Here is a 141,488-nt window from a genome sequence, read left to right as displayed (position 1 = left end):
TTAAGCATGCACTATTGAATGCACTTGTCTGGCCCTGCTCCTCATTTAGAATCACAGAATCATTGAATTGTTTTTATTGGATGCAGTTTTAAAGACCATCTAGTTCCCACTCTGCTGCCATGAGCAGACACCTTCCACTAGATCAAGTTGCCCAGGGCCACATCTAAGCTGGCCTTGAGCACTTCCAGAGAGAGGACATCCACAGCTTCTCTGGGTAGCCTATGCCAGGACCTCATCACCCTCATTGTGAAGAATTTATTTCTTATACCTAACTTAAACCTATCCACTTTTAGCTGAAAATCATTAGCTCTTGTCCCATCGCTACAAGCCTTGATGAAGAATCCCTCCTCATCTCTCCTGTATACACTCTGTAAGCACTGCAATGCCACCATATGGTCTTCCCAGAGCCTTCTCTTCTCTAGGCTGTAAAACTCCAATTCTCATTTCCTATTTTCATAGGAGAGGTGCTCCAGACCTCTGATCATCCTGTGGCCTCCTCTGGATCTGCTCCAGCAGCTTCACGTTCTTCTTGTGCTGGGTACCCCCAGAGCTGAACACAGTACTCCAGGTGTGGTCTCACAAGAGTGGAGTGAAGGGGGAGAATCAACTCCCTTGACCTACTGACTACACTGATCATCATAGTCTTATGATGACAAACTACTGTTTTCTTGTAAAAGGCTCTTTGCTCTGTGGTGAGGTGTCAGGATATTAGCGGGAAGTTCAACCCCTACTGCCATATCACCATCACCTGCCTGACATAGTGGGGCAACGTAATAAAATAGGAGGCATTCATTAAGGAGCAGCTCACGTATTTTCTTCTAATAGGATGAGCATTAGTTTTAACAACTTACAATAGGGATGATTATTTTCCTGAATACAGTCCTGTACTTTGACAGGACAGATTTATTTCACCTGTTGGAAGCAATGCCTACTGCAGGAGTCCACTGATTAGCATGAGATCCTCAATCAGTTCTGGCTACCGTAATTTGCATATTTTAAATTTCCCATTAAAACCATTCAAATACAACAATGCATCTTAATCCTATCCTGTCAGTTAAGTGTTAGATTATGAAAGGTCAGGAAGAGTTGAGTTACAAATGGAAGAAGGTTCTTCAAGGTATAAACAATGCTTTGTAATGTCTAACATTCAAAATTGCACGTATAAGCAGGGATTGCTTTTCTAAATGGTTAAGTTGGACACTAATGAGAACTTGCTTTGTCTGAATGCATGACCATAGGATAACACTGGAAAGTGTTGCTCAACAGGAAATACTGTGCTATACAAACATTCATCTGCAAAATATTTTGACCAAGTAAAATATTTAAATGAAGAAAAAAATAATACTTCAGTAACAGATTTAAAAAAAATGAATTGGATTTCAAGGAAAACAGATGGATGTTACAAAACATAATAGCTAAAAAATGCTGACTTCCATGTAGCAGCACTGTAAGATAGAGAAAATTATTAATATTCACTGTGCAGATTACTGGAAAAAAATCCATAAACCTTTAAAAACCTTAATTGGCTATTCCAGTCTCAAGAGAGAGGAGAAATAAGCCTGCTATTGATAAGTACAGGAGAAGGAAAGAAAGCTTTTGATAATGTCAGCATGGATCCCAGTCCCTCTTTCATGGGCATAAGGTGAATATTGATTAGTGTAATTCCCTTGACTTCTGGGTTATGCCATTTTACATTTCTGTGAGGAAGTTCTGAAACAGGCTTCAACAGCTAGGGCTTTTTTTTTTTTTTCCCCTCCCCTTCTTGCTGCTTAGGATACAAATGAACAGTATCTGCTTTCTTCCCCAGCCATAGCAATGATATTTTACTGCTGCCTTATTTTTAACCAGTTTAATGTGCAGAAAAGCACGATGCCAGTGATTCTGCAGAGTAAAATGCTGATGGAAATATTGGGCTGCTGTTAGAGGCAGTGATGGGAAGACCTGGCCCTCTGTGAATGGAACCATTGATGGGCTCCGTGAAAATATGGAACTGCAACATCCATGTTTCACTAAGCAGCTCTCATGAGATAGAGTACTGGGTGCTCTTTATTACAGGTTTTTGATGAAGCTGAGATGGCACCATTGCACGTTTCCAGGATTAGAAATGTTAAATGTTTCCTTCACCACATTTGGGTGCTGCTATTGACAGAGTATGGCATAGCAGACACAGACCTGCTGTGTTGCAGATTTTGCCAGGCTCAGTAACAGTCATCATATGCTGCTTTAAATCTTCCTGCCTTTTTTATTTTATTTTACTTTATTTTCTCCTCTTCTGCAGCATAATCTCTGATGTATAAAACCCTGTGTTATTTGTAAAGTGAAACCTATACAGTAATGATAGTGTTTTCCTTCTGATAAAAGGCATTCTTCTTTGGACATGTTGCAAACAAGAGATTAGCTGTTCTTCTTTCATATTCTCTGCATACTAATTCCACTAAAACTGCTATGTTATGCAAGCACACAGGTCTTTTTCTCCTTTTCTTTCTTTTCCATTTTTAAGACAGTTTAAAGAAGTAAATTAAAATCCACCATTAAGTGAAACCTGTTCCTCTCAGGAAAACATAATAATGGTCATTGAGACAATAGCACATGCTGATACTGTAATGAACTGATGTAATTCACTGCGTTTCATAGACTTGAGGCAATTAGGCACTGAAAATTACCCATCCACAGAGCTTACACACCCACATTGACAGTTTAAGAACAGTCCCTCTAGGACATCTAAGTGTTTTGACCATTCTAGGTTTTAAATTCCACGGAAGTCAAGATTACCTTTAAAAAAGAAAATCAAAGAGGTATTTCAAATACATATGCATTTAACATCAAATAGTATAGTCTTGAGGTTAGAAAAATGCCAAAATGCAATTCATACTTATGCAGAATATTTAGAACTGCAGCTGGAAAATATGTTCTGATGCTGGTTGTTGACTTTCAGAAGATACCACACTGTACAATTAACAAATGTACAGTTAGAAGAATGGTGTGGTTAGGATGGTATTTTACAGGTTTATAGTTAGAAAGATTATCATGTTGGAAAGAGATAATAAAAAAAATGAAATGCTCACCCGTGTCCTAGGCTCACAGTAGAAAACTCCAAAAGGAAGGATCTCCAGAAAGAGATCCTTCCCCAGTAGCAGTCAGCCCATAAATGGGATCTAGGAGAGGTGCAACCAGGCTCCACCCCTTCCGGTCACACAGGTGAATTGCCTTCACCTATGCTCCCATGGCTGAATCAGTCCTTGCCTCGGGTGATCAATCAGTGGTGTTCTAGGTGTTCAGCAAATTGCTTCCTTCTCTTTGATCAGTTGTGCTTTCTGTTGAGAAACTTGATAGACATTTAAACCAAGAAATTCAGCAAACTCACAGTCCATTGTACACAGTCCTCCTTTGTTACTGTGGCATCCACGTTCTTCAGTAAAGTTCCACTGTGGGATGGAGGAACCCAAATCTCAGGCTCAAGAGCTGACCAGTTCTCAAAAATCATTGGGCTGTTCTCACAACCCTGGGTAACACTGTCCAGGTTATCTGATTATTTTTTTTATTATATTATTATTTAATTATTATTTTTTCCTTCTCCCTTTATTGGAGTTTTCCTATTCAAAGGCAAATAATTTTAGACTTTGGCAAAATCAGGCAGAAAAAGGTGTCCTTCAAATCCAGAACAGCAAACCCTACCTACTTATTCCTTAACTTGGTTAATAAGGATTTACCACCATGGGTTGTATATCTTCAACATTTCTATTAATTGCCCTCAAATCTTGTACCAAACTATAGCTCTTGCCTTCCAATTTTTCATTTGCAAGATTGGGGTGTTGTATTTGGATTTCTATCCAATTAATAATCCAAAATCCAAAAAGTTATTTATTATTTCTTTTATCCTCCTACAATCTCGTATCCTCAAAGGGCATTGCTTTACCCTGGCTGGGCTGGCTCCTATCTTTAGCTTAACTTTTACTGGGCTGCATTTTTGGCTCTGCCAGGCATTCCTAATGCCTGCAATCCTGTGTATACCTGATTTAGGATTTATGTAACTTATGGGGCTACAACATTGCTTTTCCCAGTTTGTGTTAAAGCCAAACTTAAAATTTTCAGTCAATTGGTCTTGCTTGACACTGAGCTCCAGTTTTCCTTACTGAAATTAATCTCTACATTCAACTGTTCTAATACGTCATGTCCAAGTAATGGTTTTGGAGAACCTGGCATGTACAAGAATGTATGTATTCCTACTTGTTCTCCTAGCCTATATTTAATTGGTCCCAAAAAAGTAAACTTCTCTTGCCAGTGGCTCCTATAACTATCACAAAATCATCTACGGGCTCTGGCCCCCAGCTCTCTCTCTTATAGGACTTATAGGATCCTCAATTAAAGAATTTATTTTCTCTTGAAACTCCTAATTTTTCTGCCAGTAAAAACAACAGGCATTGGCATACCCTATTGCCCTTTGACCTAAGGGGACTTCCCTAAGAGGATAAAGTGAAGTATTAGTAAGGTTAGCATTAGAGAAAGGAAAACTCTCCAGGTCCTATTCATATTGCTCCAACTCCCTCAGTAATCGAGAGTGCATCCTCTCTCCAGGACCCTGCTCGAGATCAGCAGCACGGCCACTCCCCTTCTTTGGAGAGGTCACTGCCACTTGCATTGATTTAGAAATGGAAGGGGGGAGGTAAGTTATCTAAGGGATCCCATTTACGATCTCTCTGCTTCTCTTTCCTTTTTCTTTTGAACTTCGACTCTTTCTTGTGAGGAACTGTTTTACTTCTTGCACCCATTAGCAACAGAAGCCAATTCTGTTTCAGAAAAAGGAGTCTTACTGTTTACATATAAATACCAAGTCTGACAGGCCCAATCTTCATCAGACCCCTATTTTGGTCAAAATAATGAATTTCCCTGTAGTGGCTCTCTAGGCTATGCCTGTATACAGTATGTAAACATCTTTTCCCTGTTTTTTTCCCTAGTGTTGGGATTATTTTCCAATTCTGAAGCTTCTTTCCCAAGGCGCTATCTCTAGGCACGAGTTTGGGGGCCCTTTTCCCCTGTTCTTGGGAGCTCCTATTCCCCATCCCTCCAGAATGCTGCTGTGAACTCTCCAGCTCACAGGATACCACACTCTGATTCTCGGATTTAGGGCCATTCCCTCCGGATAACCTCACTCCGATTCTTGGATTCAATAGTGGTGTACTGCTGACACTTCATCAAGTGCACATGGTACTGCACACCAACAGCTCCCTCCTGAGACTCACCCAAGCCTTCACTGACTGCCAAGGCAAGAATTAAATTCCCTTACCTTGGTCCATGCATGAAGGTCCAATTCTAATCAGAAACAACATTTGATTCCCACATTTTCTAGATAAAAGCTGTTCTAGCACAAAGACCGTGCCAACGGGGTTCCTGCAGCGTGGTCCTCCCAGAAGAGCTGAAAGGGCAGAGCTGCACCACCCTTAGCATTGCCACTGCTTATCTGACTCACATCTGCCCTGTCCCCTTCTCTCCTTCCCTCTATTTGTACCTATCAGACACAGGTGCATTTGCACCTAAATTGTTGCAACAATTTTGGCTGTGAATGCTTGTAGGGATCCTGCATCTCCTCATTTTTATATCAGTATAAGTCAAGAGCAATCCTACAGGAGATTCACAGGGGCAGAGCTGGTGAAAAACGAGTGGAATCAAAAGGAGGTCCAATCGCTAGGGGTTGAGAGCCGATTTTCTTTAGAATGGAGGCCAATCCAATATGAACTAGGAAGCTTCCAGATTTCAGGACTTGTAAGAAATAAAGTTTTTAGCTGTAGAGAATAGATCATTCCTAGCTGTCACAGGCAGTGCAGCTGATGAAAGCAATGGATGTATTGACTGGCTCCAGCTGAGGAAGTGGCCAGGTGTAATTAATGCTGTTCTTAAGAACAACATGAGTCTGCAGACAGAGAAAAATTCACTTGAAAGGATTTTCCCCCCACGTGACCTTCCAGGGGAAGTGCACAGCCCAAGATGTGCTCTGTGTTCGCAAATAGGAATGGGTCTTGCTGAATATCACGCTTTGTGGCAAAGGTTTCAAGGAAAGCAAGCAGGACCCAGACTTTGAGCACTATGCCCAAATGTAGGCACTTGAGTTCAATTTTTCAGCAGTGCTTAGCATGGGGTAACTCCCACTCACTTCTTTCCATTCTGTGCCCCTTTTTTCACACCAAGTTCCAACATAAACTGCATGGTTGAGTATGATGGCAGGTGTATTTTCTCCTGATAAGCTTGCATCTGTATGCATTTCTTGTTCTGTGGTGGTATTTGGCTGGCAAGACTGATGGGCATGCAAGTGAATACTGCTGGATTTCATAGCTGTTTAATATAAACAGAAAGACCAGAATCTCTCCACAGCATGGAGTAACTTGCTTTGTTCCTTCCAAACCCATTTTTGTTCACTCTTGCTTTAGGCCTACGCATTAACTGCATTCCGTTGAAATTCTCAAGGTGAATGGTAAGGGGAACCTTTACAAAGCAGAGGCTCTTGACAGTATAGCCGAGTATTCCGCCATGGGACAGCTCTAGGTTAGCTCTAGCATAGGTAGCTGAGCTTCTTCTCCTGCTTGCTGGACCACTGCCCAGGATGGTGGTGGAATCACCATCCCTCGAGGTGTTCAAGAACTGTGTGGATGTGGCTCTGAGGGACATGGTCTGTGAGTATGGTGGAGATGGACTGAGGGTTGGACTAGATGATTTTTGAGTTCTTTTTCAACCTTAATGATTCTGTGTTTCTATTTTCTGTTTCCCTTCTGGTTTGTTCAAGGCCTGCCCTCATGTTTGGGTGCCCTACGTCATGGAGGTAGAAGACTCAGAAAAAAGGCTGGGAAGGTGGAAAATATGGAGATACAGTATCTCAAGGAAACAGAAACTAAAGAACACTGCTGGTGGAAGACACAGTAGGCTGCAAAACTTAACCACTGATATCATAGAATCATAGAACATAGAATGGCCTGGGTTGAAAAGAACCTCAAAGATCATCTAGTTTCAAGCCCCCTGTTATGTGCAAGGTCGCCAACAACCAGACCAGAGAGAGGAGAGGTTCTTTTTGTACATGTATACCCAACGGTGAGATTAAGACACAACAGGTCAAATGTTAGCCGGACCAGTTTATTACAAGTCCTAATTGATTATGGATATGGGAAAGAAAAGACAGGCAATAGAAAAGAGATAAAAGCAAGGAGTCTTTGTAGAAAGCAAGAGAGATAGTCACCACCGTCCAGTGTAGTTCATAGTATGTTCATTGATCTCAGGATCTCATCTAATTACTGTGGGGGATGGGAGAAAGCCAGGAAGCTTTGCAGCAAGCAGGTCCCGGGGGCTTCTACCAAAGAGGCTTCTTTCCCTCAGGGAATTCCTCCCTCAAAGGTTTCTTTTCTTCAGGAGTTCTTCTCCCATGTCCTTAGTTTAGTGAGGCCCTTTTACCCTGTTTCTCAGGTTTTTTTTTCTTCTTCTTTTTTCTCTGTTAGTGTGGCACATCTGGCCCTATTTGATGTTCTGCCATTTCCTTGTGGCAGCCTCTCATGACTCTATTTGAATGACAACATGTGGGTGGTGATCTTTTTGTTTCATCAGATGCAGTGGAGTCTCCTTCACATCTCTGACATGTGGCCCTGGAAGACAGCAAAGCACTCTGGAGAGGATGGTGGGGCAGCAAATGGGGGTCTCAGTGCCTGCCAGCATGGAATCTCCAGTCACTAAGGCAATGCTGGGCAATGGCGCCTAGCAGCTGCTCCCAGGCAGGGGCTCTCCCTCACCCACTGAGGTGATTCCCTGCTTTGGCGCAGCACACATCCACCCTGGAGCCGAGGGCATCACAAAAACATGCTATGTTTTGGAACGAGCAAGGTTGCCCTGCATGCTGTCTGGCCCCCAGCCCAGGGCAAGTCACTCTCTGTGAGGTGACACTCCTTGCTGTAATGCTACAGTTGTCGCTTTCACCCCTGTGGCAGCGGTGGGAGCGGTGGCTCAGTCCGCTTGTGGGACGCGCAGGAAGTGAACCCAGAGAGAGCGTTGTGTCTATCTGGAGACATCCTGCCGTGATGGAGCAGCTGAGAGCCCTTCGAGGTGAGGTCCCTCCACCTCTCTGGACACCGTGACGCTGCCCGAGCACATGTGTGCCACCAGTGTCTTTATAGGATCTGCTATCAGCACTGTTCTTGCTCTGCTGAGTGCAGCCGCCCATCGTGGTCTCCCCAGTACCCCAGCATGGTGAAGGCTCTCTCCCCTCTCCCTGCCAACCACACATGTGCCAGCACAGCCCATCCCACACCGTGGGGCTGGAGGAGCATTCCTCCCAGAGCCAGGGTCCACTTGGTGGGTAGTGCAGAAAAATGAGGATGTTCAATGTATACCACAAGAAAACTTGATGCTGGGGGAGTGCAGTCAGTAATTCTACATATATATATGTATATAGACGTGTGTGTGTAATGCATTTTAATCATTGTTTGTTTGTTTGTATATATGTATATATATTAAACATGATGTAGTGATGTAGAATAATGGGTGGAATGTCATGATTTTATGTTTTTCGGTTTTCAGTATTCCGCATCATAACATCATGTAGTGCAATGGGAGTTAAAGTGTTAATGCTCCAATTCCACATACCTATCCCTGTACATTACGGAAGTCATGGGATCTGGCCCTTCCGGGTGGGACGGTCTCTTACTACCTTGCAGTGGGTGCTGGAGGGTGCTTTCCTAGCTGTTCCAAGCTTTTCAGGTTCGACTCAGTCTCAGGAACTCTCTCTCTCCTATCTTATCTGTTTTATTAGTCTCAGTTTCAATTAGATTGTATTATATTATGTTATCTTGCATTCTGATACCATAGTTAGTAAAATAATTTTTCCTCCATAGATCGTTGCCAACTGTTTTTTTGTTTTTTTTTTTTCTTCCTTCCTTGAGCCCATCTCCCATCTCCCTATCCCTTTTCCTTTTCCCTTCCCATTTTGTGGGGCTGGGGGGCCCAGGGGCCTACTGCCCCCCTGTCACAGGTATCGATTGATCTAGTTAACTTCGTGGCAGGAACACCTTTGACAGTGTTGGCTGATGGTAGAGCAAAGTTTCCTTGCTGCTTGCTGCACAGATGCTCTCACTTCCCTCTCAGCTGGACCATAGACAGATATTTGGGGCTGGTTCAGTGCAGAGCTGCAGCAGCAGAAGGCTCAAGCAGCTCCTCTGAAGCTACAGCAGTGTCTCTCAGTGCACGGCTGTCAGTGCTAGAACTTGGCTCCCTGTCGAGTGCTGTGATAAAGCTGCTCATTGTCATTCTGGAGCAAGTGGAACTGTTATAAGCAGAATGATCACAGTACTGGTAAAAAATATTTACCAGAAAAGTTGTTCGCATCCTCCCTTGAGGTGGAAGAACCCTAGGACAGGCAGTGGAATGTTCTTATTTATTCCCCTCAATGACAGGGGCAGCACATCACGTCTCCATTAGATCTTTGCAGGAGATGCAGGACTCTATCTTCATGTCGCTTCCCAATTACAGGCCCTACCTTGCCACAGCTGCCATTACTTTCAGCTGCATCCTGCAGCTCCCCTTGCTGTACATTCTATGCAGCTAGCTCACATGCAGCAACAGAGCACAGTTAGAACAGGACCAGGGCTTTAACCAGGAAAGAGATAGGGCTTGTCTACTCGTCCCTCCTCCACATCTCCCCATCTCTGAGCATCAGTCTCTCTGCATGCCTCACAGCAAAACTATTGCTTGCAGGGGAGGTCATACCCGCAGCCTGTTTTACCCACTGGAGACTGCTTGCCTGAATGCAGCACCAGGAGCAGGAAAACTCCTGCATTTGTGATCCTAAATGTCTCACCAGCCTTGAGCAATTTGCTTCATCTTTCTGCCTTAGTTTCCCCACGTGCAAAAATGAGAAAATGTTTGCTTTTCTCTCAGGAATGTTGCAAGGATTAATTTGTTAAATGGGTTTGATCAAAAGGTGAAAAGCATCTCACACATGTTAAGTACTGTTGTTTTGTTGGGAGGAAAAAGCCCCTCCACTCTACAGAAATGCTTTGAGAAGCTAAGAACAAAATGAAACAAAGCTAAGAATACTGGCTGTTGGAAATATCCAAATACTTTTTGTCAGGATGGTATTTCTGATAAAAGCAGGTTTTATTCGCGATTGCAATGGCAGGCGTCCTGCATGCAGGAGCACCCCTAAGGACAAATGACAGCCTTTTGTACCTTGTTTCCCCCTTTGTCTATCCCCCTCCCCTGTTTCCCCATTGGCTGGGTACTCCAGGTTCACAATCTTATCAAAATTTACATTTGTTAATTGGTGTTATCTGGTGTCAATCAGTAGCCATCCTGTTGTTTCCAAGATGTCTCAGTGCTCTTCTTGTCGTATCGATATGGTGATTTTCTTCAAAGCCCTCGTTAAACAAAGAGCACTGGGGGGCGAAGGTGATGCCAGGCCTTCCCAATGTCTCTTCACACTCTTCTTTGGGCAGGCCACGACTTGTTCTCTGGCTTGATCAATCTCGTGCAGGATATTCTCGCAATGGGTATGACAAAATATACATACATACATCTATATACTGAGCGTGCATTCCTAGGGAAGGTTCGTCTAGAGGATAAGTGATGCAAACAATCAGAGACCCCCCCCCAAGTAAAGTAGAAAGACTTCCAGAAAGAACTACGGCAGCGGAGACCATGAAATGAAAAAATATTATCCAATTCTAATGCAGAAACAACATTTGATTCCCACAATTCCCCCCTTTTTCTTTTCTTCGTACACTGTTGATTTCTGCAATTCTTTTCTAAGGTTCATTCTTATAGACATCTCCCTCTTTCACTTTCTTTATTTCCCATCTCCACTAATACCATCATTTCATCTAAACATGGTGGTGGCTCCATTGGTGTTTGCTTCAATAGTGCTGTCTCTATCAATCACTCTACCAGTCCCCTCACACAGGGGATAACACAGCAACCAATGCCCATCAGGATTCCTGCTACTACGATAAAAGAAGTAAAAGTGGATATAATCACCCCCTTTCCATTCACCAAACTGGGACTCCAACCATCCAGTGATAGAAGTATCTATTCCTGATTTTTCTGACAGTTCATTGGCGAGGGTGGTAAGCCCTTGCAATGCTGTACTTATTAAACCATCCGGAGCTGTGTTACTGGGATGAAGGTGCAACAACGGGTACCCAGCATGACACATACACTCCTTTTTTTCAGCTTGTATCATATCTTTGGCGATCCTAATTTCCCAGGCCATCCTACTTGTAGCATCTCACTGTTCCACAATCCCATTTATTGCACTCTTTGTATAATTTGTAAATCTCCATTGATTATAACAGATGTAGTTAATCCAATCTACATTCTTGTTGATCATCCCCCACCAAATCAGTGACTCAAACCCTGCAACAATTTGATTTCTTGCCTTAAAATTACCAGGGACAACAAGAAATGAAAAGTTTAAATCCTTAGCCTGCCCACATACCAATTACTGATATTAGTATACTTTGCAATGATGTTTTTCACAAGGGATACATAAGCATTTACGTCAAACTCTGCACTTAATCAAATTAACATTTCTAACAATTATGAGAGCCCATATTACTGTCTTTGGATTCACAGTTTAAAGGGTCCAGCTAACTTCAGTTCCCACTGTGTTCGGGGCACCTTCTTAACTCTAGTATGATGTGTCCACAATGCTTGTTCTTTATTTTTTACTGTTGTGTGGGACGTTAGCAGCACCTGGAACAGACCTACCACTTAGGTTCCAGATCTGAAAGAGATCTGCTATATACATATAATCTCCTGGTAAAATATTATGTATAGAGCCATCAAGGCCTTGGGCTCTAATTCCTAGAATCAATTTCTCTATTTCCCAAAGCTATTCCCGTAGACTTATCACATGCTCAGTTAGTATTTCACTCCCTACTTGGGTAGAGATCCCCATTTGTATAACATAAGGCCTTTTGTACGGTATTTTGAAAGGACTTAACCCTCTTTGGCTTTAGGTTTCATTCTGGTCCTAAGAAGAGCCAAAGGCAACAACGGTGGCCAGGATAGTCCACTTTCCTGGCCCAGTTTTACAACCTGTGACTTAATTAGATGGTTCATCTTTTCCACCTGACCACTCACCTGTGGTCTGTGTGGTAAGTGCAATTGCCAATTTATTCCCAATGCTTGCTGACCTGTTGGACAACCTCTGCAATAAAGTGAGTTCCCTAGTTGAAGGGTATTGTTGCAGGATACCCAAACCTTGAATAATCTCCTGCAACAATATCTTGGTTATTTCTTTGGCTTTATTAGTCCCGCAAGGGAATGCTTTTGGCCACCCTGAAAGGGTATTGGTTAGAAGTAGCACATACCGAAACCCTCCTTTTTTCTGGCAGTTCTGAAAAAAAATAAATTTGCGATTGTTGTCCTGGAAGGTTCCCTTTCCCAACAAGCCCCACTTGTACCCTGTTCCTGGTACTAGGATTGTACAGTTACTTTGTGGTGTCTGTACCCCCCCATATGTTTTATTATGTTCCCTTAGAACCAAATTCCATAAAATGTTTCCATCTGAGTATGCACCCATCTGTCAGCTTGCTCTTTTCCCTTCTAAATCATTAATTAGATTCCTATCCTCTCTAGAGTACCTTATAGGTTCTGACTAAGCTTCAGATATTTTAAGTTTACCATCTGGAATTAAAGCCAGTTCACCAATTTCTTTTCCTTCAGCTGCCTGTTTTGCCACCTGATACAGCATCATATTTCCAGTTTCCTGTACAGTGTCACTCTTCTGATGTTCTTTACAATGTATAACAGCCAGGCTGCTCTTTGGTAGATTTACATCATGCTGAATTTGTTTTCCTTGTGTGTAAGCAATCCTCGCTCTTTCCAGATGATACCATGAGTGGTATCATGCAAAAGCATACTTAGCATCTGTCCATATATTTAAGGTTCTTGCCAAGGCAGTTATTTCAGCCTTCTCAGCTGAAGTCCCCACAGGTAATGGTTTTGCTTCAATTACCTCGTCAGTAGCAGTTACTGCATATCCTGCCTTACAATTTCCTTGTCTCACAAAACTGCTGCTGTCGATGAATCCAGGAATCCTCAGCACTGTCCAATGGTTCCTCCTGTAGGTCTGACCAACTGTCATAGACAGTCTCCATGTAGTCGCTCACTGTTGGCTTGGAAGTAGCTTTGCGTTCAGGCCCTGACTCAACAGTTCCCATACACACACTGATTCAAAAGTATAAAATGTTATCTACAGAGGAAGACTATGCTTTTTAAAAAGCTATGGTAAAATAGTGTAAATGGGTTATACAGGAATATAATACATTTTTTTTGTTTGAATAGAAAATCTGGGAATTGCAGCTCAGAAAAGGTGTTGGCTAAATAGGTGTCCAGAGAAGGTAAGAGGTAGAAGAAATACAAGTGGCTGAAATAATTCAGACAGGGAACTTTCCACAAAATGAGGTTTAAAATTAATAGCCTTAATTATACAATGGTCTTCTGCTGTAATTTTTTCTGTGTGATTGGTGAATTAGCTGAGAAAACAGGAGATTGTTACAGTATGTAAGAGTCATCTCAAATGCCTGGACAACTTTTGAATTTTAAGTGTAGTGACACAGAAATAGACTGAATGTGGGTGTTTTACCCCTTCACTGAAACTTTTTAAGACAGGTTAGACAAGCTTTTCTCAGGTCTGATGTGTACATAATTCATCCTGTCAGATTGGAAGGAGGGGGGATTAAATGATCACCTGAAATCCCTTCCAGACATATGACTATTTAGAAGAACTAAATATACACCTACTGTAATTTATAACCTATTTCAGCTTTACTGCTTCTCTTCATTACTTTTTCTTTTCACCTTTACTGTTCTGTAATAAAGTAACAGATAGAAAAAGAGCTTCTTCACTGAATTACTCTTCTGCGTCTTACATTAAAGAAATACTGAGAGCATACCAAGTCCAGGCCTACTGGGTTCTTTGGAAGCCAAGTTAAACTTCACGTGCCTACTTCACGCTATTAGAAACTGCTTTATGCCTATAAAGGCTCCAGGTCTGTTCCATAAATAACGTATCAAATACAGTTGAATGTTTTTCCTAACATTCAATAAAATTAAGATATATGTGCACAGATAAACAGAATTATAAGCACAATACTCAGAGAGCTGTCAATCCCTTTCATGATGCATACTGAGCAAGCAGTGCACACTGCAGTGTGCCCTGACAGTTGGTAGTACAGCTCAACAACCCAACTAGAAGTCACGACTCACTTTCATCTTCCTTCCTAAAAAGAGAGGAGAGTAGATCAGAGCAGAGGATGTATATCTAGGCACCAGAGTTAACAATATTTCCAGCTCTACTGACTGAGCTCTTCATGTCCAAGCTCTTTCCAAGAAGAAATTCTACACACAGTAATTAGTTGTGCCTGATTCCCTTGAGTCTTAGAGGTATGATCCAGTTACCTCAATTTTAAGAGTTACTGCATGTTAACTGAGCTGTGATCACTTTCCCATAGCAAATGTCAGTGAAAGGTTTCTGTTCACAACTCAAATACTATGAAGGTGATATCTGCAGTTGCAAATCAATCAGCTTGAAAGTGGTAACTTCTTAAGCTTATCAAAGCCTGCTCAGCCTTCATTCTTACATTCCTCAATTTCAGTACAATTTAGCTGATCTGTAAATTAACAAAGTGTAGATCATTAATGATTCCTCACTCATTTGCCCTTATTTAGGAACAGGTGGTGATCATAGAGTCACAGAATTATAAAATCATTAGGTTGGAAAAGACCTCCAAGACCATCTAGTTCAACAGCAGCCCATCCCCACCATGCTTACTAACCATATCCCTCAGTGCCACATCTCCACATATCTGGAACACCTCCAGAGATGGTGCAGCCGGTGCCACTGCCTCACCACTCTGAGAATAAATTTTTCCTAATATCCAACTCGGACCTCCCTTGACACAACATAAAGCCATTTCCTTTATCCTCAGATCTTCAGATCCTGGCTGACTGAGGAGGATCCTAATCCCTCCAGACACTAGAAACGCAGCACTGCTCCCCAGCATCCCAGAAGTCACCCCTAAAAAGGATCTCTACTTCTTGTTCATCATGACACCAGAGTCCTTGGCAAACAAGTCATACACTGGATGACTGTGTCCTGCTACACTGTGACCATTTGAATCCTGAGCCATATTTTCTCATGGCTTCCTAGTAAAGATAAGGTGTGTGGGGGGGGAGAGAGGAAGAGGGGATAATCCTAGTTCCCGTACCAACCATTTTGATCCCTTGTTCATTCAGTCCTATGTGCTAATTTCACTGTCAAAAACAAGAAGCGAGGGTGACACCACAGGCTCCAAACTTCACCTCACTCAGCCGCAGTGACTTACAGCTCAGTGCCTAGCCCAAGTCTCGCCTTACCCCATGAAGGATTCGCTCCTCCCTCCTAAGCCAGGTGAGCCGGGATAAGACGCCATCTGGAGGCGCTTGTGCGGCTCCGCTCCATGCAGGCGGAGCCTAGGTGCTGCAAGGCAGATTTTCAGCCAGCTCCGTTGCAGCAAGACTGAATTCCCCCTATGCGACAAAAAAAAAAAAAAAAAAAAAAAAAAAAAAAAGACGGGTAATATAAAACGAAAGGGCAGGCTCTTTACTTCTGAACTAGAAACTACTGACATTTTCCTTATGTAAAATCGGTAAATAACATAAGTATACACAGAAGAAAAGGTGTCTGTATACCATGTGTGCTTGTGTAAACACTTGTGTGGTTATTTACCTTCATTTAGACACAGTGTGAATATCTAAAAAAATCCAGGCCAATTTCACTGCTGACATAAGCACTGAAAGGACTGTTGATTTATACTAGCAGTGTGAACGCCTGTAGCCTGCAGTGCCAGCTAACAAGCCTCAGCCTTCGTCCCTACAGTGCTGGTTTATTTAAGGATGTTTTAGTTCAAGTTCCTCTGCAAACCTCTTGTGGCATCAGCTATTGAGTCTTCACTGTGTACCTTCCAGACTTAAAACACTAGACTTTGACCATTTAAAATAAACGTTATGAGCGCTAAGACAATGTGTGTGTGAAGATTTCAGGCTGCAGATCAAAATTCCAAAATGTTCGGATTGCTTACTACTTACACTGAATGACAGAAAAATAGATTCCTGATTGGCTTTCTGACTTTATTTATTTATTGCTGCTTCTTGCAATGTTCAGAAAGTCCACTAGAGGAAGAAGTTCTATCTTTAAAGACTGACAGCATAACAGATTCAACCAATCCAACCAATACACAGGGCCATTTCACAACAAGAAAACTGAAGTTGCAAAACCATGCCTTTGAGAACAGAGTTATTGCTCATTAAGCTTTACCGGTATTCATATCCATATCAGCAAACTGCTGCAAAGTTCAAAACAAGCTATTAAAGTCTACCTAAACAAAGTTATATATTAAACTTAAAAGACAGTGAATAAAAGCTATGCTTTTTTCTTATCTGAAAGAAACACTCATAACCACATTAACTACAAGTGCAAGCTGGCTTCCAGATTATCCTTTCTCAAATCTCTTCAGAGGAAAGGATATTGTAGGAATGGTGCTTTATGATTAGTGGCTGGCTGCTGCTGGTTCTCTGGTGCTAAGCACACATACTGGGGAACTCTGGGCCAGGTGGGAATGAATATCTGGTACAGCCCTGCTTCTGTGCAGTGAAGGCAATCACTGGGAGGACTGTGTAATTAAATGGCCTGGGAGTTTACATTTACTTCAGATGCGTGTAACTTGTTGGCTGGAAAAAACGTGCTAAGAAGATTCATACTCAGAATGCCAGAGGTACGGGAGGAAGGGAGAAAATGCATTAAGAATTAGAAATTGTATTTATGATTTAATTGGAAAGGTACTGATACATTTTAAAAAGGTGGGGAAAAAATTACATGTAAATATACAACTGGGTAATACAACCAAAGAGCGTGCAGGAACATGGCACAGAACTACAGAGAAACCATACACAACATGGCCTGTAGAGGCTACTGTCCCACACAAAGCAATTTTTCCAGGGTTGCAGGATGCATTGTGAGGCAATTTTATATATGGATGCTACATGCCTATAAAGGCACCCCAAATTCAACAGATTAAGTATGAGGTACACTACCACAGTGCCACATTCAGTAATTCTGCAGTACTGTCCAGTCACAACCACCGGAACAGCACAGGTCTCAGGGCTGAATTTACTCTAAACACAAGCTGCTAAATCAGCAGCTGAGATAGTATCTTTCCCCTCCTGCTTCTTCTCTCCCACAGATGAGAAAAGCCACATGGTCACATGGCTTTTGTTACGATGCTGAGCAGCAGCAGCAACAGCAGCTCCACAACCATACTCCAGAGACCAACACTGTCTGCACGCAGTGTAGAGCAGCACTTTGAAGAACGCTAGGTGAGCTGCAAAAGAAGTCCATGACAGCACCTTCTACTGGGATGCTTGTAAGCACTGTGGAGGAATAGAAAACGATAAAGGAAAATCAGCTCACCCCTTTCAACAACCAGTAACCGCTCCAAAGGAGTACAATCCCTATCCAAAAAGATACTGCTCCCTTAGCTGCTAATCTTTAAATGAGGGTGAGGAGGGTCGGTCCCAGGCTCCACCCCTTCAGGTCACACAGGTAGATTGCTTGCACCTGAGTTCCCTGGGTTAGGAATGCTTTCTTACGTGGTGCTCAACTATTGGTTCCGGCTGTGACCTGTCAATTTCACAGCACTAGCTGTGGGTCACAGTGCCCAAGAGCTGAAATAGTCAAAAAAGGCACTGTGTTAGCCAGTACTGTGCTATTCCTATAGGAGCTCAGCATAGCACAACGTAGCACTGCTCTGCATAAAGTGGAGCTGGAAGTAAGCTTTGTCTGTCCCTGCTGCCAGAAACATCCAAAGGAATCTTCTCTCATGTCACAGAGATGGCCACATAGACATCCAATTCAGAGTTCATCCACCCTGCAGAGGAGAGAGTTTAGACAGAAAAGGATCTGTCCCAGTACTTCTTCCCAGCAGAAAATTGGGCTTTATAGCTCTATGGACCAGCAGAGCAGCTTTGCTTACTTCATTGAGTACTGTGTTCCCATAGAAGACTAGGCGGCTTGCTCTTCACTACCACACAGCAGCTGTTCTGGCACTTTCTTCAGCTCAGCTGACAGTGGGGAAAAAGAGCAATATGTTTTGTCCCAGAAGGAGATATTGGTGTTGTCTGTGCCAGCTTCCTGGGTAGGTTCTTCCCTACGCTGCGATATTTTCTGGATGTGACACAGAGTATCCTCCAAGCATCCCTTTGCTCCAGCTCTGGTTTGTCTGGTGACTTACAGTCTCCATTCACTTCCAGTCAGCTCCTGGCACATTGTCTCTACACTAAAATCAATCCCTTTCCTACCCTGTTCCCTAATTGTAACAGTTTCTTCTCCCATTCCCATGTGGATCCTAAACCTTTATCTTGGTTTATCCCGTAAGCCATTTTTTATTTTTTACCTAGTCATTCCTGCTCCTTTAACCTATGAAGAGACACGCTTTTGCCAGTTCTTTGCAGAAAGCCTTGATAAATTGCTTTTCCCATTCAGATTTCCTATTTACTGTTCCCAGGTGCTTCCATCAATAACGAAATGACTAACAGTATAGCTGGTCCAAGAGAAATATGATAGAACACAGTGGGTTCAAGGTGAATTCATTGTGCACAGAAGCAGTATTTTTCATGACAACTTCAGAAAATTGAATGGAATGCAGAATTTGTTCAGAGAGGGATACTCCTGCTTATCAAACCCAGAGATGTAAGCAGCTCCACCTGAGTCATGAAAACTTTTGTGTTTAGTGGCACAATAGATCCAAAACATCTCAAGGTGACTGCTCAGCTGAAAATCCTTGCCTGCTAACAAGGCTCAGCTATTACATATTGCCAAGTCTCTTCTGCCACTCAGCAGGGAAGAAAATAGAAATATTTCCATCCCTAAGCATGAGCAGTATATTACAAAAATCAGTGCAATATGAAGATGGCTTAATCAGAGGCTGTTTTTTTTTTTTTTTTTTTCTTTATCCAAGATTCATCTGCTGCCTAACTACTATGTAAATATTTCATCATCATGCTTTGCACTTTTTGGAAAAGAGAGCAGTCAGGTGTTGTTAAAAGCGAACCATGCTTTTAACAAAGCATGTGAGCTCATATGCCATTTACACAGAAAGAAGGAAACATACACATGTATTTATGTTTCAGAGGTGTTTGATAACCTTAGAATCTATTGTGAGCTCATACAACACTTATGCATAAAGTATACTCTATATGTGTATGTTTATTGTATGTGTGTGTAAATGTAAAAATGGATTTTTTTTTAGTAGAGACTAAGCTTGCTCTTTTGTGGTGTGAATCACCTTAAGTCTGAACTGGTAGTGAACTTCATTTACATTCTTTTTGTTCTTTGGAATTTTTTGAGAAACTTCTCAGAACATACAACCCTACCCAGAGTTATGTGATCATCATGAAAACACGCATTTAAGCTACACCATTAGTTTTCAGGATGGGAGTTGCTTTTTGCTGTTTAGTTTCCTCTGCAGTGGCATCCCAGCCCATGATGAGACCCTTATTGATGCAGCAATACAAACCTTGTTGGTAACGCCTATGAATGAATTTGTCCCCCATGTTTGGCTATCTCTCCAACTATTTCTACCTTCCCCAAGTTTTATCCAAGTAGGTACTAAACAACAGTCCACTCTGCTCCTAACCTGAGTGCAGGAGCTGTAATTATCCTCTGCGCAAGGTGGCAGCAAAAGAAAGCTTTTTCCTCTCTCCCTTGCACACCTTCTATTAAGAATAACGACTGCCTCAACTATACTAACTGCATTTTAAAAAACATATTTTAGTGCTAGTGGTTTACACATAGATAGTTGCTGCTGTCTTCTATTTTAAGAAAACTTTTTATTTACACTTTTATTCCCCCCATTTAATATTATAATTTTTTTTTTTTTTAAACCAATTTTCCCTAGGGGAATAAGCCAGAAAACAGTACACACAGAAAGGAAAACCATGAAACATATTCACTGGTTTTACCTTTCTGATTTTATTTTTAAATAGAGAAGATTTTTTTTTTCTTGCAAACAAAAACATAACTGCTTTGGGAAAAAGAATCAAATTCCAAGATTAAATGAAAAAAAAAGTAAACTCAGTGTTTAATGATGACATCTTCATGTTAATTGACAAATTGATAGATAGAAAATTATTATGTTGAAACATGATGTGCTACTTATATATTTTTACGGGAATAAGTAGTCTGAAAAAACTAGCTATCAAAATCCTAGCTAGGAAATGAAATGATGAAAAACAAAGTGTGGAGTACACATCTATAGTTCTCCTGACCCTGCCTCATTGGTTGGATTTTTCAACCATTCTTAGAGTTTTTTGGTTTTTTTTGTTTGTTTGTTTGCTTTTTGTTTGGGGGCAGTGGAGTTATCTCATTTTTTTGGCACCCAACATGTGTTGAATGGAATATTTTACCACAAGTATTAGTTACCCAACTAAGCCACATGAAGTTTCATTAAATCTCAAAATATTCATAATACACACATCACACATTTTCTTAAATACTCCTTATATATTTCAATTCTGTTAAAGTCAACTGGAGCAGCTCACCAACTCTTCGGAGCCAGTACTGGAAATATCAGCAGAACTGTGATCACAGTACTCAGTATCCCAGTACCACTGAAACAAGCCAAGTAAATGGTCTGTTCATTCCTATTTCTGTATGATAGCTATGTTTAAAATATAAACCTTGATGAGCTTTTATTTGGAAAAAAACAGGTATTACTCACCTCAGAAGTACAATGTAGTATGTATGATCTTTATTCATAGACATGGTAAAAGAATAGCCAGTTGACTTGAGACATGAATATTCTTTGCAACATTAAATCTCATTCTGATGACTTTAATAGTCTTAATGCAAAAACACCGTGTTTAATAAAAATTCCAGAACTTAAAGACTATTTTATTATTGAATACAAAAATACTATCTATGTAAAAACAATAAGTTAGTTTATTTACAGTACTTTACACTATTCTGCTCTTAAGAGTTCCTCTGCATTGGATTTATTTTCATTACTTTACACACCTTTATAATTTTGCACAAAGCATTTCCAAAAGCATGTCATCCATGTTCACTGATCCAATGATGGGCCTGAAGAACAGTTCAGCAATCGCATTAGCGTTAATAGAACGTAACAAGGATAGAACAACATTCAGCTTGGCAAATCTGGCTTGGTCACCTCTGTGAATGAGTCTGACATGTTCATTTAGAGCTTCTTGTGCTTCCCTCTGCAGTCCTTCAATGTACTGTGCGCACTGCAGGCCAGGTAGATCTGAAAAGAGAAATAAATTATTTTATTTACATATTCTTTGTCTATAAAATAACTCAGTAAGAAGAAAGTTTCTAACTGCAATATAGTAAGTAAGAGATCAGAGATTAGGACACAAATTAAGTTGTTAGAGGACTTCTTGTACCAAGAAGCAATGTGCCAAACATCACAGTGCAGCTCAAAATTTTATGCTGGTTTTCTGGACAGTCAATACCCTTTTATTCAAACTTGAAATGCAGTATTTGCCAACATTAATTTAAACAAAAAAAAATATTCACTGATAACAGAAACTTTCACTGAAAAAAATGAAGCGTAGAATCATAGAATAGTTTGAGTTGGAAGGACCTCAAAGATCACCTAGTCCCAACCCCTCCTTTTCATATCCAAAATACTTTCTCAGAGACAAATGCAATCTGTAAACAGCAGAGATAATAATTAAAACAAACAAACAAAAAAAACCGTTGCTTTTGTTTACTCCTACAGAAGTATTCACGCGTAAGGTATCCTTTGACAATGGTTTCTGAGGAGCTCCAGATGACAAGCGGCAAGAAGGGTAACTCCAGTATGTGAAAAGTTTCCTGGCGAACGATACGAGGGATACTGAAGAGCTGAGAAAACAGTTTCGGCTTTTCAGTCTGACAGCAGGAACGCAGAAGTGCTAAACACAGCTTTCAGGTGGCAGTACCATCATTTTAAATGCCATATCCAGTGTCAGCTGCCTTCCAGGTTAAGGGACCGACAGGACAGCCACTCCCTATCTATGTGGGAGGCTTCTGCTGCTTCCCCCCGCTGAGTGCGGCTCTCTGTGGGAGAGCTGCCAGGCGGACACGGGGTCCCTCGCGGCTGCGGGCAGTGCGGGCTCCCCGTGCTCCGCCGTCACCACACACCGCCGCATAACCCGCCCTCGGGACACCCTCGCAGCCCCTCCGCCACTCACCCGGGTTGAAGAGCACCGTCCCCTTGAGATAGGCGTACTCCTTGGTGCTGATGTCCAGGCTCCAGCACTTAGCCAGGAAGCCCTTGATGGCCTGGATCTCGCCGGCCGAGTGCGGTTGCTGCCGGCCGGGGGCCGGGGTGTGTTCGCCGTGCCGCCGGGTGGTTAGGATCCGTTGCAGCATGCTGGGCTCCGCGCTCTCCACCGTCTCCAAGTGCACCCGCTCCTGCGCCAGACCCAGCACGAGCAGAGGCGCCCAGCAGCTGCGGACCAGCACCAGCTGCTCGTCCAGGGGCAGCTCCTGGAAGCAGGGCACGTTCTGCACGAAGCGCAGCGTCTTCACCAGCACGGCCGAGGCCGCCTTGCAGGCGACCTGCGGGCTCTTCAGGGCCACCCGCCGCTGCGAGCCGCACGAGCAGCCGCGCCCCGCCTGCCCCCGCCGCGGCCCCGACCCCTCGGCCGCCTGCTCGTGGCTCTTGAGGATGCTGTAGAGGATGCTGCCGTGCCGCCGGCCGTCTGCGCAGCAGTGGCAGCGCTCCAGGCACGCCATGGGGTCACCCAGCCGCCCGGCCAGCCGGGAGACGAGCACTGCTCGCCCTCTGCCCGCCTCTTAACTTATTTATAGCCGGCGGCCGAGCGCGTCTGCCTGCGTGTCAGTGTGCGGTTAAGAGGGGGCAGACACTCTTCACTGGCTGGAAAAGAGAAAGAGGAGGGGAATAACAAAAAGAGAAAACCCTCCTCCTCTTTTCCTGACACGGAGGACTCCGACTGACAGCAGGCAGCGCGTCCCGCTCGACACGAAATGGCGCCCGGCTGCCCCGGGGGCTGGGGCGGGGAGATTGGGGCACTGGGGCGGCGGGGCAGCGCTCTTGGTTCAGAGGGTTCCTGCGAGTGGCTGTGCTGCCTCGTGAGATTAATTATCACCTCACTATTGCTGTGAGGAAGGGAGAGGTGTGCCTGCCCGGCCAAGGAATGGGGCAGGGGGTACTGGTGGGGCTTTTCAGGGTGCCCTGAGGCTGGCACCTCTGTTCAGTCCTGTGAGGGAAACGATCATCCATAAAGCTGTCCCCCTTGTGGCATTCCCTTCCTCCACTCTCCAGCACATGGCCCATCCTTCTGATCTCATGATAGATATGTTCCTCCCACATTTGCCTAAAACATTTTCTTCATCTTACATCTCCACTTTTCTGAAACCCATCTTGTCATGGTTGCATATGGACTCCAAAAAGAGGAAACTACCATAGCAGGCCTTCATATTTACCCGCTGGGACAGAAGAATAGTGATTGCCCGAATTTGATACTGCTCTTGAGTGAAAAGCACATTCACTTTCTCAACTGACTATCTATGAAGAAGTGGGTGTAGCAGAGTGCAATACTCCCTACAGTAAGTGGAGGGTTACATCTTTGTGCTTCATGGGCCAAAACAGAAACATTTTAAGTTTTATGTGAACTAGAAGAACCTTGGCACAGTTTTAGAGAAAGTAGCGAGTTCCAAGCAGCTTTCTGTACCTGCTCCATCAATATCAGTAGGAAGGGATGTTTAAATCACCTTGGAAATATTTATTTCAGTAAAATTATGCCGGTTTGTTAAGCAGTACTGCTGAGTGCTTTGACTTCTTAGAAATTTTAGGCCGGATCTTAGCAATTTCTTTTCCCTGTGTGAAGCTAGTGCTACCATATCAGCTTACGTAAAGCATAATAGAGTCATATAATGATTTCACTCTGCATATTTCTTCACAATTGGATTCAAAAGGGCATTCTTCACAAAAGGCATAAAATATATATGCGTATATATGTGACTAGTGGGTCATTTCCCTCAAGTAAACTTTGTTGTCCAAAATTCTTATAATTATACTTGGTTTTACCTATGAAATGCATCATATAGTTTAAATTAGTTTCATTAAAATATCATTAAATTTTTTGGTGTCTCCTTAAGCAGCCTTGTGATTTTCTAATGCAGGAATTTCAGATTGTAGTCTAAGATCCTCTAATATCTTTGTTTATCATGTTTTTCCACAGATCCAAATAAGATAAAGCTCTTTACTGGTTTTGCATTTGTGGACAATTGGTACATTACACTGAGGAATTGATGTTTGCAAACAGGTGAGATTTGTCCCTACAGCAGAAAGCAGTGTTTGACTGAGCATTCTTTAAAAAATAAAAAATAAAAGCTTAGAATTCCAAAACAAATTTAATAATATTAAATGTTATCTTTTGAATAATATCACTGGTAACTGGAAAATACTTGCCAAAGTTTTTAGTACATTGTCTTGCTGTTCCAGACTGTTTCATGCTATATTCATCAGTTTTTTTCTCAACATTGCTGTGTTACAATTTTAGAGGGTTTTTTTTTTTCTGTCTAGTCTTTTTCCGTCTTGTTTTTTTATTTCACCAACTTCAAAGATAAATGTTTAGAAAACGAGCATCCCTAAGCTTTCAGTTCCAATCAGTAGCTCATATTTCATGAGATACCTGTTATTGGTCTGACAATAAAATTTAATTGTATTTTTTATTAGTTTGTAACCTGGAATGTGTCTGTGGGAGACTATGAGACAGCTGAGACTTAGATCATTGCCTTTGCAGTTTTGAACTTGTACTCCATTTGTGAGAACATTTTGCTTCTTATGGGAGGCTGCTGCTTGTGCAAGGCCATATGTAAGGGCATTATGAAACTTTTATACCAGGTCCACAATGGAATTTTTTCCTGATGTAGCAATGTGGGTTGCAAGTTTTTAGTTTTTCAAGGCATTTCTCTTTCAGCCAAGTGTGGATGCAACTCTGCTGTCATGTAAGGACTTTACTGACTGTTCACTCTCAACCAAGCTATACAGAAAGGATTTTTCTTTGATAACCGTGTCAGCATAGGTATTCTGTACTGAAACTGAAACCCGATTTACTATGCTGTGTGAGAAATTACACTGATGTAGTCAAAAGTAAACCTCCTTCTTCATAAGGGCACTAATACACTCATTTCTCCCTTTCTAGCTCTTAATGTATCAAAATACATGACATTTTATTCAGGGCAGATAATTTCTTTCCCATTTAAAGCATCAGAAATGCCCTAAAAACCTTGCTACTTAATGATTTGATCAACTTAGTTTTTCGTGTTGGAGGAAAGTATTCAAGTTAAACAAAAGGCATCAAAGCTTTCTACTTAAAAACAGAAACTTAAACCAAATTTCCTCACAGACAAGTAAATGTATTTTGATGGAAAATACATGAAAACATAGCAAAAAAAAAAAAAAAAAAAAAAAAGATATATCCAGCTTCTGCTAAAAGATCTTAGGTGGGTGTTACCTAGCTCTGTACTGTTCATTCATGAGTAGGTTTACATATTTCCAGAATAAAAAAGAATTGCTTGTTTGTTTGTGTTTTGCTTTGTTTTTAACTTGGACAAAAGCCTTGGATATGAAGGTGATTCAGTGCAGTCTTGGCAGTAGTCTTATGCTTTCATGTTTCTCTTCAGTGTCTCTGTATCACTCATCTGGTAGTACACTTGGTTCTTATCCAGAGGGCATGGCTTCAGTTTCAGAACAAGACCAAACAAGCATTTGTTTTTGTGCCATCAGTGCTTTAGTGCACCATTAGCTTGAGGGAGTGCTTTTTTTCAAGTGAGGAATTGATATTGATATCCTTAAAATCTACTGTCTCCCAATATAAGGGCTGAAAAACAAAATTTGATCTTAAGATCAGATGTAAAACAGGCTCGATTCAGTGACTAGCACAAGAAAAGTTAACGTTTTCACTGGGAAAAAAAAAAAAGTTCAATGTGAAATGTTATGAGTGCATGATTAGCAGGATGTGTTTGGTATAAGAGAAATATTCCATTAAAACAGGGTTTGGAATTTGAGTATATTCTTATGTTTTACACATATATCTCATGGCAACTGCCCATTTGTCAGAATGACAACCATTCACATTCTTTGTATTTTACAGGGATATTTACTTGAAAATAATTGGGGATTAAGGGAAAAGTATCATCATTAACAGTATTTTACCTATATATTTTATCAAGTATTCCTGATGTGCTATTGCCTCCTTCCTTCACTTGTAGTAGATTCATTAGGTGGAACACATTGACAGCGTGATCGATTCAATGTGAGCCAAAGGCAGTTGATCTGTACATGGTCAGAGGATGCAGAACCTGAATTTGCAAAGCTTTTACAGGAGTTCTAAGGCTGTGATTATTATTTCGTTTTTTTTTTTTTTTTAACTGAATTTTTAATGTATTTACTGCCAGCTCATCTAGCAGGGTGTATTTGTTTTGGATCAGGATGAGCATATGGTGACATTTTTTTATGGGATTAGCTGGATGATATGATAGTTTGTATCAGTTTTAGAACTTTATCCAAAGTGCAGGAAAGTAGGTGATACCTTATCCAGCATAAACTGTAATGATGCAAGATCAACCTTTTTACATTTCTTAAATAAATTTGAACTTGTGATTTTTTTTAATGATTTTTTAATGTTTTTTTGTTTTTTGTTTTTTGTTTTTGGATCAGCATAAAGCCATGGCATTTTGTATCCAGAAGCAGGAATCCTGAATTTAGGCTTACCGTTACTTGACCATGCACTTTATTATCATATTTCCATTGGCAGATAACCAATTTAAGACCTTCACACCAGGCAGACATCTTTTCACATTCGTATGCTAATTTTTGTTAGGTTATGCAATTAGGCTTCAGGAGGACTTTTTTGTCCCAAGTGAGTTCACACACTTGGGAGCGTCTGCCATTGTGGCATGTTTAAAGTCGCAGTCCTGTGAGAAAGGCTGAGCTGGTCCAAAAAGGTGACTCCCAGATATGTATTTGCTGCTGCTTCTTTCCTTGTGCCAGTTTTGGCATTCATCTGACTCCGGTGAGCCAAATGCTTTCATAAAGCTGGCAGCATTTTTAGAATAGTCATTACAAGAAAGGTAACAAAGAACGAGATAACTTCCAATGTGTTCTCCATGCTTTATATTCCCCAGTAATACTTTCCGAGGTCCCACCTAACCTAAAAAGCTGTAAGAATGGTGTGTAGTGGCAGATTTTTGTTTGTTTCGATCAGCAAGAAACTATGCCATCAAGAAGAAAAGGGTAATTTTTTGCCAGTTGACTGATCTGAGCTCATTCAGATGGAGATGACTGCTGTACGCCCTTCTACTCAACCACCATAGGGAGCCCCTCAATGGGAATAAAACTCTAAGGCCTGAGCTTAGGGGAGAGAGGGCTTTGAGCAATCATTGTTTTTAAATCAGTCTTTTAAATACCATTTGAAATTGATCTGTACTCTTGCTAATGACATTCGGATAAAGGATGTGTACTATAAAATATTAGTGTAGAAATAACTTTGAATTACTGAACTTAGCTACAGTTATTTGCCTCAGGGAATATATATCAGGCAGAGAAAAACAGTTGAATAGCATAAAAAAGCTGGGAAATTAAGCTCTTTAATACGCTGTTCAAGGTTGTGAGAATAAAATGCAGTCTAGCACTGCTGTGGCAATAGTGCACTATGTAACTCTTACACAAATTCTGATGTTGAAATTACTGCATAAATACACATCTTTGTAACTGATCATCCGAGACTGATAAATACACAAATACATTTACATTTGTGAGTCAGATGCAAGAATATGCTGCTAATAAAAAGATTGCATTCAGATAGACTTATAAGTTAGCACATATTTTATGTGAAAAACAACATGAGGGTTTTTTAAATGCACACATATTTCCATAGGTTTTAATTGAGACGTACTTCACTCAAGTTGGATATTTAAAAATACCATCCTTCTGCTGAGGTAGTATATCATTTCTCATTGTCAGGTTCATATCTTGGTATTAGAAAGCATACTCATTTCATTTCTTATCATTCTTTTTACATGAATTTGACAGATGAATAAAGGAATTACAGGTTCACCATACAATTTAAAGTCGTATCTCAAATATTTATGATCTTCAAGTAACATTTGCAGTTTTTTGGCTACAGCCTTTGCTTAAATCACAGACTACCATTCTAAAATCTCTATGTATTCTGTATAGAACAGGAAAGTCATTTCGCTTTCTCTTCTGCTGGCATATGAGATAAATTACGTCTTCAGTTTTGTCAAAATAACTGAGCTCACTTACACCATTTAAAGAAAGGATTTTTCCAACCTAGATCATTTCAATAGAACTTGATAAGGGAGTGATCCAGCAGTTATGCTGATACATCTGGTGTGTTACAGTCATTGGCAGCCTGGTGTACAGTGAGAAGTGCTGACATCTTAATCTAGCTCACCTGCAGCCAGATAACATCCTTGGTTGGTCTGATAATCAGAGAATCGCAGCAGTAGCATTGTCAGTGCCTAACGGCACTATTTCTGCTGCTGTACAGTGAACTCTTGTTGACTGAAGTGCAGCTTGTTCATCTCTATGCATCTGCCCAAAATCATTCAATCTTGATTTGGATTTGGTGGATATGAATGCTATACGTGTTTTTTTTCAGTGACCACGATAAGGAAAAGGAAGAGTCATTTAATGCTGAATTAGAAGAGGGAGAGGTTTTTTTGTCTTACAAAATCATCTGTTGAGGGTGGGATTTTTGTTATGGCTTTGTTGTTGTTTTTTGTTTCTGTTGTTTGTTATTTGTTTTGCCATGGACATTCAGAAAAATGCAAGGCACTGAATGGAAAAGTTACTTGAGTAGAAAACTGCTATACTCCAGAATCCATGCAATTGGCTTCACTCAGAGGGGCAGGGGACAGTAAAACGCATGCATGTTGCTGTTAGGCAAGAACATGGGTTGAAGGAGAAAGGTATGAATATGCAGAGGATGGAAGGCACTGCCACTGGATAGGGATAGAGTAGTCACAAGAAGTATGTGTGAAATAGAAAATGAAGTACAGTGAACAGGCATATTGAGGAAAACTTTAGCTTAGAAAACCAGAAGTGAGAAATAGACAAGGGAAAAGGAAAAGAAACTGATAATACAGTAAAGCATGCAGCGGGAGAGAAAGTTTGTAGGGACAAATTGAAGATAGTTGGTTCAAATATAGAGGAAGATTGATAAATATATGTATTGTTTATGCTTCTTTCTGGTAACCTGCTGCTACGGGCTTGGTTTATTTGGTCTTGGTAACACAAAAGGGAGCTGGATTTAGAGAAGAAAGACTCCTTTTTTTTCCTTCCTGCCCATGGAAGCTATACTCCATGTAGCTTTTTGTTTCTGGTTCAATTTTACTAGAATTCAAATATTTCATTAATTTCACTGATTTCACTATTATCTCAAGGTGCATCCAGGTTTTGGCTTTGAAAGTATAGTTGTCTTAGAATAGGAAGATTAGCAATTCCTTCTTTCATACCTCTATCGGTTCTTTTGCTTTCCAGTTATTTTTGCATTGTGCAGAGCATCCAGATCAGAAGGAGAAAAAATATATACCTAAAATGTCATTGTTGACACTTCATTGTCTCTTTCTTGCATCCAGAAATGTGTTCAGTTTAAATCTTTCACTCTTCTCAAGGACATGTTTTCTCTGTATACCTGTAAGATAGTAAATCACATCATTACCTTGGACTTTTAATCTCAGAACTGCAGGGCCATGGTCTGAGGATGACAAATGAGGATGTTGCTGTTTGTAGATTTTAATATCTAAAACCTTAATCAATTACGTGGGAGTATGTTTACAACTATGTTTACTTCTGACTTGTTAATCTCTCATTATCTGTGTTCTGTCCTTACAATTCCCACATAATGCACAGAAAATTTAATCCGATATTTCATAGTTGCTTACTTCTCCTAGAGAAGACTTGAGTGTTTTTTTTATCAAATTTGGGAAGAGATTACTTACACACACAAAGGCCAAGAGTTCCCTGGAGATCTTTTTTTCTCAGCAACGTTCTCCCCATCCACCTCCAAATCCCAAAGCAGTTCAGTTCTTATAAAAGTTTCTGTCATAGCCTTCCCAGATCTTTGACAGTCTTTCCTGGTAAGCAAAAAGCAGCTCATTTTGAAGCAGGTCAGCCTATAATTTTAAAATGCAACTCTTCTATGACTGAAAGCCACTGTGTAAGTGGCTTTCTTCTCAAGGTCTCATCTACCAAGAGATATGAAAAGTCTTGTTCCTTGTCATGCTGGATGCTAAACTCCATCCTGGTTCGTGGAATTTTTCTATAGTCAGTGAAATAACACCATTGACAGGGCTAATGTAAAAGTATTTTGCCTTGGCATGTCATCTGTTCAAAGAAAGTTCTCTAAGGCTCTGTGCACCCCATAAAATTAATTATGAGTGGTTCTAATAAGACTAGCAGGAGTATCAATGACATGATGGAAATTACAGTCACAGTCTAAGTCCTCCAAACTATCGGTGATATCACCTTCATTCCTATGACTAAATTAAAGCTAAATTAAAGTTTCACATTTTCATTTTGCTGAATTGACATACTCCTAATGTCTGAATGTCTGTTGTTAAATGATTTGATTCAAGTAATAACTACAGCTCCCTGATGTTATGAGGCAACATAAAAAGGAAGTCCTGTGTGTTTCTGGCATATGGTACTGTAAGAGACTGTAATTTGGGAAGGATTAAAGCCTGCTAAAAGAAAATGATCAGTCTTTTTCCTAAATATTTAAATGTTGAGGTGTTGTGGCTGTAACACCATCATTTCTTATCTCTCTTGCTGACACAGCCGAGGTTGAAACAGTTTTATTAAAGTCATTACAGGGTCAATGTAAAATCTCCATGCATATCTTAAGTTTTGAGTGATTTATGTGAGTCCATGGATATTCATTATGATGATATTCTTTCATGTTTCCATTGACAGGCAGAACAATGTCACCCGTAATGTCCAAAATAAATTATATCATCGTAAAACTAGACCTTAAATGCAACAAAATTAAATTTAAGCTAACTCTTAAAGTTTGACAATTAAGGAAAGTTAAAGGACATTTTTCAAGTAGCACTTGACATCCTAAATTGCCCTGTTCTGAGTAAGTGTTGACACGCAGTAGGCTTTGTGAAACAAAAACAGGCATGTCATCTGTAGGCTATGCTACAAGTGCAAGTGAAAGAATGCAGTGTGAAAGCTTATTCTTGATTCTCTCACCTTGTCTGGTTTATAGATACCCTCTATCAATACAATCATTTCAGTGCCTTGTGCCTCAGAGTACTGCAGTTTTCTGTATTAGGCAGGTGATGTTTTCTGTAGCTATCGAAATATTCTTTTCAGTGAGAGTTCATGGGTAAGTACTCATTGTTACTGCTGGCAATTCTGTCGTTGGCCCCAGTGAAAATAAAAACTGCTTATGTATTTCATGATAGTCTGCTTTTATATTGTCACTTATGTAGGAATATGATAACTATAGACTGATAGAAGAATGTCATTGTGTTTAGGACTCTGCACGTAGTAGTAAGAGAGTCAGCAATTCAGCAGAGGGAATATCACAATTGACTGAAGATAATCTAAGCCCGAGAGAGCAAGCAGCAGAGGTGAAATTATTTGCCTGTTGTTATTTATCAGAGCCAAAACAGAATTAGGAAGGGAAACCACCAGTGGAATTAAGGCTTTGTTTATGCTAATGCCAATAGCAGTTCTCCTGCTAGATTCAATAAGACTAGGATTCATCCCACATATTACAGCATTCATGTTCTCTTCCCCATACCACATACAGCCTAGCACAATTCACCTTATTCTTAACAAAAATGTCATATTCAGTACAGAGATTAATGATAAATTTCATTGAATCTACAGAAACAAATTGGAAACTTGTTTCTCTCATGAGCTGAAATAGAGGTTATCCAGTGTCTTAATCAAAATCCAAGTACAATTCAGAAAGACTTGAAGCATGCTGGCTCTAGATCAAAGCACCACTTGCAGAGGAATTGTGGAAGTTAACATCAATAGAGAAGCCAGCATTTCTGCTACCAACATCAGGATCAGTATTTGGGATCTTTGTCCTCCCCTGATGATGTGTCTGATGTCTTTGTCCCTAGTAAATACTCCAGAGTAGATTAAATTCTGCAGTAATTCCCTCTCCACTTTCCTTATTCTCGTTTGTTTCCTTTTATTTGTGGCTTTATGCAGGTGTTTGTTCTCTAAATTCAGAGTTTTTCTCTGAAAATGTGTAGCAATTTCAGTAACCCAAGTTTCAGAATCCAGTCATATTTTAATGAGTTTCTCTGAAACACAGAAGATATCCCATCTGTGTTGATTTCTTGTAAGCATGCACTTTTGTAGGTAGAGAGCTGAGGAGAAGAAAATACGGTTGTAACAATGGATAGAAGGGCCTGGGCCTGTTCTTTCACCTTCATCTTATACCATTTCAGTGATATTTTAGTTTTCATGTTAAAAATGCCCACATTAAATGAAAGCGTAAACAAACAGGATGAAGACCGAGGGAAAGAGGTAGCTATAAATCCAATTTTCCAATTCAGAAACATAGCGAGATATAGTCATTTGATTGCCTATCAGTCTTACAAATTTTCATGCAACAGTCTCTGCCAACTTTGTCTTTTGTTTTTGTTTATTTTGTACAAATGTGTAATAAGAATATGAATCCACTTTCACAATCTTATTTATAGGAGTAGTATTTTTTAAAAATAAGTTGTTGTAGTAGCTCAATGCAAGTTGTTGTAGAAGCTCAATGTATCATCCTAGGGATGCTCTTAATCTTCTGACTGAAAGATAGGAGCACATAGTCAAGTCAACTGATTTGGAAATTGTTGGGGTAGGGGAGGAGCATGGCAGTTATTTTTAGAAATAATGGAAAAAAGCACTTTGCTGTATAGCTCTTATTATTTTGACTCAGAGGCATCTATCCCTTCTTTTCCTTCAGCAAATAGTACTTTCCTCTATGGCTAATATTTGTGATATCTCTGAATTAGTTGCTACTTAGTTCTCTTGTTATAGTGAGTTTTTTATTCATTTATTCAGTCTGTACTGTTCAAAGAAATCACAGGTTAGCCACATTCTTAAAGGTACTCAGTCAGTAGTCAAGGAGAGCTGGATCTTGACCACTATTCTTTGCATCCTACCTTTCTAGGGTCAAGCTGTTCCCTGCTTTGCCATTTCACATTCCATAGTTTATCACTTAGGCCCAAACTTGTGGAAAATTCTGTCGGTGTCTAACTTCAGGCATATAATTATTTTCCTTGGATTCAAGAAATCTGATCTGATCACAGTATTTGCAAGTTTGGAATATTGGAAAACTTGCCTTTGTGAATCTTAATTAAACTAAACCTCTCTCTTAGTTCAGATCTTTATCACAACATTACAATTTAATCCTGTAATAATTAAATTCAAAATGAATCAAACAGATATGGTTATTTGATTTGGTTTATTACTAATTTCTTGGCTGCATTTTTGCTATCAGCCATTTTTACCAGTCAAATAGAGAAAATCTACCTCTCTTATTTGGCCTTTTTGGCCTGGTGTCATGCACTGGGAACATATGGAAATGCCACAAATAGGACCTTAGAACAAAACAGTGGAGATGAAACATTTTGCTTAAGTTGCATCTTAATGCATGTGAGATTAGACAATTAATTATCTATTAATTACAATTCAAAACTGTCAAAAAACTACAAAATATTGTGTATGAAAAAATCCAAGATCACTGATAGATAAGATGGAGACTTAATAAATGTTTCTTTGGAGTGATTTGATTGTTTGGTTTGGTTTGGTTTGGTTTTTCTTCTGTATGTTTCCCAGCCACTAGGCTGTTTCTAGTATACTAAATAATCTGTATTCATCTTTACTCTGACCAGAGTGTTCAGTTCATTTTAAGAAAGGGGTAATTTACTACCATGAAGTAACATAATTTCTTATACATTCTCATTTGTTTTAATTGGATGCTTTTCTCCCTGACACTTGGTACTATTGATTTTTAACTTGTCATAAATATATTTCTGGAGCTGACAGGCTACAGCAGCTGTAGCACTACTGGAAGAGACCAGTTTCATGAATGTGATCCAGGCCTGCATTTCGTACACGAACTGCCTTGGCTCTGCTGCACATCGGATTGGATAGAAGGAAAGAAGGTAACAAGACCTTCAGAAGCTACACTGAGCAACAAGTACAAGATCTTTTATGTCCTGGAGCTCAGGTGCCATGAAGGCATCAAGCCTATGCATTGTAGTTTTCTCTCCACAGAAATCGAGCCCATGGAGATGCAGGGATGATTTAGGATTGGTACGTCTTGATACATCTTCACTATGTCTGGGATTCAGAGTGCAGCTGGAGTACGTATCCACGCTAAGGACCTTGAAAACATTTGGCATCTCAAAGCTCAGATGACAAAGCCTACAGCTTCCTCTGTATTCTTTGATGTTACAGCTGAATTTTCATTAAAGGTGATTTAACTGTCTTGTTTGCATGTTTTGTGTACTTTAGTATTCAGTCTTTCTTCTCCTGCTCCCTTTCTCTGTCTTCTCAGCACTTTGTTCTTCTTCAAAGGTTTTTTGACTGGATTTTATTTTCAGTTTTCTAAAAAAGTTAATATAGTTTGTACAAAACTATATATGCAAATATATTTGCACTTGTAAATGTGTATAGGTGTAATTCATTCGATTTGATTGCATTTTTTGTCCTCTAAAATTCTCTCAACTGAAAATCTTCATTTTCCTGTCTCTTTTTAAAGGCTGGATTTTGCCATGTTTAGTAATCTGTGTTCCTTATCTTTCCTCTGAAATGTGTGATGTTGCTTGTACTTCAAAGGATGTAAGGGAGTCAGAAGGTAGCCTGGAATAGAATCATCATAGAATCATAGAATGGCCTGGGTTGAAAAGGACTACAGTGATCATCTAGTTTCAACCCACCTGCTATGTTCAGGGTCGCCAGCCACTAGACCAGGCTGCCCAGAGCCACATCCAGCCTGGCCATGAATGCTTCCAGGATGAATCTTTTCATGCACTTTCATACAGTACTCTTCATCTTCAATTTTATTGTCTGCTCAAAATGTTTAAATCATACCAGAAGGATTCGTGAGAGAAATCAACTATTTCTTTGTATTCTTGATTTGTATTTATGAATATATATTTTTCTTATTTTAGTCTTTCCTCTGACAAAAAATATGTAATAAAATAAACAGAACTTTGCTGTGGAATGCATATATAGGAAAAAGAGATTGTTCCTACAGGAACAATCCTTCCACAGGAAGGATTTGTCTCAGTCCTGCACATGGGATGCTGTGTCAGTGATACAGATAAGTAGAAGTTTAGAAGATTTCTCCTTCTGAGTTCCTTTATACTTAATTTGTTAACTCTTTTTCTTGATTGTAAGAAAGGTTCTCTCCACGTGCTTGTCCAAAGATAAAAAAATAAAATAAGTCAGTCTGCTTTTCCCTATAGTTAATGTAGTTGTTGGAAAACTTGTTAGTGTAATTAAGATTCTTCATTTTTACCAGATCATCTGAGCAAGAATGGTATATATAACAAATACTGTTTGTGGTCTTTGCAGACAGTATTGTGAAAACCTTCCTTTTTCTTCATTAAGTTACATGCACTTCCTGGAGTTTGACTTAAGTGATATAGTGATTCTCAGAAAACAAAGCAGAAGAGCAACCCTATTGTCAGCCTCCTCTTTCCTTATGAATCCTAGTTCAGAATACTCTGTACCTTTCACTGCTGAAGGTTGCATTTCCCCATTTTGTTCCAGCCAAGGCACACTCAACCCGTCTCAAAACTATTTTCTTACCACGATATGGAGATTTTTGATTGTTAGAATATGCAGAGAAATGCAGAATATCCTGAATCAATGTAAAAGCATGATTGCATTGTGTCTTTAACTTAGTATCTCAAATAATCTAGTGCTGAAGATAGACTGAGTATTCATGTGTTTTTTTTCAGCAAGGCTGCTAGTACCAGTTTTCCACTGTTTTTATTTATGTATTTATTCTATTCCCTTATTAAATAATGAATGGAGAAGATCCTTTTCCAGAAAACGTGTAATTCAGTGCAGATGTAGTTAGACTCTGTCATTTTAAAACAAACAGAAGGCAGTTTTTGCTGATATACAACAGCTGAGTGATATCAGTTCTATTTGCTGTCATTACTATTAAAAGAATGGCCTATTAGGACTTTTCTTTCCCCCAGAGAATCCCAAGTAAAAACTCCAAGGACATTTCCAAATAGACTGTAATAGTTCAGACAGTCTTATCAGCTGCACATTATGAAACTGATAGTTTTCTCTTACTTTTCCTACAAGTCAGGCTTTTCTCATAACACCAGTAAAGGAAGGGCAAATTCTCAGCATGTAAGTACAGAAACAACGATGCCATTAAACCACATGGCACTGGCACACAAACAGCTTTTCTTAGTGCCCAGTCTTCTATACCTATTGAAAGTAACCCATTGAAATTCCTTTTGTAGAGAAGAATTTGTCCACAGTACAATTAAAGCTGTAGCTGATTCATAAGAGGGTGGCATGCCTCCTAAAATACAGTGAGGTTCAGGGTCTTAGTGATTAGACTAATTGCAGTTAGAAGAACATAGCAAGTAGAGGTTAGATACTTTAGTAACTGTCTAAAGAAGAGATAAAATCACTCTCCTTATTCATACTAACATCCACTAACTACCACCTTTGTTGCTTTTGTGTGTATGTGTTTTTAAAACTGTAAATCAGAGGCTCATTGTGCTAATTGCTTTTAATTCCTTCTATAATTGTTGTAAATTAGTGACAGACAAAGCCTCTCTTGTCTCAGTTCTGTTCATAACAAATTATGGAAATAGATGCATGTGTTGTATCTACTTTTAAAAGCGAATCAACAGCAGGATGAAGGATTTCATGTTTTTCAGTGCATAGCTCTCCAGATACCCACAAATAGTATCTCACAGTAGATCATTAAATTCTTTAGTGTACCAACTTCTGCACTGTTAGGAATAGAGGCTCTTTGTCTTTGAAAAATAAGAGTAAATAGTTTAAACTGTTTCTGCTGTAGAACGACATTAAAACCAATTTTTTTCCACTAGTTCAGGAATCAGATTTTAAGCAGTAGATTAGACAATAAATTCTTTTTACATGTTGAAGACATTTTTATGTCGGTCTGTACGGCATGAACTGTGTATAAAATCTGTATTCTTTCAGTTGAACTTACACATGCCAAATCACATAAATGTCTGTTGCAGTCCATCCATTGTTGACACAGTTCATCCATTGTATGACACAGTTCTTTGAGTGAATTTTTCATTTCTTTTTTACTTTGAAATTCATCTTTTTGTATGCACGCTTTTATGATGACCATTGAACAACAGAGATGTGGTGCTTACAGACTGTACTACAGTGCACCAAGGTGGGTAAGGTTGGGGGGATCTCACAATTACCTCAGCAAGACAATGATCCAGCAAATTAACAATGATATTTTTAGACAGCAGTTTAGTTGGCAATCTAGCAGTACAACACACAGACACATGCTGTCATATGCAATTATACTTTGATGTGCTGTAATGGGAAAAGGGTAAAAGTCCAGAGATTTAAAGTTCAAAATAGACTGAATTGTTTTCTCTATGAAAAAGCACAGATGTTTTATATTTAAAGTATGATACTGCTAATTTGTGTTAAATTATAAATTTATATGTGATAATTCTGGGATGTATAAAAGCATAGGCCAATCTCTAGAATTTGTAGCATCTTCTATAAGTGTCTCAGGCTACTCTGGCTCTTTTAATATTAATGGAGCTTTGCTTAGATGTTGTGCATAACAATTTCTGTGGCTTTCATTATCCACGTCATCTTGACATACAGTGAAAGAATTATTAGGACTCCATTGGTAATTTGTCATTTGTCTTTTTCCTTGTAACTCAGCAATGAAAAAAGTACATGCACACTTTTGTTATTGTTTGGTTTTATTGATTAATTTTACTTAGCTTTGTGAGTTTACCTTTCAAGGATTTAAAATGGTTGTTCAGAAACATAAGCGGAGAGCTCATTTTGTAACTCTGTCCATACTTTGGCTGCCAGGTAAACAAACCTGAAAAACAAAAATATTCATAACTTTGTGCACCTAATTAAGGGGATTTTATCTAAAGTTATTTATTAAAAGTTCATCTGTGACCTTTAAAACCATGATGTACATTATTCAGAAAGCACAGAACTATAGAATCACAGAATGGTTTAGGTTGGAGGGGACCTCAAACCCCTCTCAGCCCCAACCCCTGTCATGGGCAGGGCTGCCCCCCACCAGCTCAGCTGCCCAGGGCCCCATCCAACCTGGCCTTGAGCGCCTCCAGGGATGGAGCACCACAGCTTCTCTGGGCAGCTGTGCCAGCGCCTCACTGCCTTTTAGGTAAAGAATTTCCTCCTAACATCTCACCCAAATCTTCCGTCTTTTAGTTTAAAGTAATTCCTCCTTGTCCTGTCACTATCAGACCATGTAGAAAATCAGTCCCCCTCCTGCTTACACTCCCCTCAAGTCCTGGAAGGCCACAATGAGGTTGCCCTGGAGCCTTCTCTTCTCCAAGCTGAACAAGCCCGACTCCCTCAATGTGCCTTCATGGGAGAAGTGCTCCAGCCCTGTGATAATCCTCGTGGCTCTCCTCTGCACACCCTCCAACAGCTCTACATGCTTTCTGTGTTGGGGACCCCAGGCTTTAACACAGTACTCCAGATGGGACCTCACAAGGTCAGAGCAGAGGGGAACAATCCCTCCGTCTCACTGCCACTCCTCTTTTGATGCAGCGGAGGATACTGTTTCTAGATAAGCACCATCTGAAGGTATAAAGTAAAAAGTTTTCTGTATTTATGAAGATTTTTCTTCATGCAAAGAAAATGGGAATTACAGCCATGCAAACTGAAAGTGTTAGAACTGTTAGCCTATAAGTGTCCATATAGTTGATTTTATTTGGCAATATATTTGGTGCTTTTAAGTTTCATTTTCTAACCTATTCTGCTGTACCGTATAAATCAGAGATCCCTGTGGCATGATGTGGTTTATCAGCAATGGAAGATATGACGTTATGTAGTTCATGTTAGAAACACTAAGAATTGACATGAAGTGAAAGTATTCTATTTCCATTTTAGTACTTCATTTAAAAAGTACAGTCTGCAACACAACAAAATGGGACTGTGAATTAAATACTAACTTTGGTTTGATTTGACTTCATGCTTCTGTACCACTTAATCCTTGACATTGACCTACTTTTCTCTTTAATTATTTTAAAAGTCCTTGTTTTTGGGGGAGAAAAAATATCATACTGTTGTGGGCTGTAATAAAATAGCTGACATTTACTGAAAGTTTTAGCCTCAGCTGTGTTAACTCCTTACAAACTTTCAAGGAGACTTGCAAGCAGCAGCTTATTTTAAGCTGGTATCACATCTAAGTTAAGGTCACAGTCGATATAAAAATAATGATAGAATTAAATGCCATGTTGGCAGAGTACGGGTGTAGGACAGTGGTGATGTCTGCTCATTTCCCAGCATGAACAACAGATACTGCGACTGACCTTGGATAAAGGAGCCTTTCTCAGACTTCAATTTCCTGTCTATGAAAGGGGGATCTTTTTACCACAGAGGCATGTTGATGAAAATAATGTGTATTCATGTCAGTGAGGCAGTTACCCTGTGAGGTTTAGATAGACACTAGACAGTTTCAGCAGCTGTAATGCCAGGTGGTGACATAGGTTATGAACAGCATGCCTACCTAGGGAGGAGGCATTGCAGCTACTAAGATAGGTTGCTCTTGTTCATTACTTCATAGCATCACTGAATTCCAGCTTTATCATCTGCATTTATATTCATACTAAATCTTTTAGGAGTTGTTTTGATTTTTTTATATATAACCATTGACTCTAGGTATTTCTGCTCCTTGTTTCTCAGGTGTAGTTGCATTTCCTCTTACTGATGATTCTTTAAGTTTACAGATTTACACATAACTTACTCACAGCTGCTGAAGTGTGTAAAAACTTGTGGTAGCTAGTGCAAGTGACAAGGATTCATCTTTGCAGTAAGAAATCCTCTGCCTTTTAAAAGCATCAGTTGAGAATTTTGATCTTCAAATACAATGACTTTTTTACATTCAGGTTTTCTTTTCTTGTTGTTTTCAGTTAGTTTCTTAAACATCCCCAATTATTTTGCTACTATGGATAGACCATATTCTGGCAGCTCTGTTTTTTTACCTCATGATTTGGGTGGTCAGTGTCTCAGAGAACAAGATCTACAGGAGGGTGAAAGGTACTACTGTTGGCATAAGAAAGTTGTGATAGCAAATAAAACATTAATGGTCACAGTAATATGAGAGAGCTGTTAGCAAACCACCTGAAGCGGGTGCTCCATATAAAGATCAATTACAGAGCTGAAGTTAAACCATAGATGATAAATTTAAAAGAGTGTTTGTTTTCAGACTGATCAGCTCCTAATTGCCAATAAATTACGTTTAAAAGACCATAAAAGGGTGGCTATGAGCAACATCTAACAGTTGCAGGAGTCATGTATAGGCTTTAAAATCTAAAAGTGTGTATTTTCAGACTGCTCTCCAGACAGGAAATGTTAAGTTTTATACTTTCTGTTTTGTTAATGATTGATTTCAAACAGTGCTGAAGAGTTCTCTAGTTAGCACTGTTACTACTAGGGCTAAGTACATGCTAGTCTGTCAGTGCTGGTCAGAAATAACTCACATTGAAAACAGCTGAAGAGAGGGGAAAGGAGGTTCATTCTTCCAAGATTTTTTTCTGCTTTGTTAACATTAGATATGAACAGTCACAGTCTTATCTCTAAAAAAGTTTGCGACCCAGGACTGGGACTTTGAAAGATGGAATGAAATACACAGGGAGGGGTTCTAACTGGAACTAAGATTCTGAATTATGCCTTAAGAGTGTCTAAAGAAAAAGATACATTAATTATAGCAAATTCAGTTACTGATCTCTATAAACCTTTGGTTTTCATTAACCTTTCTTTTTAAGCATCGCAAGTAAATCTAGGAACAGTGTGCATCTCATCATGGACAAAGGTGAAAGATAATGTACTCAGATGCTCTAAATTTAGCTGACAATGGATAACCTCATGATGTCCCTTTCTTAGTTGCTCTCTAATTGTAAATTTTTCTCTCATTTGTAGGCCACAGTTTTATTTCACTGGGAGTTAAGCAAAAGATGTCATGGGTCACTGTGATATCCATGGTTTGTATTGCTCGTAAGCTGCCAGTAGGACACACAAATGGGCTAGACTAAAACTTTTTAAGTCATTTCTACTGTTTAGAATTTGCATACTATGACTGCCTGATACTTATGGGTATTTGTCTCTTAGACTGAACACGTACGGTGAGAAAAACATTCAGTAGACTTTCTGAAGGAAGTATGGTTGAAGATGCAATTCTGCTATAAAGAAAGACAACATTAAAAATAACATTACACTCATCAACTCAATTCTATGTGCATTCTGATTACAGCTGCTGAGTTGAGTACTAGCCTTGACAGCAGTGCTTCCAGAATTGCATACTGGACAGAGAACATGAGATCTATTGCAGTTTTAATAGCCCTAGGCATTCCTTAAATTCTTGCTATTGGTCTTATAATTCACACTTTTTGAATCCCATCATAATATGTTAACAAACTGTAGTGTGACATTGTCAAAAATATCGTAGAATATAGTAGGAACCCCCCCCACTAAATACACAATAATGAAGGGAATAAGATTTCACCAAAAACCAGGAGTCTACCTGAATCCACCTTGTTTTCAGAATTTATTTGGACATTCTCCAGAACTGGACAATGTTTGGATTTGGGGCTCCAACTGCTTCCCATAATAGAGTTAAGGTTCTCAGTGTGAATTGTACATTTAGCACAGGCAGAGACACTGCAGACCTGGTCACTAATTTGGTTATTTCTGGTAGCACTACCCTGAGCCATACAGTTTCATCGATATGTATGGCTCAGCCAAGCAGCACTTCAGAAATACTGAAAAGAGTATGAGGGCATGATAAATGTCAAATTGAAGGGTTTTGAAATTAATTTTGCTGTGCTCCAGAAATATACACAGTATAGATGTTAAATCTTCAGCACCACCTGTTTGTTCTGCATTGATTGTTCCCTCTACACTGCGTTGCAGCACTTGCCAACAGATTGATTCTTTTCCTCCTTCATGTAGTGCTGTTGATCTCTCACACAGGTGTTGCAGGAGAGCAGTGTAGAGGATCCCAGTATGAGGTAGATAAGAAACAAAGTTATTTCAGGGGAAGGAATGTTGAGCTGTGTCAACAATTGTAACTACTTAGTGTAAAGGATGCTCTTGAGACTATTTGTGAATACAGAACCCTTTGTGAAGAGAGTAAACTGGACTCTAAAAGAGTGAGGAAGACAGCTCTGCAGGAAACGAGGCAATCCAAGTGAACAGATGAGGATTCAGGAACAGGTTGAGCAGAAAAAGCATGGATGCAGGCAGAAACAGGTAATGTCTTAACATTCTCTTGTTTTCTATTTTGATTTTGGAAAGAATAATGTTGTTAGAGGAAAGAGTAGAAGAGCTCTTCTTCCACTGCAGACAATTTTTCTCTGTGGCATCAATCAACATGTATAGTTTACTATATATTTCTTCACTATACATTAATAATAATAGTAATAATAATAATAATAACAATAATAATGTTTTCCTGTGTTTATCAAAGCTGGGAAAAAAGTATCACCATTTGCAGGCAGAGTAAGACTGTGTGGTGACCAGCCAAACCACTGAGAACACATATGCTAAAATGTATCAGTGTTTCACACAGAGGGTGGTGATGCACTGGAACAGGTTGCCCAAGGAGGCTGTGGATGCCCCATCCCTGGAGGCATTCAAGGCCAGGCTGGATGTGGCTCTGGGCAGCCTGGTCTGGTGGTTGGCGACCCTGCATAAGCAGGTGGTTTGAAACTAGATGATCATTGTAGTCCTTTTCAACCCAGGCCATTCTATAATTCTATGAAATGGTTTTTGCCCAGTCACACAGCATTTGTACTCCAGTCAAGAGCCTCTGGAGAAAAACAAACATGGAACAGTTCCCTGGGAGAGCAAAGCTGGCATCACTGAGACCTTCACAATATCCTCAGCTGACAACTGTGTGAAACCTAGCACTTTTCTCTGGATGTTTCTGAGGTAAGTGCAGAAAGTTTGAAAATATGGAATGAACAGTATGAGCAGTATCCTTTTGGGCACTTAGGTAGAATGTGTATGATGTTTTGGAACTACAAGAATATAACATTTGTGATTTAATAAAGCAGTTGTATTTTTCCAAAGAAACATATGCCTAGCATCATAGAATGGGAAGCAAAGTGATTGACAAAAGTAAATGGGCAAGGCAGTCTTTGCTATTTAAGAGCATTTTGCAAAGTAAGCTGACTGGCTTCACTGTAAACAATTATGCTTCATTTAATACTGTGGTGAAATCCAGAGATAAGTAGCGTAGAGCTAGAGTTTTCTGCTAGGTAATCTCAACTAAACATAGTAGCTACCCAGTGGTAAATGCAGTCTGACTTAGTGCTAATGAAAAAAAGTAATAATATTCAAATTATGATTACCGTGAACAAAACGTATCTTCTGCAAGTAAAATTCTTTTGACTCCTGACCTGAGAATTTTAGTATATATTTTTAATATGTTTATGTAGTATCCCATAACCTACCTACTTAAAAGCATTCTACATAAGTATAGTTGAGAAAATGAATACTTACTGCTTGTCCATAAGGAATCTGTACAAAATGACAAATAGTTGTAGGGTGGAGATATATATATATATTTTAAGTACAGTACTGAACTTGGTAAGTATGTGACAACTGTAATAGATGGAATAAACAAAAGACACTGATGCTGTGAAGGCCCTTAATGAAGCTCTAATTTTAGCAAATTCATGTAAAACTAGAACATACATAATTCTTTCCTGTAAGATTCATATAAAATCTGCATTTGGAGTCGTAACCTTAGCAGTGACATTGGCCAAATATCCATCCTAATATTCATAGCAGATGGATACAGGACTTTCTAATAAAGGTCTCTAAATAGGCATGGGTAGAATTCACTTACCTGAGTGATCCCTTCCAGTTGTTATCACCAGAATTCCTTATAGTGATGAGAACAGTATTAGCCTAGTTCTATATTGTTTAAAGAATTCCAGTCAAAATGTACAACTTAAAGTTTGTATTTATTTTCTCTAAATTTCCTCTATGTTCTCCTCTTCACTTTTTTCTTTCTGAAATTTAGTTTCAGATCCTGAGAAAAGCAACTCAAGCTGAGTTCAAAAATAGCTTCAAAAGTCCAAAGCACATATTTTCAGGTAATTTAGGATTTTCCCTAAATGGACTCTTCCCCTTAGTTGTATTATTCTCCCAATGATTCATCAACAGACAGTATGAATCTTTGTTACAAAGGCTATGTATGTGGAATAAATCATAGTAACATAGTAAATTAATAATAAAGCATGCTGAAGTGATTTCGTTAAATTTGTGATCCATTAAAAACTTCTCCATGGATCACTTTCGCATTTAAAAACACAGTGAGTTAACTCTCAAAAGTCACCCTTACATTCACCACACTGTCACTTCCTTGAAAGTTCTGATATCCAACACTGCACATGTGCTCATGCATCCTTAGCTACTCTATTCATCTTTTCATATTTCCTACTGATGCTGTAAATAACTGTTAATGTATGCAACGTCAGCTTCCCATTTCTAGTTAAGAGCAACTCTTTCTTTCAGCTGTTACATGAATATATTCCAAAAGCCCTTCGTGGTGTTAAAGATGTAGAGGTACTTAGCTTTCTTGAATTATCTAGGACATGTAGTCACTGAACATGTAGTGCAAAGAAGTGAAAGAATAAGACAATTAGTGTTGTAGAAAAATCTATAATTTTACCTTATGAATGCTTCAAATCTAATTTGTTTGTAGGAAAATTATGGTATCACTTCACAAAAAAAAAAAAAAAAAAAAAAAAGCACAAGACTTTTGAAGAATCCCTCACAGCTGACTGAGCTGCTGATTTCTTCATAGCATTTGCCCAAGTGTGGATGTGTGGATAGACTTCTGTGGATTTTTAATGAGTTTTTACATGACCAAAACTATTTCTACTCCCTTTCAAAAGCCTTTAAATCTTATTAAGAAATGTGACCTCTGCACTGAAGGCGAGAAACGTTTTAATTATAGTCAAGGACTGAAACAAGACTTCTGAAGTAAAAACAGTTTTCAAATACATGCATTCTTTCTTTTTGTACAGGTGTTGTACTGTACAAATGTGTTCCAGGGATCTGCGATGATGGTGTTCCTGAAGCACTGCCCTTGTCACCTTCTGAAGATTAAGTTGCAGTCTTGCTTCTTAGCTTCTCTAATACTGCACTTTTAGTTCTGAAATTGGTATTCTTAGGGATTGCTGAATAAAGCAATTAAAAACTATGTTCTGTAGCATAATGAACTCATATTTTATAGTAAACATGTTAATTTGTAAACTCATGGAGCTACTTTGCAATGTCAAGGCCCTGTGTTGCTTAAAATATTTGAGTGTTGCCAATATTTGAGTGCTGGGTCATCCATTCTAGAAGCTGACCATGACAGTTCTCATGTGGAAAGTGCTAGCTATTTCAGCATGCACCCAGCAAAAATAGCCTCGCCTGTTTTCCATGTCACAAACTAGTAATACCAACAATAGTAATCCTTGTAAGAGGAACAGGGGTTAAGAATCCTTTGGTCATAGCTTGGAGTATTTCTGAAGGACAGCAGAGATGAATCAGACTTCTTTTCTTTCTCATGAATTAATTGAAATAAATACTTGTTAACCTTCTGATCATTTGGTGTAGGAATGTAAGTGTTTTAATGCTGAAAGTAAAATGGCTAGTATGTCTTTTTCAAGGTCTGAATGCTTATTTATTTTAGTGTTGAAATTGTTTATGCTTTTGATAGGCCATGTGTCCATACAGGTTTTGGCAATAGGATTATGTTGTAGCAATTGATTTTCTTTGACTGAGTAAATAATGAAGAAATTTTACTTAGTCCAAGCCTTAATCAAAACTTGCTGCTATATCTGTGCTGTGAGAGGCTTCATATTCTTATCTTTCAGTAGGTTGCATGTGTACTGATAAACGACTCCTGCAAGCAGTAGTGTCCTACAAGAGTCTCTTGTGCCTTCTTCCATTGCACAATTATATAATGTCGATAAACACTATAGGATGCATTTTGCCAGGGTCTTAAAATTCTCAGGTGCTACTCTGATTACTTTATGTTATATCAGGTACTACATGTTGTTAATGACCTTAAAATTGGTCTCTGTCTGATGTGACAGGGTATAAAAGCAAATTACCTTCTATTTTGAGAAGAGGTAATTCTATTTATGAGAAAGATATAACACCATATAATTTTTTCCTAGTTGTATGTAATCTCCTTTTTTTTCTAATCACTTTCAGTTGAAAGCTCTTGATGATCATCAGCAAGCTTAGCATGGTTTCATTGATTTCAGTAGAAGTACATCAAATTAGGTGATAGTGGTGGGGAAATAAAATATAGTTAAAGATCTAGTGATTTCTGAAGTGATTTCTTTTTAAAAAGACATTAGAAACTAGATGGAAAATCATAAATAGTAAATATCCTGTTTGCTCTTTAGAAATGAAGGGTAAAGACTGAAATGCAGTAGTACAGGTGAAACAAAACTAGTGACTCAGTTGTTGCTGAAAAAACTTGTTTTCGATTCTATTGTGTAACTTCTTCAGAGAAGTCCTTCTCTGAACCAAACTGCTTCCTGCAGAGGGAAAAGAGAAGTAAGAGCTTTGATAGTCCTATTTAAAATAAGGGATTAAGTGAATTTGTGTCATAGACTTAGAGGTTATCTGACATAGATGCATATATATTAAAATGTTCTGGGATCAGTTCAGCAGCTGAGGTTGCATTTCAGCATAAACTTCCCATAAAACATAAATTCGTTTACTTTCTTAAAAATAATTTCTTGAGAATTTCCACAGAGAATTATAGAATTGGACAGAAAGAGCAAAACAACCTTTTAAGCATTTCACAAAGATTTTTATTCAGCTATTGTTTTGTATTTCTCCAGACAGCTATTGCCCTTTAGTCTAAGCCACTCACAACATCTGCTTTATCCATTTCCATCTTTGGTCCAAATTCTTTACCATGCATTAAAAATGTCTGAGCATCAATATATGAAAAATGATGTCTAAACTTTCAGTATTACTGGCACGGATCCTACTTGCAAAAGAGGTAATGACAAAGTCTCATAAAATAATGTTTTCTTCCCACACCAATACTGATTTTTATATATGAGTTTTATATACATTTATATATTTTTATATATCTTTTACATGACCGTTAAATTTTTGTCATTTCCTCTCCCATTCTGTCTTCTCCCAGATCGATATATTTCCGTACTAGAATCTTCAGAAACAGATGAAAATACCTTGCTAAGACTGGTATGATGAGAAGGCTGAGCTAGGAAATATACTACTGCATGTGAGTTGTTACATTTTCTAAGATAAACTATGTGTTGTGGTCAAAAGAAAGAGTGTGTATCAATCTGGTGCTTTGTTTTTGCAGGACTGAATAAATTCTAACCACTTCAAAATTATTTGTATAGGTACTCATAGCCATTGGAGAGAAAGAAGAGTGCAGCTGCCATTAAAATTCCTATTAATCTGCAGGTCAGTAAAATTGCTTCCTATTGAAAGTGACAGAAGTTTTTATATGAGCCTTGCTATTGGGGAAAATCAATGACTTTGTGCCTTTATCAAAGAGAAAGCAAGAGCTGGGCTTTGGCAATTTTGCACTTGGCAAGAATTCCACCAAACAGAGCAAATAAAAATCTGCATTTTTTGTTTGCTACTCCTATATCTGAGATCCAGTGAGAAACATGAGAGATTATATCAGGAATTGTAAAGGTGCATGAAACTGTGGTTTAAGCAAGCAGCAGGGAGAAGGGCAGCTGCAGATAGGACTTGTGTTCTGTGGAAAACAAACATGAGGAGCTCTCTGCTTTAAAGGTAGCAAAAGAAAACAAGTCAGACTAAAGAATATGAGTGTTTTCTGAGGGGATGAGAGAAATTCCAATGCCTGAGACAGACAAGCTATCAGTTGGAAAAGTAAGGTGATATCTATTACTTACACCTTTCCTCCATTGTTTATTTTCCTATGAATTAAATGGTATATATAATGGCATAAGCCATTCTGTGATATCAAGAAAATAAACTGAGAAAATGTAACATGTAAAGATTTGTTTTTCCTTAAAAATCATATTGTAAAGGAATGGAAAGCCCATTAAATGAATCCATTTCCTGTAAACCTACTGTGGAAAATTCCTGAGCAAGGTAAACCAAATAGATATGTTTGCATAAGCAGTATCGTGGTTTTCTATGACTTCCATGTGATGTTTATTTAGCAAACAGGCTCAGTATCTCCTCTGCATTATCAGTGGCTTATATGCATCCAGTCTGTGAACTCATTTGGTAATCTTACATCAGCATGTGGTGTTCCAGGTTTCCTGTGACTTTGGACAGATTTTTATGCCTTTTAGCTTTGTCCCTCCAACCCTTGCCCCGTTGTAAGCCTAGTTAAATAGATACAAAAGGTTCCAGAAAAAAAAAAAAAAAGGAAAAAATTGCATAACAAAATTTATTGCCAAAGTAAAGTAAAGGCTGATAGCAAAGCTGCAGTCATCAATGAAGGGTCTTAGCTGGATCCCTACACTAAAGGAATGGAGAGGCTAAGGAAGTCTAAACTTCCTTATAGTTGTGTGGATAGTGAGAACTACTGAAAAAGAAGATAAACTTGTGAAACAGAGATAGGTGTGCAAATCCCTTGTTGTCTGAATATTTGTAATGATATTGACAGCTCAATGCCTGCCTGATAATACCAGTCAAATGAACTTTTTTTCCTTTTTTTTAATCCTCTAAAGAATAACGGGCATAAAGTGACTAGACAACCCACACAAACTCTGGGAGAGGGATATATTTAAGCTGAAAAATAGGGAGCTGAGTGGAATAGGACAGGCCTGTCTATGTCTCCTTATAAGAAAGCAAGGTATAGACTTGGAGACTTTATTTGCTAAGGTGCTCAAGCCTTGTATTCTTGTTGATTTCAGCAGAAGTAATGGATCTTCCATGCCACGTACAGTTGAGATTGTGTCACTTAGCAGGCTGAAATTCTGCAGGTGTTTTTATTGTTTAGTGTGACATTGAATGCATTCAATGCATTACCCTATCCTTATAGTAAGTTAAATGACGCCACTGACAAGTTTTTTCTCCAAAATAATATTCTTTTAATGCTAACTTCAGGTATTTGAAGTAAACATTTCATAGTCATTTCTTCTCATTGCTGGCAGTTTCGTGAGGTGTTAGAAATAGATGAATCCAAGAGCACTGAAAATCTGAAGATCACTACTGCAAGATCCTTTATAAATTTTGTATCATTTATCACTTTAGAAATATCTTTGACATTCCTGACAGGGAAAACAAAAAACAAAAAAACCCAGCAGGTATATACAAGTTATCTGTATATAATCTGTATGTAATCTGTTTATATAGATTATTGTTATACAGTATCCTTCCTTTCTATGCATAATGAAAGTCAAACAGCTAACCCAAAAACATCATTTGTCTCTGATTCTTGTTAACTGTTCCTTTTCTCAGTATAATTTTAATTATATTAGCAATCAAAGAAGTCTGAAAATCAAATCTAGATGTTATGTATTACGTTATGAAAGCAGTTATGTCTTTTTTAATAAAATGTGAAATGGATTTGTGGGAAGTGCAAAAGGATTATAAAGTGTCCTATTTACATTATTGCATATCCCATTTTCAGGAAACTACATAAAAGCCATTGGGTGCAATCATTTCCTAGATGCCAGCAGCATGGACTTGTATATTATAATTAGTCAGAAATGAAGGATAACAAAGTTCTTCTAGTTAAGTGAAGAGATCTTTAATTAAGAACACATGTTCTGTGACAACATCTACTGACAAAGAAATATATATATTGGAAATTAATATTTTTTAAAAAGTAAATAGAGAGTTATCCCCTTCTGTTGGTGATAATACAGGTAAATAGGATTCTGGACCATGTTCCAGTGTTCTGGTCAGAATGCATTTTTTGTGCTAACTTCTAAACAGTCTGTTCTTCAAGTAAGCTGTTGTATAACTTACAAATAAATGGTGTCACTCACAAGTAATTTGAATAAATTTTATTCTGGCGTGTCCTTCCACACTTCCATGTAAGGTTTCTCACAACTTCAGTGGAACCAAAATGGAAGTAGTCTGCCAAAGAAACACTAGAAATGGGAAGTTCATAATAATGGTACTGTCTTTATATATATCAGATACGAAGAGAAGAAAATATAAAAGACAAAGGTCCAAATTCTTCTCAATAGTTTTTAAGGATTCCACTTTCTAAGGATCTGACAGTCAGATTGTAGCTGCCTATTACATTACTGATCATCATTTGAGTAAATGTAACTGCATGATACTCTTTCTTTACTCAGGGCAAATCTCTGCTTTTTAACTTGAGTAATATAATTAAGTGAGCATGAGATGAAATTAATCCTAGCCTTCCATTCTAGTTGGCTAACCTAAGTCATTCATATGCCTGAGCCCTGAAACAGTTTTCAGACTGGTTGGAAGCCTGAAGGATAAATAAAATCCATCAGAAAAACCCATGTGTCATGCACTCTGTTCTCTAATAGTCCCTTCCACATCGTCTTGGAGCATGCAGAGGCTTAATGAATTATTTCTGGCATCTGAAGGTACTTCCTTAGGACCTCTATCCTGTTATTTCCTTCATGTCTGTCATACAGTAGATGCAGACAGTGTACTATTTCATCAAGTATCAAACTTCTGTTTCTTGATTAATCTCTTCTGTCTTTAAATGGACCAACTACAATAAGGAAAGTAATATTCAGCCTGCCTGCTTTACTCCTAAAGTATGCATTCTCTGACTGTGGCCATACTTTTTTCCTAATGTATTAGCAGGACCAATCTGGAAAAGTCATGGGGCGTATTTGGATATTAACAATTTTAAAAGGAAGTTAATTAATGACTATTTATTCACATAGTGAAAAGAGTTTGATAAATAAGGAAGAATAACTAGAGGGAAAAGTTTTCACACTGTAAAACATGACAATACTGAGAGATTTTTAAGAATATTGAAGAATCTGATGCAGTAATGACTAGATGATATTCTACATTGTGCAGCAGATTGAACTATATTATTGTAGCCATCCTTTCAGGTCTCAAAATCTATACGTCTTTATTCTGCTTATTTTTTTCTATTGGAAGTGTATTTCTCTAGAAATGTTTAAACTGGCAGACTTATTGAGTTTTAGGTTAATCAAGGAGTTTGAGCTGGGAAAGAAAGTAGCCCACATTTGATCAAAATGATTGTGGTAGTTTGCAGAAATGTATGTTTATAAAGAGAGAAGAAATGTGTGAAAAGGTGAATCACCAGGAATTGTGCAGAAGTAGGAAAAGAAACCAGACAAGGGAACTGGAAAAGGGAGACAGCACATATTTATTTAGCTGTAGTACAGAGAATTCTGTGTCTGTCCAATACAATTAGGTCTACACAAGCCTGAAGGACTGTAATGCTGCAATTAGTGAACTACTACTGATTAATGGACTACTACTATTAGGCTAAGAGAGTTAGGGTTGTTCAGACTGGAAAAAAAAAATGGCTCTGGGGAAATGTTATAATGTCTTTCTAGTACCTAAAAAGAGCCTATAAGAAAGATAGAGAGGGGACACAGGACACTTCATCAGGGATTGTACTGATAGGACAAGGGATAATGGCTGTAAACTAATACAGATTAGATTTAGATTTAGACATTAGGAAGAAATTATTCACTATGAGGGTGGTGAGGCACTGGAATATATTCAGATATCTACACTTTAAAAAGAAGATTGATAAATGAATAGGTTGCCCAGACAAGCTGTGGATGCTCAGTCCCTACAGGTGTTTATGTCCAGATTGGATGGAGCTTTGGGCAACCTGATCTAGTGAAAGATTCTATTCTCATAGCACTGGTATTGAAACTAGATAGTCTTTAACATCCCTTTCAGCCTAAACCACTCTATCATTCTGTGTTTCTATTATTATTTGGTTTGTTTGTAATAGGCATTTATTATTTCTGTAGCTGTTATAGTTTTGATCTTTGTGGAAGAAAGATTATTTTTATTCAAAACTGGAGAAGTTAATTAGAGACTTCAGGTCTCTTAAGCTTTGTCTTAGATTCTGAAGTTCCAGAAGGCAAGTTTTTAAAAAAGGAACTAAGCTATTCTCTGAATCCTTGGCTTCCCTGTGAAGGTTAAAAATAGCTGACAATCTTTGCTAACAATCTAGTGTATGTTTGGTTGCTTTCAGCAACTCAAGTGACAAGAGGTAACTTTGCCTTTGAGAAGCAAATTTAGACACCTCTGAGTCAGTAATTGATTATGGATAATCTGCTTATTGATACATATGAAGTACAGGGATATCAAGAACAGGTCTTGTCTTGTTCTTTTGAACATGTAGCCACAGCTTCCCAGGGAGATGGCTCTGAAAAGAAATTGACAGCCACATGGCAATTATCTGATCACAAGCCTGTACTTACCCTAGGAGGTTGTTGGCCAAATTCTAGCTTGAACTTCAACATGAGTGCATATAGAAATCATCCTTCCTCATCTTCTACACTCAAGTCTCTTTATGTTCTTGCACACTTGTGTCTTCAGTATATTCTTCATATTTGCCTCTCCTCCTGGTATCCCAGTCTAATAAACCTGTAGAATATATTCACTGTGTATGGAACTGAAGACTTATGAAGCCTGTTATCTGGTTTTCATAGCTGGGATCCCAAAACAGCACAAGTTTTAAAAAGCCTTTATGATGGAACTCAGCTACTTCTTTTTCAATCAAAGAACTGAATTATTGATGAACAGAGTCTGAAGCGTTTAAGCTTAAAATTTATGTTATAAATCATATGCCAAGAGATGACCCCAAACTGAATATATAGCTGAATTCACTGCAATTTCGTGTGACGTCAACGTGGCCCATTGGATGAGTTAAAGCCTTGCATTCGCTCTGAGGCTATCTATTATCTAATATGTCTTACTTGATTTTGAGTTTCAGTCAGGCAAATTGACCATGTATACTTGCTTGAGTCAGTAGCTAATTTTAGGTAGCTAGTCTAATTGAAGATGTTATGCTCCTTTAGCTTGTCAAATACAAATTCACATTTTCTGATTAATGTGATTCATTTATATTAGATTTGACTTGACAGGATGACAATGTGTAATACAGAATACAAGGATGACAGGGTTCTCCATCTCCTCTGTCACATTTCATTATTAATGGTGTAGTCAAGGCTGTGGCCTACAGCATCTTACCCACAATATGGTAAAATTTGAGCAGTATTGCAGCTATATATGGTCTATACAATATGTTCTCACAGGTGGTGATATACTTTCAGTAGTGTGACAAGTTAAACAGCTTTCCTAAATTTGTAACTCTTATATGTAACTGACTCTGACATTCTGATGTGATTGAAAAATTACACAGAAAAAAGTAGAAGAAAAAGAGAAAATCCTTGAAAGAAAGCTAAACAAACACTATATGTATTTATAGGAAGGGGGAAATGGGCAATGGAGGACAAACATCAGCTGACGGAGGAGGGAATGGATAAAATGGGGAAAATGGAACAATAGGCAAGAAATAAAAGAAAAACGTGACCTCAAGTAAAAGAGTACCAATAACCTCAACACAAAATAGGGAAAACCAGCAGATAGGAGAAAAGCAGCCCACAGCAGATCCTACAGGGTAATTTATGAGGCCATCTACAACAAGCAGCTGCATGCCAGGGCAGTAGAGGATGGGCTGTTGGTCCAGCACCTCTCAGAACTCAGGCAGCAAAAGTGGACAGAAAGTGAAGAGCAGAATCTCTCTAAGATTATAACTGTGTTTCTAAGTGGGAGATTATCTGTTCTGTGGCTTCTATAGGTCAAATGGCTTGTATACATAAAGCGCATGTTGAATAGACGATTTTCCTTGCCCACAATAGTCTCTTTTCTAACTTATGTAGGCAGCCTAATACTGTGTTGATAATTCTGGTAAGGAAAGAACAGCACGTGCTTAGCAGATTAATCTGTACAGGCCCATTGGTTGCTCTGAAGTACTCCCACTATGGATCTGTACGTGTATAGCAGTCACTGACTCACAGCAACATTTGTGTTGAAAGGAGCCATAAGATATCTCTAGTCCAGTCTCCTGCTCAAATTAGACTCAATACTGAGTTCAGGCCTTTCAAGGCTTTGTCCAGTCAGGTCTTTAAAGGTCAAAATGTGTCTCCAAGAATGCCGATTCTACAGCTTTCGAGATACCCACTTTAAAGCCCCAATCTCTTCTCCTACAAGGACTTCTGTTCTGTTTTGTTCCATTCCCTCATTTCACAAGTCTTTCTGTTCCCTACTTTTTTGTACTGCCTCTGGGAAGGACATAATGGCCAAAGATGTAATGCTTGTTCTACAGAGGCAACTAGGCAGGTATAGCTGCTACCGTGGTTTTCAGCCTTAGATATAGAGATCTGATCTGACTGGCAGTAACAGGACATGATCAATACCTTCATGTGTGCCATGAAGAAGAGATTTAAGTTAAGATTTAAGTGGCAATTTAAGAAATGTTCCTATTTTCCAACACAAACTTAAAAAATACTATGTGTGATAGAAAAGACTCGTAGAACCTGTTCTGGAAATGGTTTTTATCTAAATTGTCTTATAGTGCACATGGAGCACACCCTTTTCAGTGTGGTATCTCCATCAGGCTTTGCACAAACTCCATTTACTGATGATGATTTAGTGAAGGCATTGCAGAGTTACAGTTCCAGGAGCGTGGTGATCATCTTATTAAAGCTGCAGAGACATATTAAATTTCTGGCCAGCACAGAAGTTTTGCACTGGCTGAGATTCCACTTCTCATGTTATCTGCAGAGAATGGAAGTTGCTGCTTTTCATGGCTTTTTGTTTGTTTGTTAGTTTTTTTTTACTTTGACATGACATGATGATAAATCTGAGCATCCATCTGTCTGCTCTTCCTTGATTGTTTCTAAAGCCCTCAAGAAGATACCCTAACATTTTAAAACGGAAGTGGTCTAGTGCGCGACCCTGCCCATGGCAGGGGGGTTGAAACTAGATGATCTTTGAGGTCTGTTTCAACCCAGGCCAGCCTAAGATTCTATGATGATTCGATGATTTTATGGAATAAGAGCCTTGATAATTTATTTTTAAATCAAAATTTTAAAACTTTTTAGCATATAAAATTGATCTAGCATAAGAAAGCCCCATTCCCACTTCCTCCTCTCCAAGCTACAAGGTGAGTGAGATTTCTGAATGGAGCTTTTAAACATTTCAAAATTATTCTTAGACATGAAGCCTCTTGGAGTGAACAGGAGATTCTGCTATATTCTGCTATATTTGTGGATAAATGGGAATTATTACAGGAATAATAACTGGTTTAATAAAATGATTAGGCACTGGCACAGGTTGCCCAGAGATGTAGTGGATGCCCCATCCATGGAGACATTCAAGGTCAGGCTGCACAGGACTCTGAACATCCTAATGTAGCTGTAGGCTTCCCTGTTCATTGCAGGGGAGTTGGACCAGATGACCTTTAAGGATCCCTTCCAACTCAAACAATTAAGAAATAATATAGTTGTATATATCTGCAGTTAAGTTATGTTCATCTAATAAAATGACACCATCCCAAACACTACCGAAGTTCATACTTCAGCCTTTATACACTCAAGTGCTGGGTGATCTAAAAAAGGGGGTAAAAAAATAGAGGCTTTATTAAGATAAAATAACAATAACACATTGGAAAGTTATTGATGTTGTAAGAGATACATACACAGAAAAACAGGACAAACTAAGAAAAACTTCCTGTCAACCAGTATAGCATAAATATTGAATATATCCTTCAGAAATAAATAGCTTGATTTATATTCTTTGTTCTTTATTCTGCATATTCATCCACTTCGATGTTTGCCATTTTGCAGATGTTTTTGCAGTTGTAATGATCGAAGTTGTACTTTCAAAAATTCATTTTTTCTCACTATTGTGGTAAGATATGTCCCCTCTCTCTATAAAGTTTGTCCCTTCTTTATTGTGAGGATATAGTAAAAGACTTAAGACACGGCTATCAACTGAAGCAAAACAATATACACAAAGAAAGTTATATAGTGTAGTATGATGCAATAGAGAGAATTCTTTGGAATTTTGTGGCCAAGGAAAGCGCATATGAGAACTAAAAGAAAAAGAATAAAGGAAGCTTAAAATAGATAAATATATGAAACTGAGTGATGACTGCATCACATGCTACATGTAATGTGGAAACTGTAGAAGGAAGAAGAGGTTAATAAGGAAGGATCTCTGTAAAAAAGACATAAAAACATTTTTTGTATTACTTTTTCCAAATGGTAAGATTTACTCTCCTTTCTCCCCTTACTTCATTTTTTAAAGATGATTTAGTATGAAAGAGGAAAAAGATTTATGCATGTCTAAAAATAAATATTTCGTATTTTGTGTTTCTCAGAGAAAAAAACACACATTTTTAGACAGATATTTCAATTAGCCTTTTTGACTTGTGAATGGTAATAAAGATCTACAGCCGGTTTAAATATACTTGGCATCAATGTTAAACTGTGCTGCAGTTTATTTAGAAATATCACAAAATGGGGTCTCTGTCTCAGTGAGTAATATACATGACACTAAACACAGAATCATAAATGTGAATACAAGAATAATACAAAGTGTGTTAAAACCTCAAAGCTGTGTTTTGATGGTCAAGTACGAGTGGGATCTACTGTTCAGGAATCTATGGGTATGAATCAAGGTAGGTTTGACATTCAGAGTTTCACTGTTGCCAAATTGCAGCTACTCCTCTGTTATAAATCTGATTGTACAAGTTATTCATTGTTAAAAGTGCTTTTCCTGAAAAGCTATGATTCAGCCTGATGTTAGGAGCTCTTCTCCTGTTACCTGTTCTCAGTTTGTCTAATCAGAGTCCTTGCAGCTTGAGCGGAAAGGCCAGTCCAATTTTATCCCTCCGTAAAGCTGTATAGCACAGGTGGAATTACCTCAATTTCATCCTTGATGTAAACCTTTCATTAGTTTCTGGTGCTTGCATCTTTTTTGACCCTTAACTGCACGTATCTCACTATATATTGTACCTTTGGCACAGAATGTAATTATTTGAGAATTCTTGAGGCAATCACATGTGTGACTATAGTATTCCTTACTTACGTATCACTGTAGTAGCTGATACAGAATTGGAGGTGAAGAGAATGAAACCAGAAAGAGTTTATAGTAATAATAGATCTCTTCCTATTCATTACATGAGGCATTTTAATTCATTTAATGTTACTTCTCCAGTGGGGGATGGCAGTATATTGCCCATTCTTGAGTTGAGTATTAATTATGCTTACTAGTGCTTCTGTAGTTGAAGGTCCCGTGATAAACCCCTGTTTTATTTTTAGGGATTTAATAATTCATCTTTAAAAGCCCACTTTGGACTGAAATATGTCCCCACCATCTTACGCTCACTTATCTGGCCCAGCAATAATATATGATAGATATGGAAGGAAGAAGCTGCACTTTGAATAATTCAAGGTGATTACTGCATGTGAAAAATCATTCTTTTCATGTGCATGTCATCAGGATGGCCATATAAGTATGCACCTAACATTGGCAGGCTATATCTCATCTTAGCATGGTGTCAATAAACAGGCCAGACACATTCCCTACTTTTTCTTCCTGATAGAATTTGCATTACAGGGACTGAAATATGTATTTTTTAAAGTCATGAGAAACTGTGGAAGAAGCTAAATGTATCAGTCTTTTGACGTTCCTAATGTTAGTCTGCACAGTGGAGTGATTTTTAATGTGATGCCTTAATTTGCAAGTCACCAAAGGGGAAATCATCTCCCTTCATACTTATTTTATAGTGGCTTTTTGTAGATTCTGTGGTCATCCAATTTGAGGGATGAGTTACAATGTTAGAGGACAGGTGTGTACACCACAAGACTGATGACACTAATGAATGTTTATATGAACAAAATCATTAGACTTAGTACTCTTTCCAAACTATAGACTCAGCTCAAAGTTTAATATCAAACTCACTCTGCCAAAGAACATAAGTAAAATATGAATCAATGGAGCATGCCGCTGTCAAAGTAGAGTCATCAGAACAATGATTAAGCTACCCTTTTTATACAGGAAATTAAGCTTCTACTTAATCAATCTTCATTCCAAAAGATTACGAACTAATTCCCTCCTCTCTTTTTTCCCAAATACTAGTGGTGATGGGGAGCAGACCAGGTACTCACTGGGTGTCAAGAGCCATCAACCTAAAATAAGATCTACCACACAAAAGCCTTACCTCATTTCCTAGATGTATTTGTTTATGCTTATTTGTTAACCCTCCCCCCAAAAATCTTATTCTACAGAAGTGTAATATTGGTGCCCCATGAATGTAGTTACAGGATTGTAAATAACTGTTCTCTAGAGAAGGAGAGAACTTCTCTTTTCTAGCAGTGGTTTCAAGACATATTTGGTGCTCCATTTACTGGTTTATACTTAACAGGAAATACATTTACATTCAGAACTAAAGCTGTTGCAAACACTGCTGAAATGTCCATCCTTTCCCCACATTTTCCAATTATAATCTCCTCCAATGGTTTTCTGATAGTAGTGGGCAATAATACTTCAGTTATGAAATTTTACATATTTGCTGACCATTTAATTCTCCTACTAAAATGTACAAGGTATTTTGTTCATTCCAGAGTACAGCTGTTAGCACTTTGCCTTAATCTGTACGTATTGCATAGACAAACAGTAAATCCAAATTTTGGTATTGAATTAGTGGGTATCTCCATGATTTATATCTGACACAGTATGTTTTACTTGTGAAGTTTTCTGTAGCAAAACTGTTGGAAATATAGCATTAACATTTTAAATGTAGTCACATAGTGTCAGCCATCAAATAACCGTATTGTGAGGAATGAAACAATGGTGGTAAGAAACACATACTCCTTATCCAAAAGAAAAGAAATCATCTAGCCTCCATTTTTAGTCCTTGCTTAAGCTGCTGTTGTTCAGAAGCACATCTCCAGGTCTTCAAACCTAACTATGAAGAAACACGTGGGAAGGGAGCACATATCTGAGGTAGGCACTATTATTTGAAGTGCTATGTTAAGAATAGGGACAACAATACCTCAAAGCAGTATCCTTCAAGATTCTGCAGCTTGTTGGAGTCATATGCAAGGTGTGCTATTCCACAGATTATACCTGAGCTGGTGATAACCTCACATGGGCTGTCCTTCAGAATGTAATTTTAAATGCTTCACAAGTATTGAAAAATGTTTGAAGAAAAGGAGTTGTAAGCTATATGAAACTGAGGTGAAACTTCCTTCTTTATAATGGGATGACTATGTACTGTCTTAAAAGCATTTGATTTTCCATAAAATTTTTCTTTTAATAAATAATTCTCACTGGATTTCATAAGAACACACCCTCCCATGTGCTATAATGATGTCCTTCTGAAAGGACATCATCATCTGTCTTTACAAAGCTCATTTTTGAATCTTTCCCTTTTTTCTTAGCTTTTTAATGACCTTTTTTCACTTAGTGTTTTCAGGTGTGCATATAGGAAATGAGCTGGTTTTGCAATCTTTACACCTAAAGTGCTCAACTGAAATGAGCCATATCCAAGTATTTATTGCTTGTTGTCATGATATATGTTCAAGATAACAGACTCCCAACATGAAGGTACACATCAGGCATATAAATTCCCTTCTCTCTCATATTTAGAGATTCTCAGATTCTCCGTATTTCTCAGTATTTCTTCATGGGTTGTATTTATAAATCCAATTTACTATTTATTTATTTTTAATAAGGTTTTTTTTTTTTTCGGGGGGGGGGAGAGGGAAGGGGAGAAGGGGGAGTTGGAGGGGGGAGAACAGTCTAAAAATGTACTTCAGTCCTTCAGTCTTGTCCTTCAGTCTGATATGCAACAAGACTCTATAAAAAGTCCCGACTTCATTTTCCCTATCACTTGCAAAGCACAGTTTACAAAACAAATGGTTAGAAATACCTTGGTTATCCCAATGCAGAAAATATAGTTTCAAAAGCTGACAGTGAGATATGTTCAGCAGTCTGAACTGGTGCAGTCTCCTCAGTAATAAAATAGTAGAAATCATTACCATCAAACTTGAAAATATCAGTATAAATTATAGTTTAAACATATTGTAATTACCTATTGTAACTTCAGGATATTGAGTAACCTTACAAATCATAAATCCCACCTAAAATCTAAAAACTATGCATCATTTAGTTTATTTTTGATAAAATTAATTTGGATTTCTCAATACAGAATACCTGAGTACAGAAAGGACATTGAGGTGCTGGAGCAGGTCCAAAGAAGGGCATCAAGGATTGTGAAGGGCTTGGAGAATATGCCCTATGAGGAGAGTCTGAAGGAACTGGAGCTGTTTAGTCTAGGGAAGAGAAGGCTGAGGGGAGACCTTATTGCTCTCTTCCAATATCTGAAAGGAGCTAACAGCGAGAGTGGGGTTGGTCTCTTCTCACTGGTGACAGATGACAGGAAGAGGGGAAATGGCCTTAAGTTGTGTAAGGGTAAGTTTAGGTTGGTTATCAGGAAACACTTCTTTATGGAAATGGTTGTTAAGCAGTGGAATAGGCTCCCCAGGGAGGTTGAGTCACCATCCCTGGATGTGTTTAAAAACTGTTTGGATGTGGTGCTCAGGGACATGATTTAGCAGAGGATTGTTAGTTAGGTTAGTATGGTTAGATTGGACTTGATCTTTAAGGGCTATTCCAACCTGATCTATTCTGTGATTCTATGATTCTCAAAAAAATTATCACTTGGCAGTGTTGATATTGCTACTATACATTCCTTTGCTCCTTTAACAAGGAAACCCACCACTCAGCTCTTCTATACATCAGATGAAGAATTACTATTTTGGTGTAGTGGATATTCTGATCTAAGGAAGCTGATGTGGGTTCAAAGGGAAAGATGTTCAGTTAATTAAGAAGCTCACATGAGCATGGTATATGTTCCAGTTGTCTGTGTCTCTTACATGTTTTGCTTTTGAAGAAATCGTGTACCTCTGATGCTGGTCAATGTCAATTCACTGAAACGTGTATTTGAGAAACTTGTTGAGAAAATTAGAAGTGATGAAGTAGCCCATGGAGGTAATGTCACAGTGAACGGGAGATCCTGATGTGAAGACCTAGCTCCCTAATTGTTATTATGCTCACAAGGACACTGTTAAAAGAAAAATGAGTGCCTTACTTCACACCTGCTGTAAAAGGAGCTGCAACTCTAGAGCTTGCTTAAATCATTCTTCCTGAAACAAACTATCGAAGGAAACTCAGGCCATTTAATTTCCAAATACCAGTAATTAAAATGAGTCACATCGTCAGAGTTTGGCAGAGCTACAGAAGCCTTTTATTTTTTCATTTCCACATAAATTTCAGTGAAGGTCAGATTTGTTGGGGGAGTAGAAGAACCTGCCTGCTTTTGTGCTCATGGGAGGTTAAAATATGACTTGTTCATAGTGTCCCTCATAGTTCAGGACTTAATGGCCCTTGACGAGGATAGCCTAGAAGTTAATTTTACTTTGTGTCCCAAAAGCAGTCATTGTCACTGCAATTCTTCTTGCAGGCTGAAGGACCTGATCAGACTTTCAATAGCAATTGATGAGCAATCTCACCAATGAAGAAGTACTCTGCTAGTGCTTCCTACTAAAAGACAAATGAAAAAGAAAGAATGCTGCTGGCTCACCTTTTCAAAACTTTCAGCCTTTCCAGCATTCTTTACTTTAAATGTCATCTTTTGCTCTTTGCACAAGTCAAACACTGAAGAATTAAACATTATTTCCTTTTCTTTTTCCTTTTCTTTTTCCTTTTCTTTTTCCTTTTCTTTTTCCTTTTCCTTTTCCTTTTCCTTTTCCTTTTCCTTTTCCTTTTCCTTTTCCTTTTCCTTTTCCTTTTCCTTTTCCTTCCCCTTCTCCTTCTCCTTCTCCTATCTTGCCTTTCCCTGCCCTTCCTTGCTCTCCCCTCTTTTCCTTTCTTCTTTATTGTTTGAGTCATGTCAGGGAGAAGGATGAGTGCACAGTGGAAATAGATATCTTCTTTTTACTTTTGTTATCCATAGCAGAGTGATGCTTGAAGCCAGAGACAAGCACTATCAGGAAGGCCTGTGCTCAAATCTCTGAGCAACAGTGTGTCCCATGATCAAGAGAACAAAAACAACAAAAATAATAATAATAATAATAAAATAAAATAAATTCCAGACTCTAATGGAGTCAATTTGGCTAACATGCCTTTTAAACATGTATACATATGGTTTTGTTGTTCAATTTAGCAAATCCGGGATCTGCTGTGCATGGTTGGCAAAGTTATGACAGCAAAGCTGCCCTCCAGGCCTCTTTAAAGTCACCATTCCAAGACCAAAATGTTTAAATCTTCTCAAGTAAACAGATGCAAAACTATTTTTATATCGGCAAAAACGTAAGTTTTTTCTGTTCCCTACTCATTAGAAGTGCAAGTGACTTTTATACTGAACTTGAGATGTACTGTAGTGAATGGTTAATTCTTCAAGGGGGAAACATCCATCTTGAAACCATTGACATTTATTGAAAAACAGATAATGAGAGAAAGTATAGGGCTGTCTTACCAACTATTACAACTATAAGTAATAGCGTCATGTGTTCACAGAAGCTAAAACAAACCACTGTAGGCTCCTAATATAATCTCCTATACAGCACGTGCCATAAATTTCTGTCTGAGCTTCCTAAACTGAGCATTCTAATCTCTTTTTGGAAATGTGTGAGACAGAATATAAGCAGACAGAAAAGAAACCAGTAACCTTTTTGGTTTAACCGCAGCTGAATTTCAGTAAATTCTATATTACAATAATAATGCATGCATTAAAAGTTAAAATTTCTGTGTAATTATGATCAAAAAAGCAACAAGAGTGGAAGTCTGTGTAATGGGTGAGGTAATACCAAATTTCAGTTTACCATTCCACTGCAGTAACTCTTCACAACATATCTAGGACTGGGCCATGGAAGGCTGACAGCTGCTCACACGTGCAGGTAACTGGAGACTGGCCACCGTCGGCTATTTTCACAATCCTTTTAACTTACTACTGAGACCTTAAACAATACGCTGACATATACAAAGTAAGAATTGCACTGAAGACCTTACAAACCAACAAGAAAGACGATGGGAAGTTGAAGGCAAATTGAGCAGCTACCTGTATCCATCTGAATTTGAGAGTTATCTGGATTAAATGACCTGATCTGATTAAGATTCACTGGATAATTCTGCTGGAACATTCCTTTGCATTTGAGAAGGATCACCACTGTATGCACTGATTGTCCCATCAAAAATGTTGCACAACAAGAAGTGACTGCACACCAAAATTATGTGTTCTCCAAACACATTTAATATAAGAGAAAAATATTGATATATTTATATATATTGAGAAATATATAAAAATAGATGAAAGAGTTTTAAATGCACCCCCTGCTACAAGTGCTTATAACAGCAAATGCCATTGGAATAAAAACTGTGTTGTTATGTGTAATTAGTAGCACACATTCCAAACGTAATTCAGATTGTTTTCTGTTGTGCCCAGCAGAAGTTCAGGGTAATGTAACATTGTCTGCTAACTTGGCAAAACCTTTTGGCCTTGAAAGATATGTAAATATGCATCCCCATCCACCTTAGTAACTAATAATGTCACCTAGTGAGTACTGGTAAAAGTGAAAGTAGGTTGTGTGTTTCAAGTGGAAATTTTTTTTTCAATTACGTGAAACTAACATCTTCTTATCTATTAATGAGCTTGTATTATGGGGTGTCAGCATCTCTCATCCAATTATTTGTCAAAAACCAAGTGCAGTTAGAATGGGATTTGCATGGAAACAAGCGTAGGCAAACATAATATTTATGGAAAGTAGAAAGTTCTTGGGTACTCAGCTGTTAGAAAAATTCATTGAGATTTCACACATAAGTAGGGATTATTTTGTTTCACAGGATCTGATCCCACCACATTTTTTTACTGGTGTCAAATTAAAAAAAAGAAGCATGTAGCAGTACCAGGATTAATCAGGGATATTTCCTAAACTGAAATTCAGAGCAGGTAAAATAACAGACAACAAGTGAACAGAATAATAAAGTGCAAAATAAAACTTAAGGCTATATCTAGGAAATGCACAGATCACTACTGTCCTCTGTGACCTCTGCTAGTATTTCTGTTTCTGTTGTTGCTGGATAATACTGATTTCTGTGTTTGGACACTTTTTGTTCTCCTGCACGCACAGAATATAATTAGTATTCTTACTACATAATTAACAGAGTATAATGTCAAAACTGAATATAAAAATAATATTAAAAAAAACATTATCTGACCTGATCTAAAATATCTGTGCTTATGAGGTGGCACTAATTTCTTCATAGGTCTCTTTAATTGTCATTCCATTTTTCTCTTCATATGAAGCAGAGGTTTTATATGGCTACCAGCAGGTTCCTGATTCTGACACACAGAGCAAATTCTGTGGTGGGCACAGCAGCCATCAATGGCAGATCCTCACTCTTTCTCTATTAGCCTCCTCATTCAGGAGTCGCTTCCACGTGCTGCTGTTGCTTCCAAACTCCTCTGAATGAAGCTTTCCCCACAGACACCCTTGAGTCTTGCCAGGTGGTAATTCTCTGACATCTGCTGAAGTGAGGTCACGTTGCTACCTTTTTTCAGCCACTCATTTATATGACATTTAAAAGAAACTAATTGTCTCTGAGATCTCTCCCCCCTGACAAATTTAGATAAAGTTTGTCAGTGAAATAAAGGACTTTGTAAATTGCCACATAATGGTAGGTAGTCGTCTGTAGAAAAAGAGAATGTAAATGTAAGTCTTAGGAAACCGAGCTAAAAAAAAAAAAACAACAAACAATTGTTTGATGCTGTACTGAGAAGTAGAAAGCATGCTTTCCCATTTCAGACAAGAATAAAAACATTAATTACCCAGTTTGGTAAAAGAAAGCACAAGAAAGATATGAACAAAATACACAACATAATGAAGAGAACACAGAGGGCCAACCAAGCCTTCCTGTTTTGAAGGACAAGAGGGCATTTTATGAAAACATAACATAGTGAATAGAAAATAGAAAAGGCCTGAGGCAAAAGCCTTCAAAAGATCTTTAAAAGGCTCCAGGATACAAATAAAAGCAGCTGAGATGGTAATTTTGGTAGCAATCACTTTGCTAAGATTTTAATAGTTTGGAAAATAAACTGCCATGATCCAAAAATCAGTCCTCTCACAATGACATACTATATTACTAATATTACTGATGTTGTAGAATAAGACACTGGACCTTAATGTGGAGCATTTTATGGTGTTAGGGAGTTGTCAACGCCAATAGGCTGCCAATGCACTGACTTCTTTGCAGTCCCCCTCATTCAGCTCCTACAGTAATGAGTAGCAGTACTCACTCAATAGCAAATGTTAAGAAACAGCAGTCTACTTTATTGTGTTTGTTAACAGCCACCCTGCAAGAGTAACAGCAGCACTGTTTAGTAAAAAATGTGAAGGGTTTGAAATAAACCCTGTCGAGGAAGTTCTTTACTATGAGAGTGGTGAGGTGCTGGAACAGGCTGTCCAGAGAATTGTGGAACCTTGAACACTCTGTCCCTGGAGGTGTTCAAGGCCAGGTTGGATGGAACCCTGGGCAGCCTGGTCTAGTACTAAATGTGGATGTTGGTGACCCTGCCTGTGGCAGGGAGGTTGGAGATTCACGATTCTTGAGGTCCCTTCCAACCCGGGCCATTCTGTGATTCTCTGATAAACAACACTTCTTCTTTCCAAGGAAGAAAAAATAGACTTGATTGCTCAAATAATAGCTGTTGGCTATTCTTAGAACAAGTTCTTGTTTTTATTATTGACAGTTTCTTGGTTTTATTGTGGATAACATGTACCCTTACGTGTAGCAGAGAAATATCCTTGAAACCTCTCATAGGAGTGTGAGTTTTGGAAGTCATTATCATTCTTTAGCTACACTCTGAAGTGTTCCCATATTTGCACTGGGATTCATATTATCTCATTTCATGCTTTGGTTTGACCTTGTTCACCTAGATACCGTGAAAACAAGCTTACTGTTTTTTCCTGCTGACAAATATGCTAAGGACATACTTAATCAATTACAAGTACTAACAGTACTAACAGAACTCCTTCAAATGAAATCATCTTTTAAACAAATCATGTTTCTTCAGCATACTGTGTCACTTGCTTTAAGATTTTGCACTGAACACTCATTTTTACGTAGCATATTGTTCATTGGTCTCCTGCAGCACTCCTGACTTTGCTACTTAGTGTTTGCAGGAATGAATAAAATGTCTTTTATATTCCAATCTGCATATTCATCCAGCCAGGGTTTACCTTCTCATTTGCATCAGTTCATTGATCTGGAACACAAATCCAAATTCATTTTAACTACCTGTGGTGTCATAGAAAACCTTCTCTCAGAAAAACTGAAATTGCATTAAGCTCCTTCTAAAAATTAATAATTATTTTTACACTGCAATAAAGACATCTTTCACATTTTGCTGGGAGAAAAACAAGAAAACAAAGATACATTTTTCCTTACACAGTTGGAAAGTTTAAACCTTGTTGCTTTGTGGTAGAATTTGTGCTCCCAGTTTCTTTACATGAACTTGAAACTGTGAACCAGAGCTTCACTGACATATTAGGTAATCAGTGCTTTTAAGGAGTTATTTTCCTCGTTTGGAAAACATGAAACAAAATCACCTGCCTGTTTACCTTCATTACCCATCCAATCCACATTCATTTGAAGCATCTCAAAATATTTAATGCATTCGTTCTCAGAATGTTCCGTGAGGTGCAGAGTGCTATTCTCTTCATGCTGCAAGAGTCTAAGGTCATGCAAGAGGTGTTTTTCAGAGCAAGACATTGAATGAGTCTCCATATCACAGGCTCGCATAGTGCCTAAACATTTGTACCTGTATGATTTTCCACTGTCTCTTAAGATGAATAAAAATTGTGAAGCAGAACAAACAAGAAAGTTAGCTGTTTAACACAGTTACATATTGAGCTTTGGTATTTCCAAAGGTAGGAAAGTAGGAAAAATTAAAGCTGAAATGCTTAGCATAAGCAGGAGAATGAGCTGATAATCCATCAACCTTCTACTTTTTACTCACAGTTTAAACCAAAGTAAATGCTATTCTGAAAGGACTTTAAGGTCACAAAACACAAAAGACATAAAAAGCAGGAAAAAAAAAAAAAGGCAATCTAACGTGAATGCTATTTTACTTCCAGTACTGAGGCACTATGAAGCTGCTGTTAACCTGCCAAAAGGTGAGGGTAGACAGGCAAACATATACTGCTATTGATACGAACACCAATAGTCTATGTGTACTTCGGTTCAGCTTTCAGGATTGGATCGGAAGATACAGGATTCTGTATCTTCCAAGACACACGTAACAAAATCATGTTTAGGATTCATATTATAATAATCAAGACACTAAAGAAACTCATGATCTAATTAGCCAAGTCTCTCCGTTAAAACTTCACTCACCGAAACATAAGACAAATACAAGCCACCAAATATGAATCTGACTTTCAAGATGCAATCTGACTGATTTCAGTATGAGATACAGGTCTTCAGATAGTGTGAGGCAGCTTTTCTCACCCCCAAGCTCCATCCTTCCCAATACTAGTGCTGCATACATTTCTAGCTGAATGCTTGTTTACATTTGAGTTTTTGGAAAAAATAGGGATTATTTATTATAATGAGAAACAGTTTCGATTTTAAATGTACCCAGCATTCATGAGTGCTGAATTGTGGAAGAAGAAAAAAAGTTTTAGGTCCATCTCTGTTATATTGCTTTAGAAAAAGCGTGTAAAGTGCCAAGCAGAAAAGAAAAAGATAAAACTTAATTCATCACCATTTTTCCATCACCAGAGAAAGGCTGGACACAGTAAAAAATTAGAAAGAACATTTTGTTATTATCTAACTATACACTTAGCCTCCCACCTGCCTCTACTGGCCTACATGGTAATCAAAGTGACAAAGAAAAAGATAGCACATTACAGTGCGTATCGCAAAGAAAAGAACATACGTCTATGAGGGTATAACAGTGCACCATGACCCGCAGCATGCTATCTCAGAAAAATGCATCCCACTCATCCAGTGACATCACAGGCATTTTCATCACCTTTTAAAGTGTACACAGATCCTCTGAACTTTGACTTTTTGTGCTGCAAGGGAGAAGATTTAACTTGACAAACAGGCAAGCATGAAGATGTGTCTCCTTGGGTTTTCAGGTATTCTCTTGTTGTTGTTACTGCTGCTGCTGCTGTTGCTGTTGTCACCATCACTGGTTACACACTGAAGCACTTCAGACACCGCTACCCCAAAATGCTGCAGGAGACCTTCAGATTCAAAACTAAAATGGTCTTTGCATTGAATTACATTACATGTTTCAGACTATATCTGAGTCATGGCCCAGCATGTCAAATTCCATTGAAAAAAAAAAGGCCAAAATCAGAAGATATGCATGGGTACTGTATTTTAATTCATCCCAATTTCCTAATACTCTACACAAAGTTAGATAAGCTATTTCATTTCTCAGGCACCCAAGAGTGTAAAAGAGCACATTACAATTTCCTAACTTGCCTGAATATCACACTTCCAAGTCCTGGTCCCACAACACTGAGGTGATGTGAAATCTCATACTGTTCCATTCCTTTATCTCCCTGATAGGAAAAGAAGTCATTCCCACCTCCCAGAACCCAATCCTGCTGCCAAAAACTCTCAAGAAATCTTCCCAGGCAAATGACTCCCAACAAAACCAGAAAAAAAGTAATAGCAAAATGCCAAAAATGCTTCAAATCAGCAGTGGTAAGAAACTTTTTCTGGGACAGGATGACCCAACCATTACCTTTCTTTATAACCACACAGATTAGGCTAAATTATGATTATTTGTATTGCTTATTGCTAGGCTGTGTTAACACTGAAGACTCCAAAATAATTATCATCCAAAAGAGTTTGCAGCCTAAGACCAAGTAATTTGTTAAAAAAAAATACTAACAAAAAACACAAGATGGTTATTGGGTGATTGGGTCGAATTTACATACCATGATTCTAATTAATAATCCTCACTGAAGGTGTACCTCTCTTAGTTGTAAGGACTTGAAAGGTTTAAACATCATATGTTTAAACAACATATTCATCAAAACTCTTTGATGTCCTAGAGATCATTTCAATTAAATTCTTCCTTATTTTCTTGCCTCTATATTTTATTTTTTGGTAATATCACTAAGCAAAACTATTGGGACTGCCTAGAAATAGTTTGGCTTTCCGAAAGACACAGATCATAACAAGATAGAAGGACGTAATAACCTTTTTTTACTGAGGTTCAATTTAAGATTTCTGCTTTGTTTATTTCACAGAAGTCTATTTATTTTCAGTAGAAAAAACACTTTATTCAAGATAAAGAGTCAAGCACATACAACAGAGCTATGAATTTACAATCCTTACAGAACATTAATCCTATCTCTATGAATGATTTGTCTTTTTTCCCCCACATTATAGAATCAGAAAAAAATCTATTATTGGATATTTTATTATTATTTATATGCCCAGGGGACCAACATCAAGATGCTAAACTCTTTCCAAATATGTATTCTGAGAAACTCCCTTTCTTGAGAAGCTTACAGATTAAGTAGGCAAGACAGATATGAGAAGGTATTCTGCCAATAAGGACTTATATGCCCAGAATTTTGCAGAACTACCCATGTATTTAGTTATGATATTCCTTGGTATGTAATCTAAACAGCAGCACTGACCTAAAGACAGGAATAATTCTGTTTAAACTTTATATTTATGATTTCGCTGGACACCTAATTAAATCTGTGTATGCATGTGTGAAAGTCTGAAATCTAAAAAGAAGTATGCTGAAAATCTTATAAAATAGCATACATGTGAGACATTTAATTTTTTTTCTCTCCCTCGGGAAAGAGATGTCCAGAAATGTCTTTTCTTACAGAATTACTGTTTCTTCAATTCTTGGCCCAGGCATCACATCCTGCCCCCCTTGGCTGCTTTGATACCAATCAGAAATTATTTCTTAGAACAATAAAATATGTGGGCCAGGGAAAGAAACACAACATCACTGAGGTTGTTAAATCTCTATCACTGCTGTTACAATTGTCCAATACTTAGAAAAACAAGGGGTGCAAAGTGTCAGAGAGCAAACTCATAATAGCTTTGTTTTTCTAGGAATCTATACCGGAGAATTTTTTAAATGCACTGCCCTCCAGTGTCATAGACAGTGGTGATTTTTCCTTTGGTTTGGGTTTTGAATTAAGATGTGATAGGAGGTCAGATCTCATCTCAGCCTCCTCATTCATCATTAATCAGTTTATAAACCCAGAGATTTGCTTATCTCAATTGACATTTTATTGGGGTCCACACTGTTATTTGGAGCAGTGATCTTCACTGATAAAGACAAAGCATGTTCTCTATGTCCAGCTGCAAATAAATCAGTATGTTAGTCATCCTTCAAAAACTTTTCAGGGAGAAAACACTATTTTAAAAAACATTTTGCATTCAGAGCCATGTGCTAGGTGCAGAGTAATAGCTGATAAGCATGAACTTCAAATTAAACATCATCTCATTTTAATAATATTGCATGCTGTGGAATTGTCCATTGGAATTTTAGCAGTACGCTCAAAATGCCTACTGGGTAGATAAGCATAATTTCAATAAGCTGGTGATATTGTAGAGGTTGAATTCTAAAGTTATTCGTTCCTGGATATCCGTACTCTACAACACTGCTGATAAATCAGACATGAAATAGTCTGTGATTCAAATTAAAACTTGTTTCACAGAAATGTTTTATAGTTGCTGAAACCTGAAAATTGGTTAAGTGTAGCTATAACAAACCAGACAAATTGTGTTGTGAAATGTATGCAATAAGCTTAAAGAAATCATAAAACCAAGTTGTTTGTTGTTCTGTAACAGAAGTGAAGGAGGAAAGTAGGGCAACAGGTAGACATTTAGTAAGTATGTACTGCCTCCTGCAAAACTGGATGCACACCAACATGCTGCCAGGACAAAAAAGGTTAAAAAAACTCAAGAATGTTTAATCAAACATCAAAGGAAAACACCTAATATTGAAGAGCTCTTTTTTGTTCCCTCATAACTCTCTGGCAAACAGCTGGGGTGGAGACATGAGAGTGAAATGTCATTAAGACCATCAGGGAGTTTCTAAGATTTGCTGGTAGGTTCCCTGCTTGCTTACACCACATGATAGCAGCCAAAATAGCAGAAAGGCACCCTAATCTCCAGCTGAGTGACTAGTTTTCACTTAAGTATTATTTTCAAATGAAAAAGTTACATTGATATTACTGCCCTTTTGTCATGCTAATCTACGGACCAAACGCCTGTGTTCAGTAGAATTTTAAGGATGCTAGTCCAGTGTTTTTCATAGAATTGCAGGATCCTGTGGGGTGGAAGGGACCGTTGGAGGTCATCTGGCCCAGCCCCCCACTCAGAGCAGATTAGAGCAGGTAGCTCAGGGCCATGTCATTTCAGACTGAGTCTCTCTGATGACAGAGATTTCAGAACCTGCTTGGGTTCCTGATCCACTCTTAGAATGAAGAAGCTTTTTCTTGTATGCAGTTAGAATTCCCCTAGTTCCTGTTGCTTCCCATGCTTTTATTGTCCACTTCCATCTTTTCTGATCAGATGACTGATCACCAACTTCAGGACGTTGTTTTTGCTTTTATTGACTTCAAGAAGTTCTACAGCCTGTCAAAGTTCATCTGAATTAACCTGCCATTTTCTTTCCCATTGATTTTCCCCCCAGTCAGATGTCACAGAATCATAGAATCATAGAATATCTCATGTTGGAAGAGACCCATGAGGATTGTTGAGTCCAACTCCTTGCTCCACACAGGACCAGAAATTAAGACCATATGTCTCAGAACATTGTCCAGATGCTTCTTGAACTCTGGCAGCTTCAGTGAATATGTATTCATTTCATGAATACACGTTCCAGATAGTTAATAAAGCTATTGGACGGTATTGTCTCCTTTTTGAACCCCAACTACTAATTTGCTATCAACTGGACTTTGTACTGCTGGTAAAATTTTTTTCAGCCGAGCAGTCCAGCCAATTTTCCACTCATCTCAACATTTAGTTTATAACTCACTCGTTTAAGTATAAGGATGACCATTTCAAAGGCCTTTGCTAAGACCCAGTGGAAAAACATTCACTTTTTATCCACAACATCAGTCATTTCATCAAAGAAGGCAATCAAGTTGGTCATGCCCAATCTGTCCTACTAAATCCCTACTGACTGTTCCCCATAACCTTCTCCTTCATGTAGCTGGAAATTCCTTCTAGGAAGGTTGGCTCCCCAGCCTTTCCAAACACCAAGATTAGGCTGATGATCTTCCTTCCTGCTCACCATCATTCAAAGACAAGCTTTGTACTAAGGGATGCAGAGAGACCAAAAGCTGCTAAGTATCAATGTCCAAAGTTCAGATCTCCAAAAATCTCTGCTTTCATCTTAACTCTGTAAATATCTACCACTACTAGCTTTCATATTAAAAACACAGATGCCACTTCATGGTGAGCTGATAAAACCCTAGATTGCATGGTGCAAAGTAGGAAACGGAAAACTCACTTCAACAAAAAAAATGTCCCCCTTCAGACTCAGCTGAGCCTTTGAAGATTACCGAACAAAACAGTTCACTCCCTTTTACCTGGAAATTTGGACAGACTAGTTTTCCTTTTCTTCCTGAGCAAACCAAAGCTGAGTGTTCACTCCTACCAGAGGTTTTTCTAATTTATTCTCAAAACCCACCAATGACAGAATTCTTTCTAATACCCAGGACAATTTTCCTTAATGCTTCACAGTTACCCATGCTGTCTTTGTACCTTTTTTGCTACAATTTAAGTTTGCGATTTCTTGTCTTTTTCAGAATGGAAAATAATGCACCCACTCACCAAATTTTCCCTCATCAGCAATCTAAGAGCCACTTTGATCATTCTCTTACTCCAGAGTGCACTCTATGTTCTATGCACTGTCCTGAGCCAGTACAGCCGCATTCATACTATGCAAAACAAAGAGGAAGGATTAGTTGTTGTGCCTTAATATGGTGGGAAGGACCACTGGGTACCGACATCAGTTTTGGGCACCACAATGTAAAGCCATAAGACTATTATAGAGCATCCAAAGAAGGGCCACAAAGATGTTGAAGGGTCTAGAGGGGAAGATGTATGAGGAGCAGATGAAGTCCTTTGGTTTGCTGAGCACAGAGCAGAGGAGCTGAGGGGAGACCTGATGGCGGCTGCAGCTCCTCACAGGGAGCGGAGGGGCAGCGCTGAGCTCTGCTCTGTGTGACAGCGAAAGGCCTGAGGGAACGGCATGGAGCTGTGTCAGGGGAGGGGCAGCTGGGGGTCAGGGACAGGTGCTGCACCACAGGGCGGTGGGCATGGAAAGGGATGCACAGGGCTGTGGGCACGGCCCTCAGAGCCAGAGTTCAAGGAGGAGGCTCTCAGAGATAGGGTGTGGTTTTTCAGTGGACCCTTGTGGGGCTAGAGGTTGGACTAAAGGCCAGGCTGGAGATGGCTCTGGGCAGCATGACCTAGTGGTTGGCAACCCTGCACAAGCAGGGGGTTTGAAACTAGATGATCATTGTTGTTCTTTTCTATGATTCTTTTGGGTCCCTTACAACTTGGGATATTCTATGGTTCTGTGATCATCTTTTATCCGTCTGTCTTTGGACTCATTATGTTTTCACACAGTAGAGGAGCGTAAAAGGTGATATTCAGAGGTGTGGACTACACTAGTCTGCTTATGGTTTGAAGGTGTTCAAGTGATTTTTTTTTCATCACCTTTGAGTCCTGGCCCTATCTTTGAGCAATCCTACTCAGAAGCAGGATGGTGGCCACAGCTTAATAGTCAATGTACAGCTGAACAAAGTGAGCTTTGTCATAAGAAAGTTCCATAGTAATGAGAAGTTCCAAGATTCATCCCATTTTATAGCAGTTTATCAGTGTTGTATTAGACTGCTAACATTTTTCAGGAAATCCTATCTATTTGATACCTGCAAAGGAATCTCGTGAGTATTCATCTGATCACACACGCATTGGAAAGAATATGAACAGTAACATTTGCTGCTTGAAAATTGTTTGGGGCAGAAATGAGATGAAGGGTTTCCATGGTATCTTGTGTTTTTCCATGTATACCATGCAAGAAAAATATAATGTGAGATTTTGCTGTAAATTATGCTATAGTCCCATTAGGTAGGGCTGCTACTTCTGTATTATATACCAATACTGTATAGTTAACATATTTTCTGTTTCTCAGGCTACTATGACAGTCTAAAAAGTGACCAGAATTACCAGCCAATTGGCATAATGCTAATGTAAGCCCTCCAAATGTGCAGCTGCTGCCCTGGCATCCATGGTGATTTTAATAGCAATAGTGGCATGCATTAATTAAATCAGCAGGGAAACAGCAAGTTTATGATATGGCTTAAAGGAAATCTGAATGCACATCATTAACACAGAGGAGAAAAGGTAGTGTACAATGATGTTTCCTTTTAAACTGTGATTTAAACTGTTACTCTTGTAATTTGAGCACTCTGGCTGGTGTGAGTGGAAATGCATTCTCAAGCTAATGCATCAATTCATTTCTTTTAAATGGTTTTATTTACCTTCTTTTAAAGACATTTTTTCACATGTCAGCCTGGACAGACAATGTCTGCAAAGTCCTGCTTGCTTGCATCTCTGTTACTCTGTAAGGATGCTTTGCAGACACTCAGCCCCGGCTCCTCCACTGCCACAGGCTCGCAGTGACTAACAGGAGTGCATGAAGCAGGAGGCTGATTATTATTGACCGCAGGTAGCGTTCCCTGCCACGCCACCACTGCGGAGGCCTTGACAGTTCCATGACCCTCATCCTCGTGCCGCTCCCCTCCCTCCGGCTGCCTCCCACTCTGCTACTTGAACAAAACATCACATCAGCATTGTTTACTGCAGGAACTCAGCCAAGGAAGTCATAACAAGACAATAGACATATAATCTGATAACCTTGTTAGCTCAGTGAAATCAGAGCTCCTAACAAGTAGAAGAGTTCGGTAAAGCAGAATAAAAGTATTACAATATTTGTTGTCAATGGCTTTTCAGCTCTGTCTTTGAAAACGTAGCATTTCTTGTGCTTTTATTTAAGATTAAAGCTAAACTCAAGGCCACTAAACAAAATAGCATGAACAAGGTCAGACATGACTTAAAAAAAAAAAAAAAAAAAAAAACACAGCAAAATGATAACCAGAGCAGGGAGACAGACTCCTTCATTGTGTTCAAACGGCAGCAAGTAAAACTGTATAAAAGGGATGAGTTTACCATTCAAAAATCACTGTGCAGGAACAATCTGCAATGCACTGTTTCATATTTTCTTAGGACCAAGCTGTGACAGTGCCAGAAGTTTGAAATAAAGGGCAACATGCATAAGCACCATTACATTAGCAGCTAAAGAGCAAATTGGTGACCCCAGTCATGTCAGAGCAGCATCACTGCTTCCCAGGCAAGGATCCAGAATCTCCCAGATGATGTCCCCCTTCCTGCAGAAATGTCCTTGCTCTGATCAGTGCCCCAGAGCAAGGGAAGAAGCCAGAAGTCAGCACTCCTCACATGCTTGCTGCTCTGGAACCACTTGTCCTGCTTGAGCATCTCTGTGCATGTGTGTATACTAATTTGTAAGCAACCAACCAGCCATAAGCCTGGCAAATGCTGGTTTTATTCAATATAATGTGATTTTTTTGTTTGTTTCTGTTTTTTTTTTTTTTTTTTTTTTTTTGTGATGATCAGTAGCCAGCATTAATAGAACTCTATTTTTCATTTTTCCATAACTATTAATTTCCTCTCCATTACCTAGCCAAATGGTGGCACCTTTCATTTTAAAGTATCCTGGGTTAAAGTTCAATGAAGACCCGATAAATACTTCAACAGAAAGTTGTGTGCAGTACTAAATAATGTCTGGAATTCTAGAAAGGGGGAACGTATTATCTGTGGTATTGAATTTCTTTGCCTGGAGGAATAATTTATCATATGGGATAGGAGCGTCATTTTGATTGTACCATTTCCTAAGTGCTGCAGAAGAATCATAATGTGAGATGCAGCTCATTAAACCAGGGATTTGGGAGTTTTTTGTTTGTTTTAATGAAAAGAAAATCAATGGAATTGGTAGCATTTGTTCTGTCTTTTGCAAGATAAGTAGAAAACAATTACCATATGTAAACAGTTAGAGAAAAGCTTGCAACCAAGATTCGTCTGTCTTGCAGCATTTCTGAAAGTGTCAGTAGTGACTGAAAAGTAAGCTGTTTTGAGGGGAATATTTTAAGTGCAGAGCTCTTCTGAATATCAGGTCACTTGTCTATGTGCCAGAAAATAGATTTGAGGATCTAACTTCGGGCAACCACACTTGAAAGTACAGTGGAAAATCAATCTTGAAGTAAATTGCTTCTCCATTTGTACAGTTGCATCTAATTTTCAGTGTGGGCACACTTTTCCTTGAATAAGCTGTCTTGTTTATCTGACAGCTCTTGTTTAATGATTTCCATGCCAGAAAACAGTTGCAACTGTGCTGGTGGGTCTGTGCATTATTTCTATCAGGACAACAGCAGAGCAAAGCTATGAATTTTGAGTAAAGGAAGCTGTGTTTGTAAAACACAGTTTTGACAGTGAAAGTGTGACTCTCTAGGAAGTCCTGCTGGCAGGAGTGCATTGGAGACTGCATTTCTTGCCACTTCAAACTCAACATAAGCTAGCATAGAACATTTCTGTGCATAAGCAGGACTGACTCCTCTGTAGCTCAGGAAGGGCAGGGCATGAGGAAGTCCCAAGGCAATGTCTTCAAACAACTTCATGTTTTACATGGCCTACATAGGCGGGGAAACATCCTGAAGGATGCTGATGGAATGTTGGGCTTAACCTTCTCCGATCCTTTGGGGAAAGGATATATACCTTTCTGGGAGGCTCATTCAGAGGCATCTGTGATCTGCAGCGTGTGGAGGCCAAGGTTGGCCCTGTTCCCTGATGGCTGCTGGTAGGGGCTGCCCAGGGCTTTGTTCTCAGCTCAGCCAGTCAAGGCTTGAGCAACCTGTGTCAACACCCCAAGCATTCTGCTCTAAGCAGGAGTTCCAGTCAGACAGCCTCCAGGAGTAAGGTATTTCAGGACTGTGCAGTGAGTCAGTTTCAAAGAAAGAAAAGCGAGAGTCAGCTGCTTGCCTTCTTCCCCTTTCCTCCACTGTAAGTGGACTAAAGTGATGTGCAAGCAATTGCTTAAGGCTCAGAAGATAATCCTGACCTATAAAAAGTGCTTACACAGTAAGTACTTTTCTTCCCATATTTCTTTCTCAGCCTCATAAGCAGGGCCTGAATGCACTTCATATCCTTAAAATTCTCAAAAGTTATCAGTAACATTTTAATCTTCTTATTTATGTCCAGTGGAGTACTGAGAATTGTGTATTCTCAATACTTGACTGGAGTAAACATTACTGAAGCCATATTTCAAACCACAGCACTGCCAAGAAAAAAGATCTTAGGGGAGTTTCTTAATTTTTTTTATTTTTTATTTTTAAGATCACAAAAGACTTTAAAAGCATCTTGTAATAAATACCACTGCTACAAATGTGATACTACTACACCAACTTCCACCTCATCTCATAACTGCAAATAGTTATTGCTACTCCAGACACCAACAGGTTTTGCATTCTGATTTACCTTGCTTTCCTTCTGTGTAACAGCATGGCTGTGGCCCTGAGAGGCACCTAATTGTGCTGCATGGGTTAGATGTTAAGGGCAGCACAGCGTAAACAGGAATTAGAGCTGATTCCCATTTGCTGTGGCTTTCCACTGAGATGTGAACTTCTGACTTACTACAGAAGTGATGTTCTGTAGGTTTGCGGCATTGTAGGAGTCACAGTGGTCTAACAGTGTTTCACTGCTAAAGGGATACTGGAAAAACACCTTTCCTGGAGGCAGAACTCCTCAGAGGTCCTTGTGCTGTAGTAAATAATGGGCGTACTGAAGATGTCAGGCTTTATAACTGAAATATATGACATCAAGCTTCTCTTTCAAGCAATTCTTATAGCTACAGATGTGTTCTTGACAGTGCCATACCCACTACGTAAAACTTTAGGTGCGCGGTTCCCCTTAATGATGGCAGAAAAGCACAACTCCTACAGAAAGGGTATTTCAAATTACCAATTAAAATCAATTCATATTCTCAAGTTTTTGCTGATTTCAGAAAGTTTATCAGAAGACTATAGTTTGTTAATTCTTGTTTTCCTTTTCTTTTTTTTTTAATTTAAGACATCTGTCATCTTTCCAGCTGAGGAAATTTTAGTAATAACTATTTACTAAGGAAAGATCACAATGATCATCTAGTTTCGATGCCCCTGCCACAGGCAGGGGTGCCAACCACTAGACCAGGCTGTCCAGAGCCACATCCAGCCTGGTCTTGAATGCATCCAGGGATGGGGCATCCACAACCTCCTTGGACAATCTGTTCCAGCGTGTCACCTCCCTCTCAGTGAAAAACTTACTCTTAATATCTAACCTAAATCTCCATTGTCTTAGTTTAAAACCATCCCAACTTGTCCTATCACTATCAATCCATGTAACCAGTCATTCCCCCTCCTGTTTATATGCTCCCTTCAAGTATTGGAAGGCCACAATGAGGTCTCCCCAGAACCTTATCTTCTCCAAGCTAAACAAGCCCAGTTCCCTCAACCTTTCTTCATAGGAGAGGTCCTCCAGTCCTCTGATCATCTTAGTGGCCCTCCTCTGGACCCAGTCCAAGACCTCTGCGTCTTTCTTCTGCTGGGGCTCCAGGCCTGGATGCAGTACTCTGGATAGGGTTTCACAAGTGCTGAATAGAAGGGGAAAATCACCTCTCTCTCTCTGCTGGCCACCCCTTTTTTTTTTAATGCAGCCCAGGATATACTTGGCCTTCTGGGCTGCAAGCACACACTGCTGGCTCATGTCCAGCTTCTCATCAGCCTGGACTCCCAAAATATTCATAAACATTTATGTGATCCCTCCCTTAGTCCTCTTTTCCCCAGACAGACCCAGGTTACTCAGCTTTTCACAGAACCATAGAATAACAGAATGGATTTGGTTGGAAGGGACCCCAAGTATCAAGTTCCAACCATCCTGCCTCAGGCAGGGAAACCAACCTCCAGATCTGGTACTAGACCTGGTTGCCCAGGGTCTGATCCAACCCTGTCTGGAACTCCAGGGACGAAACACTCACAGTCTTTCTGGGCAGCCTGTTCCAACACCTCACAACTCTTTCTGTTAAGGATTTCCCCTGGCATCCAATCTAAACCTTCACTTCTTGAGCTTAAAACCATGCTCTCTTGTCCTATCACTGACTACCCTTAAAAAAAGTTGGTTCCGTAAAAAGTTGGTTCACCTTTTTATAATACCCCTTGGAGTCTAAATGTGACCTCACCACGGCAGAGGGGGAGGATCACCTCCTTCAATCTGCTGGCCACGCTCTTTTTCATGCACCCCAGGAGACCATTGGCCTTCTTGGCCATAAGGGCACACTGCTGACTCATGGTCAACCAGTTGTACACCAGAACACCCAGGTCCTTCTCTGGAGAGCTTATCTCCAGCATATCATCCCCTAACCTATACTATGCATGTGGTTATTCCTCTTCAGGTGCAAGACTCTACACTTGCTCTTGTTAAATCTCATCAGGTTCCTCTCTGCCCAGCTCTCCAGTCTGTCCGGTCACATTGAATGGTAGCAAAGCCTGCCAGTGTGTCAGCCACTCCTCCCAGCTCTGTATCCTCAGCAAACTTGCTTAGAGTGGGCTCTATCCCTTCATCTAGGCCTTTGATGAAGATGTTGAACAAGATTGGATCCAGTACCAACCCCTGGAGAACACCAGGGGTTACAGAACTCCAACCAGACTCTACACCACTGACAACAACCTTCTGAGCTCTGCCAGTCTACCAGTTGTCAGTCTGCCTCACTGTCCACTCATCTATCCCCACACTTTCTAAGTTTCATAACAACGATGGTATGGAATATGGTGTCAAATGCCTAGCTGAAGTCAAGGCACACAACATTCACTGCTCTCCCCCCATCTACCCAGCCAGTGATGACACCATAGAATGCTGCCACGCTGGTCAAGCATGACTTCCCCTTGGTGGATCCATGTTGATTACATGCAGTAACCTTCTTCTATTTCAATTGCTTGGAGAGGGTATCCAGAACAAGTTGTTCCATCACCTTTCTGGGGATGGAGGTGAGGCTGAATAGCCTGTAGTTTCCCAGATCAGACTTCTTGAACTTTTTAAAGACTGGAGTGACACTGAATATCCTCCAGTCTTCAGGCATCTCTCCGATTTGCCAAGACCTTCTAAAGATGATAGAGAACAGTTCAGCAACCACCCTTGCCAGTTTCCTCAGCTCATGTGGGTGTATCCCATCGGGGTCTGTGGATTTGTGTGCATAAATTTTGTTAGATGCTCTCTGGCCCAATCCTCCTCGACCAAGGGGAAGCCTTCCTTTCCTCGGACTCTCTCTCTTACTTACAGGGTCTGGGGTTCCTGACAGCTAGTCTTAGCATTAAACACTGAAGCAAAGAAGGCATTCGGAATCTCTGCCTTCTCAGCATTCCGTTACCAAGCCACTCACCTCATTTAGTAGGGATCCCACACTTTCCCTAGTCTTCCTTTTACTGTTGACTTGCTTTTAAAAAGCTCTTTCTTTCTTTACCTCTTTTGCAAGGTTTAATTCCAAGAGGGCCTTAGCCTTCCTTATTGCATCCCTACAGGCACTGACAACATTCCTATACTCTTCACAGGTGGGCAGGGCCTTCTTCCACTGTTCATGGACATTCTTCTTTCCTTTTAGTTTATCCATGAGTTCCTTGCTCATTCCCACAGGTTTTTTGCCACCTTTCCCCAGTTATTTACTCTCAGGGATGCACCAATATCTTGCTCCAATTTATAGGAAGGAGAGGAGGTTCTTTTAGTATATGTATACCTGACAGTGAGATAAAGACACAGCGAGTCAAATGTTAGCCTCACCAGTTTATTACCAGTCCTAGTTGCTTCGGGATATGAGGAAGGAAAGACAGGTGATAGAAAAAAGATAAAAACAAGTCTTTGAAGAAAGCAAGAGAGAGAGTCACCACCATGGGTCCAGCATTGTTCATAGTATGTCCATTGATCTCAGGATCTTGTCTAGTCACTGCAGGGAATGGGAGAAAGCCAGGAAGCTTTGCAGCAACACAGGTGGTTCTTCTGAAGAAATTTCTTTCCCTCAGGGAATTCCTCCATCAAAGGTTTCTTTTGTCTGGGAGCTCTTCTCCCTAGTCCTTAGTTTACTGAGGGCCTTTTATCCCCAGTTTCTCAGGTTTTTTTCCTTCTTTTCTCTCTGTTAGCTTGGCACACCTGGCCCAACAGATAAGCCAGCAGGGAGCCTTCACTGCCATGCGCAAGCATTATGACCTTTTGCAGTGGTCAGTCCTTTCAAGCCTCACCCTCTGAAAAAGACTGCTTGTCCTGCTTCTGCTTATCTTTACAATCATAAGCAGAAGTATTTTGGCACAGTGACACCCACCACTTGTCCCCCCAGATAATTCACAGCTGTAAGTTAGAGTCATCACAAAAAAAGGCCTCAGAAAGCAAAATTTTGAGCCAATAAAAAAACAGTTTTGTCTTTCACAATTGATCTTAAGCTCAGAAGAAGTGGAGTTTAAGGGCCAACCAGCTCTTGTGGCTCCCTTACCTTCTAACGCACTAGCCAATGGGATACGTCCAAGTATACTCTCCTTAAGTCCAGGGTAGCACTCCTACTGATTGCTTTGATTCTTCCACACAGAATCTTGAACTTCACCATCTCATGACTGCTGCATCCCAACCTGCCCCCAGTCTTCACATCCCCTACCAGCCCTTCCCTGTTAGTAAAAACAAGGTCAAGTAGCATACCCCTCCACATCAGGACAGTGCAGGACCTGGCATTTGGCCTTGTTGAACCTCATCCCATTCACCTCAGCTCAGTGATCCAGCTTATCTAGATCCCTCTGAATGGCCTCCCTAACCTCAGGCAGATTGATGAGGGTACTCTCAATAAGTTTGCAGATGACATCAAGTTGGGAGGTAGTGTCAACCTGCCTGAGGGTAGGGAGGCCCTTCAGAGGTTCAACAAGGCCAAGTGCTGGGTCCTGCGCTTTGGCCACAATAACCCCATGCAGTGCTATAGGCTTGAGGTTGAGTGGCTGGATGATTGTGAAGAGGAAAAGGACGTGGGGGTGTTCGTTGATGCTCAGCTGAACGTGAGCTGACACTGTGCCCAGGTGGCCAAAAAGGCCAATGGCATCCTGGCCTACATTAGAAATAGTGTGGCCAACAGGAGCAGGGAGGTGATCTGTACTCAGCACTGGTGAGGCTGCACCTCGAGTACTGTGTTCAGTTTTGGGTCCCTCACTACAAGAAAGACATTGAGTCCCTGGAACGTGTCCAGTGAAGAGCAACAAAACTGGTGAGGGGTCTGGAGCACAAATCTTTTGAGAAGCAGCTGAGTGAGCTGGGATTGTTTAGTCAGGAGAAGAGGAGGCTCAGGGAAGACTTCACTGTACTCTACAACTGCCTGAAGGGAGGTTGGGTGATGAGGAGGGGTTTGGCCTCTTCTCCCAGGCAACAAACAGGACCTGAGGAAATGGCCACAAGTTGTGCCAGAGGAGGTTTAGATTAGACATAAGGAAGAACTTTTCCTCTCAGAGAGTGGTCAGGCACTGGAATGGCCTGCCCAGGGAGGTAGTGCAGTCTCTGTCCCTGGCAGTGTTCAAGAGGCATCTGGATGAGGAGCTACAAGATATGATTTAGTAGCTTGTGGTAGCAAGGGTAATGGAAGGATGGTTGGACTAGATGATCTTGCAGATCCTTTCCAACCTTGTGATTCTATGATTCTATGATTCTATGATTCTATGATTCTATGATCAGCTCCTCCACCACCAGTGTCAGAAAGTTATCATCAATACATTGCAGGAACCACCTGGACCTTGTGTGCCTGGCTGTGTTACTTTGCCAACAGGTATCAGGATGGTTGAAGTCCCCCATAAGTACCAGTGCTGAGAATCACAAGACTACTTCCAGCTGTTTGTAAAAGGCCTCGTTCACTTCCTCCTCCTGATCAGGTGGCCTGTAGCATGCACCCAAAAGAGTGTCGCCTATGTTAGCCTGCCCCTTAATTCTTACCCACAAGCTATCCATTGTTAATCATCTCCCCCCACAGTGGAGCTCAATACATTCTAGCTGCTCTCTCTCATAAAGTGCAATTCTATCACCTCACCTCATCTTGCCATCCACAACAGCATGGCAGTCGTGTGAGCTCTCCCACCATGTCTCTGTGATTGCAATGAGATCACATCCCTACAAGCACACACGGATCACTTGTTCTTCCTGTTTATTCCCCATGCAGCATGCAATGCTATATAGGCACCGTAGGGAAGCAGAGGGTGCAGGTATCTCTAGAGGGGTACAGGAAGATTTAAGCTGGGCTCCTGGCAATGTTATCTTCTCTGACGAGTCCACACAAGATCCTACTGGACAGCTGGGAGGTTTTTCTCCACCGTTTACTAAAAAGACAGCATTCCCAGGCCCTTCTCTGTCACAAGGAACTCCATCCCCTTCCTTCATCAAATCTACTTTAACGTTCTGGTCATCAGTCCAGCCAGCTTGCTCCTCAGAACACTTTGGCCCCAGCTGCTCAGTCGCATTCTGTCTTACACCCACACACCTGGTTTCTCAAAGGCATGCCCAAGATCATGGTACACAAACCTCGATCCCAACACCATCCTCTCAGCCAATAATCTACCTCTAATTTACCTCCTCTATTCTCCTCCTTCCTTCTGGGACCCCGCCACCAGTCAGGAGGACAGAGGAGAACACTCCTAGCATTTCCGAGCCCTTTAGCGTCTTTCCAAGGGACACAAAGTCCCTTTCTGATGTTCTGCCATTTCCTCGTGGCAGCCTCCCACGACCCTACTTAAATGACAACATGCAGATGATGTTTGATCACATGCAGTGGAGTCTCCTTAACATCTCTGACACGTGCCCCTGGAAGACAGCAAATCTCTCTGAAGAGATTATCTGGGCAGCAGATGGGGCCCCAGTACCGCCCAGCATAGAGTCCCCAGTCACTAAGACAATGCCGGGCAACGGTGCCCGGCAGCTGCTCCCCGGCCAGGGCACTCCCTCATCTGCTCAGGTGATTCCCTGCTTCAGTGTGGAATGTGTCCACCCTGGAGCCAAGTTCCTCACAAAAACGAGCTGTGTTTTGGGGCCTGCAAGGTTGCCCTGCATGCGGTCTGCTCCCCAGCCCAGGGCACATCATTCTCTGTGAGGTGGCACTCCTCAGTGTGATGTCACAATTGCTGTCGCTTTTGCCCGCGGCAGCGGTGGGAGCGGTGGCTCAGTCCGCTTGTGGGACGCGCAGGAAGTGAACCCAGAGAGAGCGTTGTGTCTATCTGGAAACATCCTGCTGTGATGGAGCGGCTGAGAGCCCTTCGAGGTGAGGTCCCTCCACCCCTCTGGACACCGTGACGCTGCCCGAGCACGTGTGTGCCTCCAATGCCTGTTTAGGATGTGCCAGCAGCACTGCCCTTGCTCTGCTGAGTGCAGCTGCCCACCGTGGTTTCCCCAGTACCCCAGCAACGGGAAGGCTCTCTTCCCTCTACCTGCTGACCACACATGTGCCAGCACAGCCCACCCCCACTGTGGGGCTGGAGGAGCGTTCCTCCCAAAGCTGGCCGGATGCTCGGCCCTGGCTCCAAGCAACACCAGCGACAGCTGCTCTGCTCTTTCCTTCCAGGTCTCTTTGCCTGTGTGGGCTGCATGCCCAGACGTACACGTCGCAGGGAGAGAGGCAGGGTGGAAAGCCCTGTCCTTGCCTCTGCTGTGACTTTACTGCTGCAGCGCCTGCAAGACCAGGAGGTGAGCTGGGGATGTCCAATCATCAGACCCTGGCCCAGTGCCACGGTCCCGTGGGTGCCAGGCCCCGGCAGCACATTGGCATAGCGATGGGTGGCAGCTGGCGGCTCCCCAGGAACAAGGGCAAAGCAAAACGTGACCTATCTCTGTCCCCAGGGTGACCGAGCGCAGGCGTACTGCGAGCTGGAGCACGTCCTGTGGGAAGATGACAGCCGCCCGCCATGTGGAGTGGTGAACCGGCTGCTGGCAGAGGTGTCCCAGGACCTGACAGCAGCCCAGGTGAGAGGTCACTCCTGAAGGCAAAGGGAGCCATCTGCCCGCGCTGGTGTTCTGCTGGCGGACGGTGGTGGCTTAGCCTTTCCAAGGGAAGGTCTCGGGCAGTCTCCTGTGCCGTGTGTCACCAGTGACTCTTTTTCAGGGCGTGATGGACAGCGTGAGAACGGCTGCCAGCAATGTCCTGGTGGCTCTGGCCCGGACACACTTCTCCTTGGTGATGGCCGAGCTCCAGGGCCACCTGAAGGCCACACAGGAGATGTCCAAGGAGTTTGTGCTTGTCACCCTGAGCAAACTCTTCAGCAGCTATGGTAGAGTGCCCTCAGCCTCCTGGCATCTGTAACAACCGGGGGAAGGGATCTCTCCCCTTGCGCATGATCTGCGTAGAGCTGGGGGATGCAGGGCTGCAGCCTCTCCTCCCTCCCTGCTGAGGCTCTGACCGTGCCCATCTCCTTCCTCTCTGCAGCTCCACAGTGCATCTCCTTCATGTGGCTGACGCTGGCTGGCCTGCGTAGTGTGGTGGGCCAGGTGAGGAGCGGCCGGACCCTGCGCATTGCTTGTGCTGGTGAGTGCCAGCCCCAGAGTAGCGGGGCTTGGGACAATCCTTGCACCTTGCCCTGCTGCAGACTCTCAGGGGCTCCCTTTTATCCTGTGTTTTTTTGTTTGTTTGTTTGTTTGTTTGTTTTCTTCTTAGTTTCATTTTTATTTTTAAATTAATTATTTGTTGTTGTTGTTTTGTTTTTCCAGTTGTGAAACAATGGTTGGAAGGAGTCAAGGTTCACTTGTGCTCTGGAAAGCAATGCCCCTGGCCTGTTATGGAGAAAGAGCAGATTTATGAGAATCTTTACCAGCTCTTCTGCTCTGTCCTGAGCAACTGGCAGGACTGCAAGGAGGAAAAGGTGAGCACTGCTGCATTCTCAGCCCAGGATGGCGGCTGGGGCATCCATGATGGCAGCCCTGTCAGTGTCCAGCAGGCTGAGAGCAGAGGGGTGACAAGAGGGAGTGGGAGGACTCTGCAAAGGGCCCCAAACTGGCTCTGTGCTCAGGGCTGAATCTCCTTGCCAGGAAGCAGCCACATGTCACAGCACTGTGGTAGGGAGAACTGGGGATGAGGGTGTGGGGAAAACCTGCCTGCCCTCCAGAGCAAGCCCATCTCCTGCTGGGCACAGGGGCATCGGGAAGGGGAAGGGAAAGAGAAAGCCCTCTCTGTAGGAGGGCAGACCTTCAGTCTTTTATGCTGGGCCTCTGCCATCCCTCTCCAGGACAAACAGGCCGTCCTCGAGGCCGTGGCTTCCATGATGGCTGTCCTCCTGCAAGAGGAACTGCACCGAAAGCACATCTGGGAGCAGATCCTTTGGCTTGTGCACCAGTATCAGGAGGTCCAAGACACCTGCAGGGGGACCAAGGTGAGACGTTGTGCTGGGCTCAGTGTGGACATGGGGCCAGGACCAAGAAGGGTCAGTGGGATGCAGAGAGCAGGCGGGAAGCCCTTGGAGAAAGAAGGAACAGGTGTTCAAGGGAGGTCTGAGGCTTCCTGGGCTCTTCAGTGAAGGAAGAGTGAAGGAACCTGGACAGGGCCAGAAAGAAGCAAAGAGTCACTCCTGGGGATGGGAGGCTTCACCACCATCACTGTTGGGCTCTGAGTGCCTGAGGAGTTCTGTGCTAACAACTAGGAGGACCACGTCCAGTTGTATCTGATGGGGGAGAAGAGGGCAAAAAATGCCCAAGCAGGGCTTGGTTGTGAGCAGAGAGTCTCTCTTGGTGCTGCTGGGAAGGGGGGACAAACCAGAATGCCTGTGCAGGAGCTTCTCCCTGTGGACAAACCACTGGGAATCAGTTTTGCTAATCCCAAGTGGCTAGATGTGGCTTCAGCCCTTTCTTCTTCTCCTGGTCTCTTGCAGAGCCTCACTATCTTCCTGGAGGCCTTAGAGGGAGCTCAGTCCGTTATCCCAGAGGACAAGTTTCTGGCCATCACCAGAGTCGTGTTCTACCAGGTAAGGGAAGCCTATCCTTGCGCCCACAGCAGTTTCCCCTCTGGGCTAAGTCTCAGGAGGACTGCAAAGCTCCAAGCCTATGATGGCCGCTCAGCCTTAGCTCCTGCATGCCTGTGGCTCCTCCAGAGCCATGCATGTTCCCCTGGAGCAGGCTGTGTTTTGTCTGCATCTCCTCTTCCTGAGACTGCCAAGGGAGACAAGAGCTGGCAGCGCAGTTTCTTTTCCATACTCAGTGATGATGTGATTTTCTCAAATGTTCCCACACCTTGTTCCCACAGCTCTCTGATGACACCAAACAGCACAGCGAGGCTGACAGAGCAGAGCTGACCCACTGCATCCTGCTGCAGGGTAAGGAGAGGAAATTTGGTGATGGTTGGCGGTGCCCTGGCCAAAACCTCTCTTGCAAACCTCTGGAACAGGCGCGAGTTTCTTGATAACACAGTGTGGGATTTCCTCCCTGCAGCCCGAATCTGCCCAGAGGAGACAGTCCTGTTTCTGCAGTCGCAGCTGGGTGGTCAGAGGACGGACAGTTGTGTGGCAGCCCTGGGTCTGCTCGGTGCTCTGGCTCGCTCTGACGGTCAGTACCACGGGTTGGGACTTCCAGGGATCCCTTTTGCCATCTGGGTTGTGCCTCCATGTATGCTTCTGTGCATCTCTTGCAGAGCCCGCAATCACAGAGAAGCTGCCCCAGATTGTGGAGGCTGTGCAGTGTCTGTGCAGTGATCCCAGGACCAAGGTGAGCTGATGTGGGAAAGGAAAGCACTGTTGGGGTGGTAGGGATACCCTTTCCCTCGGGGCAGGGGCTGGTGAGGCTGTACTAGAAGGACTCAGACCCTGGGAAGTATTTCCATTCTCCTTTGTGTCCTCTGAGAGCCCGATGGCAAGAAGTGATGCTGCTGCCAACACGGGCAGGGCTGGGGTGCTAGGGAAGGTGCTGGGGCATTGAATGCATGGTCGCAATGTTTCCTGTGGGGTGAGCAGGCAGAGTGGAGTGGGCAGGTCCCTGTGCTGCGCATGGAAATTGCACAGCCTGGTGTTAAGGCCTGGCCTTCACCTCAGGGCCAAGGCTTCTCCTCTGCTCTTCTTGTCTCTGTGTATGCCTGAAGGGCAAAAAAAAAAATAAAAAGAAATCAAACCCACAATTGAACCCTGGCAGGTGAGGAGGGCCATTCTGCACTTCATGAAGGATCTGCTCAATGCTGATGCCTGGAGCTGCTCAGCCTGGGATGTGGTGGGACACATCTTCAATGAGTTCAGCTGCACCACAGGAAGAAGGGTAAGGACAGTGAGCAGCATCTTCCTTTGGAAAACCCATGCTGCTCAGAGGCTGGCACAGAAGCAGCAGTGGGGCCACACCTGAGCCTCCTGAGAGGCTCCTGAGAACTGAGAGTAACCAGCAACAACACCACTGTTGTGCAGGCAGCCGGAGATGTTTCTGCCCAGGAAGCCCAGGAAGAAGGAGCACTCCAAGAGTTGTGCATGGACATCCTGGGGTCTCTGGATGTCTCCGTGAGAGGGATGACCAAAGTAAGTCACACTCTGCCCTGCTGCCACTCCTTGCCTTTGCACCACGTGTTCCTTGTCCCCTTCCAACACCCCAGGTCTCTCCTCCAATGTGCTCTGAAGCACACACGACTCAGGAAAATTCACAGAGTCCTCTTCATCTCTGAGTGGAGGCAGGAACGCTGACACGCTCAACTGCCTCATTCCCTACAGCTCCTGTGGCCACGGCTGCTGCTGTAGGTGGTGCCAGCCCAGTACACCGGCATGCTAATCCCAGTCTCCCGCTGCATCCGAGCCCTGGCTGAGAGAGGGGACCTGACAGTGCAGGAGATAGAAGAACTGGATCCCCATTTTGTCAGCTCCATGTTTCAAGGTAAGAGCAGAAACTCTCTGGTGAGCTCTGCTGACCTGTGTTAGCGCCCAGAAGGGACAGCAGAGGTGCGTATGGCAGGGCATGGAGTGTCTGCATCTCACTCAGTACTTCTTTCTTCCTGCAGGCCCACTGTTGACTCCACATATACTGCTGGCACGCCTGTTGGTGAGTACATGCTCCAGAGGCTGTTCCAGAAGCCCCAAGGAGGAAGCAGCATGGCTGAGTGTGCCAGCGCCTGCCTCACCTCTGGGGATGCCGTTGTCTTCCTGGGCTTGCAGAGCCATGGGCAAAGCTGTTAGCTGCCCCCTGCTCACCAGAGCAGAGCCAAGCTGCTTCCCCCTGGAAGAAGCTGCTTCCCTTGCTGCAGAAGTGACCCAGTTTCTCCTTGCTCTCGCTCAGGTGGTGGCAGGGAGCCCTGTTGCAGGCAGTGAACTCCAAGCTGCTGCCTTGCTACTCATGCAAAACCTCCACAGCAGGACCCACAGAGCTGTGGGGGCCATGTGGGCCGCTGAAATCCCCGTGCTGCTGCAGTGCCTCAAAGGTAAAGTGCTGGTGGGAAGGGATGGGCGGAGGTGGAGGAAGAGGGGGCAGAGGAAGGGGAAGAGTGAAAATGCAGCTCTGCAGCGTGGCAGAGGGGAAGTGTTGCCTGCAGCCCACTGCTTGCTGTGCTGCTGTTTCCATTCTAGGGAGACAGCACTGAGGCCCAGGGAACTTTTCCCCCAAGGCATCTGCCCATTCCAGGGCATGGATAGGCTCTTCAAGTCCCCTGAGACAGCTGTCTTGGAGCCATTAGTTAAGTGCTCCTGTTGGAACAGTGTTTGTGCGGAGGGACAGGTCATTGTGGGGGGGGTACAGGCCCCAGTTGGGCAGTGCTGAGTCAGGCAAAGCCAGGTTTGCTGCTTTTCTTCTTTTGTGGCTTGATCCCAAGCAAGAGTTTTTTGCTTCTTGTTGCTGTGCAGGGAAAGATGAGAGCTTCATGGACTCTACAGAGTGGGAGCATCGTCTGCTAAAGGTAGAGCATTGTTGGGAGGCACGGTGCAGAGAAGTGCTTGCCTGCCACAAGGAGCCCCACCCCCATACAAGCCAGGGAGGGAATGCTGGGGGGAGCTGGCAGAGGGACTGTTGTTGAGGCACCTCTCCCCAGAAGGCTGCAGCAACTTGGGAATGTGGGAAGAGGCAAAGGGCAAGGGAACATTGGCTTTTCCTGCTCTTCAACAGTTCCTGAGGGAGTCGCTGGACACCATGGAGGACGAGGCCTGGACCAAGGCCCTGAGCTGCGAGCTAAGCCGGCAGCTGAGCAGTTCTCCCAGCAGCTCTGGAGAAAAGGTAGGTTGCCCTCGGCTCTACCCAGCGGTGCAGCTGCAGGTGCCCAACGGGGGCTGGGGCTGCTCCTTTTGCTTCTCCAGCCCGTTCCCCCCAGAGGGCCTTTGCCTGCAAACTGCTTGGGGGCTGGCTAAAGCTCGGCCCTGCAGCTGCTCTCAGCAACTCCCAGGGAGCGTGGGTCCTTCCCACCTGGCCCTCTCCCAGCCGGTCACGTTGCTACCACATCCCAACTTATTCCTCCCTTCCCATGCAGTCTTTCCTGTACAAGGCTCTGGGCACAGTTCTGGGAGCTTGTAAGGAAGTCCTCTATGTCCAAGAGAAGCTGCTGCAGCACCTGGAGGGAGCAAATGCAGAGGAGCCATCTGAGGCCCAGGTGAGCTTTCCTTCCAGATTCTGCGAGCATCCCCGCTTCGTCCCTGGGGCAGAGGGCTTCTCCTGGCCCTGTTCCAGGCCTTTCAATCTCCTCCCTGCTGCTGCTTCCCTCAAGTGAGGACCAGCCCGGCCACCGTGGCTGGCTGCGTCAGTAGGTTTAAGCCTGCGCCAACTGCCCTTTGTTCTTTTGTGCAGGGAATGATCTCTCTTGTCAGCCATGCTTCTGAGAGCAACTTCCACGCAGTCCCGGACACACTCACCATGTTTGCGTCCAGGCTGGGCAAAGGCCGGAATAGTAGGATTTCCAGGCGCAAGAAGGTAAAGTGTTATGGGTTTCCATCTTGGCATTCTTCTGCCTTATTTTCACAGCAGCTCCTGCCTTGGGAGCCCAGGTGCATCGCTGGGCACTGGGGGCCATTGAGCGAGTGTCTCAAGGCATTTCTCCCCTCACAGATGGAGCTGAACAGCACGAGAGCTCACGCCACACGCAGCGCTCTCATCCTCGCCCATGGGAGCTTGGCACTGCAAGCCTCCAAGGAACAGCTGCTTGCCCGCCTGGAGGGAGACATTGTGGGGAACATCCTGCTGCTGTACAGCTGCAGCTGCCGGGTGAGAGCTCAAAGCATGCCAGGGTGTCAGAGCGCCCAGCTGCAGCCCCTCCACGTGGGGGGATACCCATTTCAATGGGCCTTCTCTTTCCAAAGGTCCCTTGGGGAACGGTTTGTGCCCAGATGAAGATCCAAGCCCTTCCCTTAGCGTTGCCCCCACGTGTCCCCCTTGCAGCCCTTGGCCCTTCCCTCAGTTCAAAGAATGTTCTTCTCTCTTGGGCCTCAGGACTTGCAGAACAAGCTCGCGCTGGTGCAGAGCATCACTGACTTCAGCTCTGCCTTCCATGCTGTGGGTGGCTCCGCCTTCTTTAACCCCTTTTTGAAGAGCAAGCTGCTGGAGATCCTGATGGTGAGTGCCTAGAGCCAGGGCTCTCTGCAGAGGAGTTTTGGGCTGTGCCACGGGGCTTGCTCCCCTGGAGCCATACAGGCCCCCCTCAGCCACACGTCTCCAGCTGGTGGGGACTTTGGGTGCTAGGTCCACCAGCTGTGGAGTTGCTGCATCTTGTAGTGCCTTGGTGGGAAATGTGGAAGTGATGGGGCTGGTGTGTGGCAGTTGTGTCGCACAAGAGCTCTCACATGCCCCTTATCCACTTTGACAATGTCTCTCTGGTACTTGCAGGACTTGCTGAAGAAGTATTACTTGGGCACCCGTGTATCCCCAGTGCCCCTCAAGGTAGTTCTGGCCCTGGAGCAGCTGAGGTAAGGATTGGAGCCTCTGGGGTGGCCAGGCAGGAAGGTGGTCCCCCTTTGAGGTAGCTTCCGAAGGCCTGGAGGGGGTAGAGGGTGAGGAGCCACATCTACAAGAGAGATGGCTGGGCTGTTGTGCCCAGCTAAGCTCAGGTTCTGAGCAGGGAGAAAGGCCCTGGTGCTCCTGCCCCTGGCAGGGAAGAGAAGGGAGACCTGGGGTCTCCTTCCCTTCAAAGAGGGAGGTTGTTCACTGCTGCCGGGGCGGCGGCGAGTGCTGATGGAGCTAAAGACAGTGCTCAGCAGCATGGTCTGGGGGTGTTCGCTTTGCAGCTTTTGCTTAGGAGAATCTCAGATGTTGTCTGAACCACTCTGGAGAGCACTAGTAAAGGCTCTTTCTGTTTTCTCTTCCTTTTTTCCTCCTGTCAGCAAGCTGAAGCCTTCATTAGGAAGCAAGGACATGTGTGAAATGCTGACTCTGTGCTGCAAGAATATTGTGATGCACCCTTCAGCGAGGATGATGCTGAAGATCAAGAAGTTACAGCAAGCAGCACAGTACCTGCAGGTAACCTGCTGTAATTTTCCCAGCCACGTCTCAGTCGGAGCCCTTTCTCAGAATACACAACCTATGCTCTGGCAGCAGCCATGATGCCACACCTCAATCCCCTCTTCTGCTTTCAGCTTCAGCAAACATCATTGAAAGCTCTGGGCCGGCTCATGGTGGTCCTGCTTGAGACAGGGACCACCCGTGGATTCTTCGAGAACATAGTCCATGTGTGTATGTGTGGGGCAAGGGAGAAAGCATGGTGCCTGCTGGCATGCCGGCTCACTGCGAGCTCAGAAATGGGCAGAGAAATGGGCCCTGCAGGGGAAAGGCAGGAGCCAGCCCCTGGCAGGCCACAGCTGAGGAAAAGCTCCTGGATTAGGAGGAAGGAGTGTCTGCAGAGAGCCGGGCCAGCAGTGCCAGTGCTCAGCAGAGCAGGGGGCTGCATGGAGCCACAGGGCAGGCCCTGAGTGAAAGTAACCGGAAAGGAGGGACAGAGAGAAGGATGGCAGAAAGGGAAAGAAAAGATGTCCTCAGTCATACAGATGCTCTGTTCCAGGTCCTGCAAAAATCAATGACATCAGACAACATGTGGGAGCGCAAGAGAGCCCTGCAGACCTGCTCCCAGCTGCTGGCTGCTTGTGAAGAACTTCAAGTGAGTAAAGAGCCCCAACACATGCCCCTGGCTCCCTCCCTGGTGCTCCTGAGCTGGAAGGCGAGCTCCGCCCAGCTGTGTATGCTGTGTCACCCATTGCGTGGGGAAGGCACAGGCGGGAGAAGCTAGGGAGAGCTGGGGCTGCCTACAACTTTGTTCCTGCCTCTCATCCCTGCAGGGGGGAGATGCCTGCAAGCACTTTGGCTCCTTGGTGGGATTTCTGGCACCTCTGACATGTGATCCCATGCCCACATCCCGCCAGTTGGCTGCCACCTGCCTGAGCTCCCTTCTCCGAATCCAAGGTGAGTAGAGCGGCCATGCACCAGCCCTCCGCTCTCCTCCACAGCATTACCAGAACCCCACGGGCTGGGCCCTGTTTCCAGGAGGGAGAGGCACCGTGCACAGCTGTCTTCTTGTCCCCACTCTGTCCTCTGTCCCCATGGAAAGAGGTTCCATTTCAAGAAGCATGACTTCCCTTTTCTCCCCGTGCTCTTTCCAGCCAAGGCAGCCAACAGAGTCATCAAAAAGGGGAACATCGGGAGCCTGTGTGAGGGGCTGAATGACTGCAGCACCATTGCTCAGCTCCGGGCCTTGTCCAAAATTGCAAGGGTAAGTGGACCCAAAAAGGGGTGGTAGGATCTCAGCGCGTAGGCTTCTGCACATTCCTCTGCTCCCCCCAATCTCACCCACCATTTCCAGAATGAGCTGAGACCAATTTTCTCAGCAAGTAGCAGGAGGCGCTGAGCTATGTCTGGCCTTCAGGCGTGTGTGTGTGTGTGTGTGTGTGTATGTGTGCATGTGTGTGTGTGACTGTGGCTGCTAGGTAGGCTTTGCATGTAAGCAAACACCATGGGTGGAGCAGCTGAGAGAAGGCTCAGCTGCCTTCCATATAAACAGCAGGGCATGGACAGCAGGAGCGTTGTGATTGCCGCCTGAATGACCAGCAAGCTGCTGAACTAAGAACGCCCTCAAGACTGCTTTCTGTTTTGAAGAGCTGCCGCAGTGCAGTGATGAGATCTCTCCTGCTTCTCATTTCTCTGCAGATGGTGTGCAGAAACTTCCCCCTGGAACAAACTGTCGACTTCATGATGGCCATCGAGGATACCTTCCGGAAAGGCAGAGGAATGCGCGTGCGTGCAGCTGGGAAGTGGATGATCACCCTTCTGCTGATGTACGGGAAGGACATCCATTGGGACGTAAGAGACTTTCTTCCACGTGTCTTGGACTTTTGCTGGTTGTTGCAGTACGCCTTGTGCCATTTGCCTCTTGTGCTAAAGAAGCACAGATTGAGCACAAAGCCAGGGCTTGGACAGGATGATTGGTGTGAAATTTAGGCTTAGGACTTGGCAGTATGTCAAGGGAGCAGGCACTGCTCATGTGCTGAATGTCCGTGGTTACTTACTGCAGAGTCAAGGATGCAGCAAGTCATTCTTTCTTCCCTTCTTCTTTCAGGCGGCACTGATTTTCTACATCCTGCGCAGCTGCATGTCATCCATGAAGCAGAGCACGTTCATGCCCTTCCTTTGCCAGGCAATGGTCATCCTCAACCGCTGCCATGCAGAGGTCACAATTGACAACTTCTTCCGGCTGCTTGAGCCAACAGACAGGTACTGGCACTCCTGCCTTTGCTGATGCTGTGGTCCCATTTGTAGCTTGCCTCTTTAAGAGGGATCCAAGGAGGAAGCAGCTTTTTCTTTGTTACTCTCAAAGTCTGTTTGAGGTGAAAATTACTCAATCACAACTTGAGAATCTCTTTTTTCTAGCGAGACGTGGAGGAGAATAAGAGAGTTTTATCTTCGAGAGTGGAGACGGGAGAAGAATGAAAAGAAACGCTGAACTAATTTTTTTTTTATGTATTATAAATGTTTTATAAATTTGTATATGTATATATTTTACATGTATATATATATTATGTATTTTATATGTATATATATTTTATATGTATATATTTTATATATTTTTATATGTGTATATATTTTTATATATTATTTATTAAATATTTTTAAATACTAAAATCCTGGCTAAGAAGTGCAAAGAGTTTTTTTTTTTTTTTACCAAGTCTTCATTTTAATAGCTGCTGTAGATCATCTCCATACCATTTACATCATGAACTGGTCTGCAAGGGGAGCAAACTTCCCACAGCAGAGCTTGTGTCTGCACAGGGATGGGCATTTCTACAGGATGCCAAAACCCCTGCCGTGGCTATGTTGTGTCTCCTGCAGAATATCTTCCAAACACATGGCTTGCCAAAGCAGATTACTTTGTTGTTCACACTCAGACCCCTTCCTGTGTTTTGACTTAGAGGTACAGGTCCCTTTCTCTCTGAACTCTTGGAGAATTCCCTTCAGCCTAGCCAGGAGGTTTTACATGCGTCCTCTCACTCCTGCTCGGTTATTTTTCCACTTTTGACTCTGCTTGTGTCATGTGTATTTCTTTATCTGGCTGCTTAATTTTTTATTGCATCTTCCTTCATGGCGTATTTCCATTTCCTTGCATTTGCAGACAAAGAGTAAGTCCTGCCGTGCCCATCTTTCTCCATGTCAGATGACACATTCTGTTCTTTCCTGCCTCCCTGTCATTTCTCTGTGTCTCCTTCATCCTTGGCCTTTCTCCGAGCAGCAGGTTGAGGCCAGCTCCCTCTCTGGCAGCACCCTTCCAGATCATCTCTGCCTGACGCTCATGTTCTCTTTCACCCCTCTCATTCTCATTCTTTCTCTTTTGTTTCACTCATCCTTGCCCCTGCTGTGTAGGTGATGGCCACTGCTGAAGGTGCTGACTTTCCACCACTGCACATCACCTCCCCTTCCACAACAACTTTTTTATTTGTTGTTTGCGACATTTCCAAAATCCCATATGGACCTTACAGCGATGAGGTAGTGCTGGGTTATGTGATGAAAGACTGCTGTCTCCCAGATGTGGAAGAACCAGAGACCCATGGACTGGGGTATTCTAACCCTTCCCTGTGCTGTCACAGGAGGTGACTAGCCCCATAGCTGCGGGCCCCTGCAAGGGGCTGGGGAAAGGCTCTAAAGGCACCTATGACCACCTTTCTTCACCCCAATCATTGCTTGGAATGTAGAATAGAGCACCTTGAAATCTCAACATGAAGGAGGAACCAGAGGTTGGAGAGGAAGGAATAATGGATAGAAGGGGAGTTACCATTGGTGAAGCCTTACTGATTACCCCCAATCACCTCGTCTTTATTTTCCATGTGCCTTAGTATGGCCTTCAGGGGGATCTTCCCCCTGATCTTGCCAGGCACAGAAACGAGACTGTCTGGCCTGTGGTTCCCTGGATCTTCTTTTTTTGCTTTCTGGAAAATGGGGGTTATATTTCCCCTTTTCTAATCGGGGGGAACTTCACCACACTGCCTTGAGCTCTAAAAAACGATGGATAGCAGCTTGTCAACTTCATCCACCAGTTTCTCTGAGAACTCGTTGAGTCTGCAAGGGTTTTGCAGAGGCACCCCAAGCTTTGAGGCAGGCTTCCTCCTCTTGTTAGTCTTTTTCATGGCAATTTTCCTTTTCTCGTTACTGCTTATACTGCTGGATACATCAGTGGGGGAGTTTGGGGCTGTCTGGCCTTGGACTGTGGATTCAATGCAGACTGCACATGAATCTGTCTGACTCTCTCTATTTGTGCCTCCCTGATGGCACACAGTTCTGTTGTCTCAGTGTTTCCCTGGGGGAGGAAGCCGCAGACAGCCTCCTACCTTGACATTGGTTGTTCCAGTTCTGGCTGGGCTGGCTCCGAGGTAGCTGCTCTCGGTGAGCGAGTGAGTCATGATCGAAACAGAACTGCACGGTAATGCCAGAGGGGAACGGCAGCAGAAACGCGCCAGGACAGCCAGAACTGAGCAAGGGCCCTGGCACTCTGCAGAGAAGGATTGCCTCTGAGCACAGGGACAACCCACTCTGTCAGAAGGGCCCTTCAGTGCCAGAGAAACACAATTCGTAAACCAGAGGGGGGGGGATGATACAGCTGGCCACCAGTTATCAGCTTTCATTTCACACTGCGGTTGCTGAAGTGCTTTTGGGGACTGTGGGTGACTGCAGGGGAAAGAAAATGGGGAAATCACAGAAACACAGGGGCTGGAAAAGGCCTCAAAAAATTTCTGAGTCAAATCCCTCTGCTAAAGCAGGAAACCTACAACAGGTGGCACAGCTAGTTTCCCAGATGGGGCTTGAATATCTCCATAGAGGGAGACTCCACCACCTCTCTGGACAGCCTGTTCCAGTACTCCATCACCCTTACCGTAAAGAATTTCTGCGTGTTATTACGGAACTTCCTATGTACAAGTTTTAGGCCTCTACTCTTTGTGCTATCGCTACACATCATCAAGAAGAGCCTGGCCTCATCCATTTGCCTCCCACCTCCCTTGAGATCGTAGAAACATAGAATGGCCTGTATTGAAAAGGACCTCAAAGATCATCTAGTTTCATCCCCCTGCTATATGCAGAACCCCCAACCACTAGACCAGGCTGCTCAGAGCCACATCCAGCCTGGTCTTGAATGCCTCCAGGGATAGGGCATCCATAACCTCCTTGGGCAGTGTGACTCCTTTGTATTAGTTTAAAACCATCCCCCCCTTTCCTATCTCCATCAATGCATGTAAAAACTCGTTCACCCTCCTGTTTATGTGCTCCCTTCAAGTACTGGAAGACCACAATGAGGCCTCCCCACAGCCCTCTCCAAGCTAAACAAGCCCAATCCCCCCAGCCTTTTCCTTATGCAGTAATTATCTGCTGAAGATCAAGAACCGCTGTCATGGTCCTGATCCATCAAAGAATGTAAGTACATGCTTAAAGTGGGCATTTTCTTCTTACCTGAATTGCTGGTGTGTGGAACAGAAAGAATGAACTTTCCATTTAGTAAGTAACTCTTTAGACTAATGAGCTGTCCGACAATGAGCTCTCAATTTCTGCTGCTAGAAGTCTTGCTCTGGGTATGCTGCAACTATGCTTAAAAACCTTGTAGAGTATGAGAATTTTTAGTTCTGCTCATGATGTAAGATTAATGTTTGGATCTCTTTTAATCCTTCTGAAACCTACAGTGAAAAAAAAATATTTTTTCACTGAATTATATCGAATAGTATCAAAACAGTTTCACCTTTCTAAAAATCTAAAAAAAGAGTGGGTTTTTTCCTAAAAACTATTTAATTGAGCTACAATGTCCTGTGACCTTTAAGAATAAGATTACAGACAATATAATCTATTATCCAGTTTAACAGTGTTTTATACCAATCTTTATTCAATTACTTTGTTCAATTCTACTAGAAAGGAAAACAGGACTTTTCAACCATACCTTCTTTTTTTTTGTTAGGAAAGGTATGTAGTGAAACAGTAAATCTGAATGATTTTCATTAGTTCTCTCTTACTGCATTTTACCATACTTCCAAGGTCTGTGTGATTTGGGTTTTTTTTTCCAAGGTGAAACTGAACGAGATAACATTGTCTGTGTCTTTGTTTAATGAGCTATGTTTTCTTTGTTAATTTACACCCTAATGAATTTCAGATGAAGTAATAAAACTGAGTAAAATTATCGAGGCTATGAAAGTAGATTTTGGAGGGAGTTACTTTACTTTTTTGTATTTAACCACCAGAAGGCCACTGCAGGTTGTTTGGTCCTCTCTGGAGTTCTGGAAGGTGCTGAGCACTCACACATCTTGTGGATCTAAAGACAATCTAGATGTCTTTTGCATGATATCTTCTTTGATGATCTTCTCAGGGAGTTTGTAAATAAAATGTTTGCCTTTTACCCTGAAAAACATAATCAGAGGAAGGTGATTTATCCATAGTTACTGCTGTATACATTTCTTTCCATCCTTTTGGCCCAAGATAAAAAAATAGGCTGCACAGAATTAGCTCAGATCTCACACAGGAGTCTCCAAATTCTAGCCTTGCCATTAGTGGTCTGAAAAACTAATGTCAACATTTGACACCGTTCTATTCTTGTCCTAGTCAATGCAATGTCATGGGTGTTTCTCTTTAAGACAATTGCAGCAAACCTAATCATCTCTTCAGCTGTAATTTACTACAGTGCATCCTTGAATGCTTCCAAAGGGCTCAAAACTACTGCATGTCTGAACCTCAGTGTTCAGTTTTATTGCAAGATATCTTACCCTCTTAGGCTATTGATCTTCCACTTTCAATTGCACCCTCAGTTCCATCTTCCCTTGATATAATTATGAGCTGAAGATTCTCGCACTGACTTTTTATTTGCTGGAAATTGATCCTATCTGCTCCTGCAGATTTCATGTAACTGCGATCTTTTTGTTGGTGTGTACACACTCACAGTCTTCGGACACACCTTGGAAGTAGTGTAACTGTTTCTGTCTCTTGGATAATAAAGCTACTGGCTTCCAAATGTGGAAAGCGAAATAGTTTTAACTGTCCCATACAGGAATTCTGCCTTTCTTGCTTATTTTAGGATTATTTGTCTTACAGCAGCCTGTCTCTGACAGAAGCAGCTCCAGCCTGAGGTAACTGTATATATTCATTCAAAATATGCACGCCTAAACAGCACAACAACTCTATTACAGCATAAAAAAGAACTGTTTACTCTGTCTGAGCTTTAAATGGTTCACAATTAATACATCTGCTTCCTGTCACATAGCAAGTCAAAAAGGAGCTGATCCATCAAGTTGAAACCATTAGAGCTCTACACTGGGCACTCACCCTCTGTGAGTGCAGGGCATGCTTTTTTCAAACTGTTGTTCGTCTACTAATGCCCACAGGTGGTTGGAGTACAATAGGTGTGCCCAAAAACCCTATTCTTAGGCTTGGCTTGAGCTGAAAGGAATCCAGTCTGGGCACACTAAGTTGTTCTATGGTGCAAACAAAAACACTACAAGAATTTAAAAGAAACACTTCAAAAATGTACTTCAGATTCAAATGAAAATTGGAATTTAAACAAATATGGTAGGTAGGATGAATGGTGACATCCTTTTACTCAGTCACAGAAATAAGAATTTCTAAATTAAAATTCAGACTGCAGCAGTAGAGGACATGCATTTTCTGCCCTGTGAACTTCTTTCTTTCCCACCTCTGAAACTATCTGTCTTGCCACTTGCTTGCCCTGTCTGGGCAGTCCGTTAAAGAAACAGGAAAAGAGTAAATGCAAGCAGAATAAAGCTAAAAAAGGTATTTGTAAATTCTCTGATTAATTGGAGGGCTAGCAAGAAGGTTATCATAGCTGGCTTTAGGCATATGTTATTGTGCTGTAGCCTGTGCTACAAAAGAAGCCACAGTGTACTTCCCACCATCTGGTTTCCATTCTGAAGGCTAGAACTGGGGTTCGAGCTAAGAGACAAATTGTCTGCCTTAACAGGAAGGTGGTTCTTTGTCTCCTCAGAGTTGCCTCATTTGGATTTACAGGGGACGGGACTGAAACAAGATGTAGCTGAGAAAACTGCTTCTGCTTGGCAATCCCAGGAGCACTAATGCAATTTGTGCCTTCCATACCACAGCTCACTTCTACAGAGGCTTGTTTGGGTTCCATTCCTGGTAATCATGCTGAGAAAGTAAGACAATAACAAGTTCTACAAATAGTGAAGCAAAATCTGGAGGATTTAATTATGCTTTTTTTTGGCTGCAGTTGAAGAGAGCACTTTTGGCTCGCTACTGTCCCAGTCATTATTAATTCTCACCAGGATGCGGTAAAGTGTAATTACAATTGAGGCAGACCTTGACCAAAAAATTATCTTCCCAGACAGAACATGGACAAGTAGAGAGCATTTGGTACTACAGTGCCCTTCAAAAGGCTGGAATGCAATGCCACCTGCTAGAATGGTGTTTGTCACCAAATATTCCTCCCAGATTATTTTGCTTGCCACAGCCCCCCCAGCACAGTCTAATATTAAACCAGTACTGCAGATACTCTTATTTTCCATTAGGAAATGCATAAAGCTAAATATTTTAAATGGCAAAAGGCCAAATCTACTCACCTTAAACTTTTTATTGAGTCTGTTTTTCTCCGTTATTATCAAAGGACTGGATGGCTCTTTGGCCAATAATATCCTTTGTTGTTTTTAGAATATGACAAACAGTTTCCCAAAGACATTTTAAAATCTCTTTGTATTTCCCGTAGTGAAATATTATACATAAAATGATCAACAGAAAGTATAAGAATTTCTTATCTGGGAAAAAAAAACAACACTCCTGGAATGAACACGTTATATTGTGTTGCTCTTCTTCCCCTATCCAGAGCTGTTTACTATTTATTTAAACAATTTTCTTTTTGTAGAACCGCATTCTGACATTTTTTCAGTTAAAAAACTGTGATACATTCCATTTTCTTTTGAAAATATATATGGTGTACTTTTTCTAAACAGATAGTTTTGTTTAAGATATTTATGATGAATTATAGATATTTAAAAATGAAAACTAAAATTCAGAAAAATTATCTACTTGTAAGCTTGTACGTGCTACGACTGCCAAAAGATAAAAGCATAAAAAAATCTGCCATCAACTTCTTAAAAAATAGATTGAAGTGTTTTACTAGAAGGGCCATTAAAAAAAAATTTTGGCTTACAGTTAAGGCAATCTATTCTTCTACACAAGAAAAATAAATGTCATCACATTTGGAATATCAAGTCTTTAATTTAAACGGATAAAAGCAACTACTACCGTTGTTATACATTGTTATTATTGCTGTAATTAAAATTAAACCGTTATTATGATCAATACACTTGCAGCCATAGCAGCAATAAGAACAGTGTTCATTTCTTAAAGTAGTTAAAATACTTTTGTCTAGGATCTCAGTAAGCGATGTGTTCCTTCTGACCAGATTTAGGCACCTCTTTAATCCATTTGTGCTCTGTAGGTGAGGTGGTCACTCTCTGAGGAGCCAATGGAGAGTGTGACATATCAGATGCACAAAGTTGGCTGGTGTGGAAAGCTCCCTAGGTAATTGCATGAGAGTCAAATAAGGGCCCGAAGAACTTTTAAAGAAAAACAGCAGGCAGGGCTTGCAGCTGCTAGCATGATGGACTGATGGGAACTGGAAGCTTCTGAACACTGCTGGGACAATCACAAGGAAAGACAGCACCGAGACGTGTGGGAGATGAAGACCTCCAAGGAAAATCTGTGAATGAGTTGTTCCTGGGTCATGGCTGGTGGGACAGCAAGCAATGAAGGTCACAGCTCCACAAGCCCAAGGAACAGGGAAAGAGAAGGAAGATGTCTCTGAGAAGCAGATGTAGAGTCTTTAGTGCAGAGGAGAGATGGAATCGTGATTTAATGATTTTTAAAGTCATCTGGAAAAAAAAAAACCCAGATCCTTCCAAATGGTGAAAAGAAAAATTTAAATATATATATATATATATATATACCTTTAACGTTTTTATAATGTTGATTCCAATTTTCTTTTTTGTAATGTGATGTTTTACTGGTGACGTCTCATATTTCTCAATAGCTTCTCCTTTTTGAAAGAGCACAGGAGAGAGTACGTTTGCCATAGAATAGGGCTTTGAAGAGCCATATGGTTTGTAAAGCCACCGAATCAACTTTGGCATTTCAGAGCTACTTTCCCTTTCCACAGTTACTGTTATGTCACTAGAATCCACACAAAATATATATAAAGAAGGTAAGTTGTCTTGAACTTCAAGACACTAAAGGCATTCCTGATTCTATCGTTTTTCATAGCGCAATTGATTTGGAAAAAAAAAAATCTACTAATGCAATTAAACATTCATATTTAAGGAGAATTCTTTTTAAAAATAAGGCATGTAAATGTGCTTTTCTTAAAAAAAATCAAACTGAGGTTTGTCTGGTGGTGTGATGCTGTGAGAACATGCATTAAGCAATAAGATATGAAAGAGAGCACAGTTCTGAAGGCTAAAAAATGACTAAAGGTGCAGTATGAGTCACAAGGCTGAAGGAATAGAGATTTCTGCTCGTGGGGCAAGGCAGTCATCTCCTGAAAATGGACGGCCTAAAGTGACTTACGATTATTGTAAAAATAGGGAAGAAATGAAATGCTACCATTAACTACAGATTCTCATATCTCAAGTCCCTTTATTAGCTGGTTGAAGGTAAGCACACCCAAGAGAAGCTGTTGCCTGAGGACTCTGAAGCTCTGTATTTTGGCCCTGTCTCAGGCCCTTATTATAAACAACTTCTTTGGCAACTGAATTGCTAGTGTTTCATGGCTGGAGTTATTCAGAGATGTGTCTTACAGTGTAATAAAACTCTTCTAGGCTTATTGGAGATACAACTGATTAAGCTCTGAAGCAGAGCAGGAGCTCCATAGCACAACTTATGTGGCCCAGGAGATGCCTGGCAAGGACCAGCAAAATTACCTCTACAAGCCAGGGCTCATAGTTTACTTACAGTTTCCAACTCAGCTGACGAAACAGTTTCATCACTGTTGCACTATCACTAAAGAGGTATAACTAAGATTTTATCTACATATTTACTGAAAAGTATGAATTCTAGTTGTTCAATTCTTTAACTTCCTCATCCCATTCACCTCAGCTCAGATCCAGCTTATCTAGATCCCTCTGAATGGCCTCCCTAACCTCAGGCAGATTAATGAGGGTACTCTCAATAAGTTTGCAGATGACATCAAATTGGGAGGTAGTGTCAACCGGCCTGAGGGTAGGGAGGCCCTTCAAAGGTTCAACAAGGCCAAGTGCTGGGTCCTGCGCTTTGGCCACAATAACCCCATGCAGTGCTATAGGCTTGGGGTTTTGTGGCTGGATGATTGTGAAGAGGAAAAGGACGTGGGGGTGTTCGTTGATGCTCGGCTGAACATGAGCTGACACTGTGCCCAGGTGGCCAAAAAGGCCAATGGCATCCTGGCCTACATTAGAAATAGCGCGGCCAACACGAGCAGGGAGGTGATCTGTACTCAGCACTGGTGAGGCTGCACCTCAAGTACTGTGTTCAGTTTTGGGTCCCTCACTACAAGAAAGACATTGAGTCCCTGGAACATGTCCAGTGAAGAGCAACAAAACTGGTGAGGGGTCGGGAGCCCAAATCTTTTGAGAAGCAGCTGAGCGAGCGGGGTTTGTTTAGTCAGGAGAAGAGGAGGCTCAGGGAAGACTTCACTGTACTCTACAACTGCCTGAAGGGAGGAGGGGTGATGAGGAGGGATTTGGCCTCTTCTCCCAGGCAACAAACAGGACCTGAGGAAATGGCCACAAGTTGTGCCAGAGGAGGTTTAGATTAGACATAAGGAAGAACTTTTTCTCTCAGAGAGTGGTCAGGCACTGGAATGGCCTGCCCGGGGAGGTAGTGCAGTCTCTGTCCCTGGCAGTGTTCAAGAGGCATCTGGATGAAGAGCTACAAGATATGATTTAGTAGCTTGTGGTAGCAAGGGTAATGGAAGGAAGGTTGGACTAGATGAACTTGCAGATCCTTTCCAAACCTGTGATTCTATGATTCTATGATTCTATGATTCTATGATTCTATGATCAGCTCCTCCACCACCAGTGCCAGAAAGTTATCATCAATACATTGCAGGAACCACCTGGACCTTGTGTGCCTGGCTGTGTTACTTTGCCAACAGGTATCAGGATGGTTGAAGTCCCCCATAATTCCCAGTGCTGAGAATCACAAGACTACTTCCAGCTGTTTGTAAAAGGCCTCGTTCACTTCCTCCTCCTGATCAGGTGGCCTGTAGCATGCACCCAAAACAGTGTCGCCTATGTTAACATCTCTGACACGTGCCCCTGGAAGACAGCAAATCTCTCTGAAAAGATTATCTGGGCAGCAGATGGGGGCCCCAGTACCTCCCAGCATAGAGTCCCCAGTCACTAAGACAATGCCGGGCAACGGTGCCCGGCAGCTGTTTCCCCGCCAGGGCACTCCCTCATCTGCTCAGGTTATTCCCTGCTTCAGTGTGGAATGTGTCCACCCTGGAGCCAAGTTCCTCACAAAAACGAGCTGTGTTTTGGGGCCTGCAAGGTTGCCCTGCATGCGTCTGCTCCCCAGCCCAGGGCACATCATTCTCTGTGAGGGGGCACTCCTCAGTGTGATGTCACAATTGCTGTCACTTTCGCCCGTGGCAGTGGTGGGAGCGGTGGCTCAGTCCGCTTGTGGGACGCGCAGGAAGTGAACCCAGAGAGAGTGTTGTTTCTATCGGGAAACATCCTGCTGTGATGGAGCGGCGGAAAGCCCTTCGAGGTGAGGTCCCTCCACCCCTCTGGACACCGTGACGCTGCCCGAGCACGTGTGTGCCTCCAGTGCCTGTTTAGGACGTGCCAGCAGCACTGCCCTTGCTCTGCTGAGTGCAGCTGCCCACCGTGGTTTCCCCAGTACCCCAGCAACGGGAAGGCTCTCTTCCCTCTACCTGCTGACCACACATGTGCCAGCACAGCCCACCCCCACTGTGGGGCTGGAGGAGCGTTCCTCCCAAAGCTGGCCGGATGCTCGGCCCTGGCTCCAAGCAACACCAGCGACAGCTGCTCTGCTCTTTCCTTCCAGGCCTCTTTGCCTGTGTGGGCTGCATGCCCAGACGTACACGTCGCAGGGAGAGAGGCAGGGTGGAAAACCCTGTCCTTGCCTCTGCTGTGACTTTACTGCTGCAGCGCCTGCAAGACCAGGAGGGGAGCTGGGGATGTCCAATCATCAGACCCTGGCCCAGTCCCACGGTCCCGTGGGTGCCAGGCCCCGGTAGCACATTGGCATAGCGATGGGTGGCAGCTGGCGGCTCCCCAGGAACAAGGGCAAAGCAAAACGTGACCTATCTCTGTCCCCAGGGTGACCGAGCGCAAGCGTACTGCGAGCTGGAGCACGTCCTGTGTGAAGATGACAGTCGCCCACCCGGCGGAGTGGTGAACCGGCTGCTGGCAGAGGTGTCCCAGGACCTGACAGCAGCCCAGGTGAGAGGTCACTCCTGAAGGCAAAGGGAGCCATCTGCCCGCGCTGGTGTTCTGCTGGCGGACGGTGGTGGCTTAGCCTTTCCAAGGGAAGGTCTTGGGCAGTCTCCTGTGCCGTGTGTCACCTGTGACTCTTTTTCAGGGCGTGATGGACAGCGTGAGAACGGCTGCCAGCAATGTCCTGGTGGCTCTGGCCCGGACACACTTCTCCTTGGTGATGGCCGAGCTCCAGGGCCACCTGAAGGCCACACAGGAGATGTCCAAGGAGTTTGTGCTTGTCACCCTGAGCAAACTCTTCAGCAAATATGGTAGAGTGCCCTCAGCCTCCTGGCATCTGTAACAACCGGGGAAGGGATCTCTCCCCTTGCGCATGATCTGCGTAGAGCTGGGGGATGCAGGGCTGCAGCCTCTCCTCCCTCCCTGCTGAGGCTCTGACCGTGCCCATCTCCTTCCTCTCTGCAGCTCCACAGTGCATCTCCTTCATGTGGCTGACGGCGGCGGGCCTGCGTAGTGTGGTGGGCCAGGTGAGGAGCGGCCGGACCCTGCGCATTGCTTGTGCTGGTGAGTGCCAGCCCCAGAGTAGCGGGGCTTGGGACAATCCTTGCACCTTGCCCTGCTGCAGACTCTCAGGGGCTCCCTTTTTTCCTGTGTTTGTTTGTTTTTTTGTTTGTTTGTTTGTTTTCTTCTTAGTTTCATTTTTTTTTTTAAATTAATTATTTGTTGTTGTTGTTTTGTTTTTCCAGTTGTGAAACAATGGTTGGAAGGAGTCAAGGTTCACTTGTGCTCTGGAAAGCAATGCCCCTGGCCTCTTATGGAGAAAGAGCAGATTTATGAGAAACTTTACCAGGTCTTCTGCTCTGTCCTGAGCAACTGGCAGGACTGCAAGGAGGAAAAGGTGAGCACTGCTGCATTCTCAGCCCAGGATGGCGGCTGGGGCATCCAAGACGGCAGCCCTGTCAGTGCCCAGCAGGCTGAGAGCAGAGGGGTGACAAGAGGGAGTGGGAGGACTCTGCAAAGGGCCCCAAAGGGGCTCTGTGCTCAGGGCTGGAGCTCCTTGCCAGGAAGCAGCCACATGTCACAGCACTGTGGCAGGGAGAGCTGGGGATGAGGGTGTGGGGAAAACCTGCCTGCCCTCCAGAGCAAGCCCATCTCCTGCTGGGCACAGGGGCATCGGGAAGGGGAAGGGAAAGAGAAAGCCCTCTCTGTGGGAGGGCAGACCTTCAGTCTTTTATGCTGGCCCTCTGCCATCCCTCTCCAGGACAAACAGGCCGTCCTCGAGGCCGTGGCTTCCATGATGGCTGTCCTCCTGCAAGAGGAACTGCACCGAAACCACATCTGGGAGCAGATCCTTTGGCTTGTGCACCAGTATCAGGAGGTCCAAGACACCTGCAGGGGGACCAAGGTGAGACGTTGTGCTGGGCTCAGTGTGGACATGGGGCCAGGACCAAGAAGGGTCAGTGGGATGCAGAGAGCAGGCGGGAAGCCCTTGGAGAAAGAAGGAACAGGTGTTCAAGGGAGGTCTGAGGCTTCCTGGGCTCTTCAGTGAAGGAAGAGTGAAGGAACCTGGACAGGGCCAGAAAGAAGCAAAGAGTCACTCCTGGGGATGGGAGGCTTCACCACCATCACTGTTGGGCTCTGAATGCCTGAGGAGTTCGTTGCTAACAACTAGAGGGACCAAGTCCAGGTGTATCTGATGGGGGAGAAGAGGGCAAAAAATGCCCAAGCAGGGCTTGGTTGTGAGCAGAGAGTCTCTCTTGGTGCTGCTGGGAAGGGGGAACAAACCAGAATGCCTGTGCAGGAGCTTCTCCCTGTGGACAAACCACTGGGAATCAGTTTTGCTAATCCCAAGTGGCTAGATGTGGCTTCAGCCCTTTCTTCCTCTCCTGGTCTCTTGCAGAGCCTCACTATCTTCCTGGAGGCCTTAGAGGGAGTTCAGTCCGTTATCCCAGAGGACAAGTTTCTGGCCATCACCAGAGTCGTGTTCTACCAGGTAAGGGAAGCCTATCCTTGCGCCCACAGCAGTTTCCCCTCTTGGCTAAGTCTCAGGAGGACTGCAAAGCTCCAAGCCTATGATGGCCACTCAGCCCTAGCTCCTGCATGCCTGTGGCTCCTCCAGAGCCATGCATGTTCCCCTGGAGCAGGCTGTGTTTTGTCTGCATCTCCTCTTCCTGAGACTGCCAAGGGAGACAAGAGCTGGCAGCGCAGTTTCTTTTCCATACTCAGTGATGATGTGATTTTCTCAAATGTTCCCACACCTTGTTCCCACAGCTCTCTGATGACACCAAACAGCACAGCGAGGCTGACAGAGCAGAGCTGACCCACTGCATCCTGCTGCAGGGTAAGGAGAGGAAATTTGGTTATGGTTGGCGGTGCCCTGGCCAAAACCTCTCTTGCAAACCTCTGGAACAGGCGCGAGTTTCTTGATAACACATTTTGGGGTTTCCTCCCTGCAGCCCGAATCTGCCCAGAGGAGACAGTCCTGTTTCTGCAGTCGCAGCTGGGTGGTCAGAGGAGGGCCGGTTGTGTGGCAGCCCTGGGTCTGCTCGGTGCTCTGGCTCGCTCTGACGGTCAGTACCACGGGTTGGGACTTCCAGGGATCGCTTTTGCCATCTAGGTTGTGCCTCCATGTATGCTTCTGTGCATCTCTTGCAGAGCCCGCAATCACAGAGAAGCTGCCCCAGATTGTGGAGGCTGTGCAGTGTCTGTGCAGTGATCCCAGAACCAAGGTGAGCTGATGTGGGAAAGGAAAGCACTGTTGGGGTGGTAGGGATACCCTTTCCCTCGGGGCAGGGGCTGGTGAGGCTGTACTAGAAGGAATCAGACCCTGGGAAGTATTTTCATTCTCCTTTGTGTCCTCTGAGAGCCCGATGGCAAGAAGTGACCTTGCTGCCAACACAGGGGGGGCTGGGGTGCTAGGGAAGGTGCTGGGGCATTGAATGCATGGTCGCAATGTTTCCTGTGGGGTGAGCAGGCAGAGTAGAGCGGGCAGGTCCCTGTGCTGCGCATGGAAATTGCACAGCCTGGTGCTAAGGCCTGGCCTTCACCTCAGGGCCAAGGCTTCTCCTCTGCTCTTCTTGTCTCTGTGTATGCCCGAAGGGCAAAAAAAAAAATAAAAAAAAATCAAACCCCAAATTGAACCCTGGCAGGTGAGGAGGGCCATTCTGCACTTCATTAAGGATCTGCTCAATGCTGATGCCTGGAGCTGCTCAGCCTGGGATGTGGTGGGACACATCTTCAATGAGTTCAGCTGCACCACAGGAAGAAGGGTAAGGACAGTGAGCAGCATCTTCCTTTGGAAAACCCCTGCTGCTCAGAGGCTGGCACAGAAGCAGCAGTGGGGCCACACCTGAGCCTCCTGAGAGGCTCCTGAGAACTGAGAATAACCAGCAACAACACCACTGTTGTGCAGGCAGCCGGAGATGTTTCTGCCCAGGAAGCCCAGGAAGAAGGAGCACTCCAAGAGTTGTGCATGGACATCCTGGGGTCTCTGGATGTCTCCGTGAGAGGGATGACCAAAGTAAGTCACACTCTGCCCTGCTGCCACTCCTTGCCTTTGCACCACGTGTTCCTTGTCCCCTTCCAAAACCCCAGGTCTCTCCTCCAATGTGCTCTGAACCACACACGACTCAGGAAAATTCACAGAGTCCTCTTCATCTCTGAGTGGAGGCAGGAACGCTGACACGCTCAACTGCCTCATTCCCTACAGCTCCTGTGGCCACGGCTGCTGCTGTACGTGGTGCCAGCCCAGTACACCGGCATGCTAATCCCCGTCTCCCGCTGCATCCGAGCCCTGGCTGAGAGAGGGGACCTGACAGTGCAGGAGATAGAAGAACTGGATCCCCATTTTGTCAGCTCCATGTTTCAAGGTAAGAGCAGAAACTCTCTGGTGAGCTCTGCTGACCTGTGTTTGCGCCCAGAAGGAACAGCAGAGGTGCGTATGGCAGGGCATGGAGTGTCTGCATCTCACTCAGCACTTCTTTATCCCTGCAGGCCCCCTGCTGACTCCCCGGATACTCCTGGCACGTCTGCTGGTGAGAAGAAGCTCCAGAGACCAGTGCCACAAGCCTCAAGGAGGAAGCAGCATGGGCGGGTGTGCCAGCACCCGCCTCACCCCTGGGGATGCTGTTCTCTACCTGGGCTTACAGCACCATGGGCAAAGCTGCTGGCTGCTCCATGCCCTCCAGAGCAGAGCCAGGCTGCTTCCCTCCTGGAGGAAGCCACCGCCCTTGCTGCAGAAATGACCCTGCTTCTCCTTGCTCTCGCTCAGGTGGTGGCAGGGAGCCCTTTTGCAGGCAGTGAACTCCAAGCCGCTGCCTTGCTGCTTATCCAAAACCTCCACAGCAGGATCCACAGAGCTGTGGGGGCCATGTGGGCCGCTGAAATCCCCGTGCTGCTGCAGTGCCTCAAAGGTAAAGTGCTGGTGGGAAGGGATGGGTGGAGGTGGAGGAAGAGGGGGCAGAGGAAGGGGAAGAGTGAAAATGCAGCTCTGCAGCGTGGCAGAGGGGAAGTGTTGCCTGCAGCCCACTGCTTGCTGTGCTGCTGTTTCCATTCTAGGGAGACAGCACTGAGGCCCAGGGAACTTTTCCCCAAGGCATCTGCCCATTCCAGGGCATGGATAGGCTCTTCAAGTCCCCTGAGACAGCTGTCTTGGAGCCATTAGTTAAGTGCTCCTGTTGGAACAGTGTTTGTGCGGAGGGACAGGTCATTGTGGGGGGGGTACAGGCCCCAGCTTGGCAGTGCTGAGTCAGGCAAAGCCAGGTTTGCTGCTTTTCTTCTTTTGTGGCTTGATCCCAAGCAAGAGTTTTTTGCTTCTTGTTGCTGTGCAGGGAAAGATGAGAGCTTCATGGACTCTACAGAGTGGGAGCATCGTCTGCTAAAGGTAGAGCATTGTTGGGAGGCACGGTGCAGAGAAGTGCTTGCCTGCCACAAGGAGCCCCACCCCCATACAAGCCAGGGAGGGAATGCTGGGGGGAGCTGGCAGAGGGACTGTTGTTGAGGCACCTCTCCCCAGAAGGCTGCAGCAACTTGGGAATGTGGGAAGAGGCAAAGGGCAAGGGAACATTGGCTTTTCCTGCTCTCCAACAGTTCCTGAGGGAGTCGCTGGACACCATGGAGGACGAGGCCTGGACCAAGGCCCTGAGCTGCGAGCTAAGCCGGCAGCTGAGCAGCTCTCCCAGTAGCTCTGGAGAAAAGGTAGGTTGCCCTTGGCTCTACCCAGCGGTGCAGCTGCAGGTGCCCAACTGGGGCTGGGGCTGCAGCTGCGGCTTCTGCCCTGCCCGCAGGGGCTGCTCCTGCTGCTTCTCCAGCCCGTTCCCCCCAGAGGGCCTTTGCCTGCAAACTGCTTGGGGGCTGGCTAAAGCTCGGCCCTGCAGCTGCTCTCAGCAACTCCCAGGGAGCGTGGGTCCTTCCCACCTGGCCCTCTCCCAGCCGGTCACGTTGCTACCACATCCCAACTTATTCCTCCCTTCCCATGCAGTCTTTCCTGTACAAGGCTCTGGGCACAGTTCTGGGAGCTTGTAAGGAAGTCCTCTATGTCCAAGAGAAGCTGCTGCAGCACCTGGAGGGAGCAAATGCAGAGGAGCCATCTGAGGCCCAGGTGAGCTTTCCTTCCAGATTCTGCGAGCATCCCCGCTTCGTCCCTGGGGCAGAGGGCTTCTCCTGGCCCTGTTCCAGGCCTTTCAATCTCCTCCCTGCTGCTGCTTCCCTCAAGTGAGGACCAGCCCGGCCACCGTGGCTGACTGCGCCAGTAGGTTCAGGCCTGCGCCAACTGCCCTTTGTTCTTTTGTGCAGGGAATGATCTCTCTTGTCAGCCATGCTGCTGAGAGCAACTTCCACGCAGTCCTGGACACACTCACCATGTTTGCGTCCAGGCTGTGCAAAGGCCAGAATAGTAGGATTTCCAGGCGCAAGAAGGTAAAGTGTTATGGGTTTCCATCTTGGCATTCTTCTGCCTTATTTTCACAGCAGCTCCTGCCTTGGGAGCCCAGGTGCATCGCTGGGCACTGGGGGCCATTGAGCGAGTGTCTCAAGGCATTTCTCCCCTCACAGATGGAGCTGAACAGCAAGAGAGCTCATGCCACACGCAGCGCTCTCATCCTCGCCCATGGCAGCTTGGCACTGCAAGCCTCCAAGGAACAGCTGCTTGCCCGCCTGGAGGGAGACATTGTGGGCAACATCCTGCTGCTGTACAGCTGCAGCTGCCAGGTGAGAGCTCAAAGCATGCCAGGGTGTCAGAGCGCCCAGCTGCAGCCCCTCCACGTGGGGGGATACCCATTTCAATGGGCCTTCTCTTTCCAAAGGTCCCTTGGGGAACGGTTTGTGCCCAGATGAAGATCCAAGCCCTTCCCTTAGCGTTGCCCCCACGTGTCCCCCTTGCAGCCCTTGGCCCTTCCCTCAGTTCAAAGAATGTTCTTCTCTCTTGGGCCTCAGGACTTGCAGAACAAGCTCGCGCTGGTGCAGAGCATCACTGACTTCAGCTCTGCCTTCCATGCTGTGGGTGGCTCTGCCTTCTTTAACCCCTTTTTGAAGAGCAAGCTGCTGGAGATCCTGATGGTGAGTGCCTAGAGCCAGGGCTCTCTGCAGAGGAGTTTTGGGCTGTGCCACGGGGCTTGCTCCCCTGGAGCCATACAGGCCTCCCTCAGCCACACGTCTCAAGCTGGTGGGGACTTTGGGTGCTAGGTCCACCAGCTGTGGAGTTGCTGCATCTTGTAGTGCCTTGGTGGGAAATGTGGAAGTGATGGGGCTGGTGTGTGGCAGTTGTGTCGCACAAGAGCTCTCACATGCCCCTTATCCACTTTGACAATGTCTCTCTGGTACTTGCAGGACTTGCTGAAGAAGTATTACTTGGGCACCCGTGTATCCCCAGTGCCCCTCAAGGTAGTTCTGGCCCTGGAGCAGCTGAGGTAAGGATTGGAGCCTCTGGGGTGGCCAGGCAGGAAGGTGGTCCCCCTTTAGGGTAGCTTCCGAAGGCCTGGAGGGGGTAGAGGGTGAGGAGCCACATCTACAAGAGAGATGGCTGGGCTGTTGTGCCCAGCTAAGCTCAGGTTCTGAGCAGGGAGAAAGGCCCTGGTGCTCCTGCCCCTGGCAGGGAAGAGAAGGGAGACCTGGGGTCTCCTTCCCTTCAAAGAGGGAGGTTGTTCACTGCTGCCGGGGCGGCGGCGAGTGCTGATGGAGCTAAAGACAGTGCTCAGCAGCATGGTCTGGGGGTGTTTGCTTTGCAGCTTTTGCTTAGGAGAATCTCAGATGTTGTCTGAACCACTCTGGAGAGCACTAGTAAAGGCTCTTTCTGTTTTCTCTTCCTTTTTTCCTCCTGTCAGCAAGCTGAAGCCTTCATTAGGAAGCAAGGACATGTGTGAAATGCTGACTCTGTGCTGCAAGAATATTGTGATGCACCCTTCAGCGAGGATGATGCTGAAGATCAAGAAGTTACAGCAAGCAGCACAGTACCTGCAGGTAACCTGCTGTAATTTTCCCAGCCACGTCTCAGTCGGAGCCCTTTCTCAGAATACACAACCTATGCTCTGGCAGCAGCCATGATGCCACACCTCAATCCCCTCTTCTGCTTTCAGCTTCAGCAAACATCATTGAAAGCTCTGGGCCGGCTCATGGCGGTCCTGCTTGAGACAGGGACCACCCGTGGATTCTTCGAGAACATAGTCCATGTGAGTATGTGTGCGGCAAGGGAGAAAGCATGGTGCCTGCTGGCATGCCGGCTCACTGCGAGCTCAGAAATGGGCAGAGAAATGGGCCCTGCAGGGGAAAGGCAGGAGCCAGCCCCTGGCAGGCCACAGCTGAGGAAAAGCTCCTGGATTAGGAGGAAGGAGTGTCTGCAGAGAGCCAGGCCAGCAGTGCCAGTGCTCAGCAGAGCAGGGGGCTGCATGGAGCCACAGGGCAGGCCCTGAGTGAAAGTACTGGGAAAGGAGGGACAGAGAGAAGGATGGCAGAAAGGGAAAGAAAAGATGTCCTCAGTCATACAGATGCTCTGTTCCAGGTCCTGCAAAAATCAATGACATCAGACAACATGTGGGAGCGCAAGAGAGCCCTGCAGACCTGCTCCCAGCTGCTGGCTGCTTGTGAAGAACTTCAAGTGAGTAAAGAGCCCCAACACATGCCCCTGGCTCCCTCCCTGGTGCTCCTGAGCTGGAAGGCGAGCTCCGCCCAGCTGTGCATGCTGTGTCACCCATTGCGTGGGGAAGGCACAGGCGGGAGAAGCTAGGGAGAGCTGGGGCTGCCTACAACTTTGTTCCTGCCTCTCATCCCTGCAGGGGGGAGATGCCTGCAAGCACTTTGGCTCCTTGGTGGGATTTCTGGCACCTCTGACATGTGATCCCATGCCCACATCCCGCCAGTTGGCTGCCACCTGCCTGAGCTCCCTTCTCCGAATCCAAGGTGAGTAGAGCGGCCATGCACCAGCCCTCCGCTCTCCTCCACAGCATTACCAGAACCCCATGGGCTGGGCCCTGTTTCCAGGAGGGAGAGGCACCGTGCACAGCTGTCTTCTTGTCCCCACTCTGTCCTCTGTCCCCATGGAAAGAGGTTCCATTTCAAGAAGCATGACTTCCCTTTTCTCCCCGTGCTCTTTCCAGCCAAGGCAGCCAACAGAGTCATCAAAATGGGAGACATCGGGAGCCTGTGTGAGGGGCTGAATGACTGCAGCACCATTGCTCAGCTCCGGACCTTGTCCAAAATTGCAAGGGTAAGTGGACCCAAAAAGGGGTGGTAGGATCTCAGCGCGTAGGCTTCTGCACATTCCTCTGCTCCCCCCAATCTCACCCACCATTTCCAGAATGAGCTGAGACCAATTTTCTCAGCAAGTAGCAGGAGGCGCTGAGCTATGTCTGGCCTTCAGGCGTGTGTGTGTGTGTGTGTGTGTATGTGTGCATGTGCATGTGTGACTGTGGCTGCTGGGAGGTAGGCTTTGCATGTAAGCAAACACCATGGGTGGAGCAGCTGAGAGAAGGCTCAGCCGCCTTCCGTATAAATAGCAGGGCATGGACAGCAGGAGCGTTGTGATTGCCGCCTGAATGACCAGCAAGCTGCTGAACTAAGAACGCCCTCAAGACTGCTTTCTGTTTTGAAGAGCTGCCGCAGTGCAGTGATGAGATCTCTCCTGCTTCTCATTTCTCTGCAGATGGTGTGCAGAAACTTCCCCCTGGAACAAACTGTCGACTTCATGATGGCCATCGAGGATACCTTCCGGAAAGGCAGAGGAATGCGCGTGCGTGCAGCTGGGAAGTGGATGATCACCCTTCTGCTGATGTACAGGAAGGACATCCATTGGGACGTAAGAGACTTTCTTCCACGTGTCTTGGACTTTTGCTGGTTGTTGCAGTACGCCTTGTGCCATTTGCCTCTTGTGCTAAAGAAGCACAGACTGAGCACAAAGCCAGGGCTTGGACAGGATGATTGGTGTGAAATTTAGGCTTAGGACTTGGCAGTATGTCAAGGGAGCAGGCACTGCTCATGTGCTGAATGTCCGTGGTTACTTACTGCAGAGTCAAGGATGCAGCAAGTCATTCTTTCTTCCCTTCTTCTTTCAGGCGGCACTGATTGTCTACATCCTGCGCAGCTGCATGTCATCCATGAAGCAGAGCACGTTCATGCCCTTCCTTTGCCAGGCAATGGTCATCCTCACCCGCTGCCATGCAGAGGTCACAATTGACAACTTCTTCCGGCTGCTTGAGCCAACAGACAGGTACTGGCACTCCTGCCTTTGCTGATGCTGTGGTCCCATTTGTAGCTTGCCTCTTTTAGAGGGATCCAAGGAGGAAGCAGCTTTTTCTTTGTTACTCTCAAAGTCTGTTTGAGGTGAAAATTACTCAATCACAACTTGAGAATCTCTTTTTTCTAGCGAGACGTGGAGGAGAATAAGAGAGTTTTATCTTCGAGAGTGGAGACGGGAGAAGAATGAAAAGAAACGCTGAACTAATTTTTTTTTATGTATTATAAATGTATTATAAATTTGTATATGTATATATTTTACATGTATATATATATTATGTATTTTATATGTATATATATTTTATATGTATATATATTATATATTTTTATATGTGTATATATTTTTATATATTATTTATTAAATATTTTTAAATACTAAAATCCTGGCTAAGAAGTGCAAAGAGTTTTTTTTTTTTTTTACCAAGTCTTCATTTTAATAGCTGCTGTAGATCATCTCCATACCAGTTACATCATGAACTGGTCTGCAAGGGGAGCAAACTTCCCACAGCAGAGCTTGTGTCTGCACAGGGATGGGCATTTCTACAGGATGCCAAAACCCCTGCCGTGGCTATGTTGTGTCTCCTGCAGAATATCTTCCAAACACATGGCTTGCCAAAGCAGATTACTTTGTTGTTCACACTCAGAGCTCTTCCTGTGTTTTGACTTAGAGGTACAGGTCTCTTTCTCTCTGAACTCTTGGAGAATTCCCTTCAGCCTAGCCAGGTGGTTTGACATGCGTCCTCTCACTCCTGCTCGGTTATTTTTCCACTTTTGACTCTGCTTGTGTCATGTGTATTTCTTTATCTGGCTGCTTACTTATTTATTGCATCTTCCTTCATGGCGTATTTCCATTTCCTTGCATTTGCAGACAAAGAGTAAGTCCTGCCGTGCCCATCTCTCTCCATGTCAGATGACACATTCTGTTCTTTCCTGCCTCCCTGTCATTTCTCTGTGTCTCCTTCATCCTTGGCCTTTCTCCGAGCAGCAGGTTGAGGCCAGCTGCCTCTCTGGCAGCACCCTTCCAGATCATCTCTGCCTGACGCTCATGTTCTCTTTCACCCCTCTCATTCTCATTCTTTCTCTTTTGCTTCACTCATCCTTGCCCCTGCTGTGTAGGTGATGGCCACTGCTGAAGGTGCTGACGTTTCACCACTGCACATCACCTCCCCTTCCACAACAACTGTTTTATTTGTTGTTTGCGACATTTCCAAAATCCCATATGGACCTTACAGCGATGAGGTAGTGCTGGGTTATGTGATGAAAGACTGCTGTCTCCCAGATGTGGAAGAACCAGAGACCCATGGACTGGGGTATTCTAACCCTTCCCTGTGCTGTCACAGGAGGTGACTAGCCCCATAGCTGCGGGCCCCTGCAAGGGGCTGGGGAAAGGCTCTAAAGGCACCTATGACCACCTTTCTTCACCCCAATCATTGCTTGGAATGTAGAATAGAGCACCTTGAAATCTCAACATGAAGGAGGAACCAGAGGTTGGAGAGGAAGGAATAATGGATAGAAGGGGAGTTACCATTGGTGAAGCCTTACTGATTATCACCAATCACCTCGTCTTTATTTTCCATGTGCCTTAGTATGGCCTTCAGGAGGATCTGCTCCATGATCTTGCCAGGCACAGAAACGAGACTGTCTGGCCTGTGGTTCCCTGGATCTTCTTTTTTTGCTTTCTGGAAAATGGGGGTTATATTTCCCCTTTTCTAATCGGGGGGAACTTCACCACACTGCCATGAGCTCTAAAAAACGATGGATAGCAGCTTGTCAACTTCATCCACCAGTTTCTCTGAGAACTCGTTGAGTCTGCAAGGGTTCTGCAGAGGCACCCCAGGCTTTGAGGCAGGCTTCCTCCTCTTGTTAGTCTTTCTCATGGCAATTTTCCTTTTCTCGTTACTGCTTATACTGCTGGATACATCAGTGGGGGAGTTTGGGGCTGTCTGGCCTTGGACTGTGGATTCAATGCAGACTGCACATGAATCTGTCTGACTCTCTCTAGTTGTGCCTCCCTGATGGCACACAGTTCTGTTGTCTCAGTGTTTCCCTGGTGGAGGAAGCCGCAGACAGCCTCCTACCTTGACATTGGTTGTTCCAGTTCTGGCTGGGCTGGCTCCGAGGTAGCTGCTCTCGGTGAGCGAGTGAGTCATGATCGAAACAGAACTGCACGGTAATGCCAGAGGGGAACGGCAGCAGAACTGCGCCAGGACAGCCAGAACTGAGCAAGGGCCCTGGCACTCTGCGGAGAAGGATTGCCTCTGAGCACAGGGACAACCCACTCTGTCAGAAGGGGCCTTCAGTGCCAGAGAAACACAATTCGTAAACCAGAGGGAGGGGGATGATACAGCTGGCCACCAGTTACCAGCTTTCATTTCACACTGCGGTTGCTGAAGTGCTTTTGGGGACTGTGGGTGACTGCAGGCAAAGGAAAATGGGGAAATCACAGAAACACAGGGGCTGGAAAAGGCCTCAAAACATCATTGAGTCCAATCCCTCTGCTAAAGCAGGAAACCTACAACAGGTGGCACAGCTAGTTGTCCAGATGGGTCTTGAATATCTCCATAGAAGGAGACTCCACAACCTCTCTGGACAGCCTGTTCCAGTACTCCATCACCCTTACCGTAAAGAAGTTCTGCGTGTTATTATGGAACTTCCTATGTACAAGTTTTAGGCCACTACTCTTTGTGCTATCGCTACACATCATCAAGAAGAGCCTGGCCTCATCCATTTGCCTCCCACCTCCCTTGAGATCGTAGAATCATAGAATGGCCTGGATTGAAAAGGACCTCAAAGATCATCTAGTTTCATCCCCCTGCTATATGCAGGACCACCAACCACTAGACCAGGCTGCTCAGAGCCACATCCAGCCTGGTCTTGAATGCCTCCAGGGATAGGGCATCCATAACCTCCTTGGGCAGTGTGACTCCTTTGTATTAGTTTAAAACCATCCCCCCTTGTCCTATCTCTATCAATGCATGTAAAAACTCGTTACCCCTCCTGTTTATGTGCTCCCTTCAAGTACTGGAAGACCACAATGAGGCCTCCCCACAGCCCTCTCCAAGCTAAACAAGCCCAGTTCCCGCAGCCTTTTCCTTATGCAGTAATTATCTGCTGAAGATCAAGAACCCCTGTCATGGTCCTGATCCATCAAAGAATGTAAGTACATACTTAAAGTGGGCATTTTCTTCTTACCTGAATTGCTGGTGTGTGGAACAGAAAGAATGAAATTTCCATTTAGTAAGTAACTCTTTAGACTAATGAGCTGTCTGACAATGAGCTCTCAATTTCTGCTGCTAGAAGTCTTGCTCTGGGTATGCTGCAACTATGCTTAAAAACCTTGTAGAGTATGAGAATTTTTAGTTCTGCTCATGATGTAAGATTAATGTTTGGATCTCTTTTAATCCTTCTGAAACCTACAGTGAAAAAAAAATATTTTTTCACTGAAGTATATCGAATAGTATCAAAACAGTTTCACCTTTCTAAAAATCTAAAAAAAGAGTGGGTTTTTTCCTAATAACTATTTAATTGAGCTACAATGTCCTGTGACCTTTAAGAATGAGATTACAGACAATATAATCTATTATCCAGTTTAACAGTGTTTTATACCAATCTTTATTCAATTACTTTGTTCAATTCTACTAGCAGAGAAAACAGGACTTTTCAACCATACCTTCTTTTTTTCTGTTAGGAAAGGTATGTAGTGAAACAGTAAATCTGAATGATTTTCATTAGTTCTCTCTTACTGCATTTTACCATACTTCCAAGGTCTGTGCGATTTGAGTTTTTTTTCCAAGGTGAAACTGAACGAGATAACATTGTCTGTGTCTTTGTTTAATGAGCTATGTTTCATTTGTTAATTAGCACCCTAATGAATTTCAGATGAAGTAATAAAACTGAGTAGAATTATCGAGGCTATGAAAGTAGATTTTGGAGGGAGTTACTTTACATTTTTGTATTTATCCACCAGAAGGGCACTGCAGGTTGTGTGGTCCTCTCTGGAGTTCTGGAAGGTGCTGAGCACTCACACATCTTGTGGATCTAAAGACAATCTAGATGTCTTTTGCATGATATCTTCTTTGATGATCTTCTCAGGGAGTTTGTAAATAAAATGTTTGCCTTTTACCCTGATAATCATAATCAGAGGAAGGTGATTTATCCATAGTTACTGCTGTATACATTTCTTTCCATCCTTTTGGCCCAAGATAAAAAAATAGGCTGCACAGAATTAGCTCAGATCTCACACAGGAGTCTCCAAATTCTAGCCTTGCCATTAGTGGTCTGAAAAACTAATGTCAACATTTGACACCGTTCTATTCTTGTCCTAGTCAGTGCAATGTCATGGGTGTTTCTCTTTAAGACAATTGCAGCAAACCTAATCATCTCTTCAGCTGTAATTTACTACAGTGCATCCTTGAATGCTTCCAAAGGGCTCAAAGCTACTGCATGTCTGAACCTCAATGTTCAGTTTTATTGCAAGATATCTTACCCTCTTAGGCTATTGATCTTCCACTTTCAATTGCACCCTCAGTTCCATCTTCCCTTGATATAATTATGAGCTGTAGATTCTCGCACTGACTTTTTATTTGCTGGAAATTGATCCTATCTGCTCCTGCAGATTTCATGTAACTGCGATCTTTTTGTTGGTGTGTACACACTCACAGTCTTTGGACACACCTTGGAAGTAGCGTAACTGTTTCTGTCTCTTGGATAATAAAGCTACTGGCTTCCAAATGTGGAAAGCGAAATAGTTTTAACTGTCCCATACAGGAATTCTGCCTTTCTTGCTTATTTTAGGATTATTTGTCTTACAGCAGCCTGTCTCTGACAGAAGCAGCTCCAGCCTGAGGTAACTGTATATATTCATTCTACATATGCACGCCTAAACAGCACAACAACTCTATTACAGCATAAATAAGAACTGTTTACTCTGTCTGAGCTTTAAATGGTTCACAATTAATACATCTGCTTCCTGTCACATAGCAAGTCAAATAGGAGCTGATCCATCAAGTTGAAACCATTAGAGCTCTACACTGGGCACTCACCCTCTGTGAGTGCAGGGCATGCTTTCTTCAAACTGTTGTTCGTCTACTAATGCCCACAGGTGGTTGGAGTACAGTAGGTGTGCTCCCAAACCATATTCTTAGGCTTGGCTTGAGCTGAAAGGAATCCAGTCTGGGCACACTAAGTTGTTCTATGGTGCAAACAAAAACACTACAAGAGTTTAAGAGAAACACTTCAAAAATGTACTTCAGATTCAAATGAAAATTGGAATTTAAACATATATGGTAGGTAGGATGAATGGTGACATCCTTTTACTCAGTCACAGAAATAAGAATTCCTAAATTAAAATTCAGACTGCAGCAGTAGAGGACATGCATTTTCTGCACTGTGAACTTCTTTCTTTCCCACCTCTGAAACTATCTGTCTTGCCACTTGCTTGCCCTGTCTGGGCAGTCCGTTAAAGAAACAGGAAAAGAGTAAATGCAAGCAGAATAAAGCTAAGAAAGGTATTTGTAAATTCTCTGATTAATTGGAGGGCTAGCAAGAAGGTTATCATAGCTGGCTTTAGGCATATGTTATTGTGCTGTAGCCTGTGCTACAAGAGAAGCCACAGTGTACTTCCCACCATCTGGTTTCCATTCTGATGGCTAGAACTGGGGTTCGAGCTAAGAGACAAATTGTCTGCCTTAACAGGAAGCTGGTTCTTTGTCTCCTCAGAGTTGCCTCATTTGGATTTACAGGGGACGGGACTGAAACAAGATGTAGCTGAGAAAACTGCTTCTGCTTGGCAATCCCAGGAGCACTAATGCAATTTGTGCCTTCCATACCACAGCTCACTTCTACAGAGGCTTGTCTGGGTTCCATTCCTGGTAATCATGCTGAGAAAGTAAGACAATAACAAGTACTACAAATAGTGAAGCAAAATCTGGAGGATTTAATTATGCTTTTTTTTGGCTGCAGTTGAAGAGAGCACTGTGTGCTCGCTACTGTCCCAGTCATTATTAATTCTCACCAGGATGCGGTAAAGTGTAATTACACTTGAGGCAGACCTTGACCAAAACATTATCTTCCCAGACAGAACATGGACAAGTAGAGAGCATTTGGTACTACAGTGCCCTTCAAAAGGCTGGAATGCAATGCCACCTGCTAGAATGGTGTTTGTCACCAAATATTCCTCCCAGATTATTAGTCTTGCCACAGCCCCACCAGCACAGTCTAATATTAAACCAGTACTGCAGATACTCTTATTTTCCATTAGGAAATGCATAAAGCTAAATATTTTAAATGGCAAAAGGCCAAATCTACTCACCTTAAACTTTTTATTGAGTCTGTTTTTCTCCGTTATTATCAAAGGACTGGATGGCTCTTTGGCCAATAATATCCTTTGTTGTTTTTAGAATATGACATACAGTTTCCCAAAGACAGTTTAAAATCTCTTTGTATTTCCCGTAGTGAAATATTATACATAAAATGATCAACATGAAGTATAAGAATTTCTTATCTGGGAAAAAAAAAACAACATTCCTGGAATGAACACGTTATATTGTGTTGCTCTTCTTCCCCTATCCAGAGCTGTTTACTATTTATTTAAACATATTTCTTATTGTAGAACCACATTCTGACATTTTTTCAGTTAAAAAACTGTGATACATTCCATTTTCATTTGAGAATATATATGGTGTACTTTTTCTAAACAGATAATTTTGTTTAAGATATTTATGATGAATTCTAGATATTTAAAAATGAAAACTAAAATTCAGAAAAATTATCTACTTGTAAGCTTGTACGTGCTCCGACTGCCAAAAGATAAAAGCATAAAAAAATCTGCCATCAACTTCTTAAAAAATAGATTGAAGTGTTTTACTAGAAGGGCCATTAGGAAAAAATCTTGGCTTACAGTTAAGGCAATCTATTCTTCTACACAAGAAAAATAAATGTCATCATATTTGGAATATCAAGTCTTTAATTTAAATGGATAAAAGCAACTACTACCGTTGTTATACATTGTTATTATTGCTGTAATTAGAATTATACAGTTATTATGATCAATACACTTGCAGCCATAGCAGCAATAAGAACAGTGTTCATATCTTAAAGTAGTTAAAATACTGTTGTCTAGGATCTCAGTAAGCGATGTGTTCCTTCTGACCAGATTTAGGCACCTCTTACATCCATTTGTGCTCTGTAGGTGAGGTGGTCACTCTCTGAGGAGCCAATGGAGAGTGTGACATATCAGATGCATAAAGTTGGCTGGTGTGGAAAGCTCCCTAGGTAATCGCATGAGAGTCAAATAAGGGTCAGAAGAACTGTAAATGAGCAACAGCAGGCAGGGCTTGCAGCTGCTAGCATGATGGACTGATGGGAACTGGAAGCTTCTGAACACTGCTGGGACAATCACAAGGAAAGACAGCAGCGAGACGTGTGGGAGATGAAGACCTCCAAGGAAAATCTGTGAATGAGTTGTTCCTGCGTCATGGCTGGTGGGACAGCAAGCAATGAAGGTCACAGCTCCACAAGCCCAAGGAACAGGGAAAGAGAAGGAAGATGTCTCTGAGTAGCAGATGTAGAGTCTTTAGTGCAGAGTAGAGATGGAATCGTGATTTAATGATTTTTACAGTCATCTGGAAAAAAAAAACCCAGATCCTTCCAAATGGTGAAAAGAAGAATTTAAAATATATATATATATATATATATACCTTTAACAGTTATATAATGTTGATTCCAATTTTCTTTTTAGTAATGTGATGTTTTACTGGTGACATCTCATATTTCTCAATAGCTTCTCCTTTTTGAAAGAGCACAGGAGAGAGTACGTTTGCCATAGAATAGGGCTTTGAAGAGCCATATGGTTTGTAAAGCCACCGAATCAACTTTGGCATTTCAGAGCTACTTTCCCTTTCCACAGTTACTGTTATGTCACTAGAATCCACACAAAATATATAGAAAGAAGGTAAGTTGTCTTGAACTTCAAGACACTAAAGGCATTCCTGAATCTATCGTTTTTCATAGCGCAATTGATTTGGAAAAAAAAAAAATCTATTAATGCTATTAAACATTCATATTTAAGGAGAATTCTTTTTAAAAATCAGGCATGTGAATGTGCTTTTCTTAAAAAAAATCAAACTGAGGTTTGTCTGGTGGTGTGATGCTGTGAGAACATGCATTAAGCAATAAGATATGACAGAGAGCACAGTTCTGAAGGCTAAAATATGACTAAAGGTGCAGTATGAGTCACAAGGCTGAAGGAATAGAGATTTCAGCTCGTGGGGCAAGGCAGTCATCTCCTGAAAATGGACGGCCTAAAGTGACTTACGATTATTGTAAAAACTATGGAAGAAATGTAATGCTACCATTAACTACAGATTCTCATATCTCAAGTCCCTTTATTAGCTGGTTGAAGGTAAGCACACGCAAGAGAAGCTGTTGCCTGAGGACTCTGAAGCTCTGTATGTTGGCCCTGTCTCAGGCCATTATTATAAACAACTTCTTTGGCAACTGAATTGCTAGTGTTTCATGGCTGGAGTTATTCAGAGATGTGTCTTACAGTGTAATAAAACTCTTCGAGGCTTATTGGAGATACAACTGATTAAGCTCTGAAGCAGAGCAGGAGCTCCATAGCACAACTTATGTGTCCCAGGAGATGCCTGGCAAGGACCAGCAGAAATACCTCTACAAGCCAGGGCTCATAGTTTACTTACAGTTTCCAACTCAGCTGACGAAACAGTTTCATCACTGTTGCACTATCACTAAAGAGGTATAACTAAGATTTTATCTACATATTTACTGAAAAGTATGAATTCTAGTTGTTCAATTCTTTAACTTCCTCATCCCATTCACCTCAGCTCAGATCCAGCTTATCTAGATCCCTCTGAATGGCCTCCCTAACCTCAGGCAGATTGATGAGGGTACTCTCAATAAGTTTGCAGATGACATCAAGTTGGGAGGTAGTGTCAACCTGCCTGAGGGTAGGGAGGCCCTTCAGAGGTTCAACAAGGCCAAGTGCTTGGTCCTGCGCTTTGGCCACAATAACCCCATGCAGTGCTATAGGCTTGAGGTTGAGTGGCTGGATGATTGTGAAGAGGAAAAGGACATGGGGGTGTTCGTTGATGCTCAGCTGAACACGAGCTGACACTGTGCCCAGGTGGCCAAAAAGGCCAATGGCATCCTGGCCTACATTAGAAATAGTGTGGCCAACAGGAGCAGGGAGGTGATCTGTACTCAGCACTGGTGAGGCTGCACCTCAAGTACTGTGTTCAGTTTTGGGTCCCTCACTACAAGAAAGACATTGAGTCCCTGGAAAATGTCCAGTGAAGAGCAACAAAACTGGTGAGGGGTCTGGAGCACAAATCTTTTGAGAAGCAGCTGAGCGAGCTGGGATTGTTTAGACAGGAGAAGAGGAGGCTCAGGGAAGACTTCATTGTACTCTACAACTGCCTGAAGGGAGGAGGGGTGATGAGGAGGGGTTTGGCCTCTTCTCCCAGGCAACAAACAGGACCTGAGGAAATGGCCACAAGTTGTGCCAGAGGAGGTTTAGATTAGACATAAGGAAGAACTTTTTCTCTCAGAGAGTGGTCAGGCACTGGAATGGCCTGCCCAGGGAAGTAGTGCAGTCTCTGTCCCTGGCAGTGTTCAAGAGGCATCTGGATGAAGAGCTACAAGATATGATTTAGTAGCTTGTGGTAGCAAGGGTAATGGAAGGATGGTTGGACTAGATGATCTTGCAGATCCTTTCCAACCTTGTGATTCTATGATTCTATGATTCTATGATTCTATGATCAGCTCCTCCACCACCAGTGTCAGAAAGTTATCATCAATACATTGCAGGAACCACCTGGACCTTGTGTGCCTGGCTGTGTTACTTTGCCAACAGGTATCAGGATGGTTGAAGTCCCCCATAAGTACCAGTGCTGAGAATCACAAGACTACTTCCAGCTGTTTGTAAAAGGCCTCGTTCACTTCCTCCTCCTGATCAGATGGCCTGTAGCATGCACCCAAAACAGTGTCGCCTATGTTAACATCTCTGACACGTGCCCCTGGAAGACAGCAAATCTCTCTGAAGAGATTATCTGGGCAGCAGATGGGGGCCCCAGTACCTCCCAGCATAGAGTCCCCAGTCACTAAGACAATGCCGGGCAACGGTGCCTGGCAGCTGCTCCCCGGCCAGGGCACTCCCTCATCTGCTCAGGTGATTCCCTGCTTCAGTGTGGAATGTGTCCACCCTGGAGCCAAGTTCCTCACAAAAACGAGCTGTGTTTTGGGGCCTGCAAGGTTGCCCTGCATGCGGTCTGCTCCCCAGCCCAGGGCACATCATTCTCTGTGAGGTGGCACTCCTCAGTGTGATGTCACAATTGCTGTCACTTTTGCCCGCGGCAGCGGTGGGAGCGGTGGCTCAGTCCGCTTGTGGGACGCGCAGGAAGTGAACCCAGAGAGAGTGTTGTGTCTATCTGGAAACATCCTGCTGTGATGGAGCGGCTGAGAGCCCTTCGAGGTGAGGCCCCTCCACCTCTTTGGACACCGTGACGCTGCCCGAGCACGTGTGTGCCTCCAATGCCTGTTTAGGATGTGCCAGCAGCACTGCCCTTGCTCTGCTGAGTGCAGCTGCCCACCGTGGTTTCCCCAGTACCCCAGCAACGGGAAGGCTCTCTTCCCTCTACCTGCTGACCACACATGTGCCAGCACAGCCCACCCCCACTGTGGGGCTGGAGGAGCGTTCCTCCCAAAGCTGGCCGGATGCTCGGCCCTGGCTCCAAGCAACACCAGCGACAGCTGCTCTGCTCTTTCCTTCCAGGTCTCTTTGCCTGTGTGGGCTGCATGCCCAGACGTACACGTCGCAGGGAGAGAGGCAGGGTGGAAAGCCCTGTCTTTGCCTCTGCTGTGACTTTACTGCTGCAGCGCCTGCAAGACCAGGAGGTGAGCTGGGGATGTCCAATCATCAGACCCTGGCCCAGTGCCACGGTTCCGTGGGTGCCAGGCCCCGGCAGCACATCGGCATAGCGATGGGTGGCAGCGGGCCGCTCCCCAGGAACAAGGGCAAAGCAAAACATGACCTATCTCTGTCCCCAGGGTGACCGAGCGCAGGCGTACTGCGAGCTGGAGCACGTCCTGTGGGAAGATGACAGCCGCCCGCCATGTGGAGTGGTGAACCGGCTGCTGGCAGAGGTGTCCCAGGACCTGACAGCAGCCCAGGTGAGAGGTCACTCCTGAAGGCAAAGGGAGCCATCTGCCCGCGCTGGTGTTCTGCTGGCGGACGGTGGTGGCTTAGCCTTTCCAAGGGAAGGTCTCGGGCAGTCTCCTGTGCCGTGTGTCACCAGTGACTCTTTTTCAGGGCGTGATGGACAGCGTGAGAACGGCTGCCAGCAATGTCCTGGTGGCTCTGGCCCGGACACACTTCTCCTTGGTGATGGCCGAGCTCCAGGGCCACCTGAAGGCCACACGGGAGATGTCCAAGGAGTTTGTGCTTGTCACCCTGAGCAAACTCTTCAGCAGCTATGGTAGAGTGCCCTCAGCCTCCTGGCATCTGTAACAACCGGGGGAAGGGATCTCTCCCCTTGCGCATGATCTGCGTAGAGCTGGGGGATGCAGGGCTGCAGCCTCTCCTCCCTCCCTGCTGAGGCTCTGACCGTGCCCATCTCCTTCCTCTCTGCAGCTCCACAGTGCATCTCCTTCATGTGGCTGACGCTGGCTGGCCTGCGTAGTGTGGTGGGCCAGGTGAGGAGCGGCCGGACCCTGCGCATTGCTTGTGCTGGTGAGTGCCAGCCCCAGAGTAGCGGGGCTTGGGACAATCCTTGCACCTTGCCCTGCTGCAGACTCTCAGGGGCTCCCTTTTATCCTGTGTTTTTTTGTTTGTTTGTTTGTTTGTTTTCTTCTTAGTTTCATTTTTATTTTTAAATTAATTATTTGTTGTTGTTGTTTTGTTTTTCCAGTTGTGAAACAATGGTTGGAAGGAGTCAAGGTTCACTTGTGCTCTGGAAAGCAATGCCCCTGGCCTCTTATGGAGAAAGAGCAGATTTATGAGAAACTTTACCAGCTCTTCTGCTCTGTCCTGAACAACTGGCAGGACTGCAAGGAGGAAAAGGTGAGCACTGCTGCATTCTCAGCCCAGGATGGCGGCTGGGGCATCCATGATGGCAGCCCTGTCAGTGTCCAGCAGGCTGAGAGCAGAGGGGTGACAAGAGGGAGTGGGAGGACTCTGCAAAGGGCCCCAAACTGGCTCTGTGCTCAGGGCTGAATCTCCTTGCCAGGAAGCAGCCACATGTCACAGCACTGTGGCAGGGAGAACTGGGGATGAGGGTGTGGGGAAAACCTGCCTGCCCTCCAGAGCAAGCCCATCTCCTGCTGGGCACAGGGGCATCGGGAAGGGGAAGGGAAAGAGAAAGCCCTCTCTGTAGGAGGGCAGACCTTCAGTCTTTTATGCTGGGCCTCTGCCATCCCTCTCCAGGACAAACAGGCCGTCCTCGAGGCCGTGGCTTCCATGATGGCTGTCCTCCTGCAAGAGGAACTGCACCGAAAGCACATCTGGGAGCAGATCCTTTGGCTTGTGCACCAGTATCAGGAGGTCCAAGACACCTGCAGGGGGACCAAGGTGAGACGTTGTGCTGGGCTCAGTGTGGACATGGGGCCAGGACCAAGAAGGGTCAGTGGGATGCAGAGAGCAGGCGGGAAGCCCTTGGAGAAAGAAGGAACAGGTGTTCAAGGGAGGTCTGAGGCTTCCTGGGCTCTTCAGTGAAGGAAGAGTGAAGGAACCTGGACAGGGCCAGAAAGAAGCAAAGAGTCACTCCTGGGGATGGGAGGCTTCACCACCATCACTGTTGGGCTCTGAATGCCTGAGGAGTTCTGTGCTAACAACTAGGAGGACCACGTCCAGGTGTATCTGATGGGGGAGAAGAGGGCAAAAAATGCCCAAGCAGGGCTTGGTTGTGAGCAGAGAGTCTCTCTTGGTGCTGCTGGGAAGGGGGGACAAACCAGAATGCCTGTGCAGGAGCTTCTCCCTGTGGACAAACCACTGGGAATCAGTTTTGCTAATCCCAAGTGGCTAGATGTGGCTTCAGCCCTTTCTTCCTCTCCTGGTCTCTTGCAGAGCCTCACTATCTTCCTGGAGGCCTTAGAGGGAGTTCAGTCCGTTATCCCAGAGGACAAGTTTCTGGCCATCACCAGAGTCGTGTTCTACCAGGTAAGGGAAGCCTATCCTTGCGCCCACAGCAGTTTCCCCTCTTGGCTAAGTCTCAGGAGGACTGCAAAGCTCCAAGCCTATGATGGCCGCTCAGCCTTAGCTCCTGCATGCCTGTGGCTCCTCCAGAGCCATGCATGTTCCCCTGGAGCAGGCTGTGTTTTGTCTGCATCTCCTCTTCCTGAGACTGCCAAGGGAGACAAGAGCTGGCAGCGCAGTTTCTTTTCCATACTCAGTGATGATGTGATTTTCTCAAATGTTCCCACACCTTGTTCCCACAGCTCTCTGATGACACCAAACAGCACAGCGAGGCTGACAGAGCAGAGCTGACCCACTGCATTCTGCTGCAGGGTAAGGAGAGGAAATTTGGTGATGGTTGGCGGTGCCCTGGCCAAAACCTCTCTTGCAAACCTCTGGAACAGGCGCGAGTTTCTTGATAACACAGTGTGGGATTTCCTCCCTGCAGCCCGAATCTGCCCAGAGGAGACAGTCCTGTTTCTGCAGTCGCAGCTGGGTGGTCAGAGGAAGGACAGTTGTGTGGCAGCCCTGGGTCTGCTCGGTGCTCTGGCTCGCTCTGACGGTCAGTACCACGGGTTGGGACTTCCAGGGATCCCTTTTGCCATCTAGGTTGTGCCTCCATGTATGCTTCTGTGCATCTCTTGCAGAGCCCGCAATCACAGAGAAGCTGCCCCAGATTGTGGAGGCTGTGCAGTGTCTGTGCAGTGATCCCAGGACCAAGGTGAGCTGATGTGGGAAAGGAAAGCACTGTTGGGGTGGTAGGGATACCCTTTCCCTCGGGGCAGGGGCTGGTGAGGCTGTACTAGAAGGACTCAGACCCTGGGAAGTATTTCCATTCTCCTTTGTGTCCTCTGAGAGCCCGATGGCAAGAAGTGACGCTGCTGCCAACACGGGCAGGGCTGGGGTGCTAGGGAAGGTGCTGGGGCATTGAATGCATGGTCGCAATGTTTCCTGTGGGGTGAGCAGGCAGAGTGGAGCGGGCAGGTCCCTGTGCTGCGCATGGAAATTGCACAGCCTGGTGTTAAGGCCTGGCCTTCACCTCAGGGCCAAGGCTTCTCCTCTGCTCTTCTTGTCTCTGTGTATGCCCGAAGGGCAAAAAAAAAAAAAAAAGAAATCAAACCCACAATTGAACCCTGGCAGGTGAGGAGGGCCATTCTGCACTTCATGAAGGATCTGCTCAATGCTGATGCCTGGAGCTGCTCAGCCTGGGATGTGGTGGGACACATCTTCAATGAGTTCAGCTGCACCACAGGAAGAAGGGTAAGGACAGTGAGCAGCATCTTCCTTTGGAAAACCCATGCTGCTCAGAGGCTGGCACAGAAGCAGCAGTGGGGCCACACCTGAGCCTCCTGAGAGGCTCCTGAGAACTGAGAGTAACCAGCAACAACACCACTGTTGTGCAGGCAGCCGGAGATGTTTCTGCCCAGGAAGCCCAGGAAGAAGGAGCACTCCAAGAGTTGTGCATGGACATCCTGGGGTCTCTGGATGTCTCCGTGAGAGGGATGACCAAAGTAAGTCACACTCTGCCCTGCTGCCACTCCTTGCCTTTGCACCACGTGTTCCTTGTCCCCTTCCAATACCCCAGGTCTCTCCTCCAATGTGCTCTGAAGCACACACGACTCAGGAAAATTCACAGAGTCCTCTTCATCTCTGAGTGGAGGCAGGAACGCTGACACGCTCAACTGCCTTGTTCCCCACAGCTCCTGTGGCCACGGCTGCTGCTGTACGTGGTGCCAGCCCAGTACACCGGCATGCTTATCCCGGTATCCCGCTGCGTCCAAGCCTTGGCTGAGAGAGGGGACCTGACAGTGCAGGAGATAGAAGAACTGGATCCCCATTTCCTCAGCTCCATGTTTCAAGGTAGGAGCAGAAATTCCCCTCGTGAGCTCCGTTGAACTGTGTTAGCATCCAGAATGTACAGCAGAGGTGTACATGGCCGGGCACGGCGTGTCTGCATCTCACTCAGCACTTCTTTCTCCCTGCAGGCCCACTGCTGACTCCCCAGATACTCCTGGCACGTCTGCTGGTGAGTAGATGCTCCAGAGACCAGTGCCACAAGCCTCAAGGAGGAAGCAGCATGGGCGGGTGTGCCAGCACCCGCCTCACCCCTGGGGATGCTGTTCTCTACCTGGGCTTACAGCACCATGGGCAAAGCTGCTGGCTGCTCCGTGCCCTCCAGAGCAGAGCCAGGCTGCTTCCCTCCTGGAGGAAGCCACCGCCCTTGCTGCAGAAATGACCCTGCTTCTCCTTGCTCTCGCTCAGGTGGTGGCAGGGAGCCCTTTTGCAGGCAGTGAACTCCAAGCCGCTGCCTTGCTGCTTATCCAAAACCTCCACAGCAGGATCCACAGAGCTGTGGGGGCCATGTGGGCCGCTGAAATCCCCCTGCTGCTGCAGTGCCTCAAAGGTAAAGTGCTCGTGGGAAGGGATGGGCGGAGGTGGAGGAAGAGGGGGCAGAGGAAGGGGAAGAGTGAAAATGCAGCTCTGCAGCGTGGCAGAGGGGAAGTGTTGCCTGCAGCCCACTGCTTGCTGTGCTGCTGTTTCCATTCTAGGGAGACAGCACTGAGGCCCAGGGAACTTTTCCCCAAGGCATCTGCCCATTCCAGGGCATGCATAGGCTCTTCAAGTCCCCTGAGACAGCTGTCTTGGAGCCATTAGTTAAGTGCTCCTGTTGGAACAGTGTTTGTGCGGAGGGACAGGTCATTGTGGGGGGGGTACAGGCCCCAGCTTGGCAGTGCTGAGTCAGGCAAAGCCAGGTTTGCTGCTTTTCTTCTTTTGTGGCTTGATCCCAAGCAAGAGTTTTTTGCTTCTTGCTGTGCAGGGAAAGATGAGAGCTTCATGGACTCTACAGAGTGGGAGCATCGTCTGCTAAAGGTAGAGCATTGTTGGGAGGCACGGTGCAGAGAAGTGCTTGCATGCCACAAGGAGCCCCACCCCCATACAAGCCAGGGAGGGAATGCTGGGGGGAGCTGGCAGAGGGACTGTTGTTGAGGCACCTCTCCCCAGAAGGCTGCAGCAACTTGGGAATGTGGGAAGAGGCAAAGGGCAAGGGAACATTGGCTTTTCCTGCTCTCCAACAGTTCCTGAGGGAGTCGCTGGACACCATGGAGGACGAGGCCTGGACCAAGGCCCTGAGCTGCGAGCTAAGCCGGCAGCTGAGCAGTTCTCCCAGCAGCTCTGGAGAAAAGGTAGGTTGCCCTCGGCTCTACCCAGCGGTGCAGCTGCAGGTGCCCAACTGGGGCTGGGGCTGCTCCTGCTGCTTCTCCAGCCCGTTCCCCCCAGAGGGCCTTTGCCTGCAAACTGCTTGGGGGCTGGCTAAAGCTCGGCCCTGCAGCTGCTCTCAGCAACTCCCAGGGAGCGTGGGTCCTTCCCACCTGGCCCTCTCCCAGCCAGTCACGTTGCTACCACATCCCAACTTATTCCTCCCTTCCCATGCAGTCTTTCCTGTACAAGGCTCTGGGCACAGTTCTGGGAGCTTGTAAGGAAGTCCTCTACGTCCAAGAGAAGCTGCTGCAGCACCTGGAGGGAGCAAATGCAGAGGAGCCATCTGAGGCCCAGGTGAGCTTTCCTTCCAGATTCTGCGAGCATCCCCGCTTCGTCCCTGGGGCAGAGGGCTTCTCCTGGCCCTGTTCCAGGCCTTTCAATCTCCTCCCTGCTGCTGCTTCCCTCAAGTGAGGACCAGCCCGGCCACCGTGGCTGGCTGCGTCAGTAGGTTCAAGCCTGCGCCAACTGCCCCTTGTTGTTTTGTGCAGGGAATGATCTCTCTTGTCAGCCATGCTGCTGAGAGCAACTTCCACATAGTCCTGGACACACTCACCATGTTTGCGTCCAGGCTGTGCAAAGGCCGGAATAGTAGGATTTCCAGGCGCAAGAAGGTAAAGTGTTATGGGTTTCCATCTTGGCATTCTTCTGCCTTATTTTCACAGCAGCTCCTGCCTTGGGAGCCCAGGTGCATCGCTGGGCACTGGGGGCCATTGAGCGAGTGTCTCAAGGCATTTCTCCCTTCACAGATGGAGCTGAACAGCACGAGAGCTCACGCCACACGCAGCGCTCTCATCCTCGCCCATGGCAGCTTGGCACTGCAAGCCTCCAAGGAACAGCTGCTTGCCCGCCTGGAGGGAGACATTGTGGGCAACATCCTGCTGCTGTACAGCTGCAGCTGCCAGGTGAGAGCTCAAAGCATGCCAGGGTGTCAGAGCGCCCAGCTGCAGCCCCTCCACGTGGGGGGATACCCATTTCAATGGGCCTTCTCTTTCCAAAGGTCCCTTGGGGAACGGTTTGTGCCCAGATGAAGATCCAAGCCCTTCCCTTAGCGTTGCCCCCACGTGTCCCCCTTGCAGCCCTTGGCCCTTCCCTCAGTTCAAAGAATGTTCTTCTCTCTTGGGCCTCAGGACTTGCAGAACAAGCTCGCGCTGGTGCAGAGCATCACTGACTTCAGCTCTGCCTTCTATGCTGTGGGTGGCTCCACCTTCTTTAACCCCTTTTTGAAGAGCAGGCTGCTGGAGATCCTGATGGTGAGTGCCTAGAGCCAGGGCTCTCTGCAGAGGAGTTTTGGGCTGTGCCACGGGGCTTGCTCCCCTGGAGCCATACAGGCCTCCCTCAGCCACACGTCTCCAGCTGGTGGGGACTTTGGGTGCTAGGTCCACCAGCTGTGGAGTTGCTGCATCTTGTAGTGCCTTGGTGGGAAATGTGGAAGTGATGGGGCTGGTGTGTGGCAGTTGTGTCGCACAAGAGCTCTCACATGCCCCTTATCCACTTTGACAATGTCTCTCTGGTACTTGCAGGACTTGCTGAAGAAGTATTACTTGGGCACCCGTGTATCCCCAGTGCCCCTCAAGGTAGTTCTGGCCCTGGAGCAGCTGAGGTAAGGATTGGAGCCTCTGGAGTGGCCAGGCAGGAAGGTGGTCCCCCTTTAGGGTAGCTTCCGAAGGCCTGGAGGGGGTAGAGGGTGAGGAGCCACATCTACAAGAGAGATGGCTGGGCTGTTGTGCCCAGCTAAGCTCAGGTTCTGAGCAGAGAGAAAGGCCCTGGTGCTCCTGCCCCTGGCAGGGAAGAGAAGGGAGACCTGGGGTCTCCTTCCCTTCAAAGAGGGAGGTTGTTCACTGCTGCCGGGGCGGCGGCGAGTGCTGATGGAGCTAAAGACAGTGCTCAGCAGCATGGTCTGGGGGTGTTCGCTTTGCAGCTTTTGCTTAGGAGAATCTCAGATGTTGTCTGAACCACTCTGGAGAGCACTAGTAAAGGCTCTTTCTGTTTTCTCTTCCTTTTTTCCTCCTGTCAGCAAGCTGAAGCCTTCATTAGGAAGCAAGGACATGTGTGAAATGCTGACTCTGTGCTGCAAGAATATTGTGATGCACCCTTCAGCGAGGATGATGCTGAAGATCAAGAAGTTACAGCAAGCAGCACAGTACCTGCAGGTAACCTGCTGTAATTTTCCCAGCCACGTCTCAGTCGGAGCCCTTTCTCAGAATACACAACCTATGCTCTGGCAGCAGCCATGATGCCACACCTCAATCCCCTCTTCTGCTTTCAGCTTCAGCAAACCTCATTGAAAGCTCTGGGCCGGCTCATGGCGGTCCTGCTTGAGACAGGGACCACCCGTGGATTCTTCGAGAACATAGTCCATGTGAGTATGTGTGGGGCAAGGGAGAAAGCATGGTGCCTGCTGGCATGCCGGCTCACTGCGAGCTCAGAAATGGGCAGAGAAATGGGCCCTGCAGGGGAAAGGCAGGAGCCAGCCCCTGGCAGGCTACAGCTGAGGAAAAGCTCCTGGATTAGGAGGAAGGAGTGTCTGCAGAGAGCCGGGCCAGCAGTGCCAGTGCTCAGCAGAGCAGGGGGCTGCATGGAGCCACAGGGCAGGCCCTGAGTGAAAGTACCGGGAAAGGAGGGACAGAGAGAAGGATGGCAGAAAGGGAAAGAAAAGATGTCCTCAGTCATACAGATGCTCTGTTCCAGGTCCTGCAAAAATCAATGACATCAGACAACATGTGGGAGCGCGAGAGAGCCCTGCAGACCTGCTCCCAGCTGCTGGCTGCTTGTGAAGAACTTCAAGTGAGTAAAGAGCCCCAACACATGCCCCTGGCTCCCTCCCTGGTGCTCCTGAGCTGGAAGGCGAGCTCCGCCCAGCTGTGCATGCTGTGTCACCCATTGCGTGGGGAAGGCACAGGCGGGAGAAGCTAGGGAGAGCTGGGGCTGCCTACAACTTTGTTCCTGCCTCTCATTCCTGCAGGGGGGAGATGCCTGCAAGCACTTTGGCTCCTTGGTGGGATTTCTGGCACCTCTGACATGTGATCCTATGCCCACATCCCGCCAGTTGGCTGCCACCTGCCTGAGCTCCCTTCTCCGAATCCAAGGTGAGTAGAGCGGCCATGCACCAGCCCTCCGCTCTCCTCCACAGCATTACCAGAACCCCACGGGCTGGGCCCTGTTTACAGGAGGGAGAGGCACTGTGCACAGCTGTCTTCTTGTCCCCACTCTGTCCTCTGTCCCCATGGAAAGAGGTTCCATTTCAAGAAGCATGACTTCCCTTTTCTCCCCGTGCTCTTTCCAGCCAAGGCAGCCAACAGAGTCATCAAAATGGGAGACATCGGGAGCCTGTGTGAGGGGCTGAATGACAGCAGCACCATTGCTCAGCTCCGGACCTTGTCCAAAATTGCAAGGGTAAGTGGACCCAAAAAGGGGTGGTAGGATCTCAGCGCGTAGGCTTCTGCACATTCCTCTACTCCCCCCAATCTCACCCACCATTTCCAGAATGAGCTGAGACCAATTTTCTCAGCAAGTAGCAGGAGGCGCTGAGCTATGTCTGGCCTTCAGGCGTGTGTGTGTGTGTGTGTGTGTGTGTGTGTGTATGTGTGCATGTGTGTGTGTGACTGTGGCTGCTAGGTAGGCTTTGCATGTAAGCAAACACCATGGGTGGAGCAGCTGAGAGAAGGCTCAACCGCCTTCCATATAAATAGCAGGGCATGGACAGCAGGAGCGTTGTGATTGCCGCCTGAATGAGCGGCAAGCTGCTGAACTAAGAACGCCCTCAAGACTGCTTTCTGTTTTGAAGAGCTGCCGCAGTGCAGTGATGAGATCTCTCCTGCTTCTCATTTCTCTGCAGATGGTGTGCAGAAACTTCCCCCTGGAACAAACTGTCGACTTCATGATGGCCATCGAGGATACCTTCCGGAAAGGCAGAGGAATGCGCGTGCGTGCAGCTGGGAAGTGGATGATCACCCTTCTGCTGATGTACGGGAAGGACATCCATTGGGACGTAAGAGACTTTCTTCCACGTGTCTTGGACTTTTGCTGGTTGTTGCAGTACGCCTTGTGCCATTTGCCTCTTGTGCTAAAGAAGCACAGACTGAGCACAAAGCCAGGGCTTGGACAGGATGATTGGTGTGAAATTTAGGCTTAGGACTTGGCAGTATGTCAAGGGAGCTGGCACTGCTCATGTGCTGAATGTCCGTGGTTACTTACTGCAGAGTCAAGGATGCAGCAAGTCATTCTTTCTTCCCTTCTTCTTTCAGGCGGCACTGATTGTCTACATCCTGCGCAGCTGCATGTCATCCATGAAGCAGAGCACGTTCATGCCCTTCCTTTGCCAGGCAATGGTCATCCTCACCCGCTGCCATGCAGAGGTCACAATTGACAACTTCTTCCAGCTGCTTGAGCCAACAGACAGGTACTGGCACTCCTGCCTTTGCTGATGCTGTGGTCCCATTTGTAGCTTGCCTCTTTTAGAGGGATCCAAGGAGGAAGCAGCTTTTTCTTTGTTACTCTCAAAGTCTGTTTGAGGTGAAAATTACTCAATCACAACTTGAGAATCTCTTTTTTCTAGCGAGACGTGGAGGAGAATAAGAGAGTTTTATCTTCGAGAGTGGAGACGGGAGAAGAATGAAAAGAAACGCTGAACTAATTTTTTTTTATGTATTATAAATGTTTTATAAATTTGTATATGTATATATTTTACATGTATATATATATTATGTATTTTATATGTATATATATTTTATATGTATATATATTATATATTTTTATATGTGTATATATTTTTATATATTATTTATTAAATATTTTTAAATACTAAAATCCTGGCTAAGAAGTGCAAAGAGTTTTTTTTTTTTTACCAAGTCTTCATTTTAATAGCTGCTGTAGATCATCTCCATACCAGTTACATCATGAACTGGTCTGCAAGGGGAGCAAACTTCCCACAGCAGAGCTTGTGTCTGCACAGGGATGGGCATTTCTACAGGATGCCAAAACCCCTGCCGTGGCTATGTTGTGTCTCCTGCAGAATATCTTCCAAACACATGGCTTGCCAAAGCAGATTACTTTGTTGTTCACACTCAGAGCTCTTCCTGTGTTTTGACTTAGAGGTACAGGTCTCTTTCTCTCTGAACTTTTGGAGAATTCACTTCAGCCTAGCCAGGTGGTTTGACATGCATCCTCTCACTCCTGCTTGGTTATTTTTCCACTTTTGACTCTGCTTGTGTCATGTGTATTTCTTTATCTGGCTGCTTACTTATTTATTGCATCTTCCTTCATGGCGTATTTCCATTTCCTTGCATTTGCAGACAAAGAGTAAGTCCTGCCGTGCCCATCTTTCTCCATGTCAGATGACACATTCTGTTCTTGCCTGTCTCCCTGTCATTTCTCTGTGTCTCCTTCATCCTTGGCCTTTCTCCGAGCAGCAGGTTGAGGCCAGCTGCCTCTCTGGCAGCACCCTTCCAGATCATCTCTGCCTGACGCTCATGTTCTCTTTCACCCCTCTCATTCTCATTCTTTCTCTTTTGCTTCACTCATCCTTGCCCCTGCTGTGTAGGTGATGGCCACTGCTGAAGGTGCTGACGTTTCACCACTGCACATCACCTCCCCTTCCACAACAACTGTTTTATTTGTTGTTTGCGACATTTCCAAAATCCCATATGGACCTTACAGCGATGAGGTAGTGCTGGGTTATGCGATGAAAGACTGCTGTCTCCCAGATGTGGAAGAACCAGAGACCCATGGACTGGGGTATTCTAACCCTTCCCTGTGCTGTCACAGGAGGTGACTAGCCCCATAGCTGCGGGCCCCTGCAAGGGGCTGGGGAAAGGCTCTAAAGGCACCTATGACCACCTTTCTTCACCCCAATCATTGCTTGGAATGTAGAATAGAGCACCTTGAAATCTCAACATGAAGGAGGAACCAGAGGTTGGAGAGGAAGGAATAATGGATAGAAGGGGAGTTACCATTGGTGAAGCCTTACTGATTATCACCAATCACCTCGTCTTTATTTTCCATGTGCCTTAGTATGGCCTTCAGGAGGATCTGCTCCATGATCTTGCCAGGCACAGAAACGAGACTGTCTGGCCTGTGGTTCCCTGGATCTTCTTTTTTTGCTTTCTGGAAAATGGGGGTTATATTTCCCCTTTTCTAATCGGGGGGAACTTCACCACACTGCCATGAGCTCTAAAAAACGATGGATAGCAGCTTGTCAACTTCATCCACCAGTTTCTCTGAGAACTCGTTGAGTCTGCAAGGGTTCTGCAGAGGCACCCCAGGCTTTGAGGCAGGCTTCCTCCTCTTGTTAGTCTTTCTCATGGCAGTTTTCCTTTTCTCGTTACTGCTTATACTGCTGGATACATCAGTGGGGGAGTTTGGGGCTGTCTGGCCTTGGACTGTGGATTCAATGCAGACTGCACATGAATCTGTCTGACTCTCTCTAGTTGTGCCTCCCTGATGGCACACAGTTCTGTTGTCTCAGTGTTTCCCTGGTGGAGGAAGCCGCAGACAGCCTCCTACCTTGACATTGGTTGTTCCAGTTCTGGCTGGGCTGGCTCCGAGGTAGCTGCTCTCGGTGAGCGAGTGAGTCATGATCGAAACAGAACTGCACGGTAATGCCAGAGGGGAACGGCAGCAGAACTGCGCCAGGACAGCCAGAACTGAGCAAGGGCCTTGGCACTCTGCGGAGAAGGACTGCCTCTGAGCACAGGGACAACCCACTCTGTCAGAAGGGGCCTTCAGTGCCAGAAAGACACAATTCATAAACCAGAGGGAGGGGGATGATACAGCTGGCCACCAGTTACCAGCTTTCATTTCACATTGCGGTTGCTGAAGTGCTTTTGGGGACTGTGGGTGACTGCAGGCAAAGGAAAATGGGGAAATCACAGAAACACAGGGGCTGGAAAAGACCTCAAAACATCATTGAGTCCAATCCCTCTATTTTCTACTGTATTTTTCTCTACAACAGTTTTCAAATTACAAAGAAGAAAATGTATCTTTTAAAAAGCAATGTATAATAGTATAGCAGGCAAGCTTCCTATTCAACGAGAAGTAGCCATATTTCTAGAGTAATTTAAGTACATTTTTTTCTCTAAATTTTGCTTAATTTACAATCAAACTTGTTTGAGCTTCAGAAATAGATGTAATTTGTGTTGTGGATGTGTGTAGGAATGGAAATAAAGATGACAAATAGTTATGAAAAATGTACTCATAGGTATGAAATATGATGCTCCACGGCTACACATGAGAGTAATCCCTAAGAAAATAGAAAATTAAAGCTACTGTTTTCCTATAAAGAGGCAAAAATAGAAAGGTGTTTTGTGCTGAACTGGAAGACCAACCATGACGTTGTAATGCCTGAAAACACAAGAAGGAAGTACATCAGGCAATTCCTGCATGTTCAAATACTGTGCTGGAATATAGGGCTAGGACTGTCATTGGCACTGAATTGGATAAACAAAAAAGCTGAGGAAGTGTTTAGAGAGAGACTATATTAGTGACTAGAGGTCCATGAAGATATCTGTTGCAGAAAAGAGAATAGTGTAATATTTAATGTGCGATGAATACACTTCTGGAAGCCTGTATTTGCTGTCCCTGTGTAATTCACAGAAAGGATGAAGTTCAGAAATTTTTTGACCATCTGCATGTATGAAATTTATAAAAGGCTGTGCATGTGCACTGAAAAGTGTTTGTGTCCACAAACTGGGAAAGGTTGTCTTGAATTAACAGACTCTGTAATGCTTGCCCATGTGAAATGGAATGAATAATCTCGAGAACCATCATGGACCAATTAAAGGTCAACGAGGGGATCAGGCCCAGTCAGCGCGGGTTTACGAATGGTAGATCCTGTCTGACAAACTTGATTTCATTCTGTGACAAGGTGACCCGCTTAGTGGATGAGGTTCAGGCTGTCGATGTGGTCTACCTTGACTTCAGTAAGGCCTTTGACACTGTCCCCCATAACATTCTCATGGAGAAGCTGGCTGCCCATGATCTGAATGGGTGTATACTCCTCTGGGTGAAGCACTGGCTGGATGGCCGGGCCCAAAGAGTCGTGGTCAATGGAGTTGGATCTAGTTGGTGGCCGATCACAAGCAGTGTCCCCAAAGGCTCAGTACTGGGGCTGCTTCTATTTAACATCTTCATTGATGATCTTGATGAGGGGATTGAGTGCACCCTCAGTAAGTTTGCAGACGACACCAAGCTGGGAGGGAGCGTTGATCTGCCAGAGGGCACTGCAAAGGGATCTGGACAGACTGGATTGATGGGCCAAGTTTAACGGCATGAGTTTCAATAGGGCCCAGTGTCGGGTCCTGCATTTGGTCGCAACAACCCCAGGCAACCCTACAGGCTTGGGGAGGTGTGGCTGGAAAGCTGCCTGATGGAAAGGGACCTTGGTGTTCTGATGGACAGTTGGCTGAACATGAGCCAGCAGTGTGCCCAGGTGGCCAAGAAGGCCAATGGCATCCTGGCTTGTATCAGGAATGGTGTGGTGAGCAGGATTAGGGAAGTCATCCTACCCCTGCACTCGGCATTGGTGAGGCCTCAGCTCGAATACTGTGTTCAGTTTTGGGCACCTCAGTACAGAAAGGACGTGGAGGTACTGGAGCAAGTCCAGAGAAGGGCAACGAGGCTAGTGAAGGGCTTGGAAAATCAGCCCTATGAGGAGAGGCTGAGGGAGCTGGGGCTGTTTAGTCTGGGGAAGAGGCAGCTTCCCCAACTCTCTTCCAGTACCTGAAAGGTGCTTACAGTGAGAGCGGGGTAGGTCTCTTCTCACTGGTGACAGGTGACAAGACGAGGGGAAATGGCCTCAAGTTGCGCCAAGGTAAGTTCAGGTTGGACGTTAGAGACACTTCTTTACAGAAAGGGTGGTTAAAAATTGGAATAGGCTCCCCAGGGAGGTGGTTGAGTCACCGTCCCTGGATGTGTTTAAGAGCCGTTTGG

General features: G+C 43.9%; 5 protein-coding genes across 5 annotated transcripts; 4 read left to right on the top strand and 1 right to left on the bottom strand.

Annotated features, from left to right (window-relative positions):
- Positions 1-20,985: 20,985 nt before the first annotated feature.
- On the bottom strand, positions 20,986-23,015 carry NR0B1 (nuclear receptor subfamily 0 group B member 1). Its single transcript, XM_010707421.4, has 2 exons — positions 22,264-23,015; positions 20,986-21,329 (listed from the first exon to the last, which is right to left on the bottom strand). The coding sequence occupies exons 1-2, from the start codon at positions 22,808-22,810 to the stop codon at positions 21,085-21,087; spliced, it is 792 nt and encodes a 263-aa protein (XP_010705723.4). The 5' UTR covers positions 22,811-23,015; the 3' UTR covers positions 20,986-21,084.
- Positions 23,016-84,312: 61,297 nt separating this feature from the next.
- Positions 84,313-88,256, top strand: LOC146545582 (maestro heat-like repeat-containing protein family member 2A). The gene is made up of 10 exons (XM_085223979.1): positions 84,313-84,522; positions 85,401-85,523; positions 85,663-85,828; positions 85,984-86,082; positions 86,265-86,416; positions 86,780-86,923; positions 87,419-87,511; positions 87,790-87,859; positions 87,975-88,088; positions 88,174-88,256. The coding sequence occupies exons 1-10, from the start codon at positions 84,313-84,315 to the stop codon at positions 88,254-88,256; spliced, it is 1,254 nt and encodes a 417-aa protein (XP_085080105.1).
- Positions 88,257-89,244: 988 nt separating this feature from the next.
- LOC146545581 (maestro heat-like repeat-containing protein family member 2B) lies at positions 89,245-95,409 on the top strand. Its single transcript, XM_085223910.1, has 18 exons — positions 89,245-89,387; positions 89,512-89,552; positions 89,787-89,928; positions 90,347-90,399; positions 90,606-90,713; positions 90,964-91,083; positions 91,278-91,400; positions 91,536-91,691; positions 91,917-92,039; positions 92,310-92,389; positions 92,804-92,939; positions 93,056-93,148; positions 93,478-93,573; positions 93,752-93,875; positions 94,073-94,182; positions 94,617-94,769; positions 95,026-95,180; positions 95,337-95,409. Exons 1-18 carry the CDS (start codon positions 89,279-89,281, stop codon positions 95,407-95,409), a joined length of 1,995 nt encoding a protein of 664 aa, XP_085080036.1. The 5' UTR covers positions 89,245-89,278.
- A 10,267-nt stretch (positions 95,410-105,676) lies between these two features.
- On the top strand, positions 105,677-116,851 carry LOC109364261 (maestro heat-like repeat-containing protein family member 2B). Its single transcript, XM_085216857.1, has 31 exons — positions 105,677-105,701; positions 106,002-106,121; positions 106,275-106,399; positions 106,539-106,704; positions 106,859-106,957; positions 107,140-107,291; positions 107,655-107,798; positions 108,294-108,386; positions 108,665-108,734; positions 108,850-108,963; positions 109,049-109,122; positions 109,543-109,662; positions 109,806-109,913; positions 110,103-110,262; positions 110,387-110,427; positions 110,664-110,805; positions 111,223-111,275; positions 111,482-111,589; positions 111,873-111,992; positions 112,187-112,309; positions 112,445-112,600; positions 112,826-112,948; positions 113,219-113,298; positions 113,713-113,848; positions 113,965-114,057; positions 114,387-114,482; positions 114,661-114,784; positions 114,982-115,091; positions 115,527-115,679; positions 115,936-116,090; positions 116,247-116,851. Exons 1-31 carry the CDS (start codon positions 105,677-105,679, stop codon positions 116,317-116,319), a joined length of 3,456 nt encoding a protein of 1,151 aa, XP_085072983.1. The 3' UTR covers positions 116,320-116,851.
- A 9,729-nt stretch (positions 116,852-126,580) lies between these two features.
- On the top strand, positions 126,581-137,191 carry LOC146545580 (maestro heat-like repeat-containing protein family member 2B). The gene is made up of 31 exons (XM_085223828.1): positions 126,581-126,605; positions 126,906-127,027; positions 127,181-127,303; positions 127,443-127,608; positions 127,764-127,862; positions 128,041-128,192; positions 128,556-128,699; positions 129,195-129,287; positions 129,566-129,635; positions 129,751-129,864; positions 129,950-130,023; positions 130,443-130,562; positions 130,706-130,813; positions 131,003-131,162; positions 131,288-131,328; positions 131,565-131,706; positions 132,121-132,173; positions 132,380-132,487; positions 132,738-132,857; positions 133,052-133,174; positions 133,310-133,465; positions 133,691-133,813; positions 134,084-134,163; positions 134,578-134,713; positions 134,830-134,922; positions 135,252-135,347; positions 135,526-135,649; positions 135,847-135,956; positions 136,399-136,551; positions 136,808-136,962; positions 137,119-137,191. The coding sequence occupies exons 1-31, from the start codon at positions 126,581-126,583 to the stop codon at positions 137,189-137,191; spliced, it is 3,456 nt and encodes a 1,151-aa protein (XP_085079954.1).
- Positions 137,192-141,488: the final 4,297 nt, after the last annotated feature.

Source organism: Meleagris gallopavo, chromosome 1, assembly GCF_905368555.1.
Source record: "Meleagris gallopavo chromosome 1, MGAL_WU_HG_1.1, whole genome shotgun sequence".
Taxonomy (NCBI): Eukaryota; Metazoa; Chordata; class Aves; order Galliformes; family Phasianidae; genus Meleagris; species Meleagris gallopavo.
The sequence above is the reverse complement of the archived record's forward strand: the minus strand, read 5'-3'. Positions and strand labels throughout refer to the sequence as shown.

What these genes read in the sequence shown, in the direction of transcription:
- NR0B1 (XM_010707421.4), bottom strand. Translation starts at nt 22,810, where the DNA reads ATGGCGTGCCTGGAGCGCTGCCACTGCTGCGCAGACGGCCGGCGGCAC. An exon ending in GACGGTGCTCTTCAACCCGG is followed by an intron (nt 21,330 to 22,263) that starts GTGAGTGGCGGA and finishes TTCTCTTTTCAG; the next exon opens with ATCTACCTGGCCTGCAGTGC.
- LOC146545582 (XM_085223979.1), top strand. Translation starts at nt 84,313, where the DNA reads ATGCAGATGATGTTTGATCACATGCAGTGGAGTCTCCTTAACATCTCT. An exon ending in CCAGAGTCGTGTTCTACCAG is followed by an intron (nt 87,512 to 87,789) that starts GTAAGGGAAGCC and finishes TTGTTCCCACAG; the next exon opens with CTCTCTGATGACACCAAACA. An exon ending in CCACTGCATCCTGCTGCAGG is followed by an intron (nt 87,860 to 87,974) that starts GTAAGGAGAGGA and finishes TCCTCCCTGCAG; the next exon opens with CCCGAATCTGCCCAGAGGAG.
- LOC146545581 (XM_085223910.1), top strand. Translation starts at nt 89,279, where the DNA reads ATGCTAATCCCAGTCTCCCGCTGCATCCGAGCCCTGGCTGAGAGAGGG. An exon ending in CCTTGTCCAAAATTGCAAGG is followed by an intron (nt 94,183 to 94,616) that starts GTAAGTGGACCC and finishes ATTTCTCTGCAG; the next exon opens with ATGGTGTGCAGAAACTTCCC. An exon ending in GGAAGGACATCCATTGGGAC is followed by an intron (nt 94,770 to 95,025) that starts GTAAGAGACTTT and finishes TTCTTCTTTCAG; the next exon opens with GCGGCACTGATTTTCTACAT.
- LOC109364261 (XM_085216857.1), top strand. Translation starts at nt 105,677, where the DNA reads ATGGAGCGGCGGAAAGCCCTTCGAG. An exon ending in GGATTTCCAGGCGCAAGAAG is followed by an intron (nt 112,310 to 112,444) that starts GTAAAGTGTTAT and finishes CTCCCCTCACAG; the next exon opens with ATGGAGCTGAACAGCAAGAG. An exon ending in GGAAGGACATCCATTGGGAC is followed by an intron (nt 115,680 to 115,935) that starts GTAAGAGACTTT and finishes TTCTTCTTTCAG; the next exon opens with GCGGCACTGATTGTCTACAT.
- LOC146545580 (XM_085223828.1), top strand. Translation starts at nt 126,581, where the DNA reads ATGGAGCGGCTGAGAGCCCTTCGAG. An exon ending in GCGGCTGAGAGCCCTTCGAG is followed by an intron (nt 126,606 to 126,905) that starts GTGAGGCCCCTC and finishes CTTTCCTTCCAG; the next exon opens with GTCTCTTTGCCTGTGTGGGC. An exon ending in GGGAGCATCGTCTGCTAAAG is followed by an intron (nt 132,174 to 132,379) that starts GTAGAGCATTGT and finishes GCTCTCCAACAG; the next exon opens with TTCCTGAGGGAGTCGCTGGA.